This window comes from Saccoglossus kowalevskii, chromosome 15, assembly GCF_978046115.1.
Source record: "Saccoglossus kowalevskii chromosome 15, keSacKowa6.1, whole genome shotgun sequence".
Classification (NCBI taxonomy): domain Eukaryota; kingdom Metazoa; phylum Hemichordata; class Enteropneusta; family Harrimaniidae; genus Saccoglossus; species Saccoglossus kowalevskii.
In genome coordinates, this window is record NC_140655.1 from 34,308,273 (window position 1) to 34,452,451 (window position 144,179).

Consider the following 144,179-nt stretch of genomic DNA (forward strand, 5'->3'; position numbering starts at 1 on the left):
TATTCAGACGTCACAGTCTGTATACCATAAGTATGAACACCATGGCTATTCAGACGTCACAGTCTGTATACCATAATATGAACACCATGGCTATTCAGACGTCACAGTCTGTATACCATAAGTATGAACACCATGGCTATTCAGACGTCACAGTCTGTATACCGTAAGTATGAACACCATGGCTATTCAGACATCACAGTCTGTATACCATAAGTATGAACACCATGGCTATTCAGACGTCACAGTCTGTATACCATAAGTATGAACACCATGGCTATTCAGACGTCACAGTCTGTATACCATAATATGAACACCATGGCTATTCAGACGTCACAGTCTGTATACCATAATATGAACACCATGGCTATTCAGACGTCACAGTCTGTAATACCATAAGTATGAACACCATGGCTATTCAGACGTCACAGTCTGTATACCATAAATATGAACACCAAGGCTATTCAGACGTCACAGTCTGTATACCATAAGTATGAACACCATGGCTATTCAGACGTCACAGTCTGTATACCATAAGTATGAACACCATGGCTATTCAGACGTCACAGTCTGTATACCATAATATGAACACCATGGCTATTCAGACGTCACAGTCTGTATACCATAAGTATGAACACCATGGCTATTCAGACATCACAGTCTGTATACCATAAGTATGAACACCAAGGCTATTCAGACGTCACAGTCTGTAATACCATAAGTATGAACACCATGGCTATTCAGAAGTCACAGTCTGTATACCATAATATGAACACCATGGCTATTCAGACGTCACAGTCTGTATACCATAAGTATGAACACCATGGCTATTCAGACGTCACAGTCTGTATACCATAATATGAACACCATGGCTATTCAGACGTCACAGTCTGTATGAACACCATGGCTATTCAGACGTCACAGTCTGTATACCATAATATGAACACCATGGCTATTCAGACGTCACAGTCTGTATACCATAAGTATGAACACCATGGCTATTCAGACATCACAGTCTGTATACCATAATATGAACACCATGGCTATTCAGACGTCACAGTCTGTATACCATAAGTATGAACACCATGGCTATTCAGACGTCACAGTCTGTATACCATAATATGAACACCATGGCTATTCAGACATCACAGTCTGTATACCATAAGTATGAACACCATGGCTATTCAGACGTCACAGTCTGTATACCATAAGTATGAACACCATGGCTATTCAGACGTCAAAGTCTGTATACCATAATATGAACACCATGTCTATTCAGACGTCACAGTCTGTATACCATAATATGAACACCATGGCTATTCAGACGTCACAGTCTGTATGAACACCATGGCTATTCAGACGTCACAGTCTGTATACCATAAGTATGAACACCATGGCTATTCAGACATCACAGTCTGTATACCATAAGTATGAACACCAAGGCTATTCAGACGTCACAGTCTGTATACCATAATATGAACACCATGGCTATTCAGACGTCACAGTCTGTAATACCATAAGTATGAACACCATGGCTATTCAGACGTCACAGTCTGTATACCATAAATATGAACACCATGGCTATTCAGACGTCACAGTCTGTATACCATAAGTATGAACACCATGGCTATTCAGACGTCACAGTCTGTATACCATAATATGAACACCATGGCTATTCAGACGTCACAGTCTGTATACCATAAGTATGAACACCATGGCTATTCAGACGTCACAGTCTGTATACCATAAGTATGAACACCATGGTTATTCAGACGTCACAGTCTGTAATACCATAAGTATGAACACCATGGCTATTCAGACGTCACAGTCTGTATACCATAATATGAACACCATGGCTATTCAGACGTCACAGTCTGTATACCATAAGTATGAACACCATGGCTATTCAGACGTCACAGTCTGTATACCATAATATGAACACCATGGCTATTCAGACATCACAGTCTGTATACCATAAGTATGAACACCATGGCTATTCAGACTTCACAGTCTGTATACCATAATATGAACACCATGGCTATTCAGACGTCACAGTCTGTATACCATAAGTATGAACACCATGGCTATTCAGACGTCAAAGTCTGTATACCATAATATGAACACCATGGCTATTCAGACGTCACAGTCTGTATACCATAATATGAACACCATGGCTATTCAGACGTCACAGTCTGTAATACCATAAGTATGAACACCATGGCTATTCAGACGTCACAGTCTGTATACCATAATATGAACACCATGGCTATTCAGACGTCACAGTCTGTATACCATAAGTATGAACACCATGGCTATTCAGACGTCACAGTCTGTATACCATAATATGAACACCATGGCTATTCAGACATCACAGTCTGTATACCATAAGTATGAACACCATGGCTATTCAGACTTCACAGTCTGTATACCATAATATGAACACCATGGCTATTCAGACGTCACAGTCTGTATACCATAAGTATGAACACCATGGCTATTCAGACGTCAAAGTCTGTATACCATAATATGAACACCATGGCTATTCAGACGTCACAGTCTGTATACCATAATATGAACACCATGGCTATTCAGACGTCACAGTCTGTATGAACACCATGGCTATTCAGACGTCACAGTCTGTATACCATAAGTATGAACACCATGGCTATTCAGACATCACAGTCTGTATACCATAAGTATGAACACCAAGGCTATTCAGACGTCACAGTCTGTATACCATAAGTATGAACACCATCGGCTATTCAGACGTCACAGTCTGTATACCATAAGTATGAACACCATGGCTATTCAGACGTCACAGACTGTATACCATAAGTATGAACACCATGGCTATTCAGACGTCACAGTCTGTATACCATAATATGAACACCATGGCTATTCAGACGTCACAGTCTGTATGAACACCATGGCTATTCAGACATCACAGTCTGTATACCATAAGTATGAACACCATGGCTATTCAGACGTCACAGTCTGTATACCATAATATGAACACCATGGCTATTCAGACATCACAGTCTGTATACCATAAGTATGAACACCATGGCTATTCAGACATCACAGTCTGTATACCATAATATGAACACCATGGCTATTGAGACGTCACAGTCTGTATACCATAATATGAACACCATGGCTATTCAGACGTCACAGTCTGTATACTATAAGTATGAACACCATGGCTATTCAGACGTCACAGTCCGTATACCATAAATATGAACACCATGGCTATTCAGACGTCACAGTCTGTATACCATAATATGAATACCATGGCTATTCAGACGTCACAGTCTGTATACCATAAGTATGAACACCATGGCTATTCAGACATCACAGTCTGTATACCATAAGTATGAACACCATGGCTATTCAGACGTCACAGTCTGTATACCATAATATTAACGCCATGGCTATGCAGACGTCACAGTCTGTATACCATAATATTAACGCCATGGCTATGCAGACGTCACAGTCTGTATACCATAAGTATGAACACCATGGCTATTCAGACGTCACAGTCTGTATACCATAAGTATGAACACCATGGCTATTCAGACGTCACAGTCTGTACATCTCCAACCACAATAGTACGACTATTAGAAGACGCATCTCTCTTCAGGATAATAACAACAACCCTACTTTATGTTATCAAAATTTTCATGAAAGTTTTAAATGATCGGCTAGTTAGTTTGGCAGATAATATCCGAGAGATTCAAACGCGATTTTGTAGGAAACTTTCGTCGACGAATGTTGATTATTTATTTTGCTGGCAATTGCTTGTTCAACAATACCTCGTAAAGTTGGTCGAATGCATCATGTTTATATTAATTTCACAAAGGCATTTGGGAAGGTAAACTCGATTACGTATGACGTAGGATTATACTACGTAATGTTCATGGTAAGGTAATACACGTCCAATTAATATGTCCTTAGTAGTTTTAGTGGTTTAAGGCTATATGTTAAGGCCATTTCTGATTACATTATTTATCAATGACATGAATGACGTTGGTGGCAGACAAGCTGACGAATCCCTAATAATAGTATACCGATATATCAATTTACTTACAGTGCAAATTGAATAAATTACAAACATTTCGCAGACACTGGGCGATGGAGGTTAATTTAGACTCGAAAATTGTTGTGTTTCGAAATGGGGGGACTGATATAGATATTGGGCTAAAAACTTACTTTTCAAATATGGTTTTGCTAAACTCTGTTTTGAAGCAAGTGGAGATTTCTCTTATGTTTCTGCATCTTTTCCCCCCACAAAACTCCTTTCTCTGCGTAAAACGTCTGACGATGCTTGCGAGTTAAGATCTACCGTCATAACTGCGATAGTCTTTGACGAGACTATATGCATGTTTACACGTGAATTAAAAATGAACATTCAGTCGTTGTGACGTAATCTGTCATATACCCGCAAAAAATGTCGAAACCCGCCATAGATTATTCTAGTTACATATGAACATTTTAAGGTCGGTGCATAGAAATGTGTTTTATCATATTTTTAAAACTCACAGTACACTTCGACGATTTTTTCCCCCAACAGTTGCTTTTTATGACACGAAGCACTTATAAATTGACACTTTTTATGACACGAAGCACTTATAAATTGACACTTTTTATGACACGAAGCACTTATAAATTGACACTTTTTATGACACGAAACACTTATAAATTGACACTTTTTATGACACGAAGCACTTATAAATTGACACTTTTTATGACACGAAGCACTTATAAATTGACACTTTTTATGACACGAAGCACTTATAAATTGACACTTTTTATGACACGAAACACTTATAAATTGACACTTTTTATGACACGAAACACTTATAAATTGACACTTTTTATGACACGAAACACTTATAAATTGACACTTTTTATGACACGAAACACTTATAAATTGACACTTTTTATGACACGAAGCACTTATAAATTGACACTGTTTATGACACGAAACACTTATAAATTGACACTTTTTATGACACGAAACACTTATAAATTGACACTTTTTATGACACGAAGCACTTATAAATTGACACTTTTTATGACACGAAACACTTATAAATTGACACTTTTTATGACACGAAGCACTTATAAATTGACACTTTTTATGACACGAAACACTTATAAATTGACACTTTTTATGACACGAAGCACTTATAAATTGACACTTTTTATGACACGAAACACTTATAAATTGACACTTTTTATGACACGAAACACTTATAAATTGACACTTTTTATGACACGAAACACTTATAAATTGACACTTTTTATGACACGAAACACTTATAAATTGACACTTTTTATGACACGAAGCACTTATAAATTGACACTTTTTATGACACGAAACACTTATAAATTGACACTTTTTATGACACGAAACACTTATAAATTGACACTTTTAATGACACAAAACACTTATAAATTGACACTTTTTATGACACGAAACACTTATAAATTGACACTTTTTAGTGGATGCCTGCAAAGAAATGGAAATACACAAAGATGATTTACAAAGATGAGTAACAAAACTTAAAGGAAACATCAATATAAACAACATAATGACCCCTAAAGGAAAAGCTCCACAAATGTAGAAGAATGCAATTTACAAATTTTTTATATCACTTTTCATTCTCTAGATATTCAACTTTATATCAGTATTATGTAGTCAGCCATCTTGATTCTCAAGCAAAGGATTATGGGTAAAGTATGAAGTGTCTTTGGATATGCAAATTTGGGTATCAATCGCCAGATTTTATGCAACAACTGCAAGAGAATCTACCAAGTAACTTGGATTTCAGAGTTCAGCTTGTTTTAATGGAGATAAAACATTTTATATATTTGATAAAATAGATTCGAAGTAGATTTGATAAAACCCAGTGCGAGTGAAAATCAATAATTATTTAGCAGTGAAATTTCTCTTGGTTCAGCGACACATTTTGTCTTCACAAACACCATAAAAATTAAAAGTTTGCCAGTAAATGAACTACAGAGGGCAGTATACAGGCATGTACAGGAGAGTGACATTCTCAAACCAGTAGGTTGGTGAAAGTTTAAGAAATACATGTATATGAACTACAGAGGGAAGTATTAAGGCAGAATTTCCAGGAGAGTGACATTCTCAAACCAGCATCAGGTCCTCAGGCCTAATTTGTTGGTATATTAATTTAAAAAATGACAAAGGCATTTGCAAGAAATGTGGCAGACAATTCAGTGAAGGCATAGTTTCCCTTGATATTAATTATGCATACAAGGAAATGACATCACTGGGTTATAATAATAGGCAGAGTATGGCTCCGTTAACTTCCTGTTTAGAAGTCAACAAAGATCATGGATCCATGTGTTTTTTTCGTTGTTCTTTCGTGCTTGTGATCAGCAGATATTTTCAGAGTTTTAAACCAGAGACCTGTAACATTCATAAACGTCAACGTGTATTTATTATCACTGCAGTATCGCATATTTTACTAGTCATGGCCGAAGTGAATAAATTGCGCAATCACTTAATCAAATCTGTGATTGGCTGGTTGCTTCAGCTGTCAATCTTTCTCAGTTCAGTACCGGTGGAAAACCATGTAATGTTGCGCGAGGGCATTTACAAGTGTTAACAGTCCTCAGGCCTTCGCTGAAATGCCTCCAGCATTTCTTGCAAATGCCTTTTCCATTTGCTGATCAGTATATTAACAAATTAGCCCCGAGGACTGTCAACAGTCTAAGGGATTAGTCAGTTACTTCGGCCTAGGGGGGGGGGGTGTCGGTGGATCAGTAGGGGGGATTACCCCGTTTTTGATTGTGCGAATAGGGGGGTCACCTTGTTTTTGATATCATGTTTTCCAGAATTCACACACGCACTCATGCATATATTTTTTTAAATTTTATTTCAGAACAAATGATAAAAAAAGTTAATCGTACAAATGTGTTCTTAATAATAACTATTACCTATATTGCCTATAAATTTGTTGATGCAAAAAATGTTATAGGCTAAATATTTTGAGGTTAAAGTTGCCAAATAACTAACAGATTATGCAATGCGGCTAGAACCCCAATTATACAGTTAAGTTTTAAACACATCCCAAGTCCATGTGCTGCTGATATCAGATTATTTTATTTAAAGTCTGAAGTCACCATTGTATAAGATATTTACTGGATTTATCCAATTATAACAGGAGACGGAAAGACAACACAGCAATTAGTACAAAGAGCAGTGACAGTTTTTGTTCAGCAAATCAAAAAAGTTAAATTTGTGAAAATGCTGATATATAAATTAAAATAAATGATGAAAAAATAAATAGTTTGCTCTGTAAAATACTAAAATCCAACACAAATTTAAGCAAAATCAAGGTTTCCTTTGTTTTCATAAGCACATAATAATATAATGTTGGGGGGGGGGGGGGGGTCACCCACTTTTTTTTATTTGATAGGGGGTGGGTCGACTGAGATTTAGAGCTGGCAAAATGGAATCTGCCGATCCCCCCCCCCAGGCCGAAGTAACTGAACAATCCCTAATTGGTGTTAGTTTGAGAAATACATTTATATGAACTAGAGAGGGCGGTATACAAACATTTTCAGGAGTGACATTCTCACACCAGCAGGTTGGTGAATGCGCGAGAATGAGCATTAAACCACAGTCCCTCTATCCCCGGTCTGGAAACGACTGGCGTTCTTTTGTCTGGAGCCGCGGTGCGGGTAAACAAACCTTCACACTCGGGCCGAGGGAGTCAGGAAGTCAGACAGATTACAATATCGTCAAAATATTCATTAAAATCGGAAAATTTACCGTCATGCAAAGCGATACCTTATTGTATGACTTCACTTTGCCTTCAAATTCGGGCAACCACAACATAAACAAACATGTAAACAAAATTATCACTATGAAATTTGGGTTTTTAGAACCCTGATACAACCAGCCTACCAACTCATAAACATCCACTTCCTGCAATGCAAAGATTAATATCGGGAATTATGATCATTTTCGTTTTAATGGGGAAAAAACTTGGCGTGCCAACATGCTGACATCGCTAAACAAATCTTGTCAAAATGGCGTCGTTCACGTTGTCGATCGAAAAACCTGTGATATTTCTGATTCTTGGGGGGTTTGTAACAGTTCAAGTCAACTATACAACAACTAATAACTTTATTCTATGCAAAAGTATATAACAATGCTTTAATGTTGTATATAAATGATTTTTTTTAGCACAGAATCGAGTACATTGTCATTTCAAAACGTCACCATTTGCATTTACGATCTAAAAGGCATCCATAAAAGTCGCTCAATTCAACATTAATAAAATGCGGTGTGACAAATAACAAACTAACCCACCAATTTTTGATGATATATTTCGATCATAAAATGTCAAAATCGAAGACAAATATGGGTTTCGCGCCGAGGAGTATGGTAAATAAAATAGAGATTATTTCAATCACCCCAAAATCAAAAAACGACAAATATCTGGGTAAAGGTTTGTAAAATTGTTGCGAAAATGTGTCGCTGCTGGTGAAATAGATGAATTAAAGAACTACTCACCGGCTAAAATATGACCTTATAAAGATATCCTGATTAAAAAATTATGTGAAAAAGCACGAATTCTGGAATAAACAACTAAGTTGTAAAAAAATACACAACACTGACGATGTCAAATCATGTACTGATCACGTGACAATGCTTTGCCCAACCCCGCAATGCGCCTTTGCCAGGGAAGGAGGCAATTCACACCTAATACAATGACCGTTTCCAGACCGGGGATAGAGGGACTATGATTAAACCAACCTGCCATTTCCATGTCTCTCCCTATAATGCTGCCTGTATACTGCCCTCTGTAGTTCATACATGTATTTTCCAAACTCCAACCAACCTACCCTAAGTCCCATCTGAAAATTCTGCCTGTATACTGCTCTCTGTTGTTTATGTTTTACACTATGCAAACGTTTGCGTGATAGGAGATGTGGAATTCAATATACATCTAAAGCATACTGGCCAGTCATGTATCGTTATGGTTACATCATGATTACCCATATGTAGGTTCAACAAATTATTTAATACTCAGAAGCTTATATTTTTGATTAAATAAATTACTGAATGGTGTAACCATGACATCAGGAGACGAGTCAACAAAGGTCACTTCTGAGGCACAAACTGACAACAATTTCAGTTGTACATATTAAACATTTTTTTATTTACAAAACATAAATAGGATGAAAAAGATGATGGAGAAAAATACATGACAAATATTAGAGGACACAGGTGATGTTTCTTAATTCAAAAAATAAACATTCCCACCAAAGACCATAGATATATATATTTAAATATTTCTATACATGTATATCATTGTCCTAAGATGGATGTATAATTGATGGCAACATAGCTAAGAACTACCAGATTAACACTAGCACTCAATGCCAGCAAAGACTGCCAGATGTATGACCGACTGAAAACACCTGAAAGGGAAAAAAACACACATAAAATCAGGTTACTTATTTTGGACAGGCAAATGGATATGATCAGATTATAATAATAAACAAATAATTGGACAAGTTGGAAGGTTGATCATTTTTACATGTGATGTCAATGGTAATGGTAGGACAGAACTAGAGTCCAGGTGTGACCAGCTTATCAATACAGACAAGAGACTTCTATAGAGGTTTATTAACAACAGTTTTAACCAATGAAGTTGAGTGTAAATAGCGACTCAGGCTAGCACTGAATGCACATCTTGTTTGTGTGCAGTCAGTAAAATCACTGGCGGCAACTCAAAAACAAGATAGTAACTTTAGGCACACACTCAAGCAAATTAGAAGGTATATCCGAAATTTTAACTCAAAGATTTGTATGAGGATACATTTAGCGCAAAGCTACGACCATCATTGTCATGGCAACAGTGGAACTATTTTTTTAAATTTGTCTACCTTTCTAGTTAGTGTGCAGGTGTTACGGGCCTGTCAAGTTTGACCAATATTGGCCCAGGCCCCCAAAAAAATCACAGAAGAAATTATCAAAAAAAAATGTAATAGTAACTTTGGGTCCACACTCAAGCTGAGATAAGTTTTCACTCCAAGACAAAGGAGGAGATACATTTGGCGCTTTTTCAGTGTTTTGGCTGTTGCCATGGAATTGAAAGGGAATGGTGGGGTAGGAATTTTTTCAGATTTTATCACCTACCAAGAATAAAGATGTGACCAAGTTTAAATGAAAACAGCCCAGCCAAAAAAATTCAGAGTTGAAATGTGAAGATGACAGACTTATGATTTATACAAATTCCATGGTGTTAAAAATAAAATAAATCTAACATAGTTGATGACCATGAATATTTCCCATTCAAAGAAATTTAAATCTCTCCCACAAACTGATCCAGGATGACTCACCTTGCTTTATACAGTTGACAGCATTTTCAGAATTAGTCATCTGGTTACTATGACTACCAATGGATGATGAAGATGAAGATGAATCAGAGTTGGGTTGCTCTGAAATCAAAGTAATACCAAATAAGTTAAGATTGAGAGAACATTTGTCAGACCAGTCTGTCATTGTGATGGAATTCAGAAGCTCTATGTACATCTTTAACTTGTTAGACATGATAGATTGTGTTGATTCTTACCTGTAGTCTCCTGTGATGAAAACAATTCTTTTGATGTAGTTATTTTAGAGTCTTGCGCTGGAGAGGAGAAGTTGAACCTTGAGGGACAAAGAATAGATGTGCGTTTACACATTGATGAAGATGCCATTGCCATGGTAACAGGTCTAGTTGTAATTTCTCCACATTTCACAGCATGGGATGACCACATTCCTGTAAAGCATGAAAACAGATTATGATGCTGTTACCATAGAAACGTGCACAAATTAAAGAGAAAGTTTATAATATTTTGTAAAAGACAAAGACATCATTGACACATTGAAAGCTAGCACCCATCAAATTTGTACAGCTGGATGTCAAGCAGGAAAGGAGAGCTTGTGTAATATTTTGAATCCTTAATAGGAATCGATTTATCTGATTACTGTGAACCACAGAACATTGATTGAACATTACAACTAGTAGAAATGGAACTTACCCAAGTCTCTTCTCTTAGTATTTGAAGGAGGCCCCAGTGACAATGCGTCTAATGGCTCATCAAATAAGCCCTTTTTAGGAGTTGTTGGTACTGTTTCCAAAAAACTACTGTTCAATCCCCTGTGATTGGTTGCTGCAAAGGATTTTGTGGATGCTGTTTCTAGGTGTTCATAGTTCTGTGTCTTTTGATTGGCTGATGCAAGTGAGTTTAATGATCCTGTTTCTGCATACCCATAACATGGTTTGTTTGGATTGGTAGACACAAATGATTTCAATGAAGCAGTTTCTAGATACCCACTATTTTCGTGATTGGATGAAGGTGCATATATGTCATCATTCCTCACTGAGGCTTCACAATCATCAGCCAATGAGCTACAGAGACTGCTATCACATGACAGGGAAGACATATTGGAGAATGAGTCGAAACTTTTCCTGTAAAATTCAAAAAAAAAAAAATGATTACAAACAATGAAACAATCCCTGTTGGCAGTTGGTAGTGATCCTTCAGTATGGTGTTTGGTATGCCTAAGAAACAATTGATGACATGTTATTATTGGAAGATTTTTTTATGGAGATGATGACACATTCAATGGAACTGAGATACAAGGGAAAACTAGCCATGGGACTCCCACAATGAACTAAGTGTGCAATCTGTCAAGTATACATTGCGAATGGGAAATTGTCATGTATAAATTTATTGTAAAACCATTTATTTTCACTATTTTGATAATGTGAACAAATTTGCAACAAATTCTATTGTTATTTTACATGTCCATGTGAATTTAATTCTGTGAATTTTACTGTCAGCAAAAATAGTGAAATTAAAACCCAGTGAATAATTAATTATATAAAAAATTCAGATTGCCTAAGTGGAAATAGTTTTCAAGAAGACAGATAATTATACAAATACCTTTTTTTCATAGACCGAGGAGGTTGAATCGTTCTGTTCTGCAACAGGCAAAGTAGTGAAACAAACAAACACAGTAAAGGCATCAAAACCTTCTCTAACACAAGAATAAGTAAAGACGGAAACCACTCATTAGCTCCAGAATGCATACATAGCAACAGTAACCATAGAAACGGTAGACCTGCATCAGCACCACTTATTCTAGAAGAATCAAAATAGAAGTTTCTTTATTTAGACATCAGTATAGTTGTCTGACAACAATTAACCAATCAGAATCCATGTTACATCCTACATTGCAAAATAAGTACTCAGTGATTGGTTAACAAATCCTATCATAAGAGTTGCAAGACTGCAAGCTCTAAAGGTCCTGGCACAGTCTAGGGCACTGTTGTCATGGCAATTTCATCAACTGTCTGCTCTTCTAGAGTTGTCGTATTATATTCAATAAACATACCTGTCTTTGCCAGCAATAAAACTGCTTATAACAGACGTGAAAAGTCCCATATTAATATATACATATAAAATATCTTTTGAAGGAAAACAAACATCTGAAAAAAAAAAAATGCTTTCAGAATGAATGAGACTAACATGCATAAACTTCCTAAAAGTGATTCCCTATGAATGGCTATTTCAAAGTCTTAAGACAAATTTTGGGGTGCCCATATTAGTTTTGGAATAATAAAACTTAAATGTCATAGTCCCAGTTTTTGAAAAAAGGAATACATAGTCTAAGATATCATTACTATTATTATGAATAACTAAATAAAGTGAGTATGTTTTATTGCATGTACAATGTATCTCTAGGATTGTTCAGTCCATATGATGTCCATTTTAATATTATTTACACAGACACTGTAATTGCTACACTAGGTAAAATGGTTGATGACATGTTGAAACAAATATGCAAATGAACACCATGTCTTTGTACTTGGCTTTGAACAAAAAAAGTCAAAACATGCCATGGAAATGGACCCATGAAAATGATAAACATGGCCACCAGTCGGCCATTTTGTATCAAATTACTAAACAAACTGAAGCACATCAGTAACACATCACTGTTGATGACAAGTTCAAATTTTGTGAATTTATTTTTTTGACAGGAATAGCTGCCAGTGGGTTAAATTTTATTAGAATTCAAAAGTAGCTGAGAGAATCATGCATTTTATTATGCCTTGTCATGTCTTTTGACCAAAATCTGTGAATGTTTATCTGAGAAATGAGATTTGTAAAATAAACAAGCAACCTGACAGCTGAAGTAGCTTAGCTGTTCTACAAAAACATTGTGGTAACCAAGTTGAGCAACACACATCTTGACTGTTGAGAAGAACAAATCTGACAGAGGTCTACCATACCAAGTATCAAAGCAATTGAGCTGGTAGTTTTCAAGTAGTTGAAAATAGCTTTTTTTACCAAAAATGACAAATATTCACCCAAAACAGGAAATTGAAGATATTGTCACAAAATAGTTTCCAAGAAATAAAAAACTGAGCTGGTAGTTTTCAAGAAGTCAAAAATGCAATTTTTGACGGATGATGGACAACTATATGACCTATACGAACAGCTCCGCCCTGTCATCTACAATAACAGTGGAGTTGAAAAAAACAAACTCAGAAAGATCTCCTATGTACTTTTAAATATATTCAAAATTTAAGATTAGCCGTTCAAATAAGAAGCTTGACGATTAATATTGGTCTGATTCACAAAATGAAAACACAAAATGAAAACAATGTATTCTACAGTATTTATAATCACTCACAGAAAATTCTGTGATTTGTAGTCTGATTTATTTCAGTGCACCTGTACCACAAGTTCAATTTAGCGAACTATTGGAAATTGGCTTATAAAAATTAGATAACTAATATTCATGATTTAGTTTAGATTTCAACATAAAACTATTATAGACGTATTTAAACCTAAAACTAATTGGGTCATCACATTAGAGATTGAGCATTTATTTACTAAGATTCATTAGAATAAGATGTTTAACACTTGAGATATCAGCAGAAAAGTCAAATAGTGACTAATTATTATGCAAATTAGGAAATTTATATGCACAGATTTTTACCTAAAACTGATTAGATCTGTGCATTGTTCTAGAGAATCTATGTAACAATTTTCATTGAAATGTGATGATATCAGTGGAAAAAAACTGACAACTGTAGAATACTTTATTTTTGCTTGGAATTTATTTTCACTGAAAGGATGATTCCGCGAAAATAAAATCCAGCGAATATACTTTTTTTCCTATATTTCACATTAAACTCATCAAAAATCAGTGAAAATAAAGTCCATACAAAACGCCCAAAAAGCTTTTTCAGCGAAAATTCCAGCGAAAATAAAGTATTTCACAGTAATTAATATGCAAATTGATGAAATCTGATTAGTGGTTCTTGCGATACCCGTAGAACAGACATACATACAACACAGAGGGAAGTCAATACAAGAAAACTTAGAAAGAACTCCTGTGTGCTGAGAGTATTGGAGACACATTCAAAATTAATTCAAAATTACTTGAGATATTGATGGAAAAGCTGAAAACTAATTATGAAAATCAGGTAATTAATATTAACAGATTTTTATCCAAAACTAATCAAATCTGCACATAAGTTCAGAGCAACTATGTACCAAGTTTCATCAAAATCTAATGAGTAGTTCTTTAGATATCAGCGGTCAGTCATGGAACAGCTAAAAATTAGCTAATTATCATGCAAATTAGGAAATTAATATGCATAGATTTTTACCAAATCCTAATCAAATCTGCGCATATGCCAGAGCATATATGCACCAAGTTTCATCAAAAACCAATGTGTGGTTCTTGAAATATCAGTGGAACAGACGAACACAAACACATACAGACAGGCTAACCGCAAAGACTCCCGTTGGCACACGGGAGTGAAAAACAACAAAATGGCCGCCAGTCAACACAAACTGACGTTATGTACTAATGGAATCCTATGTATGTACTGTAAGCCATATGACACGACAAGAAATATCATTATTGACAAAATAGCTATACATGTATAACTGTAATTCCATATACTTGTCAAATATACAAGGTGTATTGACATACCATAATGTTGTTAATTATAGAATATCAATCATACATGTATAGCAATGACTGAGAAATTTTTAATAGAGGATTTTAAAGGCTACTCTCCACAATTTACATTTTGAGAAGTCCCAAAAAAATTGGGATCCTGAGCTAAATTTTGAAATATACCATTAAGTGAAATGTAATAATAATTATAATAATCTTTATTGCATAAACGTATTCTTATTTGGATATTGACTCAAAAAAAGAAAATTACAATAAAAATCAAGACCATCAACAACAATCCTTTATTTTTTTTTCTTCTTGTAAAGAAAATGATTTATTCACCTTTTATTGCATCATATTTTGTTGATCCATCAGCATTGCCATGGTTACTTCCCATGTTACCAAGGAAACACAATAAACTAATAATAACTGTACAAGCACGCACGAGCTTGACTTTCCATGGTAGAGATAATACTGGATGGTATATGCTCTATATAACACAAAACAAATCAACTTTAAATTGAACAGAAAATCTGCTACAAATATAACTACGGAGACGACTGCCACATTCCTCAACATTCTATATTTTGACAGATCATAAGTACAGGCTAAGTTAAGTTATTCAATTTACTTAACTCTAAAAATTTGCATATTAATTATTTCTGTATTTTTTTCAAACCCACTGCAAACAATATTAACAGTTTGGATAAAATGAAATAAACAGAAATCAGAATATTGTCACACAAGTGAACAAGTTGGATGTAAGGCCAGACTTTTTTTTATTCCTTGTTTCTTTTATAAGGCAATTTTTTTGAGGAGGGCAGAAAAAAAATAAAATTAATTCTTTTTTCCCATTAGATTTGGTACTTTGATGATCATGATACTCCCACAAAAATGCAACTTGGATTTGTTATGCGGCGGGCATCAAAAAAATTAAGATAAAAATAATATTTTTTTAGCATTATTTTTGCGCTCACATTTTCGGCTCCTGTTCATTTCATCCTCCATACATAAATTTCTTAAATAACTGACAAAAGTCTAAATTCTGACGAATATTTTACTTTAAATTTATTACTTTAAATTTGACAGAAACAATAATGGTGCTTAAAAGTTTTTAATAATTGGTAATATTATTTCTAATATAAAGTTTTACTCTGGAATCATACCTGAAGCTTTAATGGGGTCTTGAGACCATTATATTTGACGGTCATGAAAAAATGAAAAGTTGAAACAAAACTATATATACTCACAATAGAAACATTTTTTAAACTTGATTCTTTCAAACGCTTTCCCAACATTTTAGATTTCAAATTTCTGTTTTGTGTTCGTAATTCTCTTCGTAAAGCAGTCTCACATCGCAAACACAATTTGTAAACTTGCTCCAAGCGATGCTCGTACACTTCTATTTCTTCATCAAATGTTTCCTGAGAAGTGATAAGTGAATAATTTATATGGTCTGCAGAAAACTAGAGAGGTGGGTGATTGTACAGTGGATGGCGTATTCGCTTCACACCAGACAAGTTCTATTCACACAGCAGTATAAATCTTAGAACAGTCTGTCTGTCAGGAGTCACTGACTGACTAGATCATGGATTACTGATTGACTAGACCATAGATTACTAACTGACTAGATCATGAATTACTGATTGACTAGATCATGGATTACTGATTGACTAGATCATGGATTACTGACTGACTAGATCATGGATTACTGACTGACTAGATCATAGATTACTGATTGAATAGATCATGGATTACTGATCGACTAGATCATGGATTACTGATTGACTAGATTATGGATTACTGACTGACTAGATCATGGATTACTGACTGACTAGATCATGGATTACTGACTGACTAGATCATAGATTACTGATTGAATAGATCATGGATTACTGATCGACTAGATCATGGATTACTGATTGACTAGATTATGGATTACTGACTGACTAGATCATGGATTACTGACTGACTAGATCATGGATTACAGATGAACTAGATCATGGATTACTGACTGACTAGATCATGGATTACTGACTGACTAGATCATGGATTACTGATTGACTAGATCATGGATTACTGACTGACTAGATCATGGATTACTGACTGACTAGATCATGGATTACTGACTGACTAGATCATGGATTACTGACTGACTAGATCATGGATTACTGACTGACTAGATCATGGATTACTGACTGACTAAATCATAGATTACTGACTGACTAGATCATGGATTACTGATTGATTAGATCATGGATTACTGACGGACTAGATCATGGATTACTGACTGACTAGATCATGGATTACTGACTGACTAGATCATGGATTACTGACTGACTAGATCATGGATTACTGACTGACTGACTGACTAGATCATGGATTACTGACTGACTAGATCATGGATTACTGACTGACTAAATCATAGATTACTGACTGACTAGATCATGAATTACTGATTGATTAGATCATGGATTACTGACGGACTAGATCATGGATTACTGACTGACTAGATCATGGATTACTGACTGACTAGACCATAGATTACTAACTGACTAGAGCATGGATTACTGATTGACTAGATCATGGATTACTGATTGACTATATCATGGATTACTGACTGACTAGATCATGGATTACTGACTGACTAGATCATGGATTACTGACTGACTAGACCATAGATTAGTAACTGACTAGATCATGGATTACTGATTGACTAGATCATGGATTACTGATTGACTAGATCATGGATTACTGACTGACTAGATCATAGATTACTGATCGACTAGATCATGGATTACTGATTGACTAGATTATGGATTACTGATTGACTAGATTATGGACTACTGACAGACTAGATCATGGATTACTAACTAACTGTCTAGATCATGGATTACTAACTAACTAACTAGATCACGGATTACAGACGAACTAGATCATGGATTACTGACTGACTAGATCATGGATTACTGACTGACTAGATCATGGATTACTGACTGACTAGATCATGGATTACTGATTGACTAGATCATGGATTACTGATTGACTAGATCATGGATTACTGACTGACTAGATCATGGATTACTGACTGACTAGATCATGGATTACTGACTGACTAGATCATGGATTACTGACTGACTAGATCATGGATTACTGACTGACTAAATCATAGATTACTGACTGACTAGATCATGGATTACTGATTGATTAGATCATGGATTACTGATGGACTAGATCATGGATTACTGACGGACTAGATCATGGATTACTGACTGACTAGATCATGGATTACTGATTGACTAGATCATGGATTACTGATTGACTAGATCATGGATTCATGACTGACTAGATCATGGATTACTGACTGACTAGATCATGGATTACTGACTGACTAGATCATGGATTACTCACTGACTAGATCATGGATTACTGACTGACTAGATCATGGATTACTGATTGACTAGATCATGGATTACTGACTGACTAGATCATGGATTACTGATTGACTAGATCATGGATTACTGACGGACTAGATCATGGATTACTGACTGACATATAGGATAGATAAAGGGGTATGGGATGACATGTACATTTTAAGAAACCAAGGAAATAATAATCAAAGAAAGCTTAGAAAGAACTCCCATGTGCTGAGAGTATTGGAGACACATTAAATATAATTCAAAATTACTTAGCTGAAAACTAATTATGCAAATCAGAAAATTAATATGACCAGATTTGAGTGTAAAACTAATGAGGTCTGCGCAATGTAACAGAAAATCTATGTCTCCAAGTTTAATTGAAATGTGATTAGAATCAAAAAATTATGAATTATTATGCTTATTAGGGAATTAATATGAACAGATTTTTACCCCAAACTAATTAGGTTTGTACATTGTCCTAGAGCATCTTTGTACTAAGTTTCATTGAAATGGAATAATTAGTACCGTAAAAACTCAAAAATTTCGACCCCTCTAAAAATTCGTTCACCTAATTATTTGCCGGGTTTCGGTGTTCTATTTACCTCCAAATTTTCGACTCCACTAAAAATTGCCGACTCATTCTTATTCGACAATTGCGACCAGTTTTAGTTTTCCCCCAAACGAAAAAAAAAAACCGATGTGAGCGTTCAAACGGGACCTTCCTTGAAGGCATGAATCCGGGTTTCTGATTGCTGAGAGATTTTTATTTTACTGGTAACGAAAATATATTCTAAATAAACGAAGTTTCAAATAAAAACGAACACAAAAATCTCGGCATGCTGCGTTTCTGAATTGTTGATTATTACCGTACTCAGTAGTGATTATAATAATGTAAACAAAATAAATTTGTTGAATGGTTATGAAATACAAATAAAAGTCAACTTAGTTTCATCGTAAGCGAATGATTCCGGTCTCGTATAAACGTTTGATGCTGTAGGATATCCGCCATGTTCTCTTAGGTCAAATAGGTCAAACCGCTAATTAACCAATCAAAAAGCTGGATGATGCCAACGTGTTCAAATTACCATAGCTTATTTAAATATGTTAATGTTATTGAACGCAATGCGGAAGAGATGTTGTAGTACGATATTTTGGCTTGGATTTTGATGCGAAAACGGCATGATTTTTTTTAAATAAAAAAATTAGTTGTTTTTAAAAAATAAACTGGTCATCTGAAGAATAATTTAACATTGTTCACAGTGATAACAGCTCATTCTCGAAAGGAAGCTTACCCGCTCACGCTAGTCACGATAAAAATCATACACGTGTACTATTGAATAGACAGACGTCAATGACTACGGTAAAACTTAGACTCTATTTTAGCCGGCAGGATTGATTGAAATGTCCGAAAAATGACGCCAAAATACACCTTAAAAGTCCCATTTTATTTTCTTAAATCCCATTTTATTTTTTAATCCAAGGGCGAATTTACGGCAGAATCTGGTCCCTCAAATAAGGGACACGTGAGCTTTGATTCTAACCGGATACATTGCACTGGGTCGGGGAGATCGTTTGCTAAACTTCCATGTATCTTTTATCCAATGGGTACCTGTACTTCGAACATTCGCAAATTTTCCTAGGTAGTGCGAGACAGCTTTGTCTTTTGACCTATTACTTTTGTGCTGACCTCTTCTCCGCGTCTTGATGTTTTGTTTTGCTTGTCATAATACTCACCGATTGATGACTTTGTTTAGATTTTGAGTTACAACTCGGCCACGACCTTTGCTTTTACCGTGAAACATGGGGAAGTTTACGTCAATTGACGGACATTGCATTTTTTAAAAACTAATGAAGCACATGGTCTATCATCCCCATTTTTTCATTTGCTGATTTCTATTCTGAAAAATTCGACCGTCCGAAAATGCACCTTAATTTTGACTCTAAAAACACGTCACATTTCTAACACCAATTATTTAAAACCGGTCGAAATTTTGTTTTTACGGTACTTTAGATATCAGTGTGAAAGCTTAAAATTGGTTAATTATGCAAATTAGGTAATTAATATGTACAGATTTTAACCCACAATTATTCAGGTCTGTCTATTGTCCTACAGCATCCATGTACATTCATTGATATGTGATGTATAGTACCTGAGATATCAGTGTGAAAGTTGGTTAATTATGCAAATTAGGTGATTAATATGCACAAATATTTACCGGAAACTAATTGGGTCTGCATAATTCTAGATTCATTGAAATGTGATTAGTACTTTAGATATCAGTAGAAAAGCTGAAAAATAATTATGCAAATTAGGTAATTAATATGCACAATTATTTACCCTAAAACTAATCAGGTCTCTGCATAGTCCTAAAGGATCTATGTACCAAGTTTCATTGAAATGCGATGATTAGTACTTGAGATACCCGTGGAAAAGCTGAAAATTAACTAATTATGCAAATTAGGTGATTAATATGCACAAATATTTATCGAAAACAATCAATCTCTGCATAGTCCTTGAGTATGTAAGCACCAAGTTTCTTTGAAATGTAATGCTAACTACTTATATCAAATGCTGAAAATTAATTAATTATGCAAATTAGGTAATTAATATGTACTGATATTACCATAAAAACTATCAGGTCTGTGCAGTGTCATATGACATCTATGTACCAAGTTTCATTGAAATGTCATGATCAGTACTTATATCAAATGCTGAAAATTAATTAATTATGCAAATTATGTAATTAATATGAACTGATATTACCATAAAAACTATCAGGTCTGTGCAGTGTCATATGACATCTATGTACCAAGTTTCATTGAAATGCGATGATTAGTACTTATATCAAATGCTGAAAATTAATTAATTATGCAAATTAGGTAATTAATATGAACTGATATTACCATAAAAACTATCAGGTCTGTGCAGTGTCATATGACATCTATGTACCAAGTTTCATTGAAATGTGATAATTAGTACTTGAGATATCAGTGGAAAAACCGAAAATTGACTAATCATTATGCAAATTAGGTAATTAGTATCCACGGATTATTACCAAAAACTAATCAAAACCTAGGATTAGTTCAGAGCATGTATGTACAAAGTTTCATCAAAATCCAATGAGTGGTTGTTTAGATATCAGTGGAACAATCATGGAACAGCTAAAAATCAGCTAATTATCATGCAAATTAGGTAATTAATATGTACAGATTTTTACCAAAAACTAATCAAATCTGCGCATATGTTCAGAGCATCTATGTACCAAGTTTCATCAAAATCCAATGAGTGGTTGTTTAGATATCAATGGAACAATCATGGAACAGCTAAAAATCAGCTAATTAACATGCAAATTAGATAATTAGTATGCACGGATTTTTACCAAAAACTAATCAAATCTGTGCATATGTTCAGAGCATCTATGTACCAAGTTTCATCAAAATCCAATGAGTGGTTGTTTAGATATCAGTGGAACAATCATGGAACAGCTAAAAATCAGCTAATTATCATGCAAATTAGGTAATTAATATGCACAGATTTTTACCAAAAACTAATCAAATCTGCGCATATGTTCAGAGCATCTATGTACCAAGTTTCATCAAAATCCAATGAGTGGTTCTTTAGATATCAGTGGAACAGTCATAGAACAGCTAAAAATTAGCTAATTATCATGCAAATTAGGTAATTAACGAGCATGGATTTTTACCAAAACCTAATAAAATCTGCGCATTGGCCCAGAGCATCTATGCACCAAGTTTCATCAAAAACCGATGTATAGTTCTTGAGATAGCAGTGGAACAGTCCGACACACATACACACATACACACACACAGACACACTAACTGCAAAGACTCCCATTTTGTGCTTCGCACATGGGAGTCAAAAACATACCTCGTTTCGAGGTACAAATACTGCTAGTTGTCTCACTTTCAATAACTGATTCCTATTACACTGCTGACATAACAAATTTGTAGTACTGTCATGATTAATTGATGAATTTTGCTGTTGAGATTCTATAAGAATACTATGGTTAAGTTCTTCAAGATGCTGTGCTGGTATTGGTTTATTGTAGTCCCCATCCTGAAAGAGGTCAAAGTTCATAAATTAAAGGTCAGTAAGGTCCTGCTTTGCCATAGTAATGCATTATACTTTCATGTAAAAATAATTGTTAATAATTTTAATTTTCAAAAATTTAGATTAATTCCAGGGATTGCAATCTTACCTCATTAAAACCATTGTATTGTTCACAGTGTGGACAGTCCCAGCAGTTTTTATTTCCATAAGGCACAATGGTGTCTTCATTACAGAACCAACAGTTTACTTTGACATGACTTGGATGTCTGCAGAAGCAACATTGGGTACATCATTAAGTGGTAAACAAATCAAGTCAAACTTTACACACGCTATTAGAGGTGTACATCTGATGTAGAAATATGGCAAGTAATTTAATATAAACAACTGATTTGCTATAAGCCAAATCAACATCATTGTCATTTCTTTAAGAAACTGAACTTTGACTCAAACCATGAACACAGGTTTTACATGGCATAAGGTCACTCACCTGATGAAAACCAACCATATGAACAATGAACCAATAACAGCAGTACACATTACAGTAAGAATAGTTAACAACATTATTACTATGGTTACCAATCAGCTGATCATGTAGAGTAAGAGGCAGGACCTATAAGAATATCAAACAATAACTGGTAACTCCAGGTAACAGTGTCTTACTAAATATGTAGATGATAATACTTTTATTCTATCCCACTTTCCATGGTGATAATTCTTAACTTGGCTCTGGATTTGGGTTCAGCTTCATTCACTAGTTCATGAACTATTTACCTGACATTATCTTATAAATTTATAAACATAAAATTCAGCTCTCCAAAACAATACAAATCATAACTCTGTAGTTTTTAAATTCTATTATGTATGTTTTAGTATTATAAATCAGTTTAAGTTTAAAAGTATCACGTTGACTAGTGTCAATACTGCAATAATAAAGCTTATATACAGGTTGTATTGTTTGTATCTCGTCATCAAAGCATCAAACAAGTACAAAGCTTTAATACGCTGTGAAGAGATTACATTCTTCAAATTCCTAGAAAGCATGTGTTTAGAAGACCATGATACAAAGCACAAACAATTCTGGAGCTGATTTCAGCATCATTTATTGGGAAGGCATCTATTTGACAACAAAAAATATAACTATAATAGATCTCTACAATAGTATTTTTTATTATAATGTAACGATCAACACAAAAGTAATAAAGAAATAATTTTAACAAAAAGGAGAACAAAATGGTAAGAGTTTCCTAGGACCCCTTGCTCATAACTCTAATCCTAACCTTGCGCCTCCAGTACCCCTCCTCCATTTCAATTATATATACCCCCTTTTTGGTCAGTTATGATTATTGGGGGGGGGGGTTATTGAATTACATTGGGGTTGGTGTGGGTGCTGGAGTGTTAGGGTTAGGTGGGTTGGTATGACAGGCCTTAAAGCGAGAGGGTTGTCACCTGCACACGCGTGGGAATTGAGTCCCAAGCGACGATTACAACACATGCTAAAAACGCAAAGGCTCATGGGTAGACGCTTGTTTTTAAACAATGACACGCTATGACCATCTGACGCATGCACAGGTGACAACTCCCTCACTTTAAGGAACTCTTTCCAATAAATAAATAAAAAATAAAGTGAGAGTTTCAACATGTCTGGTTAAATGAACTGAAGTTGTAATCATGACGATAACAAATGTGTTGGCGATCCGCTCCGCTAGGATTGCCCTTATAATCACTTTTGTCGTTTTGTGTGTGTGTGTGTGTCTGTGTGCATGATTTCCCGTGGGATAAAACACTTCAGACATAGCTCGTTCTATTTGAATTTTTGTTATCTTTTTTCATTATCGAGAAATTTGACCCAAAAGTTGGGGTAACTTTTCACCAGCAACGGCTTTTGACTCCTCTGTGATTTTTTCGGCTCGGCTGGTTTTGTTAATACTTCACAGGTAGGTCATGCCGTCACTAATTGGAAAAAAATCCTGGCCCACCACTGCCATTGCAACATCCAAAAACTGATTTTTGAATACTTTCGCCCCAAATGTATTACCTGTGTTTTGTACACAGTCAGCTGGCATCGATCTCGCTGGGTGTATATGATAAAGGGAAGTTGTGCAACCAAATTTGCCGAGTTTGCAGTTTTTCGCCAATAAAAAAATAACTAAGGCAAAAACTCACGGTTTTTCAGCATTTTTGTAATAAAGACATAATTCTCTATCAATAAACCGCCCAAAACAGGAACGTTTCTACTAATTATTGTGTTTTTTCGACGTTATTCGAAAAACCTGCGATTAGCCTGCGAAAGTAGAACATTCCGGAGGGGGTGAAAAATTAACAGCGGGTTTTTGCCTCAGTTATTTTTTTATTGGCGAAAAACTGCGAACTCGGCAAATTTGGTTGCACAACTTCCCTCTATCAATGATCAATGATAGTATCATATACACCCAGTGACACTGATGCCAGCTGACTGTGGTTTTGTAATAGCAGTGTTCAAATGACCATGCTTTTTATTTTGGTTATGTTGCGCACTGGTAGGAGATCTCCGGCACTGACATTGTTACACTGTATCAACGTAATCCCAACACAACTTTGAACTTTGAATGAACTGTAAATGCTGCCTGCAATCTAGAAAATACTATCGCAAAACGAATGGAAATAATAAATTATGTATCAGAAGAATACGTCCTAGTAATAAACTAAGTGACTTCTAAAGACTGAATGTTTTTTGCAAACTTCGTATACGAGTCCATTTAGTTATAAACCGACGTTAGCTTCATGTTTATGTCACACTATGGAAACAACCAAAAACATGTTGCTTGTTTTTGAGCGGAGCGGATCGCCAACCAGCCTATCGGCTTGTTTGTATATGTACACCTCAGATCCATTTCATGTTTTTTGTCATTATTAATTATTACATTTTAAGTGCCTATTAGGAAACTGAAATTCCTATATAGTTGGATTTAAATTTTCATAAATATTATATTACATAATATATTAAAATGGGGGAAAATACCCGATACTCTTCATTCAATATTACACCCCCCTCAGATCCAAATGGTGGATGCTTTAAGGTAGAAGCCTAGTCATAATTTTTGACAAAATTGGTCATAAATCGCATGACAATGTTCATTAGTTTATTATGTACAATCATGAAACTAATGTCTAATGTTACAGTGAAATAGCATTATTTTGTGTGTTATAGTTATGCTTTTTGAGAAACGTGTCCTAATATTTCTTGAAAATTGCAATTTTTAGAACAATTCCATAGAACACAATGTTAAAGAAAAATTGCATTTTTTTACACTTTTTAAAACCCAGATTTTTTAAATAATTCAGAACAACAAAAAGTACTCCATCATTAACAATATATAATTTTTTCAGCCTATGTCACCAGGCTAGATTTTGAGATATTGCATAATATATCTACCATAGGAACCTATGGTAAAAGTGTTATAATAGTGTCAAAATGGCGACTTTCCACTAAATTACAACCATCAATTTCTCGAAAAAAAGGCTGGTGACCCCCAACTTTTTTTTAGGTCAATATCCTTATATTGCCTTGGAGTACAATTTATTGCAAAATGAATAAATTCTGGGTTTTTAAATTTATGAGTAGGCTTCTACCTTAAGAGCGATGAAATTGTTATTGATGAAAGTGTAGAAAATTAAATATTATCATGAATGGTAATGACATATTATAATGAATGTTGAGCTAGAGAGATTGATAATTCCATTACCGACCTGACCAGGACACTTTTTAAATTGCAACAATCACACAAAACACCAAATAGCGTAACTCTGATTATCACACGTGAGGTCGAATAAACAACGAACAAACAAACACCAGGAAGATCGGTCCACGTAAGTTTTTTGAAATGAATATACTCGAAATGTGTTATTTGTCTTCTGCCACTTAGCCGCTATATAATGATTTGTTATGAAAATATCAATCTAATATATACAGTCAATAAATCGTGGATTACATAATTTTGAAATAATATTGTGAGAAAAATGTATTTAGGCAGTCCATTATTATACACTTAGTTAGAGGGTCTTTATGTTGTGGCATGTCACTTTTCATTGCATATTCCTCGCTGTTTATTTGTCATTGAAATCTGGCCAACATATAAGGTAGGTACTTATGTTTATATCACGCCAACCTGTTTAAACATCTCTATCATTACTGTTTATTGTGAACCGAGTTTATTTTTTTAACTGGGGGATTTTTGCTGAGTCACTTCCAGACCATGGACCAAAGATAAAAAAACAGAGACCTCTTTCCCGATTCTAGAAGCCATACAGTACACTTCGTGACTATGGTTCTATTGACGTATTTTATCGTACGTTAACATAACAATTATTATCCAAGGCATTTCGTTTATTTAATAGTGATTTGTCAACTTTACAGGATTAATTGCAATAACTTATGGACATTGGTGAAATGACCCTCATTGGGTTTCAGCACGGTTACTAGTAACCGTGGTTTCAGTAACAGACTGTTAGTCAGTGTTAGTCAGTGTTAGTTTACATGTATTCGATTCGTATCAAAACAAATTGAGATATATTTACTTAAACAATCAAATGTATAATAATTAAGATGTAATAATAATCTTAATAATAAAGACTGAATTGTTGCGATGGAAATAATAGCTTGGACCTACAGACAATCATGATAGTAGTCTGCAGTAAAGTGCTTTGGGGGGGGGGTGGCAATTTTATTTGTATTATGTAATGCAAACGCTACATCAATTATTATAAAATTTTCAAATTTGTCTTTATATATGGTACATGTACATGGTCAGCGATCAGCTGTGTAGACTGTACAGCACTTATTGTTGCATGACTTTAAGAATGCTTCATTGAAAAATGGGCTGATTGAAATGAAACATTGAATAAATTATAATACAGAGACTATGCAAATTGTTTTGTTGGTCAAATCTGCTTAAATCAAATCCAAAGACGTCAGCAAATTAGTGAGCTAACTTGCTGCCCTAATACTTGTGAGACTTGCTGTAATGTGACAGATGAAATGATGTTATCAGTCAAAAAATTAACTCTGAACATCACTAGATTAGATTCAGTATAACTATCACACAAATCAACATTATCATATGCTTATTTTCTAGTATTTCTCACTAAAAGAGATGTCAAAATTTGAACATGTTGGAAGCTCAAATGCTGAGAATTACGGTCTTGATTGATTTCAAAGCTAAACATATTTACTGAATAACCATGAAAAATCAATGAAAAGTTTCATCTTGCTTTTGACAATAATTAGTCAAGGTTTTGTTTAATAAATTTATAATTTATTTATAAAACTTTGGTTAATAAATTAATTTTGTTTAATAAATAAGCTTAGATGTAACCAGATTTAACATAGATGTAGATGTAAACGTTTGTCACTTCTCACAAAATAAACCCATAAATTCAACAACTTCAATCAAGATCTACATGTACATGTAGCCATAAATATTGTCCATTTTATCCAAAGTTTACAAAGACATTTAATTTTAAAATAAATTTGTTTCAAATGGTTGATAGAGAAGGGTGCGAAGAGCAAAAAGAGTGTTAACAGTGATTATATGATTGTATAATAATTCTACTTTCATTTCTTTTCAAAAGTATGTGTTGTGTTGTTGATGGCATGTACAAAATATAATGATTTTACTGTTTCAGTGATCTGCATTTTTTTTAATCTATGTAACACTTAGCCAACATTACCTATATGGTAGCAAATTGTGTGTATTTATGATAATATCATGTAAATATCATAGTTGCTCTATTAGTAGTAAGTAGCATGTGCATTTACTTAAATGACAAAGGCCTGCAGATGGTCAAAATAATTCATATCAGCAAACAATACATGCAACATGGTTTACATGTGTTTTTATTGGGATGTGCTTCTAATAGAATAAATACAGTAGCTAGAACATATTTTTCAACGTATAATTGTTGCCCATAATTATAGCTTTGAATTGAACTGAAACACCATGCAGTTCTGAATACCAAAAAATATGCTTTTGTGAAAATTGTCAATGATTTCCGATATCTTTCCTATTTAGTTAAATGGTTTTTTTGGTTAGTGTTTTGAGTGCAGAAAAAGTCGTACCTGTTTGCATCAGCTGTGAATGAAACTGATTAAGCTGGGACTATTACATAATGAGTCACGCACACATCAGTCTGGAGGTGTAATGAATTCCTGTTTCAGATTTACATACTCAGAATGGAAAATAATAAAGAGCATTAACAGAATTTTACAAGCTGTGTCAATGGGATTTTAATACGCTTAATTCTAGAAACTGGTAAATTAAATATTAGGTGAGTGAAACCCAGCATTTCAGTTTTAATACCACCAGAATTTTCAACAAATTTCAAAGATAAATACAAACTGTGAATGTGATTGTAACTGGAATTTTTGCAATAAGTTTAAAATATTGAAATATTTTGAATTTTGAATTACCTAATAAATTTATGTAAACAGCACCTAGACATGATCATATTTATATTTTAGCCAGACTTTTTTTACTTCTTGTTTCTCAAGTTTTTATAAGGCAATTTTTACCTTGCCTGTACCATCAAAGATGGAAGGGAAAGGTATATTAAGGGAAAATTTTTGTCTGTCGTTATTGTTGTCGTTGTCATCGTTAATAATTGTTATTGTGTGCATAATAACTTTACTAATTCTATTCCAAACTTTATCAAACTTGGTCACCTTATTCATCAGTTTAAAGTCTTCCCTGAGTTTGAACAACAGATGTCCTGTATGAAAATATCATGCAAAAATTGAGAAAATCTGATAAAATATTTTGACTGTTTCTACTTGACTGATCACTGGTGATACACATCAAAGGTCACTGATCTCAGTGGAAATATGCATTGTTGTATGTGTTCAATGAAGTAAATGATTTATCTTGTAATAATATCTTTGGTAATGTATCTCAGAATCCCATACTGGGTTTTAAAACCAACTCATGGAGAGATTGCACAGTCTGATACACATTTGCAAACCTACCAATAAATTCTTTACAGAAAACAAGATGTCAGAAAATCAATATAAGCACTCTTATGAACTGGGTGCCAAACTTTGATCAAGATCTGAAGCTGATAGAAAATCTGTTTAGTTCAAAGTTATCAAATCAAAAACAATACATAAAAAATACATAAAAATCAAAACATTTCATCCACATTTTAAAAAGAAAATTGTTCTAAAATATATGTATTCTGTATTTGACAAACAGTTCATTCGACAAATGAAAACTCACAGGAATATGTTTCAGCTATTAGAACAGAATGATATAGTTTTTATAATACTGGTTTAAAAACGCACTTCAAATATTGCAGTGTTTGAAGATGTAGATTCTCAGGAGGTAACAGTACTGTTGACTTCTCCCTCTACTGGACACCAACTACGGTAACTATTTAAGTTGATTTGCATACCAAGCAGAGCTTGCAACATGACAGCTATTCATAAAGGGTGTTTTTTTTTTTTACTTTTCATATAATACAGTAGCCACACAATGAGGCAGTTCATATTTGTCTCAGTGAATCATTAATTTTTGACAGACACCTGTACAAAAAAATTGGACAAAAGCCAGCTAAGATTTTCTGTTATCTTGCATGTTTTATGAATCTATTCACATCTAAATGCAGCACTTTTTTTTTTTTGCGATGAGGCATTTGTTTTTATACTAAAATATCTGAATTACTTTGAATAAAGCTGGAAATTATGTCCCTTAAAATAATTATTAAACAAATAAGGCACCAATGTTTTTGTAAGATATTTACATCTTTTAAGGACATTCGGTAGACTGATTCCCCACTGTTGGTTCAACCCCAAAACTTGTTTATATTTTATTTTTATTTCATTTTCGGCTCCTGTTCGTTCAGCGGGTTCGCGAAACAAGGGATAATAAAAGTCTGACCTATTATATCAAAAAATTTAAAAATGCTCTTGAATTCCCTTTAACCCCATATACATGTAGGTTTTGAATATTGATCATTTTGTCTATTGTTGATCTTTGCACAAAGTACACTTCTAGTTGTACTTTGATACAAACCTTGATGTATCACAATCATACAGAGGTAGGCAAGTTTTTTTTTTTTATATTTTTGTCCCAGTGTCTGCGACACATAATGTCACTGTTGTTTTTCTCAATGGTTACATTGTACAAGTATTTGTAGTATATAATGTATCACGGAAACTAGATTTCATGTTTTCATGATCGGACAAGCACATGTTGCCATTTACCAAGCATTTGTTCATTACTGAATAAATTTCATTTGACTCAGAGTTTTAAACTTCAGTTAGGATTTGTTTGAGCTTGGAAAGTACATGGGGCTGGTCACATCAATGTAAAAGTACTTGGGGCTGGTCACATCAATGTAAAAGACTTAGTAGGGTGAGGAGTTTATATATGAGCATATGCTGAACAGAACTAGCATATGCATTTAATCCTATCATTTTTTATGTCAAAATAGCATTATCTTGATTATTTTCAGATTGTAAATCTGGCATTATTGTGTTCCATACAACAAGAGAACTCAAATCGGTAAAATAATTTCATATTTTATGTCGAAGAATGAATGTGTTTCTCAGTCTGCAAGCAGCACTGTAAATTCACAAATGCTTTCTGTCAGTGTCTTTCTTGTCTTTTTCTTAGAAACAGTGGTTCTAAGAAAATCAACTCAGTGTTGAGAAAATAGCTGTAATGTTGAAATAGCTGTTAATATGTTGAAATAGCTGTAATGTTGAAATAGCTGTTAATATGTTGAAATAGCTGTTAATATGTTGAAATAGCTGTTAATATGTTGAAATAGCTGTAATGTTGAAATAGCTGTAATGTTGAAATAGCTGTAATGTTGAAATAGCTGTAATGTTGAAATAGCTGTAATGTTGAAATAGCTGTAATGTTGAAATAGCTGTAATGTTGAAATAGCTGTAATGTTGAAATGGCTGTAATGTTGAAATGGCTGTAATGTTGAAATGGCTGTAATGTTGAAATGGCTGTAATGTTGAAATGGCTGTAATGTTTTGCTGATTCTTGAACATTCTTACCATACAACCAACAAATATATACTGTACAAAATCCTGTTTCTAGGGTCACAACTTTGAAGTTACAGGTGGGTTTAGTTACTTGTGGGCATAAATATTATATTATAAATATTATTACTGATTATTCTATGGTTAATTTTCCTGGATTTTAACTAATGAAATAATGAAACCCAGTAAATAATTAATATGAGAGAATCAATGATTTGAAATCTAACAATAAACATGATGAATCTCCAAATCCTCTTAGTTTAGACTGTTGTGATTGGATACTGTAATACCATTAGTTTAGACTGTTGTGATTGGATACTGTAATACCATTAGTTTAGACTGTTGTGATTGGATACTGTAATACCATTAGTTTAGACTGTTGTGATTGGATACTGTAATACCATTAGTTCAGACTGTTGTGATTGGATACTGTAATACCATTAGTTCAGACTGTTGTGATTGGATACTGTAATACCATTAGTTCAGACTGTTGTGATTGGATACTGTAATACCATTAGTTCAGACTGTTGTGATTGGATACTGTAATACCATTAGTTCAGACTGTTGTGATTGGATACTGTAATACCATTAGTTCAGACTGTTGTGATTGGATACTGTAATACTATTAGTTTAGACTGTTGTGATTGGATACTGTAATACCATTAGTTTAGACTGTTGTTATTGGATACTGTAATACCATTAGTTCAGACTGTTGTGATTGGATACTGTAATACCATTAGTTCAGACTGTTGTGATTGGATACTGTAATACCATTAGTTTAGACTGTTGTGATTGGATACTGTAATACCATTAGTTCAGACTGTTGTGATTGGATACTGTAATACCATTAGTTTAGACTGTTGTGATTGGATACTGTAATACCATTAGTTTAGACTGTTGTGATTGGATACTGTAATACCATTAGTTTAGACTGTTGTGATTGGATACTGTAATACCATTAGTTCAGACTGTTGTGATTGGATACTGTAATACCATTAGTTCAGACTGTTGTGATTGGATACTGTAATACCATTAGTTCAGACTGTTGTGATTGGATACTGTAATACTATTAGTTTAGACTGTTGTGATTGGATACTGTAATACCATTAGTTTAGACTGTTGTTATTGGATACTGTAATACCATTAGTTCAGACTGTTGTGATTGGATACTGTAATACCATTAGTTCAGACTGTTGTGATTGGATACTGTAATACCATTAGTTTAGACTGTTGTGATTGGATACTGTAATACCATTAGTTCAGACTGTTGTGATTGGATACTGTAATACCATTAGTTTAGACTGTTGTGATTGGATACTGTAATACCATTAGTTTAGACTGTTGTGATTGGATACTGTAATACTATTAGTTTTTATTGATGGCACTATGTAATGTGATTATATCATATCGTACCGAACCATACCTCATTATATGGTAACGTACCGTATCGTATATCGTATTATATTGTTTTGTGTAATATAAATTTATTATGCTATTTATCGTAGTTATTCTCACCTACTTTCCAGGAAGGACCTGAAAAATAAAGTACAATACAAATTGAAGGTAACGAATAATAGCAGTAATAATACCAACATAGAAAATACACAGACAGAATTTTAAATATTATCTACTAAAAAGACTACATGTATTTAACACATGGACTGCTGAAAATCTCTACAGATGGTCATGGATTGTCAAATCCTATTAAATAAAATATAAATAGTATAAAAAGCTGAAGCTTTAGAAAACCTCCATGTATAGGTTGAATATATCAATTACTCTGTAGCTCTAAAATAGCTAGGAAAAACATTGAACATAATCATATGAAAGGTCTGAGTTATTTACTGGCACATGTGATCAGCTTGCTGGGTATTGTAATTATGAATTCACATGTTTTTATAAAATAGAAAACAGAAGATAAGTGGGTATTTGAACACTACATCTGAATACATTGTTACATGTATGTAGGCTATGACTTTTTTCTAGCTGACCCTTAATTTAATTCAAAAGTAAATCATTTACATGTAATTTCTGTTGTCTACTGTACCACTGTATTAAATTTTGTTTCTTGCATAATATTGCACACAATATTAGCAGTGGATTCTCTAAATATAAACACCAAGAAGTAAACACCACAAATATTTAATTTCAATATTACTACTCTATTTTATTATTTATGAGTGGCCAACAAGCAACCATTTGGTGTTCTTAATATTCAGTGTTAATTTGTTGACACTAAGCTACATGTTTTTAGCTTCGCTGTCATTAATGAAGACCAAGCAGAGCTGTTACCCTAGGTTTTTATCTGTTGTCAGTTGTCAACAATTCTATTTTTGATCAGTTATTTTCAAGTTTTGGCCATGAAAATTCTGTATGTTACAAGCATGTCATATTTATATTTATTTTCTAATTATTCATGTGTTGATACAGGCATGTCATATTATTTACTTGTATCTCGTACATTATTAGCAAATACATAGAAATATTGCGTGATTACTTTAATTTTAATTTTGGTACACATGAAGAGATCAGACCTTTGAAAATGGACCACTCTTTGCTTCTATTCTTTGCAATATCTGGTTATACACACCCAGTCAATATATAAGACGTAAATGTTTTTTTAAACCAGAGTGCAAGACTGTCAGTTGTGTAGACATGAAACTATGATAGGGTGTTTGTCTGTTTTTATTGACCTATCTACATCTTTAAATTAGCAAAATTTATTTTTTCTTGTATTTTTCTCTTACTTTTTGTCCCTTTTCCAAAATCTATAAATGGGTTTTCAAGTTGTCAATCTTGCTAATAAATAGTGTTATACCTTTAGTTTCTGACTCCATTTTTGACTCCCGTATGCGAAGCACAAAAGGGAGTCTTTGCAGTTACCCTGTCTGTATGTATGTATGTATGTCACTTTTTTTGTTCCACCGTTATCTCAAGAACCACTAATCAAATTTTGGTGAAACTTGGTACATAGATACTCTGGGATAATGCGCAGAGTTGATTAGGTTTTGGTAAAAATCTATGAATATTAATTACCTAATTTGCATGATAATTAGCTGATTTTAGCTGTTCCAAGACTGTTCCACTGATATCTAAAGAACCACTCATTGGATTTCAATGAAACTTGGCACATGGATGCTCTGAACTAATGCGCAGATTTGATTAGTTTTGGGTAAAAATCTGTTAATATTATTAATTATCTAATTTACATAATGATTAATCAATTTTCGGCTTTTCCACTGATATCTCAAGTACTAATCATAACATTTCAATAAAACTTGGTACATAGGTGTCATATGACACTGCACAGACCTGATAGTTTTTAGGGTAATATCAGTACATATTAATTACCTAATTTGCATAATTAATTAATTTTCAGCTTTTGATATTTCGAGTAGTAATGATCATGTTTCAATGAAACTTGGTACATAGTTACTTGAGGACTGTGCAGAGACCTAATTAGTTTTTGGGTAAATATTTGTGCATATTAATCTTCTTATTAGCATAATTAGTTAATTTTCAGCTTTTCACCTGATATCTCAAGTACTAATCATCACATTTCAATGAGACTTGCGACATAGATATTCTAGGACTATGCAGAGACCTGATTAATTTTGGGATAAATAATTGTGCCTATTAATTACCTAATTTGCATAATTAGTTAATTTTTTGCTGTTCTATGGCTGTTGCACTGATGTCTAAAAACCACTCATTGGATTTCAATGAAACTTTTAAAGAGTACCCATCACATTTCAATGAACCTAAGACTATGCACCATATTAGTTTTTGGTAAATATTTATGCTTCTTAATCACCTAATTAACATAATTAATTAATACTGATATCTCAAGTATTGATCATCACATTTGAAACTTGGTCTGAAGATTTTTATTACATGATCTAAATTTAAAAATGTTATATTTTGTTTTATTTAAAAGCATGATTACAATAGCGTAACAAGGATTATTCCAGTAAAATAACTTATATTGTCCAATTCTCACAATGAAACCCGGTTCACAGCTGACACCTACAACATGTAACCATTTTACATGAAATTTCTACATGAATAGATATATGTAAATTTATATTACATGTCACCATGTTTATAGCTTGGCTGCATGACATGGTGTTACCATCAGTTCAACTACTTAGCAGCCATCCTGGAAAATAAACTAAAACACTTGCATGCAACTAACACCAACACACAAATAAACACACTGACTGCAAATAAAATATAACATCTGTATAGATTTTTGTAAAATTGGGTACTGTAAAATCTGTATTTGAATCTGCTGCTACTATTAAAATGGTACAAAGCAACAAAGAAAATACGGCTTCTATTAGAGCATCTACACATATGAGAAAGGATGAATTTTTGGTTCTCAATTGTTCAAAAACAATGTGTGCGACTTGACTGCGACTTCTAATACAGATATTACGGTATTACTTTTTATAATAACACTGAAATTGCACATCTATGATGATATGATTATGTCCTATTTATCATCTAGAATTATAATAATAAACTTATGCAAGAATCAGACTTTGTCTGGTAAAACGTGTGTAAGTGAATATATTTATAAATTCTTGAAGACATATTCCACAAGGGCTGTAGAATCTATATATATTCTATTGTTGTGACTCAACAATATTTGATTAGCTGCTGAAATCCACCACTGATAGCAGTTCTCTAAATGCAAGTAACTATAGACATTTTATGAATTATTTGGTACATCCAGATAAGCAAAATATGGCTCACTGAAAAAATATTTGTTTGGGATTTTGGTTCTGGTCAGTTCAAGTTTTAGTAAATCAAAATCTCTGCTATTATTTTCAGCTGTTATTGTATTATAAGATTCCATTAGGTAATTCAGTTTCGCATTAATTTTGTCATTTTGTAGATCTTCATTATATTTTAATTCTGTATTACTGTCCAACAAACCAAACAATTTCCATGCAAAATTTTAATTTGAAAATATATTGCATTTTCTCTATTAGAAGCATATCTCTAATAGAAGCACATATATACCAAGCCTGTAATTCACAGGCTGGAATTCACCAGAATTCCATTGCTGGAATTCACCAGGATTCTGATGCTGAAATTCACCAGGATTCCGTTGCTGAAATTCACCAGGATTCTGATGCTGAAATTCACCAGGATTCCGTTGCTGGAATTCACCAGGATTCTGATGTAGGAATTTGCCAGGATTTGGATGCTGGAATTCACCAGGATTCAGATGCTGGAATTCACCAGGATTCCGATGCTGGAATTCACCAGGATTCCGATGCTGGAATTCACCAGGATTCTGATGCTGGAATATACCAGTATTCTGATGCTGGAATTCACCAGGATTCTGATGCTGGAATTCACCAGGATTCTGCTACTGGAATTCACCAGGATTCTGATGCCGGAATTCACCAGGATTCTGCTACTGGAATTCACCAGGATTCTGCTACTGGAATTCACCAGGATTCCGATGCTGGAATTCACCAGGATTCTGATGCTGGAATTCATCAAGATCCCATTGCTTGAATTCACCAGGATTCTGATGCTGGAAGTCGCCAGGATTCTGATGCTGGAATTCACCAGGATTCTGATGCTGGAATTCACCAGGATTCTGATGCTGGAATTCACCAGGATTCTGATGCTGGAATTTGCCAGGATTCTGATGTTGGAATTCACCAGGATTCCGATGCTGGAATATACCAGGATTCTGATGCTGGAATTCACCAGGATTCTGATGCTGGAATTCACCAGGATTCTGATGCTGGAATTCACCAGGATTCTGATGCTGGAATTCACCAGGATTCTGATGCTGGAATTCACCAGGATTCTGATGCTGGAATATACCAGGATTCTGATGCTGGAATTCACCAGGATTCGGATGCTGGAATTCACCAGGATTCGGATGCTGGAATTCACCAGGATTCTGATGCTGGAATTCACCAGGATTCCATTGCTGGAATTCACCAGGATTCTGCTACTGGAATTCACCAGGATTCTGCTACTGGAATTCACCAGGATTCTGCTACTGGAATTCACCAGGATTCCATTGCTGGAATTCACCAGGATTCCGATGCTGGAATTCACCAGGATTCTGATGCTGGAATTCACCAGGATTCTGATGCTGGAATTCACCAAGATCCCATTGCTTGAATTCACCAGGATTCCAATGCTGGAATTCACCAGGATTCTGATGCTGGAAGTCACCAGGATTCTGATGCTGGAAGTCGCCAGGATTCTGATGCTGGAATTCACCAGGATTCTGATGCTGGAATTCGCCAGGATTCTGATGCTGGAATATACCAGGATTCTGATGCTGGAATATACCAGGATTCTGATGCTGGAATTCACCAGGATTCTGATGCTGGAATATACCAGGATTCTGATGCTGGAATATACCAGGATTCTGATGCTGGAATATACCAGGATTCTGATGCTGGAATATACCAGGATTCTGATGCTGGAATATACCAGGATTCTGATGCTGGAATTCACCAGGTTTCTGATGCTGGAATTCACCAGGTTTCTGATGCTGGAATTCACCAGGATTCTGCTACTGGAATTCACCAGGATTTTGATGCTGGAATTCACCAGGATTCCGATGCTGGAATTCACCAGGATTCTGATGCTGGAATTCACCAAGATTCCATTGCTTAAATTCACCAGGATTCCAATGCTGGAATTCACCAGGATTTCAATGCTGGAATTCACCAGGATTTTGATGGTGGAATTCACCTGGATTCTGATGGTGGAATTCACCATGATTCTGATACTGGAATTCACCAGGAATCTGATACAGGAATTCACCAGTATTCTAATGCTGGAATTCCCCAGGATTCTGATGTTGGAATTCAACAGGATTCTGATGCTAGAATTCACCAGTTTTCTAATGCTGTAATTCAGCAGGATTCTAATGCTGTAATTCAGCAGGATTCTGATGCTGGAATTCAGCAGGATTTCAATGCTGGAATTCAGCAGGATTTCAATGCTGGAATTCAGCAGGATTTCAATGCTGGAATTCAGCAGGATTTCAATGCTGGAATTCAGCAGGATTCTGATGCTGGAATTCACCAGGATTCTGATGCTGGAATTCACCAGGATTCTGATGCTGGAATTCACCAGGATTCTCATGCTGGAATTCACCAGGATTCTCATACTATGCTGGAACTCACCATGATTCTGATGCTGGAATTCACCAGGATTCTGATGCTGGAATTCACCAGGATTCTGATGCTGGAATTCACCAGGATTCTGATGCTGGAATTCACCAGGATTCTGATGCTGGAATTCACCAGGATTCTGATGCTGGAATTCACCAGGATTCTGATGCTGGAATTCACCAGGATTCTGATGCTGGAATTCACCAGGATTCTGATGCTGGAATTCACCAGGATTCCATTGCTCGAATTCACCAGGATTCCATTGCTCGAATTCAGCAGGATTCCATTGCTCGAATTCAGCAGGATTCCATTGCTCGAATTCAGCAGGATTCCATTGCTCGAATTCAGCAGGATTCCATTGCTCGAATTCAGCAGGATGCCATTGCTCGAATTCAGCAGGATTCCATTGCTCGAATTCAGCAGGATTCCATTGCTCGAATTCAGGAGGATTCCATTGCTCGAATTCAGCAGGATTCCATTGCTCGAATCCAGCAGGATTCCGATGCTATAATTCAGCAGGATTCCGATGCTAAAATTCAGCAGGATTCCGATGCTAGAATTCAGCAGGATTCCGATGCTAGAATTTGCCAGGATTCCGATGCTAGAATTTGCTAGGATTCCGATGCTAGAATTTGCCAGGATTCTGATACTGGAATTCGCCAGGATTCTGATGCTGGAATTCACCAGGATTCTCATACTGGAATTCACCTAGATTCTGATGCTGGAACTCGCCCGGATTCTGATGCTGGAATTCACCATGATTCTGATGCTGGAATTCACCATGATTCTGATGCTGAATTCACCAGGATTCTGATGCTGGAATTCACCAGGATTCTGATGCTGGAATTCACCATGATTCGGATGCTGGAATTCACCAGAATTCTGATTTGAACTTCTACAGGCCACAGTAATTCAGAACAGAAGCAAATCTTTATTAATTCATGGATGTTGGAACACTGTCCAAAAAAACCTTGAACACATGATCAAATTTGAATCCAAAATGATTGTAAGCATTCATACATATCTGTGCTGAAAACAATTGATTGTTTATTAAATATTTTGTACAATTTGCGCAAATTCAGTTTGTTAAATATTTCACATAATATTGCCCTTGATGAAGCTCTATGGGTGTTTTTAGAGCTCATCCACAAGCTTCACATTTTAAACATATTTGTTGCGTGTGATATTTACTGGGCTAGTGCTTGTAAATGTTACTCTAAACATTAGTAGAATTTTTTTTTTTTACAGAGCTCTGAACAATTTTATTATAAGATAAAGGTGCAGAAATGAATAAGAAAACATACATTTGGTAACAGTGTGTACCCATGATTAATATTAGGAATTTTAAACAATAAATTACACTACTAACAAATATGTTAATTTTGTCATGTTATACACCACATTTATTTAGCCAGCTTTTCGACAGTATGGTGCATTTTTTGTGGTTGCTAACAGTATTGAAAATGGGTTGAAAATGTCCGTTTTTAGTTAAATTGTGTTTAAAACTATTTAACTTACGAACGCATAGGTTTATCGAATGGTTTGTTTAAAACATATGTTCACTAAGATTTTAGAATTTTAAAATTAACTCTATTGCTGATTGACAATGCGGTTACTTTTTTTCTTCTCAGAACAATAAATCCACTGACGCACTTTGAATGTGCCAGACCGGAACTGTGCCAGACCGGAACTGTGCCAGACCGGAACTGTGCCAGACCCGAACTATTGTTCCTGAAAATTTCAAAGGCAAAATAGTCTGGGAACTAAATAGTTTTGAGGGACATGGCTGAAGTCGAAAATGAAGTTGAGATAATCGCCATTTTGTTTAAAGTTACGTGAAACCACGAATGACGCTTTGCTTTACCTTTTGGACACTGTCGAAACACCACGAAAAGATCGAGTACCACAACTGGAACAACACTGTTTTTTAAAAAAATTGCGTTTTTGTTCTACAAAACGCAGAGTCGGTGAAACTGCCTTCGTGAGTCAAGCTTCTGATGTCCTGCTCGGTTTATAAAGTCATCAGTGGGTGGAGCTTGTACGCACATGTATGCATCCTACTGATCAGCTGATTGTTTATAAATCACGACTCGCCAGGGGCCCGGGGTAAAATCCGACCCGCAGATGTCATAATAAAAATAAAATAACGTTAATAGACTATGTCAAAGTATACTATGCATCGCAATAGTATTGTCTCCCTAATTTCTGGAAAAAATGTTTTTATTGTTACTCTTCTGACAGCCAACAGAAATTTTTGTTTGGTTGTCTCCTCACTTATTTGAAGCCAAAATGGCGGTGTGGTTTTTGTATGGAAATTGGTGGCGGAAGTCCAACAAAACTTGGTTTGATGGAGCGCCTGTCTTCCTTTGCCGATTGCTCTCATTCCCAGAATTTTCTTTCATTTAATCTCGAAATGTTTCCCTTTTGTTTTGATGAAGTCATCTCCACAGCTCGATGACAGTCACCATTCAAACTCGAGAAACCTCCCCAGCCTTGTCGCGTCTTTTCATGCAGGGTCAAAGTTACTTTCAAAATCCAAGCATTCGTTCAGAGACATTAGGTCAATTTTTCTCTGAACTTCAGAATCTTCTTCCATTGTATTGTCATTACGGCCCACTTTTTTTGACGAGGCGTATCTGTTTCATCAGTTGTACGGACGGACGTATGATCCTGTGTCCGTTTCATACTCTGTGTCCGTTTCATACTCTGTGTCCGTTTCATACTCTGTGTCGGACTCAGTACAGTATGCACTAAAAATCGCGTCTTCTCTCTGGTTATGATAAGAACCACGCTCTGATTCCTAAAGTAACATTCTTTTTCTCTCTTAACATACTGTCCGTCTTTCTTTTTCCGCACCTGTTCTCCTTTTTACTCCTTGTGGCATTGTTGTATATAATAATTAAATCTCGGGATATAAGATAGCTGATGTGAAAATGTGATGTGAAATCATAATTAGCTCCATGGTGAAAAATGTACACAGGAAGCGTAACTGGTCTTCTCGAAACATGATTTGCATACTACTGTTAAGTTCCAGCAATCAATCAACATTAATTAAGCCAGATTTATACAAATTAAAGAGTTAAAGTAAGACCATGGCACATGTGTTTGTTTGTAATAATTTAAACTTAGTTTGTAAGGTGTTCTACTCATAATAGAATTTTGAAATTTTCACTCAAGAACAAGGACGTTTTCTGCTATATAAAAAGTTAAAAAAGTGAAATTCCACCTCTAAATGTATTCTTCCCTGCATCCCCACCTTAAACGACCTAAACAAATTTTAAGCAAGTATTCTGAGAAGACTGTTTAAATACATGTCATCAAAAGTAAACATCACAATAACTTATTGTCTATTACATGTCAATAACTGTGTTACAGTACTGTACAGAATATTTTTTTTTTTTTTTTTTTTTTAATTTTTTTTTTTGCTGATGTAATGTTTTTTATTTTTTTTTTATTGATATGCTTAACAAAACAAAGATACAATACACAAAAACATTACAGGTTACTACACAAATACAGACTTATGCTTCAAAATAATTAATGAATTCTCCCCATTTTTTATTGTGACTTCCCTGTCTGTTTTCTATAATTGCGACTTTCTTCTCTGTATGATAAATTAATTTGATATATGATCTAAAACCACCAATGTCTGGTTTTGTCCCAACAATTTTACATTTAAATATATAATAGCGTGTCAATAATAACATAGTATTATGTAATGGTCTAGCATTGTATACATCCCCCAAAATACATGTTACTGCCCTTAACGTCAAAGTATCACCTGTAATGAAAGAAAACCATTCATTGACTGATGTCCAAAATACAAATACATATCTACAGTCCCAAAATAAATGAAAATAGTCTTCCTCAACTTCTCCACAAAATGAACACAGGGGGGAATCAATTAAGCCCCACAAGCACAACAACCTGTTTGAAGGCAATATTTTCATATTAATTTTATATTGAAAATAGCGTAATTTGGCATCGGTAGTAATAGAAAAGGGAGCAAGATAAATATTTTGCCAAGGTAAAGGGGTGTTCAAAATGTCCAGCCAATATTGCTGTATAGCTGAGGGGGTTAAATCAGGAAATTCCTCATGGCAATACCAAAGGTAAATATTTTTATTAACCTTAGTTCCTGACAGCCAGATATTGTTATGCATGTTTGGCATACAGACCATTAGTTTTGACATGTTAGATTCAACAACACTGCGCTTCCACATAGATGGAATTGCTGATAATAACTGTCGATATTCAAATTGAATACATACATTCCCGTAGTTTGATACCAATTCTTGAAACGTGTAAAAAGTACAGTCTGCATTCAAAAGATCATTAATAAATATTATACCGTGTTGTATAAAACGTTTCCAAGCAACAGTCGTGTTGTCAATCCGAATATTAGAATTACCGGTATTCCATATTAGTTCTTGAAGTATATTTTCTATGTTACTTGCACTCATATAATTATACTGCAACCATGCTGAAATTATATCTTTTAAAAAACTTGATCGAAAAGGGTCGAACTTAAATAGGTCTGGTTTACCCAGCTTAGCGAAGTAAACCAGGGCACCACCAAAGTCGGAGAGAAAGTATTTAAATATTTTACTACAAAAGGAAGTATCATTATGGTAAATACGCGGAATCCAAACTGCTTTCAAAGCTTTATTGAATGCTCTTAAATTAGTAAGTTTAACACCACCCTTCTCATATGACTTGTACAGTACATTTCGTTTAACAAAGTCTCTCCTCCCACCCCAAATAAACGGGAAAACAATATTTTCATATTTCTTAAAGAACTCATCACCAGGAGATGGTAGAGACATAAAAAGATGGGTGAACTGAGAAATTATCAAAGATTTTATAATTGTAATTTTTCCAAATATAGTCAGACCCTTTCCGTACCATGGTTGCAGTATCTTCCTCGCCTTTTCAATGCGATAGTTAAAATTTACATAGGTCAATTGAGATAAATCAACAGGAATACCAAGAACATCGACAGCACCATCAATCCATACTAAGGGATACGGAGTGTCAATATGAAAGTCTGTATTTTTTAAAAAACCAATGCGCAACACCTTACATTTATCATAATTAGGCGATAAACCAGAGATCTTAGAAAATTCTTCAAGGATATTGAATAAAGCAATAAACGAATCATAACTAGCTTCTATTGGAAAATTTGTGTCGTCTGCGTATTGTGACACTTTGTTTTCTATTGGTCCTATGAATAAACCTTTAATATTGACACAACTTCTCACCCGAATAGCTAGTAGTTCTACGCTAATGACAAATAAATATGGCGATAACGGACACCCTTGCCGAACGCCTCGAAAAAGGTGAAATGTATCTGAAATATTACCAAAATTAATAATACGACTATAAATACTGTTATATATAACCTTTACCCAAGAAATGAATGAGGAACCAAAATTGAAAAAAATTAGACTTCGAATTATAAACTTCCAACTTAGCTTATCAAATGCCTTTTCAAAGTCAGCTATAAATATAAGCCCAGGTTCATTTTCATGCTCATAATATTCAATAATTTCTAAAATTCTTCTGATGTTGTCGGCAATAAACCTCCCATGAATAAACCCAGTTTGGTCATGCCCGACGATATCAGAAATAACTTTTTTAACTCGAAGTGAAAGACATTTTGCTAAAATGCGGTAATCGCAGCATAGTAGAGTTAATGGCCGCCAATTTTTTAAAAGAGTAGGGTTTTATCATGCCCCTGAGGGTCCTGTTTTAAAAGCAATGTTAAAAGTCCCTCTCTCTGAGAAAGTGACATTCTCCCACACTCCATCGAATAATTAAAACATTGTATTATATGACTACACAGCTGTGGATAAAACGTTTTGTATATTTCGATGGGAATACCATCCAAACCTGGCGATTTTCCATTTGGAAAAGATTGAATGGCATTCAAAAGCTCAGCTGGTGTAATGGAGCCTTCACATAGTAATTGCCTCTTTTCGTCCAAACATAGTTTATAATTGTGTGGATAGAAACTATCATTCTGGTTGTTATTCGGCGATTCAGCACCGTTATAAGAGTATAAATTAGCATAGAATTTTACTTCCTTTTTCAAGATATCACCAGGATTAGATAATACCGTGCCATCGGACAAAATCAATCTAGTTACATTTTTACGTGAATAATTCCTATGCACCAAATTTAAAAAGTATTTATTAGGGCGTTCACCTTTCAATGACCAGCGAACTTTAGAACGAATCATTGCACCAGCAGTTTTTTCAGAATACAATAATTCAAGTTCCTCCTGTTTTGAAGAAAGTTGTTGTAAATTATAAGTGGATGGGCTATCAGTGGAATCAATCAAACATTGTAGCTTATTAATATCGAAGAGTAGCGAGTTTTCCCTTTCTTTATATTTTTTTTTCTTAATTGAACCAAACTTTATACAATGACCCCTTAAAGCACACTTAAACGAGTCCCATACATAATGAGGATTTGCAGTTCCAATATTGTTATCGAAAAAGTCGGTAATAAATTGTTTAGTCTGATTCACAAATTTATCATCACTCAACAAGGAAGTGTTAAAATGCCAATACCCTTTCCCTCGTTGAAACGTACTGGTTTCGACACCAATACTAATTAAACAATGATCTGAGTGAAAACTCTCTCCAATTGTTGTCATAGTAATTTTGGATACAAGTGAAAAAGGTACCAGGATATAATCAATTCTACTAGCTTGTTTACCCCTCCTCCAAGTATATCGTCTAACATCTGGATTGTGCAGTCGCCAAACATCAACTAAATCCCAAGTTAACATTAATTGTTGAATTTTATTTCTTGCCCGGGGGTGATAGTTACGTCTTGTGTTACCCGCCCTGTCAACTATTTCATTTTGGACCGTATTGAAATCTCCACAGATAATTATTTCCGTAGAATTGCAAAAATCGCCAAGATTGGAAATAATGTTATCTATAAAATTTGCGTTGTCATTATTTGGAGCATATAAACATACTATGGTAAAACGTAAGCAATCAACTGTCATTTCGATCATAATCCATCTCCCATCTTGACCATTTCTTTGATTATGAATAACGTAAGATAAATTATTCTTTATAAAAATAGCCACACCACGTTGGTTTCCCGTACCGTGATTGAAAATTATATCCCCGCCCCATTCAGAATTCCAAAGACATTCTTGGTCCAATATAGAGTGTGTTTCTTGCAAACAAAATATATTATGATTTTTATTCCTCATCCAAGTAAACATTTCCCGTCTTTTTAATGAATTGGCTATACCATTACAGTTAAAGGAAGCAATTTCGACTTTAAGAGCTACGGCCATATACTACGACAGTTTAATTTATACCAGCCACAGGTGTTTCTGGGCCAAATTACCATACATGTATATTCATGGGAACAAACAAAAATACCGGTAAGTAGAAAAATGAAACGATAAGGACAAAGATAACAGAAGAAGACAATAAAAAACAAATAAAACATTAATAAACGACTAAAAACCACATATAACCAATATAATACAAGCAAACATATACACCATAGAATTTTGGCAAATACTAGTAACAGCGGTGTTGAAATTAAAAAACCGCACATGTAAATTTTCAAACAATATGTGAGCAACGAAGCTATGACCCCCACAAATCAAAACCTTAGTACAGCAATATTACTGAGTACAATGTGTTGCATTATGAATATCATTACATTATCTAAGGAAGGCTGAAACCAAATAGTTACATCAGTTTACAGCTGCAACACGTTTAGTTATTTTCCCATTAACCACGAGGAGTGCACAAACGTCACCCTGTGGTACACGAATCTGAACACGAGCATTATTCTTTTTAGCTTTATAATATGCTGGTAATAGTTTATTCCGTGCTTTCTGTAGACTTGGTGGCAAGTGTTCATGAATAATAAAGTTAGTTTCCTTCAATAGCGACCCTCTTCCAAGAATCTCGTCTCTGTCCTTGAGAAATACACATCGGATAACAACTGGCGGACATGGACGCTCTTTACTTGGTTTAAATAAACGGTGTAAACTGCTAAAAAGCATTTTGTCAGCAGTAGCAATTTTCAATTCCTCAATAAGTAGTTTTCGAATTTTTTCTGTTATATCCTCACCTGCTTCGTACTGCATACCACGAACAATGACATTGCATTTTCGGCTATATCTGTCAAGCTGTATTTGGGCTGTTTCCCGATCATATCGCTCCTTTTCCAAGTTTCCACACAAAATTTCAATTTCAGAGTGCAAATGTTCAATATTAGTATCATTTTCCTTGACTTTAACTTTCAAACTGCCTACTTCATGAATATTAAGCTCCAGCTGTGTCGCCATGGCCGAGATTTTATCCGTCAATTCCGATTTAACTTCAGTTATCTTATTAGCAAGATCATTATTTTGTTTCGTAAAAATGCTTGCTAATATTTTCAATTCTGGCGTAGTGAGGTCAGGAAAAGGATCAATCAAAAGTTGTTGCGAAGCATTGTTTTGTACAACAGTACCTGAACATTCCTTGGCCGTCATGTCCATCGCTTCAGAACTACACGTGGAGCTGGTTGATGACTGCATTCTGCGTCTTTTCCGTTCTAAACGTTCCATAAATACACCCAAAAAAAACGGCTTGGTAAACCTATTTACACGTGTTTGTAATAGGTAGTCTAGGCGAACCGATTGCTGTAGAAATTATCGTTGAAAATAGTGCTGGTTGCGGAGGTCAGCTCACACACGTGTGTACTAGCTCTCTACCAACATCCGGGTTCTTCAGAATATTTAACAGAATATTTACAGAATATTTAAATTTGATACATTGTGACTTCAGTCACTCACTTTTTAGTCCCCGTTCATGACAATTTGTTTTACAATTAGATCAAAAATGGCTGACTAATACTTATCCTGTGACTGCCACATTTTCGCCCGTTTTCGGGAAAATAAAAACATGATTATGTTTTTGACTCCCATGTGCGAAGCACAAAATGGGAGTCTTTGCAGTTAGTGTGTCTGTATGTGTGTGTGTATGTGTGTATGTGTGTATGTGTGTGTGTGTGTATGTGTGTGTGTGTGTATGTGTGTCCGACTGTTCCACTGCTATCTCAAGAACCATACATCAGTTTTTGATGAAACTTGGTGCATAGATGCTCTGGGCCAATGCGCAGATTTGATTAGGTTTTGGTAAAAATCCATGCTCGTTAATTACCTAATTTGCATGATAATTAGCTAATTTTTAGCTGTTCTATGACTGTTCCACTGATATCTAAAGAACCACTCATTGGATTTTGATGAAACTTGGTACATAGATGCTCTGAACTAATGCTAGATTTTGATTAGTTTTTGGTAATAATCCGTGGATACTAATTACTTAATTTGCCTAATGATTAGTCAATTTTCGGTTTTTCCACTGATATCTCAAGTACTAATCATCACATTTCAATGAAACTTGGTACATAGATGTCATACGACACTGCACAGACCTGATAGTTTTTATGGTAATATCAGTACATATTAATTACCTAATTAGTTTTAGGGTAAATAATTGTGCATATTAATTACCTAATTTGCATAATTAATTTTCAGCTTTTCTACTGATATCTAAAGTACTAATCATCACATTTCAATGAATCTAGAATTATGCAGACCCAATTAGTTTCCGGTAAATATTTGTGCATATTAATCACCTAATTTGCATAATTAACCAACTTTCACACTGATATCTCAGGTACTATACATCACATATCAATGAATGTACATGGATGCTGTAGGACAATAGACAGACCTGAATAATTGTGGGTTAAAATCTGTACATATTAATTACCTAATTTGCATAATTAACCAATTTTAAGCTTTCACACTGATATCTAAAGTACCGTAAAAACTCCAAAATTTCGACCGGTTTTTAATAATTGGTGTTAGATATGTGACGTGTTTTTAGAGTCAAAATTAAGGTGCATTTTCGGACGGTGGAATTTTTCAGAATAGAAATCAGCAAATGAAAAATGGGGATGATAGACAGTGTGCTTCATTAGTTTTTAAAAAATGCAATGTCCGTCAATTGACGTAAACTTCCTCATGTTTCACGGTAAAAGCAAAGGTCGTGGCCGAGTTGTAACTCAAAATCTAAACAAAGTCATCAATCAGTGAGTATTATGACAAGCAAAACAAAACATCAAGACGCGGAGAAGAGGTCAGCACAAAACTAATAGGTCAAAAGACAAAGCTGTCTCGCACTACCTAGAAAAACTTGCGAATGTTCGAAGTACAGGTACCCATTGGACAAAAGATGCATGGAAGTTTAGCAAACTATCTCCCCGACCCAGTGCAATGTATCCGGTTAGAATCAAAGCACACGTGTCCCTTATTTGAGGGACCAAATTCTGCCGTAAATTCGCCCTTGGATTAAAAAATAAAATGGGATTTAAGAAAATAAAATGGGACTTTTAAGGTGTATTTTGGCATCATTTTTCGGACATTTCAATCAATCCTGCCGGCTAAAATAGTCTAAGTTTTACCGTAGTCATTGACGTTTGTCTATTCAAGAGTACACGTGTATGATTTTTATCGTGACTAGCGTGAGTGGGTAAGCTTCCTTTCGAGAATGAGCTGTTATCACTGTGAACAATGTTAAATTATTCTTCAGATGACCAGTTTATTTTTTAAAAACAACTAATTTTTTTATTTAAAAAAAATCATGCCGTTTTCGCATCAAAATCCAAGCCAAAATATCGTACTACAACATCAATCTCTTCCGCATTGCGTTCAATAACATTAACATATTTAAATAAGCTATGGTAATTTGAACACATTGGCATCATCCAGCTTTTTGATTGGTTAATTAGCGATTTGACCTATTTGACCTAAGAGAACATGGCGGATATCCTACAGCATCAAACGTTTATACGAGACCGGAATCATTCGCTTACGATGAAACTAAGTTGACTTTTATTTGTATTTCATAACCATTCAACAAATTTATTTTGTGTACATTATTATAATCACTACTGAGTACAGTAATAATCAACAATTCAGAAACGCAGCATGCCGAGATTTTTGTGTTCGTTTTTATTTGAAACTTTATTTAGAATATATTTTCGTTACCAATAAAATAAAAATCTCTCAGTCAATCAGAAACTCGGATTCATGCCTTCGAGGAAGGTCCCGTTTGAACGCTCACATCGTTGTTTTTTTCGTTTGGGGGAAAACTAAAACTGGTCGCAATTTTCGAATAAGAATGAGTCGGCAATTTTTAGTGGAGTCGAAAATTTGGAAGTAAATAAAACACCGAAAACCCGGCAAATAAATAGGCGGACGAATTTTAAGAGGGGTCGAAATTTTGAAGTTTTCACGGTACTAATTATTCCATTTCAATGAAACTTAGTACAAAGATGCTCTAGGACAATGTACAAACCTAATTAGTTTGGGGTAAAAATCTGTTCATATTAATTCCCTAATAAGCATAATAATTCATAATTTTTTGGTTCTAATCACATTTCAATTAAACTTGGAGACATAGATTTTCTGTTACATTGCGCAGACCTCATTAGTTTTACACTCAAATCTGGTCATATTAATTTTCTGATTTGCATAATTAGTTTTCAGCTAAGTAATTTCGAATTATATTTAATGTGTCTCCAATGCTCTCAGCACATGGGAGTTCTTTCTAAGCTTTCTTTGATTTCACAGTTTCACTTAAATCATACTATTTTCAAGGATACTCGCATATTTCGGTTTTGCTAGTTTATATTTTAAAGTCATAATCCTGAAATTTCCTAACTGTCTGAGGACCAGAGCTCGTCCATAATTTTTTTAGATGGCTTTATTTTCGCCCAATTTCTCAAAAATAAAATGTCTGTTGTTCAAATTATTGTGCGTTTTACTTGAGTTGTGCTATTTTCGAAGTAACTAGGGTGTTTTAATTTGATGACTTTAGAAGAGGATTATAACCCAGGTTAAAACAAAAGAAATAATGTAGTTGCCTGTCCCTCTCTTTCTAAAGTCTATGATGAAATTACCAGTAAGCATTTCTTCTATTTTGGAACCAAATCTTGGTCATGGTCATGTATATTCAAACTTGGTACATACATTGTTCATTGTAGGACCTTGATGTACTTCATTGTGTGTTTTTCAGATCAGATTCAAAATGTCTGACTGTTAGCCATCTTGTTTCTAGGTCCATATCTGTGATGTCATGACCGTTCATTTTCAAAATTAATTTATTTATCATACATGTCACACATATGCACGTGCATTCATTCACAGTTCAACATTCCTGAATGGCAGCCATTTTAGAATTAATTTTAGAATTTTTGCAGTTCCGGATCTGAATCTCAGTAGTCCATGACCTGAATTGTTCGAACTTTGTATGTACAGTAAACATGATTGGACCTTTATTTGTTTTTCTCATAGGATTCAAAATGGCTGACTGGTGGCCATTTTGTCTACTCGTTCTGTTCTGGAGCAATATCTGTGACATGCTCTATCCGTTAATGTTTAAAACATGCAATTACTAACAGACATTAAGTAATGGAATTATTTGTTAAAACTTGTTTATGTGACTTTCTTATTTATAAACAAAATTAAATGTTTAATTTATTTTACTTGTTATGTTATTAGGAAACTGCATCACTGATCATGGAGTCGTGACGTTATTGAAGTGAAAAGGTGTTTGTATTATTGAGATGAATAACCAAGATGGTATTTGGCATGGTGGTAAAAAATCTACAAGAACATCTGTAAGTAATACAGATCTTTTGACTTCTGTCCAAAGGAGACATTCTTCTACTCCGCCATCATCACCACGACGATTTCAAGATCTTTCTCCATCATCATTGTCAAGATATGCCCAAGATTGTTCATTCTTAGAAGACACGCTGCAAAGTACAGATTCATCCAGACAATCTGATAATAAACCGTTAATCCGTAATATTTTTCAGTATGATATTGAGGCAATTAAAAGTGTTGCTCGTAATGGAGGGAGGCATAGAACTATTTCTGACTCAGAAAAGGAAAAAGAAATAGGTCAACAAAAACTCGCAGCCAAGTTGAATGCGAGTGTGACAAATTATGAATCAAATCAAACACGAGATAGACTTAAATCAGATAGTAGCCAAAATGAGAATACATTCCGAGAACGGGCGCATAGTTTTACTAACAGTGCCATACCAACTGGTAAAGGTGCATTAAAATTATACGAGGCCACTAGAGAAACCTTGAAAGATGATTTTAAAAACTACACCCCAAATAGTGGCAAATCTGTTGAACAGTTCATAGAAGCACCAAGAACACTTGTTGTTAAGAAGGGAGAAAGCAAAGATGGTCTTCTCAACTTTACAGCCTTTGTATATCTTATACTGTGGTATTTGTTCAGTTTTTGTACACTGTTCCTAAATAAGTATATATTATCAGTTCTCGGTGGCGATCCAAGTCTGTTAGGTAAGTAACACCAATTTGAACTGTCTTACTTAAATTCAGCAGTCTGACCTTTTTATTGACACATAGTTCTTTTGCAAAAACTGTGACCTAATTTGGGTACATTTGTAGTTTCTGGAATGTTTGGTTTCTATACATCATGAATTATTACATCTGTATTTAACTGTGTCTTGTAAATAGTATTCTGTGTCAGTTTACCTCATAAAAATTTTGACACCACAACATCTGTTATTTGTATTGAAATCAAGTTGTTGGAATACCATACAAGATTAGATTTCAGGAAGTAAACGCTAAAAGTGGTCTTTGTTATACAACTCATTTTTGATGTATTCTTTGTTATACAACTCATTTTTGATGTATTGTTAAATCAATAAACACTAATGTAATTGTGGTACTCTCATGGTGCATTGTGGGATTCATATGGTGCATTGTGGGATTCATATGGTGCATTGTGGGATTCCTATGGTGCATCTTAATAAAAATTCAGTATTTTTTACATTGCGTCTAAATTGATGATTGTTTTCTGAAATTGATGTTTATTTAGCTTTTCATTTATATTCAAAAGTTATCATTGACATTTATTTCGATTTTTTTTCTGAAAAAAACTGATATTCACACAATGATTGAAAACCAGATTATTTTTTACCAAGCCTTAGTTTCTCGCTTAAAAAGGTGCAGTGTGTATTAGGACAACTTACGTCATCATTCTTTGTGTTGTCATGCATTTGATGTCATCATTCTTTGTGTTGTCATGCATTTAATGTCATCATTCTTTGTGTTGTCATGCATTTGATGTCATCATTCTTTGTGTTATGCATTTGATGTCATCATTCTTTGTGTTGTCATGCATCTGATGTCGTCATTCTTTGTGTTGTGATGCATCTGTTGTCATCATTCTTTGTGTTGTCATGCATTTGATGTCATCATTTTTCGTGTTGTCATGCATCTTATGTGATCATTCTTTGTGTTATGCATTTTATGTCATCATTCTTTGTGTTGTCATGTATTTGATGTCATCATTCTTCGTGTTGTCATGCATCTGATGTCATCATTCTTCGTGTTGTCATGCATCTGATGTCATCATTCTTTGTGTTATGCATTTTATGTCATCATTCTTTGTGTTGTCATGCATCTTATGTGATCATTCTTTGTGTTATGCATTTTATGTCATCATTCTTTGTGTTGTCATGTATTTGATGTCATCATTCTTCGTGTTGTCATGCATCTGATGTCATCATTCTTCGTGTTGTCATGCATCTGATGTCATCATTCTTTGTCTTGTCATGCATCTGATGTCGTCATTCTTTGTGTTGTCATGCATCTGTTGTCGTCATTCTTTATGTTGTCATGCATCTGATGTCATTATTCTTTGTGTTGTCATGCATCTGATGTCATCATTCTTTGTGTTGTCATGCATCTGATGTCATCATTCTTTGTGTTGTCATGCATCTGATGTCATCATTCTTTGTCTTGTCATGCATCTGATGTCATCATTCTTTGTCTTGTCATTCATCTGATGTCGTCATTCGTTGTGTTGTCATGCATTTAATGTCATCATACAGTTTCAGTTGGAGTAATTTAATCAGTATTTGTGTTCCAATTGATGTGATGTCATCTTTTTTTGCATTAGTTGACACTGAGGGCAGTATTATTGAAGCTGGCCCGTAAAATGGAGTTGTCCAATAAATTCAATCTGACTTTTGTTTGGTTACATACATTCTAGGTGCTGTTCAAATGTTAGTGACAACATGCTGTGGATTTTTTAAACTATATGTACCATGCTGTTTTTATCAACATGTCAAAAGGGAAGAAAATCCTCCGCATTTTTTAATGACAATGTTCTTTCTAGGTATAATGAGGTAGGTTGTTTCCTTTTGTGTTTCTCCTTTTGTGTTAATCTGTGTATACATTTTTTTTTAAATAGTGTATTTTTTCTTTTTTCTCCCTGTAGGTTCACAACGGTAGTGCTAGGTTTAGTTAGTCTGAAGAATATTGCAGTGTCATTTACAGAGACGATAAAAAGTACATCCCCTCTATTTACGGTACTCATAGCATTCGTTGTGTTACGAGAGAAGACTGGATTACTCGTCAATTTATCCCTAATACCAGTCATGGGTGGTCTGGCTTTAACAAGTGCATTTGAAATTAATTTCAATATTATTGGTTTTGCTGCAGCTATATCAACTAATTTTGTTGATTGGTAAGTTATGCTATGTATGCTGTTGATCAAAGAACATGAATAACTGATCTTAATAGCTAAACAATAATATTAAAACTAGCTGCTATTCAGAATGGAGATGCTGAATTGTTAGACATTACCATGCCCTCATTTTAGAAACTATGGCCTCTTTTGCCAAACCACCTCTAAATTGTAACTCAGTGTTTAATTAGTTAATTAGTGAACATTGAGTTACGGACAATATAAATTGCTATTCTTGTTGAACGTACACATTTAGTAACTCAAATTAACAGTTAACAAAACTTTTTGTTATGTTCAATGATGTATGTTGCAAGTAACTCGAAATTTGGTTAACTGTTAATTAAAATTTGAGTTACTAAACGTGGATGTTCAAATAAAGCAAAAATATATGTTGCCCATAACTCAAAGTGCCGAAAGTAATTGAACATAGTTACAATTTGGGTGTGGTTTCTAAGAATAAGGGCATGGTTATTTTTGTAACTAAAATGTTTTCCTGACTTAATATTTGTAACTTGATGTTCATAACATGAACAATTCAGCATCCCCTAGAGTGTCACTTTGATCATCTTTATTTCGTTTTGTTGCAGTTTCCAAAATGTTTTTTCCAAAAAATTGCTGAGTGGAGAGAAATACAATTATTCGTAAGTAAAGGTATCACCTTGTGGACTAATGTTTTGTGCATGTGAAAATAATCACTGATCTAGTTGGCCCCTGTCACAGTCTGACTTCACATGTTTAGTTTTGTTATATGTAGATAACATCACCTCAACTTCACGTGTTTAGCATTGTTGTATAGCTAAACATCACCTTAACTTCACATGTCTAGCATTGTTGTATAGCTAAACGTCACCTTAACTTCACATGTCTAGCATTGTTGTATAGCTAAACGTCACATTAACTTCACATGTTTAGCATTGTTGTATAGCTAAACATCACCTTAACTTCACATGTCTAGCATTGTTGTATAGCTAAACATCACCTTAACTTCACATGTTTAGCATTGTTGTATAGCTAAACATCACCTTAACTTCACATGTCTAGCATTGTTGTATAGCTAAACATCACCTTAACTTCACATGTTTAGCATTGTTGTATAGCTAAACGTCACCTTAACTTCACATGTTTAGCATTGTTGTATAGCTAAACTTCACCTTAACTTCACATGTTTAGCATTGTTGTATAGCTAAACGTCACCTTAACTTCACATGTTTAGCATTGTTGTATAGCTAAACGTCACCTTAACTTCACATGTTTAGCATTGTTGTATAGCTAAACGTCACCTTAACTTCACATGTTTAGCATTGTTGTATAGCTAAACTTCACCTTAACTTTACATGTCTAGCATTGTTGTATAGCTAAACTTCACCTTAACTTCACATGTCTAGCATTGTTGTATAGCTAAACTTCACCTTAACTTCACATGTTTAGCATTGTTGTATAGCTAAACGTCACCTTAACTTCACATGTTTAGCATTGTTGTATAGCTAAACGTCACCTTAACTTCACATGTTTAGCATTGTTGTATAGCTAAACGTCACCTTAACTTCACATGTTTAGCATTGTTGTATAGCTAAACGTCACCTTAACTTCACATGTTTAGCATTGTTGTATAGCTAAACTTCACCTTAACTTTACATGTTTAGCATTGTTGTATAGCTAAACTTCACCTTAACTTCACATGTCTAGCATTGTTGTATAGCTAAACTTCACCTTAACTTCACATGTTTAGCATTGTTGTATAGCTAAACGTCACATTAACTTCACATGTTTAGCATTGTTGTATAGCTAAACATCACCTTAACTTCACATGTTTAGCATTGTTGTATAGCTAAACGTCACCTTAACTTCACATGTTTAGCATTGTTGTATAGCTAAACATCACCTTAACTTCACATGTCTAGCATTGTTGTATAGCTAAACGTCACCTTAACTTCACATGTTTAGCATTGTTGTATAGCTAAACTTCACCTTAACTTTACATGTTTAGCATTGTTGTATAGCTAAACGTCACCTTAACTTCACATGTTTAGCATTGTTGTATAGCTAAACTACACCTTAACTTTACATGTTTAGCATTGTTGTATTGCTAAACGTCACCTTAACTTCACATGTTTAGCATTGTTGTATAGCTAAACGTCACCTTAACTTCACATGTTTAGCATTGTTGTATAGCTAAACGTCACCTTAACTTCACATGTTTAGCATTGTTGTATAGCTAAACTACACCTTAACTTTACATGTTTAGCATTGTTGTATTGCTAAACGTCACCTTAACTTCACATGTTTAGCATTGTTGTATAGCTAAACGTCACCTTAACTTCACATGTTTAGCATTGTTGTATAGCTAAACGTCACCTTAACTTCACATGTTTAGCATTGTTGTATAGCTAAACTTCACCTTAACTTCACATGTTTAGCATTGTTGTATAGCTAAACTTCACCTTAACTTTACATGTTTAGCATTGTTGTATAGCTAAACGTCACCTTAACTTCACATGTTTAGCATTGTTGTATAGCTAAACGTCACCTTAACTTCACATGTTTAGCATTGTTGTATAGCTAAACTTCACCTTAACTTCACATGTTTAGCACTATTGCATAGCTAAACGTCACCTTAACTTCACATGTTTAGCATTGTTGTATAGCTAAACGTCACCTTAACTTCACATGTTTAGCATTGTTGCATAGCTAAACTTCACCTTTACTTCACACAGCTAAATATCACTTCATCAAATTTGTTATTTCAGTGCTACAGAATTACAGTTTTACACGAGTATTGCTGCCATCATAGTTCAGCTTCCTGTATGGGTATTGTTTATGGTGAGTCTACCTCCTCAGGATTGGACATCCAGGAACCAATTCACTATGTTGAATTATCCACCATAGACTCGATCAGTCAAAATGACTATTTTGAACTGTAGGCATTAATCTGTAATTCAGCCAACGGCGGAGAGAGAAATCTAGATCAGGAGAAGCCCCATGACCTCATAGATTTTCTTCCATGTTTCTTCCACGTCACGTAACACATGACCAAGATCAAAAGGTCTTCACCATCTTGCCTTATGTTCACTCTCTCTGTTTACTTCGAGTGTGCATATTACGAAACAGTGTTGTTCAGTCAGTAGTTTTTCGACTGAGCTTTCTGAGGTACTCCTGTGACCGTTGGTAACAGTAAGATGTGGTGTCTGGGAGGATAAAATTTGTCTTTGGGAGCCCTGTATTCTTTTTGTACAGCACGCAATAAAACTCGGATGACGCACTTGACCACTTAAAGTGGTTAACTGACTTTTGTAGGGCTTCATTGTGTCAGTTTCAACTGTAATTTCTTCCACTCATGCATGCCTTGTTCATTTCTTAGCGTAGTTAAAATGAACTAGAAGGAAGGAAAGCACTCCAAGAAGAGCTCCTCACCTCCCGGGTCGTCGCCCAAAAAAATCAACTCGATCTTGCCACACATCAAATGTCACCTTTGTTTAGAATGCGTTTGGGGTTCGGGGTTTTTGCCATGAGTGCATGTGCTCTAATTGGGATCCAAATCTCTAGGAATTTCAAAACCGCCTTTATGTCGAGACTGATTGCCGAAGCTCAGGCTAGTCGCACTGTCTGTTTGGATGGCTCTCCCAGCATAGGTGAGATGAGTGTTAGTACATGTATGCATGGGAGGTCCTCATTTTCGACTACCAGTATCTAGGATGCTGCATTGTCCAGTGGGAGCCCGGCAGTGGTGGAACTAAGGTTTCTCAGAGAGTGATTCCTCCACTGCAGACGTCTCTTGGGCGGCAAGCAGGAGAAAGCACTCCAGGAAGTTCGCATTCAAAGAGTGGCTCCTCCTTGTATCCCCCGGTCTGAACCCTCCCCCGATCCCAACCCCAGCTAGACCTCTCCATTGAACATCGTTAACCCCCCCTTTTCACTTATAAGGAAGTGAGCAAGGTTTACACAACCAAAACAAGGGGTTGTTGGCCGAGTAGGTAAGGCTAACACAGGATTTACTTCACCAATTAGGCTTTCTAGTAAATCTGAAGAAAGTCCCATCCACACCCGACATGTCAGTTGGTGTTTCTAGGCATGGAGTTTTACACAGAAGCAATTAGCAATAAGCAGTCTATCTGACTGGTCTAGTCAGCGTCTAGTCCCTCTGTGTCTCTCAGAGAACTGATGTGCATCATTGGGTTGACGTCAGTTTGTAGGGTAGTTCCCCAAGCTGCATTGTGCAGCCACCCGGTGCAACGCACTTTGTTGCAACACCGGTTTCACCTACGGGAACTGGAGAGGTGAGTTATTCTCTCAGACCAAGTGAGTGATGCCTTGCCCTGGTGGGTGGAAATTACCAACCTTGGGCAGGAGGTCTCCTTGGACCCACTCGTCACGGCGATGACTCTGATAACGGTTGCCTCTCTCACACGTTGGGGAGTGCACCCAATGGACAAACAAGTCCACGGACAACACAGTCTTGCTCCGCACGGACAACACAGTCTTGCTCCGCACGGACAACACAGTCTTGCTCCGCACGGACAACACAGTCTTGCTCCGCACGGACAACACAGTCTTGCTCCGCACGGACAACACAGTCTTGCTCCGCACGGACAACACAGTCTTGCTCCGCACGGACAACACAGTCTTGCTCCGCACGGACAACACAGTCTTGCTCCGCACGGACAACACAGTCTTGCTCCGCACGGACAACACAGTCTTGCTCCGCACGGACAACACAGTCTTGCTCCGCACGGACAACACAGTCTTGCTCCGCACGGACAACACAGTCTTGCTCCGCACGGACAACACAGTCTTGCTCCGCACGGACAACACAGTCTTGCTCTGCACGGACAACACAGTCTTGCTCCGCACGGACAACACAGTCTTGCTCCGCACGGACAACACAGTGGTGGTGATCCCCATCGCTGTCAGCTATAGCAAAGCAAATTCTCCATTGGTGCTTGGAATGCAATGTGGAGCTAATTGCAAACCACCACTGTATCTTGACGCTGATGGCGCCCATTTGGCCAACCAAGGCCTGGTTTCCACTACTGTTGAAAATGTCAGTCGAGACACTGGTAGTGCCTCCGGATATATCTGATCTGCTGTCCTGACCAGATGGCACACTACCAATGAGCCAAGCAGTGTACCACACGCATGGGGTCTCTCAGTAGACTTGCACAGACGGAAGGTTTATCTTAGCAGGCTGCCAACATCCTGGCCGGGCCGAATAGAGGTTCCACCAACACAGCTTATGACTCAAAGTGGCAGGCATACGTTCATTGGTGTAGTGGAAGGGAGGTTGATCCATGCCACCCCACTGTTGGCCAAGTAGCTGCTGTCCATCTGTTTGACGAGTTAGGTTTATCCTATGCAGTAATCGTTAGTTATAGGTCAGCCTTGTCACCCGCCATTAAGAATTCTTTGGGGACAAGACTAGCCGATTGTTCTATTATAAGGAGACTGTTTACTGCTTTTCATAATCGAAGGCCTAGATCCCAATCTAGGGAACCTTCCTTTGAAACGCTGGAATCAGCACCATTGAAATATTTGACGTGGAAAACAGTAGTAGGCATTGTTCTAAGTTAGGATGGTTGTGCCGCCTTTATGGACAATCAAGCTGTACTAAAGACATGAATCAGGTTTCTCACCAAGAACCAAATTCCAGGGCATGATCCATAGCTGATCGTCATCCCCTGTTTGGCCAATATTGTCAGCCTGGAGGATCAGAAGGAGTTGCACGATTCAAGCTTTGAGTTGCTATGAAAGACGTACTAGGGAGTCGAGGCAGGGCAACAGCCTCCCCGACTTCCATTTCTAGGTGGATCACCTCAACAGTGTTTGAGGTTTATGACCGGTTGGCGTCCTCAGCACATGGTCAACAGAGTCACCAAGTATGAGTGCATGAGATTCGTGTGATCGCAAACTCATTAGCTCTTACATCAGGTGCCCCCTCGTACATGTATTTAGGACAGGCTTCTGGAGAATGCAAAACATCTTAATCAATTATTACCTAAGAGACACACAATCTATTGAGGAAGGTCTTTTTAGGGTGGGTCCCCTTGTTGCGGGTCAAACTTTAATTATTGACCCTGCCTGAATGGCCACATGGACTCCTGCATATAGGCGATAGAGCAGTTTCGGCAATCACAAATTTGTGCGGAGAAATTTCTCCTGTCAGTGCTCCTTGGAAATTCTAGGTCTCGCTTTTGGCCTATGCCCTCATGCAGAACTGTTTCGGCCTCTGTTTTGGAATACTAGTTACCCCCATGGATCTAGTGTCCTGGGGCAATGCCAACCCCCGTCACCCTATCAGCAGTATACTTTTACTATGCGGAGGACACTGGTAAGGTAAGACACCGATTTCACTAGTCATAGCTACATGTAGGTGGGGTAGTCATAAGTAATTTTATCTTCGAGTACTCTTTTATTTTCTGTTTTGCTCTGAAACCCGCCACCTCTCGGTGTTGTGTTACGTGACGTGAAAGGAAATCTATGAGGTAATCATTTGTACTGACCAGAGTCTATGGTGGGTATGAACTATGTGAATAGGTGGGTTGAAAATCATCTGCCTAAATTAGTATGCATCATTACCTGATCACAATAACAACCTAATTTGCATAACTTCTTGTTTGTTATAGAAATACAGGTAGAAAAATTTGATATAACGTAGGGGTTAAAAGTTTGATTCTTATGGTGTATGATATGCATAATACATGTACCCGGTTATGATAATTACTAAGAAACTGATCCTATCATTGGGTTTAAAGTCACATGATGCATTCAAACCAATCCTATCATTGGGTTTGAAGTCACATGATGCATTCAAACCAATCCTATCATTGGTTTTAAAGTCACATGATGCATTCAAACCAATCCTATCATTGGTTTTAAAGTCACTTGATGCATTCAAACCAATCATATCATTGGGTTTAAAGTCACATGATGCATTCAAACCAATCCTATCATTGGGTTTGAAGTCACTTGATGCATTCAAACCAATCCTATCATTGGGTTTAAAGTCACTTGATGCATTCAAACCAATCATATCATTGGGTTTAAAGTCACATGATGCATTCAAACCAATCCTATCATCAGGTTTAAAGTCACATAATGCATTCAAACCAATCCTATCATTGGGTTTGAAGTCACTTGATGCATTCAAACCAATCCTATCATCAGGTTTAAAGTCACATGATGCATTCAAACCAATCCTATCATTGGTTTTAAAGTCACTTGATGCATTCAAACCAATCATATCATTGGGTTTAAAGTCAGTTGATGCATTCAAACCAATCCTATCATTGGGTTTAAAGTCACTTGATGCATTCAAACCAATCCTATCATTGGTTTTAAAGTCACATGATGCATTCAAACCAATCCTATCATCAGGTTTAAAGTCACTTGATGCATTCAAACCAATCCTATCATTGGCTTTAAAGTTACTTGATGCATTCAAACCAATCCTATCATTGGGTTTAAAGTCACATGATGCATTCAAACCAATCCTATCATTGGGTTTAAAGTCACATGATGCATTCAAACCAATCCTATCATCAGGTTTAAAGTCACATAATGCATTCAAACCAATCCTATCATCAGGTTTAAAGTCACATGATGCAATTAAACCAATCCTATCGTATTTGCATTAAAAATATTAATTTCTATTTCTAGGGGCTGCCATTTGACAAGAAATATCCTGATCATGTTCTTTTATTTGCTCTGATAATCGATGGATTATTCTTTCATTTACAAAGTATAACTGCCTATGCCTTAATGAGAAGAATTTCACCGGTTACACATAGGTATGTAGTTACAGTTATACAAAATAGCTAGGTTATTACATTTTCCCCCCAACTATCATGTAGATATATCAAACAGTGCAGAATGGTGGCGAGTGTTGTCTGAAAAACTGTTTTGTTGCAAATGTTTCTCTAAATTTGTGTTTCTTTAAAAAAATTTTTTTTTACCAAAGATGCCTCTGTGTACACAGAGATCATATGAATATAAGTGTCCATACACACAATATCTTGTCAATTTCACATCCAGTGTGAAATAAGCTTCCCATCAAATATGTAGTTTGTATGGTAAATATTTTATATGAAAACTTGGTTTAGAAATTCAATATCAAAAACAATACAGCATCTTTAAATTAGCTAATAAAATACACATAAGCTTATATTTGCTAAAATACAAGTTGATTTTATAAATGTTTTTATTTCTTGATTTGTTCTAGTGTTGCAAACACCGCAAAAAGGGCTTTATTAATCTGGCTGTCTGTGGTAGTATTTAACAATCCTGTGTCTTTGTTGAGTGGCCTGGGTACGGCAGTTGTGGTCGCTGGTGTGTTTCTGTACAACAGAGCAAGAGACTATGAGCAAAGAAAGGAAATAAAGAAAAATGATGTACTAAAAATTATTGCTGTCGAGGAAGGCCAGGAGGGTCATCTTACGCACTAATCATACTATATTCTAAACACAGTTTTGAAACATCAAAAGAATCAAAAATATATTTAATTGAATATTTTCCTAATTAATGTGCCAGTAATAGTATATCTGATTGGATGATTATATTATGTGATGTCATCTACCAGTAAATGAATGTAACAATATATTTGATTGGATGATTTATATTATATTATGTGATGTCATCTAAATGAATACAACCATTTGAATGTGTAATGTCATCCAAAGAAACAAACAAATTTGTATTGGTTGGTTTGAATCATGTGACAGATGCCAATGAATATTTATGAGTATATGCAAATGAAGTGCCTCACGCTATTTTTTAAAATAATTTTAATTACATGCAAGTAACAGTACAGAATTAATGTGAAAACTGTTATATTCAGGTAGATTTAAATCACTATGTTTACTGACATTTAAGAATTCAAAGCACCGGATAAACCTTACATCCACTCTGTTCCAAGGCTTGACTCAACTAATAGTTCCGTCCACTCTTAATCACTGCTTCTATGTTTGTGCCTCTTTCGATTTTAATGGTATTGAGATGAAATGATCCCTAATAAATAATTCAGACTGTTTCTGTTAGTAATATTATTTTGTGAATTTTCTAATATCAAAAACTATGCATCACTGCCATTAAGGTTTTCTCTCAGATAATTCCCAAACCATGTTATTAGTTGTGCCAAGCCTAAGTGACCATGATCAAGGCCAGGAAAAGTTTTTTTTTGTCTTGTAAATAAGTTGATTGTGCTTGTGTCCAATATATTCTCCTAATTAAAGTTGAATTAGAAAGTCACTTAAATGCCCACAAATATTACATCTCCAGAAGAGTATGTATTATATTATACAATCATGTTGATAACTTGTCCAATGTATTAACTATAACTGTAACCGATTTAATTTAGAAAGATGTTACTGATTTATTACAGCTGCTTCATCATCTTGTTAAACTAATGTGTATGATGCATTAGTTTGTTGACTTATTACTCCAATACCAGGATGTACTTTTCCAAAAGTGCAATTTATATCAAACACTATAATTTCTCTTATTTATTGTGTGGGATATATTAGATATTAGAAACTATAGTTATTTTTTTTAAATCTTTTTATTATAATCACATCAAGTACATAAAATGTATTTTCATACAATTTCAGTGGAAATGTTCATTTGCAAGTCATGCCATGAATGGCACTCACTCACCAAATAGAATGAATGCTGCATTTCTGATAGGCTGGCCATGCTTGTGTACTGTTTAGATAAACTGGAAAGAAGTCTTTAGAGGGCAAACTGGACCAATGCAATGCATGTCTTGAAAATATTTGTGAAAAATATTACCATATAGAACGGCAAGAACCCACAACAATATTATATTTGGAGTGTTCCCTTGTATTGTATATCCATTCCATAAAAGCTGTGTGAATTTATAAATGACAAATCTCTGTACATATACTGGTCATTGCTGATCAAGGTCAAATGTAAATATATTTAATGAAAAACCAATATTGGATTATATTTGAATTCATTTCATGTTGTATTGTCTGCTAAACTTAGTTGAAAGATGTGATAACATGATATCAGAACTCTATTGTGAGTTGTAAGTGTCACAATTTGTTGTTTAGTGGACAACCTCAAATCATCAGTTTTTAGAACAGTCGATGTACAAAGTGGGTTTAGAAGCAGTGATTACAAATGTCAAACAAATTGAGGTGAAGTGGATCTACAGTTCACAAATACTGAAAACTACTCTTTATTGTAAACCATCCTATGGGTAATGTTTCAATCAACTTTTGATTCATCAAGAAAGCTATTTTTAAATAGTTTGTTTGGAAAATCCCATTTTCTATTGGACTTGAATTTCTAAGATGCTAAATAATTACTCAACTAAATCTACTGAAATGTTTGTCTATTAGCAAATAACTTCTGTTCCAGTTATCTTATGAATACCGTGATTGTGATCTGGCACTTGCAATTCACTATAAATATAGTGTTTATTATGGGTCTCATGTATAAACCATGTGTAGAGTACATCTCTTCTGGAATAGTGGTGACAGCTTTCATAATTTCTAATCTTACAACCATGTTGCCTCCAATTAATGTAAATAAATATTGGAATTAATATTAGAGGGTTGTCGCGGTTCAACAATTTGAATGGTTCTTTTTGTTCATATGGGAAATATTTTGTACTACTCAAATACTTTGATCAGCATTTTTTCTTTATACGTTTTCTCACCAGTGAGTGATGAAAAATCAAAGGTTTCAGTTTTAGTGTAAATACTACAGCTAACTAGAATTTATATCGTAACTTTGATTTGGTACGGTGCAATGGCAGAGAACAGGACTAATTAATTACTTGTTTCTCTCACAAAATATGAAATTCCAAAGTTAAAATTTTCTTCAAATATTATTTTTAGATTCTTTCAGGTAATGATGTATTCAGGGGTCCATACATGTATGTATGTATGTTATTTGTTTGCTCACCAATTCTGTTATTTCAATGATAATGTTTAAAGTTTAGTTGTATTGGTTTTTTTTTCTTCAGGGCCGGCAACTTGTACACTTCAATGCAATATTATACATATTGAACGCAGATGGTAACACTTCGTTATTTCACACTATTATATTTCTATTATTTCTACAACATGAAAGCAGATGTAAGATAATATTGTTATCTTGAGAATACTGCAAAGTATGTACGCAGACAGTACAGGATGACATCAACATCTTGATATTCTTGTGATAAAGGCATCACAGTACTGAATGATCACTGTTCATATGCATAATTTAACTCATGGATATTTAAAAATTACCAAAGGAATGAATGATTCATGAAAATAGATAATAAAAATGTATTTCAGAACAATTATACTCTCAATAAATCTGCTTCTTGTACAATTTGTGAATTATTAGATTGGTATTTTTGTATTTTTACATTTCCAGTCCAGCACTCTAAAATACTGAATTTGGCCTTATCAATTTTCATTCTTTGATAATTGTTTATTTGTGATTACAAAATTCTGCAATTCCCCCCCCCCCCCCCCGACATCTGTAAATTCGCATTATGAAATTAATTACTCTGACTACCTTTTATGTTTCTGTTTTTGTCTGGATGCAAGAAAAACATTTTAAAAGTATTTTTGCAGATTACATTTTGCTTAAAATTAAATATTTACTATTATTTCAGCTAATGTTAATTTTTAATATTAATTTATAAATTAAAAATAACATTTAAAAATGGTCAATGCAATCATGATTGCCTAGATGATATCACTTGGGTGCAATATCTTGAAGAGACAATCTTTCATCACTGTATCCTTTGAATCACCACTCTCGATTGGAAATAGTGATACACCCTTTTGTTCAAAGCTTTTTTTTTTTATGAATATTGATATCAATTTATTATAAACCACATTGATGGGTAAATTATTGTCTAATTTTGAAGATATGAAGTTTTGACCTGCAGTTCATGGGAAATTCATCCATTGGTTGGGAGTTAACTAAGAAATTATAAATTGCATGCAAATATACAAAATGTTAATCTTCAAATTTAATACAACAAATCTTGGCAGTTGGAGACTGCATATCAAGAGTCGAGTAAATGCTATCAGCACTACAGTTGTCATGCTGTGTTATGTTAGTGGATCGCATATGATGTCAACTAGCAATTCTTCAAACATCAGGTTTCTACTTTTTAACCTAAATATTTTTAAAAAGTTTGAATCAATGCAGTTCAGTAAGCATGTACTTTGACCAAGATGTGTTCCTACAAGATGGCCTTGCAGTTGAGATGTTCATTTCATCAGCACTGTATTATCTTATATTTGACTGAAATAGAAGATGTATGTTTGTAATGGTGATTGTAATGTACAACTTATTTCTTGATGTTTTACTTAAATGAATAGACTTGTAGCTTTTTTTAATACATTAAATAAATAAAAAATTAACTGACTGAGGCTACACGTTGCACCCTTACTGAAGACTGTCTATCGTTGAAACCATAATAAGCCATAGGTGTTGACTGACATTCCATTATTGATTCAAAACGCAGTCACTGATTGGTTAATCTCCGTCTGCGTGGAAAATGCCGTAATGTTCTATTTCACTTTTAAAGTTGAACGGTAGTTGTGTTCCAGTTTGTTAGTTAGTGCTCAACTGTGGGTCAGTTCTACAAGTTTATGTATTTATCAGTTCGTTGAAGAGTTTCGTTCGCAAATAAATGCAGTTCATGTTTTGTAAGAGTTATGTTCAAGTTCCGCTGAAATCCTACTCAAGTTGGAATGTGGCCAACCGAACCCATCCACACTGTCAGACTGAGGCTACATGTTACACCCTTACTGAAGCCTGTCAGACTGAGGCTACATGTTACACCCTTACTGAAGCCTGTCAGACTAAGGCTACATGTTACACCCTTACTGAAGCCTGTCAGACTGAGGCTACATGTTACACTCTTACTGAAGCCAGTCAGACTGAGGCTACATGTTACACCCTTACTGAAGCATGTCAGACTGAGGCTACATGTTACACCCTTACTGAAGCCTGTCAGAATGAGGCTACATGTTACACCCTTACTGAAGCATGTCAGACTGAGGCTACATGTTACACCCTTACTGAAGCCTGTCAGACTGAGGCTACATGTTACACCCTTACTGAAGCCTGTCAGACTAAGGCTACATGTTACACCCTTACTGAAGCCTGTCAGAATGAGGCTACATGTTACACCCTTACTGAAGCATGTCAGACTGAGGCTACATGTTACACCCTTACTGAAGCATGTCAGACTGAAGCTACATGTTACACCCTTACTGAAGCCTGTCAGACTGAGGCTACATGTTACACCCTTACTGAAGCCTGTCAGACTAAGGCTACATGTTACACCCTTACTGAAGCCTGTCAGAATGAGGCTACATGTTACACCCTTACTGAAGCATGTCAGACTGAGGCTACATGTTACACCCTTACTGAAGCATGTCAGACTGGAGCTACATGTTACACCCTTACTGAAGCCTGTAAGACTGAGGCTACATGTTACACCCTTACTGAAGCCTGTCAGACTGAGGCTACATGTTACACCCTTACTGAAGCCTGTAAGACTGAGGCTACATGTTACACCCTTACTGAAGCCTGCAAGACTGAGGCTACATGTTACACCCTTACTGAAGCCTGTAAGACTGAGGCTACATGTTACACCCTTACTGAAGCCTGTCAGACTGAGTCTACATGTTACACCCTTACTGAAGCATGTCAGACTGAGGCTACATGTTACACCCTTACTGAAGCATGTCAGACTGGGGCTACATGTTACACCCTTACTGAAGCCTGTAAAACTGAGGCTACATGTTACACCCTTACTGAAGCATGTCAGACTGAGGCTACATGTTACACCCTTACTGAAGCCGGTCAGACTAAGGCTACATGTTACACCCTTACTGAAGCATGTCAGACTGAGGCTACATGTTACACCCTGACTGAAGCCTGTAAGACTGAGGCTACATGTTACACCCTTACTGAAGCCTGTCAGACTGAGTCTACATGTTACACCCTTACTGAAGCCGGTCAGACTAAGGCTACATGTTACACCCTTACTGAAGACTGTCAGACTGAGGCTACATGTTACACACTTACTGAAGACTCAGAATGAGGCTACACGTTACACCCTTACTGAAGCATGTCAGACTAAAGCTACACGTTACACCCTTACTGAAGCCTGTCAGACTGAGGCTACATGTTACACCCTTACTGAAGCCGGTCAGACTAAGGCTACATGTTACACCCTTACTGAAGCCGGTCAGAATGAGGCTACATGTTACACTCTTACTGAAGCCTGTCAGACTGAGGCTACATGTTACACCCTTACTGAAGCATGTCAGACTAAGGCTACATGTTACACCCTTACTGAAGCCGGTCAGAATGAGGCTACATGTTACACCCTTACTGAAGCATGTCAGACTAAGGCTACATGTTACACCCTTACTGAAGCCTGTCAGACTGAGGCTACATGTTACACCCTTACTAAAGCCGGTCAGACTGAGGCTACATGTTACACCCTTACTGAAGACTGTCAGACTGAGACTACATGTTACACCCTTACTGAAGCCTGTAAGACTGAGGCTACATGTTACACCCTTACTGAAGCCTGTCAGACTGAGGCTACATGTTACACCCTTACTGAAGCCTGTCAGACTGAGGCTACATGTTAACACCCTTACTGAAGCCGGTCAGAATGAGGCTACATGTTACACCCTTACTGAAGCATGTCAGACTGAGGCTACATGTTACACCCTTACTGAAGCATGTCAGACTGAGGCTACATGTTACACTCTTACTGAAGCCAGTCAGACTGAGGCTACATGTTACACCCTTACTGAAGCATGTCAGACTGAGGCTACATGTTACACCCTTACTGAAGCCTGTCAGAATGAGGCTACATGTTACACCCTTACTGAAGCATGTCAGACTGAGGCTACATGTTACACCCTTACTGAAGCCTGTCAGACTGAGGCTACATGTTACACCCTTACTGAAGCCTGTCAGACTAAGGCTACATGTTACACCCTTACTGAAGCCTGTCAGAATGAGGCTACATGTTACACCCTTACTGAAGCATGTCAGACTGAGGCTACATGTTACACCCTTACTGAAGCATGTCAGACTGAAGCTACATGTTACACCCTTACTGAAGCCTGTCAGACTGAGGCTACATGTTACACCCTTACTGAAGCCTGTCAGACTAAGGCTACATGTTACACCCTTACTGAAGCCTGTCAGAATGAGGCTACATGTTACACCCTTACTGAAGCATGTCAGACTGAGGCTACATGTTACACCCTTACTGAAGCATGTCAGACTGGAGCTACATGTTACACCCTTACTGAAGCCTGTAAGACTGAGGCTACATGTTACACCCTTACTGAAGCCTGTCAGACTGAGGCTACATGTTACACCCTTACTGAAGCCTGTCAGACTGAGTCTACATGTTACACCCTTACTGAAGCATGTCAGACTGAGGCTACATGTTACACCCTTACTGAAGCATGTCAGACTGGGGCTACATGTTACACCCTTACTGAAGCCTGTAAGACTGAGGCTACATGTTACACCCTTACTGAAGCCTGTAAGACTGAGGCTACATGTTACACCCTTACTGAAGCCTGTCAGACTGAGTCTACATGTTACACCCTTACTGAAGCATGTCAGACTGAGGCTACATGTTACACCCTTACTGAAGCCGGTCAGACTAAGGCTACATGTTACACCCTTACTGAAGCATGTCAGACTGAGGCTACATGTTACACCCTGACTGAAGCCTGTAAGACTGAGGCTACATGTTACACCCTTACTGAAGCCTGTCAGACTGAGTCTACATGTTACACCCTTACTGAAGCCGGTCAGACTAAGGCTACATGTTACACCCTTACTGAAGACTGTCAGACTGAGGCTACATGTTACACACTTACTGAAGACTCAGAATGAGGCTACACGTTACACCCTTACTGAAGCATGTCAGACTAAAGCTACACGTTACACCCTTACTGAAGCCTGTCAGACTGAGGCTACATGTTACACCCTTACTGAAGCCGGTCAGACTAAGGCTACATGTTACACCCTTACTGAAGCCGGTCAGAATGAGGCTACATGTTACACTCTTACTGAAGCCTGTCAGACTGAGGCTACATGTTACACCCTTACTGAAGCCTGTCAGACTGAGGCTACATGTTACACCCTTACTGAAGCCGGTCAGAATGAGGCTACATGTTACACTCTTACTGAAGCCTGTCAGACTGAGGCTACATGTTACACCCTTACTGAAGCCTGTCAGACTGAGGCTACATGCTAACACCCTTACTGAAGCCGGTCAGAATGAGGCTACATGTTACAACCTTACTGAAGCATGTCAGACTGAGGCTACATGTTACACCCTTACTGAAGCCTGTCAGACTGAGGCTACATGTTACACCCTTACTGAAGCCTGTCAGACTGAGGCTACATGTTAACACCCTTACTGAAGCCGGTCAGAATGGGGCTACATGTTACACCCTTACTGAAGCATGTCAGACTGAGGCTACATGTTACACCCTTACTGAAGCATGTTAGACTAAGGCTACATGTTACACCCTTACTGAAGCCGGTCAGAATGAGGCTACATGTTACACCCTTACTGAAGCATGTCAGACTAAGGCTACATGTTACACCCTTACTGAAGCCTGTCAGACTGAGGCTACATGTTACACCCTTACTAAAGCCGGTCAGACTGAGGCTACATGTTACACCCTTACTGAAGACTGTCAGACTGAGACTACATGTTACACCCTGACTGAAGCCTGTAAGACTGAGGCTACATGTTACACCCTTACTGAAGCCTGTCAGACTGAGTCTACATGTTACACCCTTACTGAAGCCGGTCAGACTAAGGCTACATGTTACACCCTTACTGAAGACTGTCAGACTGAGGCTACATGTTACACACTTACTGAAGACTCAGAATGAGGCTACACGTTACACCCTTACTGAAGCATGTCAGACTAAAGCTACACGTTACACCCTTACTGAAGCCTGTCAGACTGAGGCTACATGTTACACCCTTACTGAAGCCGGTCAGACTAAGGCTACATGTTACACCCTTACTGAAGCCGGTCAGAATGAGGCTACATGTTACACTCTTACTGAAGCCTGTCAGACTGAGGCTACATGTTACACCCTTACTGAAGCCTGTCAGACTGAGGCTACATGTTACACCCTTACTGAAGCCGGTCAGAATGAGGCTACATGTTACACTCTTACTGAAGCCTGTCAGACTGAGGCTACATGTTACACCCTTACTGAAGCCTGTCAGACTGAGGCTACATGCTAACACCCTTACTGAAGCCGGTCAGAATGAGGCTACATGTTACAACCTTACTGAAGCATGTCAGACTGAGGCTACATGTTACACCCTTACTGAAGCCTGTCAGACTGAGGCTACATGTTACACCCTTACTGAAGCCTGTCAGACTGAGGCTACATGTTAACACCCTTACTGAAGCCGGTCAGAATGGGGCTACATGTTACACCCTTACTGAAGCATGTCAGACTGAGGCTACATGTTAAACCCTTACTGAAGCATGTTAGACTAAGGCTACATGTTACACCCTTACTGAAGCCGGTCAGAATGAGGCTACATGTTACACCCTTACTGAAGCATGTCAGACTAAGGCTACATGTTACACCCTTACTGAAGCCTGTCAGACTGAGGCTACATGTTACACCCTTACTAAAGCCGGTCAGACTGAGGCTACATGTTACACCCTTACTGAAGACTGTCAGACTGAGACTACATGTTACACCCTTACTGAAGCCTGTAAAACTGAGGCTACATGTTACACCCTTACTGAAGCCTGTCAGACTGAGGCTACATGTTACACCCTTACTGAAGCCTGTCAGACTGAGGCTACATGTTACACCCTTACTGAAGCCTGTCAGACTGAGGCTACATGTTAACACCCTTACTGAAGCCGGTCAGAATGAGGCTACATGTTACACCCTTACTGAAGCATGTCAGACAGAGGCTACATGTTACACCCTAACTGAAGCATGTCAGACTGAGGCTACATGTTGCACCCTTACTGAAGCATGTCAGACTAAGGCTACATGTTACACCCTTACTGAAGCCGGTCAGAATGAGGCTACATGTTACACCCTTACTGAAGCATGTCAGACTAAGGCTACATTTTACACCCTTACTGAAGCCTGTCAGACTGAGTCTACATGTTACACCCTTACTAAAGCCGGTCAGACTGAGGCTACATGTTACACCCTTACTGAAGACTGTCAGACTGAGACTACATGTTACACCCTTACTGAAGCCTGTAAGACTGAGGCTACATGTTACACCCTTACTGAAGCCTGTCAGACTGAGTCTACATGTTACACCCTTACTGAAGCCGGTCAGACTAAGGCTACATGTTACACCCTTACTGAAGCCTGTCAGACTGAGTCTACATGTTACACCCTTACTGAAGCCGGTCAGACTAAGGCTACATGTTACACCCTTATTGAAGACTGTCAGACTGAGGCTACATGTTACACACTTACTGAGGACTCAGAATGAGGCTACACATTACACCCTTACTGAATCATGTCAGACTAAGGCTACACGTTACACCCTTACTGAAGCCTGTCAGACTGAGGCTACATGTTACACCCTTACTGAAGCCGGTCAGACTAAGGCTACATTTTACACCCTTACTGAAGCCGGTCAGAATGAGGCTACATGTTACACTCTTACTGAAGCCTGTCAGACTGAGGCTACATGTTACACCCTTACTAAAGCCTGTCAGACTGAGGCTACATGTTACACCCTTACTGAAGCCTGTCAGACTGAGGCTACATGTTACACCCTTACTAAAGCCTGTCAGACTGAGGCTACATGTTACACCCTTACTGAAGCCTGTCAGACTGAGGCTACATGTTACACCCTTACTGAAGCCGGTCAGAATGAGGCTACATGTTACACCCTTACTGAAGCATGTCAGACTAAGGCTACATGTTACACCCTTACTGAAGCATGTCAGACTGAGGCTACATGTTACACCCTTACTAAAGCCTGTCAGACTGAGGCTACATGTTACACCCTTACTGAAGCCGGTCAGAATGAGGCTACATGTTACACCCTTACTGAAGCATGTCAGACTAAGGCTACATGTTACACCCTTACTGAAGCATGTCAGACTGAGGCTACATGTTACACCCTTACTAAAGCCTGTCAGACTGAGGCTACATGTTACACCCTTACTGAAGCCTGTCAGACTGAGGCTAGATGTTACACCCTTACTGAAGCCTGTCAGAATGAGGCTACATGTTACACCCTTACTGAAGCATGTCAGACTAAGGCTACATGTTACACCCTTACTGAAGCATGTCAGACTGAGGCTACATGTTACACACTTACTGAAGACTCAGAATGAGGCTACACGTTACACCCTTACTGAAGCATGTCAGACTAAAGCTACACGTTACACCCTTACTGAAGCCTGTCAGACTGAGGCTACATGTTACACCCTTACTGAAGCCGGTCAGACTAAGGCTACATGTTACACCCTTACTGAAGCCGGTCAGAATGAGGCTACATGTTACACTCTTACTGAAGCCTGTCAGACTGAGGCTACATGTTACACCCTTACTGAAGCCTGTCAGACTGAGGCTACATGTTACACCCTTACTAAAGCCGGTCAGAATGAGGCTACATGTTACACTCTTACTGAAGCCTGTCAGACTGAGGCTACATGTTACACCCTTACTGAAGCCTGTCAGACTGAGGCTACATGTTACACCCTTACTGAAGCCTGTCAGACTGAGGCTACATGTTACACCCTTACTGAAGCCTGTCAGACTGAGGCTACATGTTACACCCTTACTGAAGCCGGTCAGAATGAGGCTACATGTTACACCCTTACTGAAGCATGTCAGACTGAGGCTACATGTTACACCCTTACTGAAGCATGACAGACTAAGGCTACATGTTACACCCTTACTGAAGCCGGTCAGAATGAGGCTACATGTTACACCCTTACTGAAGCATGTCAGACTAAGGCTACATGTTACACCCTTACTGAAGCCTGTCAGACTGAGGCTACATGTTACACCCTTACTAAAGCCGGTCAGACTGAGGCTACATGTTACACCCTTACTGAAGACTGTCAGACTGAGACTACATGTTACACCCTTACTGAAGCCTGTATGACTGAGGCTACATGTTACACACTTACTGAAGCATGTCAGACTGAGGCTACATGTTACACCCTTACTGAAGCATGTCAGACTGAGGCTACATGTTACACCCTTACTGAAGCATGTCAGACTAAGGCTACATGTTACACCCTTACTGAAGCCGGTCAGAATGAGGCTACATGTTACACCCTTACTGAGGCATGTCAGACTAAGGCTACATGTTACACCCTTACTGAAGCCTGTCAGACTGAGGCTACATGTTACACCCTTACTAAAGCCTGTCAGACTGAGGCTACATGTTACACCCTTACTGAAGCCTGTCAGACTGAGGCTAGATGTTACACCCTTACTGAAGCCTGTCAGAATGAGGCTACATGTTACACCCTTACTGAAGCATGTCAGACTAAGGCTACATGTTACACCCTTACTGAAGCATGTCAGACTGAGGCTACATGTTACACACTTACTGAAGACTCAGAATGAGGCTACACGTTACACCCTTACTGAAGCATGTCAGACTAAAGCTACACGTTACACCCTTACTGAAGCCTGTCAGACTGAGGCTACATGTTACACCCTTACTGAAGCCGGTCAGAATGAGGCTACATGTTACACCCTTACTGAAGCATGTCAGACTGAGGCTACATGTTACACCCTTACTGAAGCATGACAGACTAAGGCTACATGTTACACCCTTACTGAAGCCGGTCAGAATGAGGCTACATGTTACACCCTTACTGAAGCATGTCAGACTAAGGCTACATGTTACACCCTTACTGAAGCCTGTCAGACTGAGGCTACATGTTACACCCTTACTAAAGCCGGTCAGACTGAGGCTACATGTTACACCCTTACTGAAGACTGTCAGACTGAGACTACATGTTACACCCTTACTGAAGCCTGTAAGACTGAGGCTACATGTTACACACTTACTGAAGCATGTCAGACTGAGGCTACATGTTACACCCTTACTGAAGCATGTCAGACTGAGGCTACATGTTACACCCTTACTGAAGCATGTCAGACTAAGGCTACATGTTACACCCTTACTGAAGCCGGTCAGAATGAGGCTACATGTTACACCCTTACTGAGGCATGTCAGACTAAGGCTACATGTTACACCCTTACTGAAGCCTGTCAGACTGAGGCTACATGTTACACCCTTACTAAAGCCGGTCAGACTGAGGCTACATGTTACACCCTTACTGAAGACTGTCAGACTGAGACTACATGTTACACCCTTACTGAAGCCTGTCAGACTGAGGCTACATGTTACACCCTTACTGAAGCCGATCAGACTAAGGCTACATGTTACACCCTTACTGAAGCCTGTAAGACTGAGGCTACATGTTACACCCTTACTGAAGCCTGTCAGACTGAGGCTACATGTTACACCCTTACTGAAGCGGGTCAGACTAAGGCTACATGTTACACCCTTACTGAAGACTGTCGGACTGAGGCTACATGTTACACCCTTACTGAAGCCTGTCAGACTGAGACTACATGTTACACCCTTACTGAAGCCTTCCAGACTGAGGCTACATGTTACACCCTTACTGAAGCCTGTCAGACTGAGGCTACATGTTACACCCTTACTGAAGCCGGTCAGACTAAGGCTACATGTTACACCCTTACTGACGACTGTCAGACTGAGGCTACATGTTACACACTTACTAAAGCCGGTCAGACTAAGGCTACATGATACACTCTTACTGAAGCCTGTCAGACTGAGGCTACATGTTACACCCTTACTGAAGCCTGTCAGACTGAGGATACATGTTACACCCTTACTGAAGAATGTCAGACTAAGGCTACATGTTACACCCTTACTGAAGCCGGTCAGACTAAGGCTACATGATACACTCTTACTGAAGCCTGTCAGACTGAGGCTACATGTTACACCCTTACTGAAGCCTGTCAGACTGAGGCTACATGTTACACCCTTACTGAAGCCGGTCAGACTAAGGCTACATGTTACACCCTTACTGAAGACTGTCAGACTGAGACTACATGTTACACCCTTACTGAAGCCTGTCAGACTGAGGCTACATGTTACACCCTTACTGAAGCCGGTCAGACTAAGGCTACATGTTACACCCTTACTGAAGACTGTCGGACTGAGGCTACATGTTACACCCTTACTGAAGCCTGTCAGACTGAGGCTACATGTTACACACTTACTGAAGCCTTCCAGACTGAGGCTACATGTTACACCTTTACTGAAGCCTGTCAGACTGAGGCTACATGTTACACCCTTACTGAAGCCTGTCAGACAGTCTACATGTTACACCCTTACTGAAACCTGTCAGACTGAGGCTACATGTTACACCCTTACTGAAGCCTGTCAGACTGAGGATACATGTTACACTCTTACTGAAGCCTGTAAGACTGAGGCTACATGTTACACCCGTACTGAAGCCTGTCAGACTGAGGCTACATGTTACACCCTTACTGAAGCATGTCAGACTAAGGCTACATGTTACACCCTTACTGAAGCCTGTCAGACTGAGGCTACATGTTACACTCTTACTGAAGCCAGTCAGACTGAGGCTACATGTTACACTCTTACTGAAGCCTGTCAGACTGAGGCTACACGTTACACACTTACTGAAGCTGGTCAGACTAAGGCTACATGTTACACCCTTACTGAAGACTGTCAGACTGAGGCTACATGTTACACCCTTACTGAAGCCTGTTAGACTGGGGCTACATGATGCACCCTTACCGAAGCCTGTCAGACTGAAGCTACATGTTACACCCTTACTGAAGCCTGTCGGACTGAGGCTACATGTTACACCCTTACTGAAGACTGTCAGACTGAAGCTACATGTTACACCCTTACTGAAGCCTGTCGGACTGAGGCTACATGTTACACCCTTACTGAAGCCTGTCAGACTGAGGCTACATGTTACACCCTTACTGAAGCCTGTAAGACTGAGGCTACATGTTACACCCTTACTGAAGCCTGTAAGACTGAGGCTACATGTCACACCCTTACTGAAGCCTGCAAGACTTGAGGCTACATGTTACACCCTTACTGAAGTCTGTAAGACTGAGGCTACATGTTACACCCTTACTGAAGCCTGTCAGACTGAGTCTACATGTTACACCCTTACTGAAGCATGTCAGACTGAGGCTACATGTTACACCCTTACTGAAGCATGTCAGACTGGGGCTACATGTTACACCCTTACTGAAGCCTGTAAGACTGAGGCACATGTTACACCCTTACTGAAGCCTGTAAGACTGAGGCTACATGTTACACCCTTACTGAAGCCGGTCAGACTAAGGCTACATGTTACACCCTTACTGAAGCCTATAAGACTGAGGCTACATGTTACACCCTTACTGAAGCCTGTCAGACTGAGTCTACATGTTACACCCTTACTGAAGCCTGTCAGACTGAGGCTACATGTTACACCCTTACTAAAGCCGGTCAGACTGAGGCTACATGTTACACCCTTACTGAAGACTGTCAGACTGAGACTACATGTTACACCCTTACTGAAGCCTGTAAGACTGAGGCTACATGTTACACACTTACTGAAGCATGTCAGACTGAGGCTACATGTTACACCCTTACTGAAGCATGTCAGACTGAGGCTACATGTTACACCCTTACTGAAGCATGTCAGACTAAGGCTACATGTTACACCCTTACTGAAGCCGGTCAGAATGAGGCTACATGTTACACCCTTACTGAGGCATGTCAGACTAAGGCTACATGTTACACCCTTACTGAAGCCTGTCAGACTGAGGCTACATGTTACACCCTTACTAAAGCCGGTCAGACTGAGGCTACATGTTACACCCTTACTGAAGACTGTCAGACTGAGACTACATGTTACACCCTTACTGAAGCCTGTCAGACTGAGGCTACATGTTACACCCTTACTGAAGCCGATCAGACTAAGGCTACATGTTACACCCTTACTGAAGCCTGTAAGACTGAGGCTACATGTTACACCCTTACTGAAGCCTGTCAGACTGAGGCTACATGTTACACCCTTACTGAAGCGGGTCAGACTAAGGCTACATGTTACACCCTTACTGAAGACTGTCGGACTGAGGCTACATGTTACACCCTTACTGAAGCCTGTCAGACTGAGACTACATGTTACACCCTTACTGAAGCCTTCCAGACTGAGGCTACATGTTACACCCTTACTGAAGCCTGTCAGACTGAGGCTACATGTTACACCCTTACTGAAGCCGGTCAGACTAAGGCTACATGTTACACCCTTACTGACGACTGTCAGACTGAGGCTACATGTTACACACTTACTAAAGCCGGTCAGACTAAGGCTACATGATACACTCTTACTGAAGCCTGTCAGACTGAGGCTACATGTTACACCCTTACTGAAGCCTGTCAGACTGAGTATACATGTTACACCCTTACTGAAGAATGTCAGACTAAGGCTACATGTTACACCCTTACTGAAGCCTGTCAGACTGAGGCTACATGTTACACCCTTACTAAAGCCGGTCAGACTAAGGCTACATGATACACTCTTACTGAAGCCTGTCAGACTGAGGCTACATGTTACACCCTTACTGAAGCCTGTCAGACTGAGGCTACATGTTACACCCTTACTGAAGCCGGTCAGACTAAGGCTACATGTTACACCCTTACTGAAGACTGTCAGACTGAGACTACATGTTACACCCTTACTGAAGCCTGTCAGACTGAGGCTACATGTTACACACTTACTGAAGCCGGTCAGACTAAGGCTACATGTTACACCCTTACTGAAGACTGTCGGACTGAGGCTACATGTTACACCCTTACTGAAGCCTGTCAGACTGAGGCTACATGTTACACACTTACTGAAGCCTTCCAGACTGAGGCTACATGTTACACCTTTACTGAAGCCTGTCAGACTGAGGCTACATGTTACACCCTTACTGAAGCCTGTCAGACAGTCTACATGTTACACCCTTACTGAAACCTGTCAGATTGAGGCTACATGTTACACCCTTACTGAAGCCTGTCAGACTAAGGATACATGTTACACTCTTACTGAAGCCTGTAAGACTGAGGCTACATGTTACACCCGTACTGAAGCCTGTCAGACTGAGGCTACATGTTACACCCTTACTGAAGCATGTCAGACTAAGGCTACATGTTACACCCTTACTGAAGCCTGTCACACTGAGGCTACATGTTACACTCTTACTGAAGCCAGTCAGACTGAGGCTACATGTTACACTCTTACTGAAGCCTGTCAGACTGAGGCTACACGTTACACACTTACTGAAGCTGGTCAGACTAAGGCTACATGTTACACCCTTACTGAAGACTGTCAGACTGACGCTACATGTTACACCCTTACTGAAGCCTGTTAGACTGGGGCTACATGATGCACCCTTACCAAAGCCTGTCAGACTGAAGCTACATGTTACACCCTTACTGAAGCCTGTCGGACTGAGGCTACATGTTACACCCTTACTGAAGCCTGTCAGACTGAGGCTACATGTTACACCCTTACTGAAGCCTGTAAGACTGAGGCTACATGTTACACCCTTACTGAAGCCTGTAAGACTGAGGCTACATGTCACACCCTTACTGAAGCCTGCAAGACTTGAGGCTACATGTTACACCCTTACTGAAGTCTGTAAGACTGAGGCTACATGTTACACCCTTACTGAAGCCTGTCAGACTGAGTCTACATGTTACACCCTTACTGAAGCATGTCAGACTGAGGCTACATGTTACACCCTTACTGAAGCATGTCAGAATGGGGCTACATGTTACACCCTTACTGAAGCCTGTAAGACTGAGGCACATGTTACACCCTTACTGAAGCCTGTAAGACTGAGGCTACATGTTACACCCTTACTGAAGCCGGTCAGACTAAGGCTACATGTTACACCCTTACTGAAGCCTATAAGACTGAGGCTACATGTTACACCCTTACTGAAGCCTGTCAGACTGAGTCTACATGTTACACCCTTACTGAAGCCGGTCAGACTAAGGCTACATGTTACACCCTTACTGAAGCCTGTCAGACTGAGTCTACATGTTACACCCTTACTGAAGCCGGTCAGACTAAGGCTACATGTTACACCCTTACTGAAGCCTGTCAGACTGAGGCTACATGTTACACCCTTACTAAAGCCGGTCAGACTGAGGCTACATGTTACACCCTTACTGAAGACTGTCAGACTGAGGCTACATGTTACACCCTTACTGAAGCCTTCCAGACTGAGGCTACATGTTACACCCTTACTGAAGCGGGTCAGACTAAGGCTACATGTTACACCCTTACTGAAGACTGTCGGACTGAGGCTACATGTTACACCCTTACTGAAGCCTGTCAGACTGAGACTACATGTTACACCCTTACTGAAGCCTTCCAGACTGAGGCTACATGTTACACCCTTACTGAAGCCTGTCAGACTGAGGCTACATGTTACACCCTTACTGAAGCCGGTCAGACTAAGGCTACATGTTACACCCTTACTGACGACTGTCAGACTGAGGCTACATGTTACACACTTACTAAAGCCGGTCAGACTAAGGCTACATGATACACTCTTACTGAAGCCTGTCAGACTGAGGCTACATGTTACACCCTTACTGAAGCCTGTCAGACTGAGGATACATGTTACACCCTTACTGAAGAATGTCAGACTAAGGCTACATGTTACACCCTTACTGAAGCCGGTCAGACTAAGGCTACATGATACACTCTTACTGAAGCCTGTCAGACTGAGGCTACATGTTACACCCTTACTGAAGCCTGTCAGACTGAGGCTACATGTTACACCCTTACTGAAGCCGGTCAGACTAAGGCTACATGTTACACCCTTACTGAAGACTGTCAGACTGAGACTACATGTTACACCCTTACTGAAGCCTGTCAGACTGAGGCTACATGTTACACCCTTACTGAAGCCGGTCAGACTAAGGCTACATGTTACACCCTTACTGAAGACTGTCGGACTGAGGCTACATGTTACACCCTTACTGAAGCCTGTCAGACTGAGGCTACATGTTACACACTTACTGAAGCCTTCCAGACTGAGGCTACATGTTACACCTTTACTGAAGCCTGTCAGACTGAGGCTACATGTTACACCCTTACTGAAGCCTGTCAGACAGTCTACATGTTACACCCTTACTGAAACCTGTCAGACTGAGGCTACATGTTACACCCTTACTGAAGCCTGTCAGACTGAGGATACATGTTACACTCTTACTGAAGCCTGTAAGACTGAGGCTACATGTTACACCCGTACTGAAGCCTGTCAGACTGAGGCTACATGTTACACCCTTACTGAAGCATGTCAGACTAAGGCTACATGTTACACCCTTACTGAAGCCTGTCAGACTGAGGCTACATGTTACACTCTTACTGAAGCCAGTCAGACTGAGGCTACATGTTACACTCTTACTGAAGCCTGTCAGACTGAGGCTACACGTTACACACTTACTGAAGCTGGTCAGACTAAGGCTACATGTTACACCCTTACTGAAGACTGTCAGACTGAGGCTACATGTTACACCCTTACTGAAGCCTGTTAGACTGGGGCTACATGATGCACCCTTACCGAAGCCTGTCAGACTGAAGCTACATGTTACACCCTTACTGAAGCCTGTCGGACTGAGGCTACATGTTACACCCTTACTGAAGACTGTCAGACTGAAGCTACATGTTACACCCTTACTGAAGCCTGTCGGACTGAGGCTACATGTTACACCCTTACTGAAGCCTGTCAGACTGAGGCTACATGTTACACCCTTACTGAAGCCTGTAAGACTGAGGCTACATGTTACACCCTTACTGAAGCCTGTAAGACTGAGGCTACATGTCACACCCTTACTGAAGCCTGCAAGACTTGAGGCTACATGTTACACCCTTACTGAAGTCTGTAAGACTGAGGCTACATGTTACACCCTTACTGAAGCCTGTCAGACTGAGTCTACATGTTACACCCTTACTGAAGCATGTCAGACTGAGGCTACATGTTACACCCTTACTGAAGCATGTCAGACTGGGGCTACATGTTACACCCTTACTGAAGCCTGTAAGACTGAGGCACATGTTACACCCTTACTGAAGCCTGTAAGACTGAGGCTACATGTTACACCCTTACTGAAGCCGGTCAGACTAAGGCTACATGTTACACCCTTACTGAAGCCTATAAGACTGAGGCTACATGTTACACCCTTACTGAAGCCTGTCAGACTGAGTCTACATGTTACACCCTTACTGAAGCCTGTCAGACTGAGGCTACATGTTACACCCTTACTAAAGCCGGTCAGACTGAGGCTACATGTTACACCCTTACTGAAGACTGTCAGACTGAGACTACATGTTACACCCTTACTGAAGCCTGTAAGACTGAGGCTACATGTTACACACTTACTGAAGCATGTCAGACTGAGGCTACATGTTACACCCTTACTGAAGCATGTCAGACTGAGGCTACATGTTACACCCTTACTGAAGCATGTCAGACTAAGGCTACATGTTACACCCTTACTGAAGCCGGTCAGAATGAGGCTACATGTTACACCCTTACTGAGGCATGTCAGACTAAGGCTACATGTTACACCCTTACTGAAGCCTGTCAGACTGAGGCTACATGTTACACCCTTACTAAAGCCGGTCAGACTGAGGCTACATGTTACACCCTTACTGAAGACTGTCAGACTGAGACTACATGTTACACCCTTACTGAAGCCTGTCAGACTGAGGCTACATGTTACACCCTTACTGAAGCCGATCAGACTAAGGCTACATGTTACACCCTTACTGAAGCCTGTAAGACTGAGGCTACATGTTACACCCTTACTGAAGCCTGTCAGACTGAGGCTACATGTTACACCCTTACTGAAGCGGGTCAGACTAAGGCTACATGTTACACCCTTACTGAAGACTGTCGGACTGAGGCTACATGTTACACCCTTACTGAAGCCTGTCAGACTGAGACTACATGTTACACCCTTACTGAAGCCTTCCAGACTGAGGCTACATGTTACACCCTTACTGAAGCCTGTCAGACTGAGGCTACATGTTACACCCTTACTGAAGCCGGTCAGACTAAGGCTACATGTTACACCCTTACTGACGACTGTCAGACTGAGGCTACATGTTACACACTTACTAAAGCCGGTCAGACTAAGGCTACATGATACACTCTTACTGAAGCCTGTCAGACTGAGGCTACATGTTACACCCTTACTGAAGCCTGTCAGACTGAGTATACATGTTACACCCTTACTGAAGAATGTCAGACTAAGGCTACATGTTACACCCTTACTGAAGCCTGTCAGACTGAGGCTACATGTTACACCCTTACTAAAGCCGGTCAGACTAAGGCTACATGATACACTCTTACTGAAGCCTGTCAGACTGAGGCTACATGTTACACCCTTACTGAAGCCTGTCAGACTGAGGCTACATGTTACACCCTTACTGAAGCCGGTCAGACTAAGGCTACATGTTACACCCTTACTGAAGACTGTCAGACTGAGACTACATGTTACACCCTTACTGAAGCCTGTCAGACTGAGGCTACATGTTACACACTTACTGAAGCCCGTCAGACTAAGGCTACATGTTACACCCTTACTGAAGACTGTCGGACTGAGGCTACATGTTACACCCTTACTGAAGCCTGTCAGACTGAGGCTACATGTTACACACTTACTGAAGCCTTCCAGACTGAGGCTACATGTTACACCTTTACTGAAGCCTGTCAGACTGAGGCTACATGTTACACCCTTACTGAAGCCTGTCAGACAGTCTACATGTTACACCCTTACTGAAACCTGTCAGATTGAGGCTACATGTTACACCCTTACTGAAGCCTGTCAGACTAAGGATACATGTTACACTCTTACTGAAGCCTGTAAGACTGAGGCTACATGTTACACCCGTACTGAAGCCTGTCAGACTGAGGCTACATGTTACACCCTTACTGAAGCATGTCAGACTAAGGCTACATGTTACACCCTTACTGAAGCCTGTCAGACTGAGGCTACATGTTACACTCTTACTGAAGCCAGTCAGACTGAGGCTACATGTTACACTCTTACTGAAGCCTGTCAGACTGAGGCTACACGTTACACACTTACTGAAGCTGGTCAGACTAAGGCTACATGTTACACCCTTACTGAAGACTGTCAGACTGACGCTACATGTTACACCCTTACTGAAGCCTGTTAGACTGGGGCTACATGATGCACCCTTACCGAAGCCTGTCAGACTGAAGCTACATGTTACACCCTTACTGAAGCCTGTCGGACTGAGGCTACATGTTACACCCTTACTGAAGCCTGTCAGACTGAGGCTACATGTTACACCCTTACTGAAGCCTGTAAGACTGAGGCTACATGTTACACCCTTACTGAAGCCTGTAAGACTGAGGCTACATGTCACACCCTTACTGAAGCCTGCAAGACTTGAGGCTACATGTTACACCCTTACTGAAGTCTGTAAGACTGAGGCTACATGTTACACCCTTACTGAAGCCTGTCAGACTGAGTCTACATGTTACACCCTTACTGAAGCATGTCAGACTGAGGCTACATGTTACACCCTTACTGAAGCATGTCAGAATGGGGCTACATGTTACACCCTTACTGAAGCCTGTAAGACTGAGGCACATGTTACACCCTTACTGAAGCCTGTAAGACTGAGGCTACATGTTACACCCTTACTGAAGCCGGTCAGACTAAGGCTACATGTTACACCCTTACTGAAGCCTATAAGACTGAGGCTACATGTTACACCCTTACTGAAGCCTGTCAGACTGAGTCTACATGTTACACCCTTACTGAAGCCGGTCAGACTAAGGCTACATGTTACACCCTTACTGAAGCCTGTCAGACTGAGGCTACATGTTACACCCTTACTAAAGCCGGTCAGACTGAGGCTACATGTTACACCCTTACTGAAGACTGTCAGACTGAGGCTACATGTTACACCCTTACTGAAGCCTGTCAGACTGAGTCTACATGTTACACCCTTACTGAAGCCGGTCAGACTAAGGCTACATGTTGCACCCTTACTGAAGCCTGTCAGACTGAGTCTACATGTTACACCCTTACTGAAGCCGGTCAGACTAAGGCTACATGTTACACCCTTACTGAAGACTGTCAGACTGAGGCTACGTGTTACACACTTACTGAAGACTCAGAATGAGGCTACACGTTACACCCTTACTGAATCATGTCAGACTAAGGCTACACGTTACACCCTTACTGAAGCCTGTCAGACTGAGGCTACATGTTACACCCTTACTGAAGCCGGTTAGACTAAGGCTACATGTTACACCCTTACTGAAGCCGGTCAGAATGAGGCTACATGTTACACTCTTACTGAAGCCTGTCAGACTGAGGCTACATGTTACACCCTTACTGAAGCCTGTCAGACTGAGGCTACATGTTACACCCTTACTAAAGCCGGTCAGAATGAGGCTACATGTTACACCCTTACTGAAGCCGGTCAGACTAAGGCTACATGTTACACCCTTACTGAAGCCTATAAGACTGAGGCTACATGTTACACCCTTACTGAAGCCTGTCAGACTGAGTCTACATGTTACACCCTTACTGAAGCCGGTCAGACTAAGGCTACATGTTACACCCTTACTGAAGCCTGTCAGACTGAGTCTACATGTTACACCCTTACTGAAGCCGGTCAGACTAAGGCTACATGTTACACCCTTACTGAAGCCTGTCAGACTGAGGCTACATGTTACACCCTTACTAAAGCCGGTCAGACTGAGGCTACATGTTACACCCTTACTGAAGACTGTCAGACTGAGGCTACATGTTACACCCTTACTGAAGCCTGTCAGACTGAGTCTACATGTTACACCCTTACTGAAGCCGGTCAGACTAAGGCTACATGTTACACCCTTACTGAAGCCTGTCAGACTGAGTCTACATGTTACACCCTTACTGAAGCCGGTCAGACTAAGGCTACATGTTACACCCTTACTGAAGACTGTCAGACTGAGGCTACATGTTACACACTTACTGAAGACTCAGAATGAGGCTACACGTTACACCCTTACTGAATCATGTCAGACTAAGGCTACACGTTACACCCTTACTGAAGCCAGTCAGACTGAGGCTACATGTTACACCCTTACTGAAGCCGGTTAGACTAAGGCTACATGTTACACCCTTACTGAAGCCGGTCAGAATGAGGCTACATGTTACACTCTTACTGAAGCCTGTCAGACTGAGGCTACATGTTACACCCTTACTGAAGCCTGTCAGACTGAGGCTACATGTTACACCCTTACTAAAGCCGGTCAGAATGAGGCTACATGTTACACTCTTACTGAAGCCTGTCAGACTGAGGCTACATGTTATACCCTTACTGAAGCCTGTCAGACTGAGGCTACATGTTACACCCTTACTAAAGCCTGTCAGACTGAGGCTACATGTTACACCCTTACTGAAGCCTGTCAGACTGAGGCTACATGTTACACCCTTACTGAAGCCGGTCAGAATGAGGCTACATGTTACACCCTTACTGAAGCATGTCAGACTGAGGCTACATGTTACACCCTTACTGAAGCATGTCAGACTGAGGCTACATGTTACACCCTTACTGAAGCATGTCAGACTGAGGCTACATGTTACACCCTTACTGAAGCATGACAGACTGAGGCTACATGTTACACCCTTACTGAAGCCGGTCAGAATGAGGCTACATGTTACACTCTTACTGAAGCCTGTCAGACTGAGGCTACATGTTACACCCTTACTGAAGCCTGTCAGACTGAGGCTACATGTTACACCCTTACTAAAGCCGGTCAGAATGAGGCTACATGTTACACCCTTACTGAAGCCGGTCAGACTAAGGCTACATGTTACACCCTTACTGAAGCCTATAAGACTGAGGCTACATGTTACACCCTTACTGAAGCCTGTCAGACTGAGTCTACATGTTACACCCTTACTGAAGCCTGTCAGACTAAGGCTACATGTTACACCCTTACTGAAGCCTGTCAGACTGAGTCTACATGTTACACCCTTACTGAAGCCGGTCAGACTAAGGCTACATGTTACACCCTTACTGAAGCCTGTCAGACTGAGTCTACATGTTACACCCTTACTGAAGCCGGTCAGACTAAGGCTACATGTTACACCCTTACTGAAGACTGTCAGACTGAGGCTACATGTTACACACTTACTGAAGACTCAGAATGAGGCTACACGTTACACCCTTACTGAATCATGTCAGACTAAGGCTACACGTTACACCCTTACTGAAGCTTGTCAGACTGAGGCTACATGTTACACCCTTACTGAAGCCGGTTAGACTAAGGCTACATGTTACACCCTTACTGAAGCCGGTCAGAATGAGGCTACATGTTACACTCTTACTGAAGCCTGTCAGACTGAGGCTACATGTTACACCCTTACTGAAGTCTGTCAGACTGAGGCTACATGTTACACCCTTACTAAAGCCGGTCAGAATGAGGCTACATGTTACACTCTTACTGAAGCCTGTCAGACTGAGGCTACATGTTACACCCTTACTGAAGCCTGTCAGACTGAGGCTACATGTTACACCCTTACTAAAGCCTGTCAGACTGAGGCTACATGTTACACCCTTACTGAAGCCTGTCAGACTGAGGCTACATGTTACACCCTTACTGAAGCCGGTCAGAATGAGGCTACATGTTACACCCTTACTGAAGCATGTCAGACTGAGGCTACATGTTACACCCTTACTGAAGCATGTCAGACTGAGGCTACATGTTACACCCTTACTGAAGCATGTCAGACTGAGGCTACATGTTACACCCTTACTGAAGCATGACAGACTAAGGCTACATGTTACACCCTTACTGAAGCCGGTCAGAATGAGGCTACATGTTACACCCTTACTGAAGCATGTCAGACTAAGGCTACATGTTACACCCTTACTGAAGCCTGTCAGACTGAGGCTACATGTTACACCCTTACTAAAGCCGGTCAGACTGAGGCTACATGTTACACCCTTACTGAAGTCTGTAAGACTGAGGCTACATGTTACACCCTTACTGAAGCATGTCAGACTGAGGCTACATGTTACACCCTTACTGAAGCATGTCAGACTAAGGCTACATGTTACACCCTTACTGAAGCATGTCAGACTGAGGCTACATGTTACACCCTTACTGAAGCATGTCAGACTAAGGCTACACGTTACACCCTTACTGAAGCCTGTCAGACTGAGGCTACATGTTACACCCTTACTGAAGCCGGCCAGACTAAGGCTACATGTTACACACTTACTGAAGACTCAGAATGAGGCTACACGTTACACCCTTACTGAATCATGTCAGACTAAGGCTACACGTTACACCCTTACTGAAGCCTGTCAGACTGAGGCTACATGTTACACCCTTACTGATGCCGGCCAGACTAAGGCTACATGTTACACCCTTACTGAAGCCAGTCAGAATGAGGCTACATGTTACACTCTTACTGAAGCCTGTCAGACTGAGGCTACATGTTACACCCTTACTGAAGCCTGTCAGACTGAGGCTACATGTTACACCCTTACTAAAGCCGGTCAGAATGAGGCTACATGTTACACTCTTACTGAAGCCTGTCAGACTGAGGCTACATGTTACACCCTTACTGAAGCCTGTCAGACTGAGGCTACACGTTACACACTTACTAAAGCCTGTCAGACTGAGGCTACATGTTACACCCTTACTGAAGCCTGTCAGACTGAGGCTACATGTTACACCCTTACTGAAGCCGGTCAGAATGAGGCTACATGTTACACCCTTACTGAAGCATGTCAGACTGAGGCTACATGTTACACCCTTACTGAAGCATGTCAGACTGAGGCTACATGTTACACCCTTACTGAAGCATGTCAGACTGAGGCTACATGTTACACCCTTACTGAAGCATGACAGACTAAGGCTACATGTTACACCCTTACTGAAGCCGGTCAGAATGAGGCTACATGTTACACCCTTACTGAAGCATGTCAGACTAAGGCTACATGTTACACCCTTACTGAAGCCTGTCAGACTGAGGCTACATGTTACACCCTTACTAAAGCCGGTCAGACTGAGGCTACATGTTACACCCTTACTGAAGCCTGTAAGACTGAGGCTACATGTTACACCCTTACTGAAGCATGTCAGACTGAGGATACATGTTACACCCTTACTGAAGCATGTCAGACTGAGGCTACATGTTACACCCTTACTGAAGCATGTCAGACTGAGGCTACATGTTACACCCTTACTGAAGCATGTCAGACTGAGGCTACATGTTACATCCTTACTGAAGCATGTCAGACTGAGGCTACATGTTACACCCTTACTGAAGCATGTCAGACTGAGGCTACATGTTCCACGCTTACTGAAGACTGTCAGACTGAGACTACATGTTACACCCTTACTGAAGCCTGTAAGACTGAGGCTACATGTTACACCCTTACTGAAGCATGTCAGACTGAGGCTACATGTTACACCCTAACTGAAACATGTCAGACTGAGGCTACATGTTACACCCTTACTGACGACTGTCAGACTGAGGCTACATGTTACACACTTACTAAAGCCGGTCAGACTAAGGCTACATGATACACTCTTACTGAAGCCTGTCAGACTGAGGCTACATGTTACACCCTTACTGAAGCCTGTCAGACTGAGGATACATGTTACACCCTTACTGAAGAATGTCAGACTAAGGCTACATGTTACACCCTTACTGAAGCCTGTCAGACTGAGGCTACATGTTACACCCTTACTAAAGCCGGTCAGACTAAGGCTACATGATACACTCTTACTGAAGCCTGTCAGACTGAGGCTACATGTTACACCCTTACTGAAGCCTGTCAGACTGAGGCTACATGTTACACCCTTACTGAAGCCGGTCAGACTAAGGCTACATGTTACACCCTTACTGAAGACTGTCAGACTGAGACTACATGTTACACCCTTACTGAAGCCTGTCAGACTGAGGCAACATGTTACACCCTTACTGAAGCCGGTTAGACTAAGGCTACATGTTACACCCTTACTGAAGCCTGTAAGACTGAGGCTACATGTTACACCCTTACTGAAGCCTGTCAGACTGAGGCTACATGTTACACCCTTACTGAAGCCGGTCAGACTAAGGCTACATGTTACACCCTTACTGAAGACTGTCGGACTGAGGCTACATGTTACACCCTTACTGAAGCCTGTCAGACTGAGGCTACATGTTACACCCGTACTGAAGCCTTCCAGACTGAGGCTACATGTTACACCCTTACTGAAGCCTATCAGGCTGAGGCTACATGTTACACCCTTACTGAAGCCTGTCAGACAGTCTACATGTTACACCCTTACTGAAGCCTGTAAGACTGAGGCTACATGTTACACCCGTACTGAAGCCTGTCAGACTGAGGCTACATGTTACACCCTTACTGAAGCATGTCAGACTAAGGCTACATGTTACACCCTTACTGAAGCCTGTCAGACTGAGGCTACATGTTACACTCTTACTGAAGCCAGTCAGACTGAGGCTACATGTTACACTCTTACTGAAGCCTGTCAGACTGAGGCTACACGTTACACACTTACTGAAGCTGGTCAGACTAAGGCAACATGTTACACCCTTACTGAAGACTGTCAGACTGAGGCTACATGTTACACCCTTACTGAAGCCTGTTAGACTGGGGCTACATGATGCACCCTTACCGAAGCCTGTCAGACTGAAGCTACATGTTACACCCTTACTGAAGCCTGTCGGACTGAGGCTACATGTTACACCCTTACTGAAGCCTGTCAGACTGAGGCTACATGTTACACCCTTACTGAAGCCTGTAAGACTGAGGCTACATGTTACACCCTTACTGAAGCCTGTAAGACTGAGGCTACATGTCACACCCTTACTGAAGCCTGCAAGACTTGAGGCTACATGTTACACCCTTACTGAAGTCTGTAAGACTGAGGCTACATGTTACACCCTTACTGAAGCCTGTCAGACTGAGTCTACATGTTACACCCTTACTGAAGCATGTCAGACCGAGGCTACATGTTACACCCTTACTGAAGCATGTCAGACTGGGGCTACATGTTACACCCTTACTGAAGCCTGTAAGACTGAGGCACATGTTACACTCTTACTGAAGCCTGTAAGACTGAGGCTACATGTTACACCCTTACTGAAGCCTGTCAGACTGAGTCTACATGTTACACCCTTACTGAAGCCGGTCAGACTAAGGCTACATGTTACACCCTTACTGAAGCCTATAAGACTGAGGCTACATGTTACACACTTACTGAAGCCTGTCAGACTGAGTCTACATGTTACACCCTTACTGAAGCCGGTCAGACTAAGGCTACATGTTACACGCTTACTGAAGCCTGTCAGACTGAGTCTACATGTTACACCCTTACTGAAGCCGGTCAGACTAAGGCTACATGTTACACCCTTACTGAAGACTGTCAGACTGAGGCTACATGTTACACACTTACTGAAGACTCAGAATGAGGCTACATGTTACACCCTTACTGAAGCATGTCAGACTAAGGCTACACGTTACACCCTTACTGAAGCCTGTCAGACTGAGGCTACATGTTACACCCTTACTGAAGCCGGTCAGACTAAGGCTACATGTTACACTCTTATTGAAGCCTGTCAGACTGAGGCTACATGTTACTCCCTTACTAAAGCCTGTCAGACTGAGGCTACATGTTACACCCTTACTGAAGCCTGTCAGACTGAGTCTACATGTTACACCCTTACTGAAGCCGGTCAGACTAAGGCTACATGTTACACCCTTACTGAAGCCTGTCAGACTGAGTCTACATGTTACACCCTTACTGAAGCCGGTCAGACTAAGGCTACATGTTACACCCTTACTGAAGACTGTCAGACTGAGGCTACATGTTACACACTTACTGAAGACTCAGAATGAGGCTACATGTTACACCCTTACTGAAGCATGTCAGACTAAGGCTACACGTTACACCCTTACTGAAGCCTGTCAGACTGAGGCTACATGTTACACCCTTACTGAAGCCGGTCAGACTAAGGCTACATGTTACACTCTTATTGAAGCCTGTCAGACTGAGGCTACATGTTACACCCTTACTAAAGCCTGTCAGACTGAGGCTACATGTTACACCCTTACTGAAGCCGGTCAGAATGAGGCTACATGTTACACTCTTACTGAAGCCTGTCAGACTGAGGCTACACGTTACACACTTACTGAAGCTGGTCAGACTAAGGCTACATGTTACACCCTTACTGAAGCCTGTCAGACAGTCTACATGTTACACCCTTACTGAAGCCTGTAAGACTGAGGCTACATGTTACACCCGTACTGAAGCCTGTCAGACTGAGGCTACATGTTACACCCTTACTGAAGCATGTCAGACTAAGGCTACATGTTACACCCTTACTGAAGCCTGTCAGACTGAGGCTACATGTTACACTCTTACTGAAGCCAGTCAGACTGAGGCTACATGTTACACTCTTACTGAAGCCTGTCAGACTGAGGCTACACGTTACACACTTACTGAAGCTGGTCAGACTAAGGCCACATGTTACACCCTTACTGAAGACTGTCAGACTGAGGCTACATGTTACACCCTTACTGAAGCCTGTTAGACTGGGGCTACATGATGCACCCTTACCGAAGCCTGTCAGACTGAAGCTACATGTTACACCCTTACTGAAGCCTGTCGGACTGAGGCTACATGTTACACCCTTACTGAAGCCTGTCAGACTGAGGCTACATGTTACACCCTTACTGAAGCCTGTAAGACTGAGGCTACATGTTACACCCTTACTGAAGCCTGTAAGACTGAGGCTACATGTCACACCCTTACTGAAGCCTGCAAGACTTGAGGCTACATGTTACACCCTTACTGAAGTCTGTAAGACTGAGGCTACATGTTACACCCTTACTGAAGCCTGTCAGACTGAGTCTACATGTTACACCCTTACTGAAGCATGTCAGACCGAGGCTACATGTTACACCCTTACTGAAGCATGTCAGACTGGGGCTACATGTTACACCCTTACTGAAGCCTGTAAGACTGAGGCACATGTTACACCCTTACTGAAGCCTGTAAGACTGAGGCTACATGTTACACCCTTACTGAAGCCTGTCAGACTGAGTCTACATGTTACACCCTTACTGAAGCCGGTCAGACTAAGGCTACATGTTACACCCTTACTGAAGCCTATAAGACTGAGGCTACATGTTACACACTTACTGAAGCCTGTCAGACTGAGTCTACATGTTACACCCTTACTGAAGCCGGTCAGACTAAGGCTACATGTTACACCCTTACTGAAGCCTGTCAGACTGAGTCTACATGTTACACCCTTACTGAAGCCGGTCAGACTAAGGCTACATGTTACACCCTTACTGAAGACTGTCAGACTGAGGCTAAATGTTACACACTTACTGAAGACTCAGAATGAGGCTACATGTTACACCCTTACTGAAGCATGTCAGACTAAGGCTACACGTTACACCCTTACTGAAGCCTGTCAGACTGAGGCTACATGTTACACCCTTACTGAAGCCGGTCAGACTAAGGCTACATGTTACACTCTTATTGAAGCCTGTCAGACTGAGGCTACATGTTACACCCTTACTAAAGCCTGTCAGACTGAGGCTACATGTTACACCCTTACTGAAGCCTGTCAGACTGAGTCTACATGTTACACCCTTACTGAAGCCGGTCAGACTAAGGCTACATGTTACACCCTTACTGAAGCCTGTCAGACTGAGTCTACATGTTACACCCTTACTGAAGCCGGTCAGACTAAGGCTACATGTTACACCCTTACTGAAGACTGTCAGACTGAGGCTACATGTTACACACTTACTGAAGACTCAGAATGAGGCTACATGTTACACCCTTACTGAAGCATGTCAGACTAAGGCTACACGTTACACCCTTACTGAAGCCTGTCAGACTGAGGCTACATGTTACACCCTTACTGAAGCCGGTCAGACTAAGGCTACATGTTACACTCTTATTGAAGCCTGTCAGACTGAGGCTACATGTTACACCCTTACTAAAGCCTGTCAGACTGAGGCTACATGTTACACCCTTACTGAAGCCGGTCAGAATGAGGCTACATGTTACACTCTTACTGAAGCCTGTCAGACTGAGGCTACACGTTACACACTTACTGAAACTGGTCAGACTAAGGCTACATGTTACACCCTTACTGAAGCCTGTCAGACAGTCTACATGTTACACCCTTACTGAAGCCTGTAAGACTGAAGCTACATGTTACACCCGTACTGAAGCCTGTCAGACTGAGGCTACATGTTACACCCTTACTGAAGCATGTCAGACTAAGGCTACATGTTACACCCTTACTGAAGCCTGTCAGACTGAGGCTACATGTTACACTCTTACTGAAGCCAGTCAGACTGAGGCTACATGTTACACTCTTACTGAAGCCTGTCAGACTGAGGCTACACGTTACACACTTACTGAAGCTGGTCAGACTAAGGCCACATGTTACACCCTTACTGAACACTGTCAGACTGAGGCTACATGTTACACCCTTACTGAAGCCTGTTAGACTGGGACTACATGATGCACCCTTACCGAAGCCTGTCAGACTGAAGCTACATGTTACACCCTTACTGAAGCCTGTCGGACTGAGGCTACATGTTACACCCTTACTGAAGCCTGTCAGACTGAGGCTACATGTTACACCCTTACTGAAGCCTGTAAGACTGAGGCTACATGTTACACCCTTACTGAAGCCTGTAAGACTGAGGCTACATGTCACACCCTTACTGAAGCCTGCAAGACTTGAGGCTACATGTTACACCTACACTGAAGTCTGTAAGACTGGGGCTACATGTTACACCCTTACTGAAGCCTGTCAGACTGAGTCTACATGTTACACCCTTACTGAAGCATGTCAGACCGAGGCTACATGTTACACCCTTACTGAAGCATGTCAGACTGGGGCTACATGTTACACCCTTACTGAAGCCTGTAAGACTGAGGCACATGTTACACCCTTACTGAAGCCTGTAAGACTGAGGCTACATGTTACACCCTTACTGAAGCCTGTCAGACTGAGTCTACATGTTACACCCTTACTGAAGCCGGTCAGACTAAGGCTACATGTTACACCCTTACTGAAGCCTATAAGACTGAGGCTACATGTTACACACTTACTGAAGCCTGTCAGACTGAGTCTACATGTTACACCCGTACTGAAGCCGGTCAGACTAAGGCTACATGTTACACCCTTACTGAAGCCTGTCAGACTGAGTCTACATGTTACACCCTTACTGAAGCCGGTCAGACTAAGGCTACATGTTACACCCTTACTGAAGACTGTCAGACTGAGGCTACATGTTACACACTTACTGAAGACTCAGAATGAGGCTACATGTTACACCCTTACTGAAGCATGTCAGACTAAGGCTACACGTTACACCCTTACTGAAGCCTGTCAGACTGAGGCTACATGTTACACCCTTACTGAAGCCGGTCAGACTAAGGCTACATGTTACACTCTTATTGAAGCCTGTCAGACTGAGGCTACATGTTTCACCCTTACTAAAGCCTGTCAGACTGAGGCTACATGTTACACCCTTACTGAAGCCGGTCAGAATGAGGCTACATGTTACACTCTTACTGAAGCCTGTAAGACTGAGGCTACATGTTACACACTTACTGAAGCATGTCATACTGAGGCTACATGTTACACCCTTACTGAAGCATGTCAGACTGAGGCTACATGTTACACCCTTACTGAAGCCTGTAAGACTGAGGCTACATGTTACACCCTTACTGAAGCCTGTCAGACTGAGGCTACATGTTACACCCTTACTGAAGCCGGTCAGACTAAGGCTACATGTTACACCCTTACTGAAGACTGTCAGACTGAGGCTACATGTTACACACTTACTGAAGACTGTCAGACTGAGGATACATGTTACACCCTTACTGAAGCATGTCAGACTAAGGCTACATGTTACACCCTTACTGAAGCCTGTCAGACTGAGGCTACATGTTACACTCTTACTAAAGCCGGTCAGACTAAGGCTACATGATACACTCTTACTGAAGCCTGTTAGACTGAGGCTACATGTTACACCCTTACTGAAGCCGGTCAGACTAAGGCTACATGTTACACCCTTACTGAAGACTGTCAGACTGAGACTACATGTTACACCCTTACTGAAGCCTGTCATACTGAGGCTACATGTTACACCCTTACTGAAGCCGGTCAGACTAAGGCTACATGTTACACCCTTACTGAAGCCTGGAAGACTGAGGCTACATGTTACACCCTTACTGAAGCCTGTCAGACTGAGGCTACATGTTACACCTTACTGAAGCTGGTCAGACTAAGGCTACATGTTACACCCTTACTGAAGACTGTCGGACTGAGGCTACATGTTACACCCTTACTGAAGCCTGTCAGACTGAGGCTACATGTTACACCCTTACTGAAGCCTTCCAGACTGAGGCTACATGTTACACCCTTACTGAAGCCTTCCAGACTGAGGCTACATGTTACACCCTTACTGAAGCCTGTCAGACTGAGGCTACACGTTACACCCTTACTGAAGCTGGTCAGACTAAGGCTACATGTTACACCCTTACTGAAGACTGTCAGACTGAGGCTACATGTTACACCCTTACTGAAGCCTGTTAGACTGGGGCTACATGATGCACCCTTACCGAAGCCTGTCAGACTGAAGCTACATGTTACACCCTTACTGAAGCCTGTCGGACTGAGGCTACATGTTACACCCTTACTGAAGCCGGTCAGAATGAGGCTACATGTTACACTCTTACTGAAGCCTGTAAGACTGAGGCTACATGTTACACCCTTACTGAAGCCGGTCAGACTAAGGCTACATGTTACACCCTTACTGAAGCCTGTCGGACTGAGGCTACATGTTACACCCTTACTGAAGCCGGTCAGAATGAGGCTACATGTTACACTCTTACTGAAGCCTGTAAGACTGAGGCTACATGTTACACTCTTACTGAAGCCAGTCAGACTGAGGCTACATGTTACACCCTTACTGAATTCTGTTAGACTGAGGCTACATGTTACACCCTTACTGAAGGCTGTTAGACTGAGGCTACATGTTACACCCTTACTGAAGCCTGTCAGACTGAGGATACATGTTACAGTCTTACTGAAGCCAGTCAGACTGAGGCTACATGTTACACCCTTACTGAAGCATGTCAGACTGGGGCTACATGTTACACCCTTACTGAAGCCTGTAAGACTGAGGCACATGTTACACCCTTACTGAAGCCTGTAAGACTGAGGCTACATGTTACACCCTTACTGAAGCCTGTCAGACTGAGTCTACATGTTACACCCTTACTGAAGCCGGTCAGACTAAGGCTACATGTTACACCCTTACTGAAGCCTATAAGACTGAGGCTACATGTTACAAACTTACTGAAGCCTGTCAGACTAAGGCTACATGTTACACCCTTACTGAAGACTGTCAGACTGAGGCTACATGTTACACACTTACTGAAGACTCAGAATGAGGCTACATGTTACACCCTTACTGAAGCATGTCAGACTAAGGCTACACGTTACACCCTTACTGAAGCCTGTCAGACTGAGGCTACATGTTACACCCTTCCTGAAGCCGGTCAGACTAAGGCTACATGTTACACTCTTATTGAAGCCTGTCAGACTGAGGCTACATGTTACACCCTTACTAAAGCCTGTCAGACTGAGGCTACATGTTACACCCTTACTGAAGCCGGTCAGAATGAGGCTACATGTTACACTCTTACTGAAGCCTGTCAGACTGAGGCTACACGTTACACACTTACTGAAGCTGGTCAGACTAAGGCTACATGTTACACCCTTACTGAAGCCTGTCAGACAGTCTACATGTTACACCCTTACTGAAGCCTGTAAGACTGAGGCTACATGTTACACCCGTACTGAAGCCTGTCAGACTGAGGCTACATGTTACACCCTTACTGAAGCATGTCAGACTAAGGCTACACGTTACACCCTTACTGAAGCCTGTCAGACTGAGGCTACATGTTACACTCTTACTGAAGCCAGTCAGACTGAGGCTACATGTTACACTCTTACTGAAGCCTGTCAGACTGAGGCTACACGTTACACACTTACTGAAGCTGGTCAGACTAAGGCAACATGTTACACCCTTACTGAAGACTGTCAGACTGAGGCTACATGTTACACCCTTACTGAAGCCTGTTAGACTGGGGCTACATGATGCACCCTTACCGAAGCCTGTCAGACTGAAGCTACATGTTACACCCTTACTGAAGCCTGTCGGACTGAGGCTACATGTTACACCCTTACTGAAGCCTGTCAGACTGAGGCTACATGTTACACCCTTACTGAAGCCTGTAAGACTGAGGCTACATGTTACACCCTTACTGAAGCCTGTAAGACTGAGGCTACATGTCACACCCTTACTGAAGCCTGCAAGACTTGAGGCTACATGTTACACCCTTACTGAAGTCTGTAAGACTGAGGCTACATGTTACACCCTTACTGAAGCCTGTCAGACTGAGTCTACATGTTACACCTTACTGAAGCATGTCAGACCGAGGCTACATGTTACACCCTTACTGAAGCATGTCAGACTGGGGCTACATGTTACACCCTTACTGAAGCCTGTAAGACTGAGGCACATGTTACACTCTTACTGAAGCCTGTAAGACTGAGGCTACATGTTACACCCTTACTGAAGCCTGTCAGACTGAGTCTACATGTTACACCCTTACTGAAGCCGGTCAGACTAAGGCTACATGTTACACCCTTACTGAAGCCTATAAGACTGAGGCTACATGTTACACACTTACTGAAGCCTGTCAGACTGAGTCTACATGTTACACCCTTACTGAAGCCGGTCAGACTAAGGCTACATGTTACACGCTTACTGAAGCCTGTCAGACTGAGTCTACATGTTACACCCTTACTGAAGCCGGTCAGACTAAGGCTACATGTTACACCCTTACTGAAGACTGTCAGACTGAGGCTACATGTTACACACTTACTGAAGACTCAGAATGAGGCTACATGTTACACCCTTACTGAAGCATGTCAGACTAAGGCTACACGTTACACCCTTACTGAAGCCTGTCAGACTGAGGCTACATGTTACACCCTTACTGAAGCCGGTCAGACTAAGGCTACATGTTACACTCTTATTGAAGCCTGTCAGACTGAGGCTACATGTTACTCCCTTACTAAAGCCTGTCAGACTGAGGCTACATGTTACACCCTTACTGAAGCCTGTCAGACTGAGTCTACATGTTACACCCTTACTGAAGCCGGTCAGACTAAGGCTACATGTTACACCCTTACTGAAGCCTGTCAGACTGAGTCTACATGTTACACCCTTACTGAAGCCGGTCAGACTAAGGCTACATGTTACACCCTTACTGAAGACTGTCAGACTGAGGCTACATGTTACACACTTACTGAAGACTCAGAATGAGGCTACATGTTACACCCTTACTGAAGCATGTCAGACTAAGGCTACACGTTACACCCTTACTGAAGCCTGTCAGACTGAGGCTACATGTTACACCCTTACTGAAGCCGGTCAGACTAAGGCTACATGTTACACTCTTATTGAAGCCTGTCAGACTGAGGCTACATGTTACACCCTTACTAAAGCCTGTCAGACTGAGGCTACATGTTACACCCTTGCTGAAGCCGGTCAGAATGAGGCTACATGTTACACTCTTACTGAAGCCTGTCAGACTGAGGCTACACGTTACACACTTACTGAAGCTGGTCAGACTAAGGCTACATGTTACACCCTTACTGAAGCCTGTCAGACAGTCTACATGTTACACCCTTACTGAAGCCTGTAAGACTGAGGCTATATGTTACACCCGTACTGAAGCCTGTCAGACTGAGGCTACATGTTACACCCTTACTGAAGCATGTCAGACTAAGGCTACATGTTATACCCTTACTGACGCCTGTCAGACTGAGGCTACATGTTACACTCTTACTGAAGCCAGTCAGACTGAGGCTACATGTTACACTCTTACTGAAGCCTGTCAGACTGAGGCTACACGTTACACACTTACTGAAGCTGGTCAGACTAAGGCCACATGTTACACCCTTACTGAAGACTGTCAGACTGAGGCTACATGTTACACCCTTACTGAAGCCTGTTAGACTGGGGCTACATGATGCACCCTTACCGAAGCCTGTCAGACTGAAGCTACATGTTACACCCTTACTGAAGCCTGTCGGACTGAGGCTACATGTTACACCCTTACTGAAGCCTGTCAGACTGAGGCTACATGTTACACCCTTACTGAAGCCTGTAAGACTGAGGCTACATGTTACACCCTTACTGAAGCCTGTAAGACTGAGGCTACATGTCACACCCTTACTGAAGCCTGCAAGACTTGAGGCTACATGTTACACCCTTACTGAAGTCTGTAAGACTGAGGCTACATGTTACACCCTTACTGAAGCCTGTCAGACTGAGTCTACATGTTACACCCTTACTGAAGCATGTCAGACCGAGGCTACATGTTACACCCTTACTGAAGCATGTCAGACTGGGGCTACATGTTACACCCTTACTGAAGCCTGTAAGACTGAGGCACATGTTACACCCTTACTGAAGCCTGTAAGACTGAGGCTACATGTTACACCCTTACTGAAGCCTGTCAGACTGAGTCTACATGTTACACCCTTACTGAAGCCGGTCAGACTAAGGCTACATGTTACACCCTTACTGAAGCCTATAAGACTGAGGCTACATGTTACACACTTACTGAAGCCTGTCAGACTGAGTCTACATGTTACACCCTTACTGAAGCCTGTCGGACTGAGGCTACATGTTACACCCTTACTGAAGCCTGTCAGACTGAGGCTACATGTTACACCCTTACTGAAGCCTGTAAGACTGAGGCTACATGTTACACCCTTACTGAAGCCTGTAAGACTGAGGCTACATGTCACACCCTTACTGAAGCCTGCAAGACTTGAGGCTACATGTTACACCCTTACTGAAGTCTGTAAGACTGAGGCTACATGTTACACCCTTACTGAAGCCTGTCAGACTGAGTCTACATGTTACACCCTTACTGAAGCATGTCAGACCGAGGCTACATGTTACACCCTTACTGAAGCATGTCAGACTGGGGCTACATGTTACACCCTTACTGAAGCCTGTAAGACTGAGGCACATGTTACACTCTTACTGAAGCCTGTAAGACTGAGGCTACATGTTACACCCTTACTGAAGCCTGTCAGACTGAGTCTACATGTTACACCCTTACTGAAGCCGGTCAGACTAAGGCTACATGTTACACCCTTACTGAAGCCTATAAGACTGAGGCTACATGTTACACACTTACTGAAGCCTGTCAGACTGAGTCTACATGTTACACCCTTACTGAAGCCAGTCAGACTAAGGCTACATGTTACACGCTTACTGAAGCCTGTCAGACTGAGTCTACATGTTACACCCTTACTGAAGCCGGTCAGACTAAGGCTACATGTTACACCCTTACTGAAGACTGTCAGACTGAGGCTACATGTTACACACTTACTGAAGACTCAGAATGAGGCTACATGTTACACCCTTACTGAAGCATGTCAGACTAAGGCTACACGTTACACCCTTACTGAAGCCTGTCAGACTGAGGCTACATGTTACACCCTTACTGAAGCCGGTCAGACTAAGGCTACATGTTACACTCTTATTGAAGCCTGTCAGACTGAGGCTACATGTTACTCCCTTACTAAAGCCTGTCAGACTGAGGCTACATGTTACACCCTTACTGAAGCCTGTCAGACTGAGTCTACATGTTACACCCTTACTGAAGCCGGTCAGACTAAGGCTACATGTTTCACCCTTACTGAAGCCTGTCAGACTGAGTCTACATGTTACACCCTTACTGAAGCCGGTCAGACTAAGGCTACATGTTACACCCTTACTGAAGACTGTCAGACTGAGGCTACATGTTACACACTTACTGAAGACTCAGAATGAGGCTACATGTTACACCCTTACTGAAGCATGTCAGACTAAGGCTACACGTTACACCCTTACTGAAGCCTGTCAGACTGAGGCTACATGTTACACCCTTACTGAAGCCGGTCAGACTAAGGCTACATGTTACACTCTTATTGAAGCCTGTCATACTGAGGCTACATGTTACACCCTTACTAAAGCCTGTCAGACTGAGGCTACATGTTACACCCTTGCTGAAGCCGGTCAGAATGAGGCTACATGTTACACTCTTACTGAAGCCTGTCAGACTGAGGCTACACGTTACACACTTACTGAAGCTGGTCAGACTAAGGCTACATGTTACACCCTTACTGAAGCCTGTCAGACAGTCTACATGTTACACCCTTACTGAAGCCTGTAAGACTGAGGCTACATGTTACACCCGTACTGAAGCCTGTCAGACTGAGGCTACATGTTACACCCTTACTGAAGCATGTCAGACTAAGGCTACATGTTACACCCTTACTGAAGCCTGTCAGACTGAGGCTACATGTTACACTCTTACTGAAGCCAGTCAGACTGAGGCTACATGTTACACTCTTACTGAAGCCTGTCAGACTGAGGCTACACGTTACACACTTACTGAAGCTGGTCAGACTAAGGCCACATGTTACACCCTTACTGAAGACTGTCAGACTGAGGCTACATGTTACACCCTTACTGAAGCCTGTTAGACTGGGGCTACATGATGCACCCTTACCGAAGCCTGTCAGACTGAAGCTACATGTTACACCCTTACTGAAGCCTGTCGGACTGAGGCTACATGTTACACCCTTACTGAAGCCTGTCAGACTGAGGCTACATGTTACACCCTTACTGAAGCCTGTAAGACTGAGGCTACATGTTACACCCTTACTGAAGCCTGTAAGACTGAGGCTACATGTCACACCCTTACTGAAGCCTGCAAGACTTGAGGCTACATGTTACACCCTTACTGAAGTCTGTAAGACTGAGGCTACATGTTACACCCTTACTGAAGCCTGTCAGACTGAGTCTACATGTTACACCCTTACTGAAGCATGTCAGACCGAGGCTACATGTTACACCCTTACTGAAGCATGTCAGACTGGGGCTACATGTTACACCCTTACTGAAGCCTGTAAGACTGAGGCACATGTTACACCCTTACTGAAGCCTGTAAGACTGAGGCTACATGTTACACCCTTACTGAAGCCTGTCAGACTGAGTCTACATGTTACACCCTTACTGAAGCCGGTCAGACTAAGGCTACATGTTACACCCTTACTGAAGCCTATAAGACTGAGGCTACATGTTACACACTTACTGAAGCCTGTCAGACTGAGTCTACATGTTACACCCTTACTGAAGCCGGTCAGACTAAGGCTACATGTTACACCCTTACTGAAGCCTGTCAGACTGAGTCTACATGTTACACCCTTACTGAAGCCGGTCAGACTAAGGCTACATGTTACACCCTTACTGAAGACTGTCAGACTGAGGCTAAATGTTACACACTTACTGAAGACTCAGAATGAGGCTACATGTTACACCCTTACTGAAGCATGTCAGACTAAGGCTACACGTTACACCCTTACTGAAGCCTGTCAGACTGAGGCTACATGTTACACCCTTACTGAAGCCGGTCAGACTAAGGCTACATGTTACACACTTATTGAAGCCTGTCAGACTGAGGCTACATGTTACACCCTTACTAAAGCCTGTCAGACTGAGGCTACATGTTACACCCTTACTGAAGCCTGTCAGACTGAGTCTACATGTTACACCCTTACTGAAGCCGGTCAGACTAAGGCTACATGTTACACCCTTACTGAAGCCTGTCAGACTGAGTCTACATGTTACACCCTTACTGAAGCCGGTCAGACTAAGGCTACATGTTACACCCTTACTGAAGACTGTCAGACTGAGGCTACATGTTACACACTTACTGAAGACTCAGAATGAGGCTACATGTTACACCCTTACTGAAGCATGTAAGACTAAGGCTACACGTTACACCCTTACTGAAGCCTGTCAGACTGAGGCTACATGTTACACCCTTACTGAAGCCGGTCAGACTAAGGCTACATGTTACACTCTTATTGAAGCCTGTCAGACTGAGGCTACATGTTACACCCTTACTAAAGCCTGTCAGACTGAGGCTACATGTTACACCCTTACTGAAGCCGGTCAGAATGAGGCCACATGTTACACTCTTACTGAAGCCTGTCAGACTGAGGCTACACGTTACACACTTACTGAAACTGGTCAGACTAAGGCTACATGTTACACCCTTACTGAAGCCTGTCAGACAGTCTACATGTTACACCCTTACTGAAGCCTGTAAGACTGAGGCTACATGTTACACCCGTACTGAAGCCTGTCAGACTGAGGCTACATGTTACACCCTTACTGAAGCATGTCAGACTAAGGCTACATGTTACACCCTTACTGAAGCCTGTCAGACTGAGGCTACATGTTACACTCTTACTGAAGCCAGTCAGACTGAGGCTACATGTTACACTCTTACTGAAGCCTGTCAGACTGAGGCTACACGTTACACACTTACTGAAGCTGGTCAGACTAAGGCCACATGTTACACCCTTACTGAACACTGTCAGACTGAGGCTACATGTTACACCCTTACTGAAGCCTGTTAGACTGGGGCTACATGATGCACCCTTACCGAAGCCTGTCAGACTGAAGCTACATGTTACACCCTTACTGAAGCCTGTCGGACTGAGGCTACATGTTACACCCTTACTGAAGCCTGTCAGACTGAGGCTACATGTTACACCCTTACTGAAGCCTGTAAGACTGAGGCTACATGTTACACCCTTACTGAAGCCTGTAAGACTGAGGCTACATGTCACACCCTTACTGAAGCCTGCAAGACTTGAGGCTACATGTTACACCCTTACTGAAGTCTGTAAGACTGGGGCTACATGTTACACCCTTACTGAAGCCTGTCAGACTGAGTCTACATGTTACACCCTTACTGAAGCATGTCAGACCGAGGCTACATGTTACACCCTTACTGAAGCATGTCAGACTGGGGCTACATGTTACACCCTTACTGAAGCCTGTAAGACTGAGGCACATGTTACACCCTTACTGAAGCCTGTAAGACTGAGGCTACATGTTACACCCTTACTGAAGCCTGTCAGACTGAGTCTACATGTTACACCCTTACTGAAGCCGGTCAGACTAAGGCTACATGTTACACCCTTACTGAAGCCTATAAGACTGAGGCTAAATGTTACACACTTACTGAAGACTCAGAATGAGGCTACATGTTACACCCTTACTGAAGCATGTCAGACTAAGGCTACACGTTACACCCTTACTGAAGCCTGTCAGACTGAGGCTACATGTTACACCCTTACTGAAGCCGGTCAGACTAAGGCTACATGTTACACACTTATTGAAGCCTGTCAGACTGAGGCTACATGTTACACCCTTACTAAAGCCTGTCAGACTGAGGCTACATGTTACACCCTTACTGAAGCCTGTCAGACTGAGTCTACATGTTACACCCTTACTGAAGCCGGTCAGACTAAGGCTACATGTTACACCCTTACTGAAGCCTGTCAGACTGAGTCTACATGTTACACCCTTACTGAAGCCGGTCAGACTAAGGCTACATGTTACACCCTTACTGAAGACTGTCAGACTGAGGCTACATGTTACACACTTACTGAAGACTCAGAATGAGGCTACATGTTACACCCTTACTGAAGCATGTAAGACTAAGGCTACACGTTACACCCTTACTGAAGCCTGTCAGACTGAGGCTACATGTTACACCCTTACTGAAGCCGGTCAGACTAAGGCTACATGTTACACTCTTATTGAAGCCTGTCAGACTGAGGCTACATGTTACACCCTTACTAAAGCCTGTCAGACTGAGGCTACATGTTACACCCTTACTGAAGCCGGTCAGAATGAGGCCACATGTTACACTCTTACTGAAGCCTGTCAGACTGAGGCTACACGTTACACACTTACTGAAACTGGTCAGACTAAGGCTACATGTTACACCCTTACTGAAGCCTGTCAGACAGTCTACATGTTACACCCTTACTGAAGCCTGTAAGACTGAGGCTACATGTTACACCCGTACTGAAGCCTGTCAGACTGAGGCTACATGTTACACCCTTACTGAAGCATGTCAGACTAAGGCTACATGTTACACCCTTACTGAAGCCTGTCAGACTGAGGCTACATGTTACACTCTTACTGAAGCCAGTCAGACTGAGGCTACATGTTACACTCTTACTGAAGCCTGTCAGACTGAGGCTACACGTTACACACTTACTGAAGCTGGTCAGACTAAGGCCACATGTTACACCCTTACTGAACACTGTCAGACTGAGGCTACATGTTACACCCTTACTGAAGCCTGTTAGACTGGGGCTACATGATGCACCCTTACCGAAGCCTGTCAGACTGAAGCTACATGTTACACCCTTACTGAAGCCTGTCGGACTGAGGCTACATGTTACACCCTTACTGAAGCCTGTCAGACTGAGGCTACATGTTACACCCTTACTGAAGCCTGTAAGACTGAGGCTACATGTTACACCCTTACTGAAGCCTGTAAGACTGAGGCTACATGTCACACCCTTACTGAAGCCTGCAAGACTTGAGGCTACATGTTACACCCTTACTGAAGTCTGTAAGACTGGGGCTACATGTTACACCCTTACTGAAGCCTGTCAGACTGAGTCTACATGTTACACCCTTACTGAAGCATGTCAGACCGAGGCTACATGTTACACCCTTACTGAAGCATGTCAGACTGGGGCTACATGTTACACCCTTACTGAAGCCTGTAAGACTGAGGCACATGTTACACCCTTACTGAAGCCTGTAAGACTGAGGCTACATGTTACACCCTTACTGAAGCCTGTCAGACTGAGTCTACATGTTACACCCTTACTGAAGCCGGTCAGACTAAGGCTACATGTTACACCCTTACTGAAGCCTATAAGACTGAGGCTACATGTTACACACTTACTGAAGCCTGTCAGACTGAGTCTACATGTTACACCCTTACTGAAGCCGGTCAGACTAAGGCTACATGTTACACCCTTACTGAAGCCTGTCAGACTGAGTCTACATGTTACACCCTTACTGAAGCCGGTCAGACTAAGGCTACATGTTACACCCTTACTGAAGACTGTCAGACTGAGGCTACATGTTACACACTTACTGAAGACTCAGAATGAGGCTACATGTTACACCCTTACTGAAGCATGTCAGACTAAGGCTACACGTTACACCCTTACTGAAGCCTGTCAGACTGAGGCTACATGTTACACCCTTACTGAAGCCGGTCAGACTAAGGCTACATGTTACACTCTTATTGAAGCCTGTCAGACTGAGGCTACATGTTACACCCTTACTAAAGCCTGTCAGACTGAGGCTACATGTTACACCCTTACTGAAGCCGGTCAGAATGAGGCTACATGTTACACTCTTACTGAAGCCTGTAAGACTGAGACTACATGTTACACACTTACTGAAGCATGTCATACTGAGGCTACATGTTACACCCTTACTGAAGCATGTCAGACTGAGGCTACATGTTACACCCTTACTGAAGCCTGTAAGACTGAGGCTACATGTTACACCCTTACTGAAGCCTGTCAGACTGAGGCTACATGTTACACCCTTACTGAAGCCGGTCAGAATGAGGCTACATGTTACACTCTTACTGAAGCCTGTAAGACTGAGGCTACATGTTACACACTTACTGAAGCATGTCATACTGAGGCTACATGTTACACCCTTACTGAAGCATGTCAGACTGAGGCTACATGTTACACCCTTACTGAAGCCTGTAAGACTGAGGCTACATGTTACACCCTTACTGAAGCCTGTCAGACTGAGGCTACATGTTACACCCTTACTGAAGCCGGTCAGACTAAGGCTACATGTTACACCCTTACTGAAGACTGTCAGACTGAGGCTACATGTTACACACTTACTGAAGACTGTCAGACTGAGGATACATGTTACACCCTTACCGAAGCCTGTCAGACTGAAGCTACATGTTACACCCTTACTGAAGCCTGTCGGACTGAGGCTACATGTTACACCCTTACTGAAGCCGGTCAGAATGAGGCTACATGTTACACTCTTACTGAAGCCTGTAAGACTGAGGCTACATGTTACACCCTTACTGAAGCCGGTCAGACTAAGGCTACATGTTACACCCTTACTGAAGACTGTCAGACTAAGGCTACATGTTACACCCTTACTGAAGATTGTCAGACTGAGGCTACATGTTACACACTTACTGAAGACTGTCAGACTGAGGATACATGTTACACCCTTACTGAAGCATGTCAGACTAAGGCTACATGTTACACCCTTACTGAAGCCTGTCAGACTGAGGCTACATGTTACACTCTTACTAAAGCCGGTCAGACTAAGGCTACATGATACACTCTTACTGAAGCCTGTTAGACTGAGGCTACATGTTACACCCTTACTGAAGCCGGTCAGACTAAGGCTACATGTTACACCCTTACTGAAGACTGTCAGACTGAGACTACATGTTACACCCTTACTGAAGCCTGTCATACTGAGGCTACATGTTACACCCTTACTGAAGCCGGTCAGACTAAGGCTACATGTTACACCCTTACTGAAGCCTGGAAGACTGAGGCTACATGTTACACCCTTACTGAAGCCTGTCAGACTGAGGCTACATGTTACACCCTTACTGAAGCTGGTCAGACTAAGGCTACATGTTACACCCTTACTGAAGACTGTCGGACTGAGGCTACATGTTACACCCTTACTGAAGCCTGTCAGACTGAGGCTACATGTTACACCCTTACTGAAGCCTTCCAGACTGAGGCTACATGTTACACCCTTACTGAAGCCTGTTAGACTGAGGCTACATGTTACACCCTTACTGAAGCCTGTCAGACTGAGGCTACACGTTACACCCTTACTGAAGCTGGTCAGACTAAGGCTACATGTTACACCCTTACTGAAGACTGTCAGACTGAGGCTACATGTTACACCCTTACTGAAGCCTGTTAGACTGGGGCTACATGATGCACCCTTACCGAAGCCTGTCAGACTGAAGCTACATGTTACACCCTTACTGAAGCCTGTCGGCCTGAGGCTACATGTTACACCCTTACTGAAGCCTGTTAGACTGAGGCTACATGTTACACCCTTACTGAAGCCTGTTAGACTGAGGCTACATGTTACACCCTTACTGGACTGTCAGACTGAGGCTACATGTTACACTCTTACTGAAGCCAGTCAGACTGAGGCTACATGTTACACCCTTACTGAAGCCTGTCAGACTGAGGATACATGTTACACTCTTACTGAAGCCAGTCAGACTGAGGCTACATGTTACACCCTTACTGAATTCTGTTAGACTGAGGCTACATGTTACACCCTTACTGAAGGCTGTTAGACTGAGGCTACATGTTACACCCTTACTGAAGCCTGTCAGACTGAGGATACATGTTACACTCTTACTGAAGCCAGTCAGACTGAGGCTACATGTTACACCCTTACTGAATTCTGTTAGACTGAGGCTACATGTTACACCCTTACTGAAGGCTGGTAGACTGAGGCTACATGTTACACCCTTACTGAAGCCTGTCAGAATGAGGCTACATGTTACACCCTTACTGAAGCCTGTCAGACTGAGGATACATGTTACACTCTTACTGAAGCCAGTCAGACTGAGGCTACATGTTGCACCCTTACTGAAGCCTGTCAGAATGAGGCTACATGTTACACACTTACTGAAGCCTGTCAGACTGAGGATACATGTTACACTCTTACTGAAGCCAGTCAGACTGAGGCTACATGTTACACCCTTACTGAAGCCTGTCAGACTGAGGATACATGTTACACTCTTACTGAAGCCAGTCAGACTGAGGCTACATGTTACACCCTTACTGAAGCCTGTCAGAATGAGGCTACATGTTACACCCTTACTGAAGCCTGTCAGACTGAGGATACATGTTACAGTCTTACTGAAGCCAGTCGGACTGAGGCTACATGTTACACCCTTACTGAAGGCTGTTAGACTGAGGCTACATGTTACACCCTTACTGAAGCCTGTCAGAATGAGGCTACATGTTACACCCTTACTGAAGCCTGTCAGACTGAGGATACATGTTACACTCATACTGAAGCCAGTCAGACTGAGGCTACATGTTACACCCTTACTGAATTCTGTTAGACTGAGGCTACATGTTACACCCTTACTGAAGCCTGTCAGAATGAGGCTACATGTTACACCCTTACTGAAGCCTGTCAGACTGAGGTTACATGTTACACTCTTACTGAAGCCCGTAAGACTGAGACTACATGTTACACCCTTACTGAATCCTGTAGGATTGAGGCTACATGTTACACCTTTACTGAAGCATGTCAGACTGAGGCTATATGTTACACCCTTACTGAAGCCTGTCAGACTGAGGATACATGTTACACTCTTACTGAAGACTCTCAGACTGAGACTACCTGTTACACTCTTACTGAAGCCTGTAGGACTGAGGCTACATGTTACACCCTTACTGAAGCCTGTTAGACTGAGACTACATGTTACACACTTACTGAAGCATGTAAGACTGAGGATACATGTTACACTCTTACTGAAGCCAGTCAGACTGAGGCTACATGTTACTCCCTTACTGAAGCCTGTCAGACTGAGGATACATGTTACACTCTTACTGAAGCCAGTCAGACTGAGGCTACATGTTACACCCTTACTGAAGGCTGTTAGACTGAGGCTACATGTTACACCCTTACTGAAGCCTGTAAGACTTGAGGCTACATGTTACATCCTTACTGAAGCCTGTCAGACTGAGGCTACATGTTACACCCTTACTGAAGCTGGTCAGACTGAGGATACATGTTACACTCTTACTGAAGGCTGTTAGACTGAGGCTACATGTTACACCCTTACTGAAGCCTGTAAGACTTGAGGCTACATGTTACACTCTTACTGAAGCCTGTCAGACTGAGGCTACATGTTACACCCTTACTGAAGCATGTCAGACTGAGGCTACATGTTACACCCTTACTGAAGCTGGTCAGACTAAGGCTACATGTTACACCCTTACTGATGACTGTCAGACTGAGGCTACATGTTACACCCTTACTGAAGCCTGTTAGACTGGGGCTACATGATGCACCCTTACTGAAGCATGTAAGACTGAGGCTACATGTTACACCCTTACTGAAGCCTGTCAGACTGAGTCTACATGTTACACCCTTACTGAAGCCTGTCAGACTGAGGCTACATGTTACACCCTTACTGAAGCATGTAAGACTGAGGATACATGTTACACTCTTACTGAAGCCAGTCAGACTGAGGCTACATGTTACTCCCTTACTGAAGCCTGTCAGACTGAGGATACATGTTACACTCTTACTGAAGCCAGTCAGACTGAGGCTACATGTTACTCCCTTACTGAAGCCTGTAAGACTTGAGGCTACATGTTACATCCTTACTGAAACATGTAAGACTGAGGATACATGTTACACTCTTACTGAAGCCAGTCAGACTGAGGCTACATGTTACTCCCTTACTGAAGCCTGTCAGACTGAGGATACATGTTACACTCTTACTGAAGCCAGTCAGACTGAGGCTACATGTTACACCCTTACTGAAGGCTGTTAGACTGAGGCTACATGTTACACCCTTACTGAAGCCTGTAAGACTTGAGGCTACATGTTACATCCTTACTGAAGCATGTAAGACTGAGGATACATGTTACACTCTTACTGAAGCCAGTCAGACTGAGGCTACATGTTACTCCCTTACTGAAGCCTGTCAGACTGAGGATGCATGTTACACTCTTACTGAAGCCAGTCAGACTGAGGCTACATGTTACACCCTTACTGAAGGCTGTTAGACTGAGGCTACATGTTACACCCTTACTGAAGCCTGTAAGACTTGAGGCTACATGTTACACCCTTACTGAAGCATGTAAGACTGAGGATACATGTTACACTCTTACTGAAGCCAGTCAGACTGAGGCTACATGTTACTCCCTTACTGAAGCCTGTCAGACTGAGGCTACATGTTACACCCTTACTGAAGGCTGTTAGACTGAGGCTACATGTTACACCCTTACTGAAGCCTGTAAGACTTGAGGCTACATGTTACATCCTTACTGAAGCCTGTCAGACTGAGGCTACATGTTACACCCTTACTGAAGCTGGTCAGACAGAGGATACATGTTACACTCTTAGTGAAGGCTGTTAGACTGAGGCTACATGTTACATCCTTACTGAAGCCTGTCAGACTGAGGCTACATGTTACACCCTTACTGAAGCTTGTCAGACTAAGGCTACATGTTACACCCTTACTGAAGACTGTCAGACTGAGGCTACATGTTACACCCTTACTGAAGCCTGTTAGACTGGGGCTACATGATGCACCCTTACTGAAGCATGTAAGACTGAGGCTACATGTTACACCCTTACTGAAGCCTGTCAGACTGAGGCTACATGTTACACTCTTACTGAAGCCCGTAAGACTGAGACTACGTGTTACACCCTTACTGAAGCCAGTCAGACTGAGGCTACATGTTGCACCCTTACTGAAGCCTGTCAGACTGAGGATACATGTTACACTCTTACTGAAGCCTGTCAGACTGAGGATACATGTTACACTCGCTTACTGAAGCCAGTCAGACCGAGGCTACATGTTACACCCTTACTGAAGCCTGTCAGAATGAGGCTACATGTTACACCCTTACTGAAGCCTGTCAGACTGAGGATACATGTTACACTCTTACTGAAGCCAGTCAGACTGAGGCTACATGTTACACCCTTACTGAAGGCTGTTAGACTGAGGCTACATGTTACACCCTTACTGAAGCCTGTCAGAATGAGGCTACATGTTACACCCTTACTGAAGCCTGTCAGACTGAGGCTACATGTTACACTCTTACTGAAGCCTGTAAGACTGAGACTACATGTTACACCCTTACTGAAGCCTGTAGGACTGAGGCTACATGTTTAACCCTTACTGAAGCCCGTAGGACTGAGGCTACATGTTACACCCTTACTGAAGCATGTCAGACTAAGGCTACATGTTACACCCTTACTGAAGCCTTCCAGACTGAGGCTACATGTTACACCCTTACTGAAGCCTGTCAGACTGAGGCTACATGTTACACCCTTACTGAAGCCTGTCAGACTGAGGCAACATGTTACACCCTTACTGAAGCCTGTCAGACTGAGGCTACATGTTACGCCCTTACTGAAGCCTTCCAGACTGAGGCTACATGTTACACCCTTACTGAAGCCTTCCAGACTGAGGCTACATGTTCCACCCTTACTGAAGCCTGTCAGACTGAGGCTACATGTTACACCCTTACTGAAGCATGTCAGACTGAGGCTACATGTTACACCCTTACTGAAGCCTTCCAGATTGAAGCTACATGTTACACCCTTACTGAAGCCTGTCAGAATGAGGCTACATGTTACACCCTTACTGAGGCCTGTCAGACTGAGGCTACATATTACACTCTTACTGAAGCCTGTAAGACTGAGACTACATGTTACACCCTTACTGAAGCCTGTAGGACTGAGGCTACTGCTACATGTTTAACCCTTACTGAAGCCCGTAGGACTGAGGCTACATGTTACACCCTTACTGAAGCATGTCAGACTAAGGCTACATGTTACACCCTTACTGAAGCCTTCCAGACTGAGGCTACATGTTATACCCTTACTGAAGCCTGTCAGACTGAGGCTACATGTTACACCCTTACTGAAGCCTGTCAGACTGAGGCTACATGTTACACCCTTACTGAAGCCGGTCAGACTAATGCTACATGTTACACCCTTACTGAAGCCTTCCAGACTGAGGCTAAATGTTACACCCTTACTGAAGCCTTCCAGACTGAGGCTACATGTTACACCCTTACTGAAGCCTGTCAGACTGAGGCTACATGTTACACCCTTACTGAAGCCTTCCAGACTGAGGCTACATGTTACACCCTTACTGAAGCCTTCCAGACTGAGGCTACATGTTACACCCTTACTGAAGCCTTCCAGACTGAAGCTACATGTTACACCCTTACTGAAGCCTTCCAGACTGAGGCTACATGTTACACCCTTACCGAAGCCTTCCAGACTGAAGCTACATGTTACACCCTTACTGAAGCCTTCCAGACTGAAGCTACATGTTACACCCTTACTGAAGCCTTCCAGACTGAAGCTACATGTTACACCCTTACTGAAGCCTTCCAGACTGAGGCTACATGTTACACCCTTACTGAAGCCTTCCAGACTGAAGCTACATGTATAGAAAATCATAGTTGTTTGCAATATTTCATCTTACTAGTCTAATCTTCCGTTTTTCTATATAACAGGATTCCTGGAAAATTGAACTTGTATTTTCTTTACTAGTATTACTCTAAAATTCTTGATTATGTTAAATAAAACAATAAATGTTGAATTTAAACAATGTCACCTAACATTGCAAACAAACACACAAGGACTATTAAAAGATACAATGCAATGTTGCATGTAGAAGTTCCTTATCATTGACTCTTATTAGAAGTTCATTTGTAGTTGCGTACTAGTATATGACTAGGTTATTGTTACCATGCACTTTTAATAGAGCAAATACGGTATTGAATGTTGTATTACCACAAGGATGCAATAAATTATTATGTACATCTAAAGACAATTTTTCTCCGTTTCTCTTTACACATTCACGTTATGTCGTTATGGCCTCATCGTGGTACCCCCCCCCCCCCCCCCCGTTTTCAAATGGGAAGACTCTAAGCTTGGACAACATAATCAGTTTTGGAGTGTAGTTTAGCGACGTTTTATTCAATATTAAAATATTTTTTTCGCAATTGCAGTTCAACATTCAGTGAAACAACATAATACTAGTATATTACCAAGCGAAGCAAACCAGGCCACGAACTTCATTCATTCTCGCGAGACTTATCCGCTCGAGAGTGCGCAAATCAACGTGCGCAGTAGCTAAACCCATGTGTTGCAGAGGTCATTTTCAGGTTAAAGTGCTGTCCGACGAAACTGGGAATTAAACAACAAAAATGTCGAAGCGTGTGGGTGATTTTATGGGTAGAATGGGTAAAGGCCCAGCTGGTCTCGGTACTGGTATGAAATTACTTGGAGTAGCAGGCGCTCTGGGCTATGGACTATACAATGCAATGTATACCGGTAAGTACCCTTCGAAGAAAATCAAAAATGGCGGACCCGTTCCTGAAGCCATGTGTTTCCATCACGAAATCGACAGTCCGATACGAGACATTCGACCAACTTTACTTCTGAATGAAACGTATTTTTAATAGAATATCATATGTTTGCAATACCATTCGAGTTATTCTTGGTCGTTCCTAAAGCTATTGTGATAACGCTGCAATGGCTGATCTCATTTGCATCATTCGCCAGGGATCGTTGGTGGCGAAACTTGTAGAGGGTGCCAATTGGAAGGTGGGCTGCAACAATCGCAGAACATAAAGGCATTGTTTACCACTTTACGAATGTATTTGATAAAGTTCTCGAATAATATTAGTAATCGACACCTAATTGACAAACAGATTTTTTAGCTGATGTTTACCAAGTCAGTAGTTGACCCTATGTCCCAAGCATATGATTTTTTGATAATAGTTAAAGGCACATTTTACACATTTTTGTTCATTGTCATTTCCAAATAATACCCAATCAAATTTCATCTACTATCCTAATTAAACATTGTCTTGTGCATGATTAGGATGATGGAATATTGAAATGTATTTTGGAATTTTATACACAAAAAATAAAGATGTGTATTTCACAAGAGAATAAACATGAAATAGTTAAAAATTAGAAAACTGCTGTTGATCAATCGGAAGGATCACATGACATCACCATGGATAAAATATACCCCCTGAAAGGGATGGCCCGGGAGTGCATGTGAAGTTGGAAATTTAAAAATAGACTATGTACAGCACTGGTAGCTTATTGGTGTTGGGGCACATTTATAGCCAATCCAAATGTCTCAATTGGATTTGAATGAAATGTTCGAGAAATTTGTTATAAACAACTTATGAAATATGGAAAAGTATCTAATCACTTGTATTATCTTGTTTTATAGTGGAGGGTGGCCACCGGGCAATTCTATTTAGTCGAATAGGGGGTTTACAGAAAGACATAATGGCAGAAGGTTTACATTTCCGAGTTCCATGGTTTCAGTATCCTATTATATATGATATTCGTAGTCGACCAAAGAAAATCACATCACCAACAGGAAGCAAAGGTAAGTTTTCTCTTGACAGATGATGGTGAAAAATAATTGTTGCCATTGCATTCAAAAAGCATCTCTCATAATGTTTGTCAACATATGTTAATTGCAGTTTGTCAACATGTTCTGGAACACCACTGCCTGCAAATACATTATCTGATCATTTTAAATGTCTTAAGGAGTTTCAGTGTTCTCCCCAGGCCAAAACAGCGTCGCGGGCCCCGGGATAGCATATCGTGCTCAGATTCGGATGAATTAAGTGAAGCATAATTGAAAATAATATATTTATCAAGAAATCGGGAATTCTAATCAAGAAACGTGTGGAAATTGCAGTGACTTTTGTGTTATTTCTTGGAAGAAAAGCCTCAATTTTACGTGGTATAACAATGGCGACAATTCGTAATTCAGACCTCTGTTGTCTCGAATTGTTCACAATTGTGTTGAACAGACAACATCGATGATTAAAAAAAATACATAAAGATGGATAATTTCAGCCAGAAAAACTATTATTGCTCGAACATAGTAGCGTAAGTATCATGACTCGTAACAGTTGTTGTACTTAACCGGAAAACAACAGAAACGGAAGACCAGCAATGGCACTGAACAGGGTTTTATAAAGTTGCTGATTGCTGGGCCAAGCAAAGGAACAGAAAACTCAGTACTTCTGCAGGACATTTGCAATACTAAACATGCAGTGCAATAATTGTATACAGATTGTACATAAAATAAATAGAAAAAAAGGAAAAAAAAATGGTTTTGTTTTATTTCTCCATATGACAAACAATATGATAATTTATGCTAATTATATGCTAATTATTATGCAAAATAGCCCGACTCTATGAAAAATTTCTGGGGAAAACACTGAGTTTGTCACCTCGCTGTCGCCATAGGGGAGGGCTGTTGTCAATTCACTGTCACCATAGGGGAGGGCTGTTGTCAATTCACTGTCACCATAGGGGAGGGCTGTTGTCACCTCACTGTCACCATAGGGGAGGGCTGTTGTCACCTCACTGTCACTGTAGGGGGTTAGTAATTGTCACCTTGTCACTTTGGCAGAACACAACACGAACATAAACACCTTTACCATTGTCATCCGTAGCCCTTTCACCACCATTTTATGTTTGTAACCTTTATCAAAGTATTCACAAGCAATATATGTTATTTTCTCCAAGATTCTAAATTATAGTTTTTAACTTTTCTTTTCTTCTTACAATTCCTGTGGTATTAATATTCTTGGTTCCTTTCATAACATTAGAATGTTTCAAATTATCATCTTTGTTTTCAGATTTACAGATTGTCAATATCGGTTTACGTGTTCTACATCGCCCAGACGCTATGGCATTGCCTGAAATGTACCGTCTTGTTGGCTCAGATTATGACGATAGAGTTTTGCCATCAATTATTAATGAAGTTCTCAAAAGTGTCACTGCAAAATTCAATGCTTCACAGTTAATCACGCAGCGTTCTGCTGTAAGTACTTTATTGCAATAAATATTTTGCCAATGTTACAGCAAGTTGCAACATTTTACATTCATTGAAATTTATTATTTCCAAAATAATTTTATTATCACTACTCAAGTAGTCATTTTGTGAATGCTGATGTGTTTAATCAAGAATAACAAAAATGATTGTATAGTACATCTTGAGTGTAACTTTTACCTCATCTGACTCAGATATGTCTCCTTAGTGTAATCTCAATGAATAATACAAAAAGTAAGTTGAAATTATAGATAAAAATATAATCCTAACTTGGAAAAATAAAGCAAAGCCAGATGAGTTATGTTATTAATTGTGCTGTCTCTGGTAAATATGGTTGTATATAAATAATTTGCATATCAATTATAATTATAGGAAATATATTTGTAAATTAGTGATCATCAACTTTTGATTGAAAAAGGTCGAAAACAAAACTTGAACAGAATTTGTACAAGATGTGATAAAAACTCAGTTAAGGATTAGTACCATTACATTATGGACTGCCAAAAGCACAATGAAATGAAACGAAAACTATTCACAGATTTACAAAAGGATAATCCTAATTTTACCTTCTCAAATCATTCTGATAAATTCATTTACATTATGACAAACTGCCACATTAATCTTGGTGTGTTTATAATGCAAACAGATTTCTATTAACTAATAATAGTAAACCACTTGATTCTGTACTATTCAGTAATTTAGTACTTGTTTGTCAAATTGTTCTTTAACTAATTTATTATAATTAGTCCCCATTCGGACATAGTCCGAAAGCGGGGACTTATGATTTGTCCTGTGTGCGTCCGTGTGTCTGTGCGTCCGTGATCACATGTATCTCGAACATGCATGGACCGATTAAGTTCAAACTTCACTCGTACATCACACATTATATGGGACATATGCACATGCAATTTTTTCATGATCCGATTAACGATAGTCGAATAGCGGCCATTTTAAGTCGAAAATGCATCAAAATCGCACATTTTCACCATTCCGGACCCGGATCTCAGTTATGCATAGACAGATTTTGTTCAAATTTGGTACATACACTAAACATATTAGAACCTTGATGCACGTCATTTTTTTGGGGGGGGGGGGTTGAAATGGCCGAATGGCGGCCATTTTGTTTTAAAGAATTCAGTTCTGGATCCGAGACATGCCTGGATTGATCGAGTTCAAACTTCACACACACAAGGTACATCATGTCACAAATATGTATGTGCATTTGTTTCATGATCTCATTAACGATAGCCAAAAGGCGGCCGCTTTAAGGCCGAAAATGCATTGAAATCGCACATTTTCACCATTCCTGACCCGGATCTCAGTTATGCATGGATGGATTTTGTTCAGATTTAATGCATATATTAAACATAATATAAGCTTGATGCACACCAATTTTTCTGCGGATCAAGTTCAAAATGGCCGACAGGCAGCCATTTTGTTTTAAAGAATTTAGTTTTCGATCCATATCTCAGACATGCCTGGACAGATCAAGACCACACTTCACACACATCATACAATGTGTTGTACATATGCAGGTGCATTTCGAATCAGACCACTGAAAGTGGTCTGAGATTTCGGTCATGATCTGCTTTGAATGTATATGTCACTCAAATATGAATGGAACGGGGACGTGTTATTGACAATGACTTGTTTTTTCTTATCTTATCATTCTTTCAGGTGAGTTTGATGATGAGGCAGCAACTGGTTGAACGAGCCAAAGATTTTTTTATTGTATTAGATGATGTTGCCATAACAGAACTCAGCTTTGGTAAAAAAACAACCATTTTTGCTTGAATTAATGTTTAAAATCTGTATTGTATTAGCTCTAATAATACACTCACATACGTGACAGGTTTGAAGTCAATGTCAATGTAAAAGAGGCATTTAGGATAAAGGTTATATGATCATTGTGCATGTTATTGTTACATGTGATTCTATTTCTAATAGAGCAGATACAATAGTAGATTATTTACTCATTCAAAACTGGTCATATGATATTGTTGAATCCATTTTGTAATAACTCTTGTATGTTTGTGAAGGATTGCTGACTAGTTTGTTTATACTGTGGAATACTTTATTTTCGTTGGAATTAATTTTTGCTGAAAAGGCTTTTTGGGGCGTTTTGTATAGAATTTATTTTGACTGATTTTTGATGACTTTAATGTGAAATATAGGAAAAAAGTATATTCGCATCCCTTCAGCGAAAATAGCAAAAATAAATTCCAAGTAAAAATATAGTATTCTACAGTAACTATTGCATGTATAATGAGTCTATTTGCATATTGTAATTCATGACTGATGAAATGAATTCCTTGCTTACCAAATAAGTCAGTTTGCATATTGTATGAGTGACGAAATGTAATTCTTGTATACATAATGATGAGGCTATTTGCATATTGTGACACTGCGTACAAGAAGTGTTTTGTTGCTTTATTGGTATACTTCATTAGAAAATCAAATTTAATTTTGTTTTCAGGTAAGGAATATGCGGCAGCTGTTGAAGCTAAACAAGTAGCTCAGCAGGAAGTACAGAGGGCGCACTTTATCGTAGAGCAAGCCAAACAAGAAAGAAATAGGAAAGTTGTACAAGCAGAGGGAGAAGCAGAAGCTGCCAGACTTATATCCTTTAATGAAATAATTTGTTCACTATACTGGGATTCCATTGACCCATGCTAGTCACCAAATTGTACAAAGTATTTATTATGATTTGGCTACAACAAATGTCACTTCATCACCATTGCTGAATACAATTATAAACCATAAATTGTTCTTCAAATATGTTCATCAATTAAACATAGAAAGGTAAATTAAATACCTGGAAAACATTTTGTTTAATAAGTAAATGTAAGCATATCATTTGCCAACATGATTAAAAAAGATACGATTTTATCATAAGTTTGTAAGTGAATGAGAAAAATAATGTAGTATTAACCACTTTGCCTTTAGGTGCAATCTGATTGGTGTTGATCCTAAACTGTGAATATGTAAGGTGCCATCTGATTGGTGTTGATCCCAAACTGTGAATATGTAAGGTGCCATCTGATTGGTGTTGATCCCAAACTGTGAATATGTAAGGTGCCATCTGATTGGTGTTGATCCCAAACTGTGAATATGTAAGGTGCCATCTGATTGGTGTTGATCCCAAACTGTGAATATGTAAGGTGCAATCTGATTGGTGTTGATCCCAAAGCTGGCCACATGATGAGTACTGCAAAGCTGATTGTCATTATTTATTACTATGTTCATGAGAAACCAGAGTTACCATAGTAATAGCCAGCGTCTGTAATCTTGGTGAGAGCGTTGTAGTTGTCTACGTACACATCGTAAGGGCAGACGTACACAGAATATATCGCCTTCTGCAGACCACTTTGTCAAAGCTGTAACAATGTGGCAATCTGGTGGTATTACATTTGGGATTTATGGGGTGGTATTATGGGATGTATATTGGGGTGGATTTTAATTGGTAGAATAATGAATGACTAATGTGGATGTCTTTAGTAATCTGATGGCCAGTGCATCTTGGGATACATACTCTTACCATTTTTAGCGTATTTTCCAGTCTGAGCTTTGGTTAGCACGCGAAAGCGTAATATGCAAATTTTGTTGATTTCCCATTCTCTGAATGTTATGACTTAACAGTATCTTACATTGGGCAGTCATTGGGTCTGAATCCAGGTTATCTTAAACTACGAAAAATAAGAGCTTCCCAGAATATTGCCAGGACAGTAAGTTGACCTTTTTATTTTGTGATGTATTAACCCTTGTAATCGCTAAATACTCTTTATAATTACAGTAAAACCATTTTCAGATACAGTTTTAATAAAAATGATCCCAGAAATTTAGCACCCATTAAAATGTCCATCACTTGCGGACGCTGTTGATATACCATTCATATCTGCTAGCTACAGAGGCTTGCAGCAAATAATGTGTTAATTGAATGTCTCTGTTGAACTTTGTATTTTTAAAGGGTTTTAAAAATATAATACGAAAAATATTTGACTGTACTAATTGTGTACTGCAGTCTAACTCAATGTAACAATGCTGAGTTTGTTATGAAATGAATATTTCAGATGTCTATTCAAAAAAGAGATTTGTGCATGTGCAATTTTGATGTGCAAATGTATTCAAATTAGACTTCCTCCTGTGAATTTAATTTGAGATCAATGAACTGCTATTAAAATGTATTTCATTTCACTTCTCTTCTCAGATATCTGGATCTCAAAACAGGGTATACTTGAATGCAGTCAATCTCATGTTAAATGTCAATGAAAACACGTACGATGAATCCGCTGATAAACTTTACCAATCAACAAAAAAAAGAAAATAAACGATAATAAACTGAGCCTGATGTGAAAGTCAGCCATTGTTTAATGTGACAGTCATATTAATATTCTAGATGTGAAATCATGGTGGTGAAGCATAATATGTTGTATAGATTTAATTGCATGTGACAATCACATGCTCATCACAAGAATGGTGCATGGTTAACAAGTACCCACCTGACGTCACCACAGAACATTAGTAATTCTGTCAGATATATGAATGCTTTTTTAAGATATCCCAGATCATAGTTTGCATTAATAAACTTGATTTTAACTCTTTGAAAGTCAACTCCTTCCCTGAAAAAAATGTTGGCGGAAAAAATGTTGGTATTTAAAGAGTTAATTGTAGGTCAAAGAATTTCGTTATCAGTGAAACACTTAGTTGAATTACGGTGGGTGACAGTAGTTGAACAAAATTAAGTTTTAATAAATATATCCAGATGAGCTGTAGTTTGAGGTGATTAATTAATAACACATTTATGTACAGAAAACATCTGTTGCAAAGAAACTTCTATCTCATATAAATGTATAAAAACGAGATTTATATGAAAAATTCATAATCAACATTTGTTTGATTAATGCTGAAAACTTGTATTCTTGTTTTATGTGTGGTGCATGTTCTGTAATTGGATTTGTGTAATAAACATTTTCAATCGCCTTTAAATGCTGTGTCTGGTAATATATCATAGGTACAAACTCAGAACCCAGAGAACATCTCAAAAAATTATTGGGTAGGTTCAAAATTGCAGTCATTGATTTCTACAACACTTTATGGAGACACAGAAATGATAAAAACTAATTTATAAATTCTCGTACAATATTTACGTATTCAAATTTGAAACTTTAGGTACCCGGTAATTCGCTCGTGCACATATTTCGGCACCAAGGAAAGTTTGCAATTCCTGCCAGTCTCAGGCTGGCTTCTGTTTTGTTCGAAGGTCTTCAGTTCTGCTTCCAGATTGTCACCAGGTGTTCTTGGGAGTAGAGGTTATTGCAATTGCATAGCACATTTCTGAAATAACATATTCTTTGAATCCCATCAAGTTGTATATTTTTAGAAGCTTATTTTTCAAATAATATGAAATAAATATTCCAACAAAAAATGGAACCGTGTGATCACTATGCAAATATAGAGGTGTTATTTTCGAAGAAACCAAAATAAGACTGCAGAATTATGTACTTATACATTTGTAGTTACTATGAAAGGTTTGAATTGTGTGATCTGGATTTTGGCCTCATAATACTTATTAAAAATATCGTCAATGTTTTGAAATATCCCCCGTTGTCAGAGTTCACAAAAAAGAGAGTTGTGTTGTATTTTCCAAAGTCCAAGTGGTTGACAAATCTTTGCCAGATTTTATTAGCAGCTATCAGAGAATACTTATGCCAAAAATTACTGTCGTGTAGTAACTTGGAGTGGAGTTCAACTCTCTAGACTCGCCCCAAATACCGATGTTTTTTTATGTGTGAAAAATCACCATAAAACACACTGTATCTCAGAATTACTCAAAATGTATTATCCTCTTACAACATCGCTACAATTGTTTTTTCTAGTTGGATGCATGCTTTGTATATTTTTATAAGAGAATGTGGAAAAAGAAATTTGATATTTTCAAAGAAAAAAACCTCTACTACATCCTTACGTCTTCATCTGGTGTCCAATGCAGGGCTATGCAGGTGATGTCATCCCTTCTGATGACATGACATGACCAGGCCATCTCAATTGCCTTCACATGATGATGGTTTCAATGTTGTCATGGTTGCAGTGAACAGTTGCTGGTTATAGATATATTCACTACGTTCTATGACCCACCATATACTCCATGTAGGCATTAATCTGCGATTCAACCAACGATGGAAAGAGAAGAATCCAGGACAGGGGAAGCCCATTGACCTCAAGATTTTCTTTCACTTCATGATCCACGTGACCGAGGTAATGAGGCGGCACCATATTGTCTTCCAAATCACCCTCATTTTTCTCTGCCCGAGTGGGTGGTTCGATAAAAACGGTGCGTTCAGTTTTAGCTGTAATTCGTTCCTCTCATGCATGTCTTATTCATTTTTACCAATGTGTTTTCAGAAATGAATAGCAAGAAAGGGTATATGCCATTCACCTTTTTTGTCGCCCCAAAGATCGGAGCGACTGTTCGGTAGTTGCCACCAGGAATAACCAGCTTGCAACCCTTATAGCAAATGCTATTTGTGTTTCGACTGTGCAAGGCTTGGGTTATTGCCTAAAACTGGGGTTCCAAGGCCTGGAATACGTTCCAAGGCCGCGTGCAAATTTCCGAAACTGACGGCATGCGTACAGTAATGTGAGCGATGGAGTGGAGTGTCTTGTCTACCATTGCCTTGTGTACCATGGCAACGAGTGAGAGGCCTGACAATGCAGGTCCCAAGATTTCTCAGCCCCCCTGCAGTGTCTGGAGTCAATTCTCTGTCTGTTTTCACTGGGCGCACCACTGCAGTTAAGCAGACTGGACCCCCCACCCTCTTTCTTTTGAGGATGGAAGGAGCAGTCTTGGTGCTTCGGGATCCCACTCACCAGTTACTAGTACGCATGAGACACGCAAGCCAGTTTGGCTTCTGAAAGCGGAAAGGACCCCAAAACTGAAAAAACATTACGATCAAAGTCGGCACTCACTGGCTAGAAGTAGCCAGGAGGCAAGTGTCCCGGCTCTTCTGGGGGAGGGAAGAACAGTGACGCACCCCCCAGGTGTTCGTCCCCCTCTTCCTCAGGGGTTGCCTACCCAGCTCGCAGGGGAAGCAAGTTTGCACTTCCGCTTGCGACGAGGGGGATGGGCATATGGTTGACGAGAGTCCGAACCTATCGACATCTACAGGCCTCGCAGAGGAAGAGAGATCACCCCCGATGTAGAACCTCTGAACTCAGATATCTCTCTGTCGCAAGATTGCGCCGGTGTATTCCAGCTCGGAGGCAGCATGTAACCTATCCCTGGGCTCTCCACTGTTACAAGACCCCGCTGCAATCTCCACACCCCTGACATCAGCCCCTGTTCGAGGCACTACCAGGGAATTCCCACAAAGCGGTAGCAATCCAACAGGGGGTAAACAGTTTGCTTACACAGGATAGAGGACCCAGCCTTAAGTCTGGGCTTCTACTCGCAAGTGTTGGTGGTTCCAAAGACTACAGGTGGCTGTGTCCCATTCGGGACTTAAGCAGACTAAATCAGTATGTGCTTCTTGGAAACACCGTATTACTCCCTGGGCTCTGTTACTACTGGTTAGCCTGGCTAGATTTGAGCGATGTTACCCACACATACCGATACATCCAGCGAGTCAGCGACTACCTTGATTCACCCATTTGGGCTAAGTAGTCAAGTACAGGGTGCTCTTCTTCGGGTTTTGCATGGCTCCATACGTATTCACCAGAGTGTGAAAACTGGTGGTGCTACTGCCAGGTGTTGGTACTCATCAACCCATACCTAGATGACTGGGAACTACACAACCTAAACAAGGGGTGGTTAGTCAAACAGTAAGACTAACACAGAATTTACCACACCAGTTGGGCTTTCTAGTAAATTGAGCAAAGTCCCATCCTTGGCCAACACAACAGATGGTGTTCCTGGGCATGGAGTTTGACATGGAGCTGGGCTTGGTATGGTCATCGCAGGCACGTTGCCTGGCACTAAGCGACCTAGTGTGACCAAGCGAAGGATGCCTTGCGCTGGTGGTCACCAATTGCCAACCTCAGGCATAGGGTCCCCTTGGACCCACTCACCACGGCTATAATTCTGGTAACGGATGTCTCCCTCACAGGTTGGGGAGCACACCTATTGGAAGAACAAGCCCAAGGAAATGGCCTCTGCTTTGGATTCAGGACCGCCATGAAAGCCATGCACTTAGCACCGATACACTTTCTACCCATAGTTCAAGACCACAGTTCGCTCGGACAACACAGTGATTGTCTCCTATGGCGACAAGGAGGGAGGACCAGATCCCCATAATTGTCAGTCCTAGTGGAGCAAATTATCTTTTGGTACATGCAATACAACATAGAGCTAACTGCACACTACCTTCCAGGGGGCGAGGAATAGTCCAGCGGATGCCCTCTCGTAGCGGCTCCATCTCCAGAACATACAGTGGCAGATACGCCATGGGGTAGCTTGCAGACTGTTCTGGTGGTGGGACAGTCGAAAATTAGACCTATTCATCGCACCCCGGAATGCCAAGCTCCCGACGTACATGACAATCCTGCTGACTCCAGGAGCCTGGGCCAGGGACGCTTTCTCGACCCTGTGGACCCACATGGACGTGTATGCCTTTCCTCCCTCCCTACTTTTCCCCGAGTACTAGAGAAACTTTGACAGGAGCGCACCTGCACTTTGACGCAGGTGGCGTCCAACGGGACAGCGCACTGCCTTTAAGCCCAGTGGTGTACCACTTACATCGAGGCTCTCAGTTGACTCACTTAGGTTTTTTCTGAGTGGGCTGCAAAAATCCTGGCCGGGGCAAACAGGAATCCCACCAACACAGCCTACATATTGAAATGACGAGCATACACTGATTGATGTAGTGGAAGTGAGATTGATCCATGCCATCCCTCTGCTGGTCAGGCAGCTGACTTTTCGTCCATCTGTTTGACGAAATTGATATCTTGTATGAATGTGGATATTTAAAATCAATTTTTGCACAAAGATGATAAGTTTTGATTTTGCTACATTATACACTTATATACTACACAATAAACCTGAATCTAGATTAGCTTCATTGGTACAGCAGGCTTAGTTTGCTTGATTAGTATTTAGAAAGATTAGTGGCATTTTGATGTTCACGAATTGTACACCACTTCTAGCACTTCTTGTGTTTCTATGAGGCTAAATTGTTACAAACTTTCATTAAGTCAAAAACACGTACATATACATTGGTGAACCATTCAGTTTAAATAACATTAAGTTTTCATTAAGTCAATGAAAAAGAAGCTTTAAAAACACGTACATATACATTGGTGAACCATTCAGTTTAAATAACATTAAGTTTTCATTAAGTCAATGAAAAAGAAGCTTTAAAAACACGTACATATACATTGGTGAACCATTCAGTTTAAATAACATTAAGTTTTCATTAAGTCAATGAAAAAGAAGCTTTAAAAACACGTACATATACATTGGTGAACCCTTCAGTTTAAATAACATTAAGTTTTCATTAAGTCAATGAAAAAGAAGCTTTAAAAACACGTACATATACATTGGTGAACCCTTCAGTTTAAATAACATTAAGTTTTCATTAAGTCAATGAAAAAGAAGCTTTAAAAACACGTACATATACATTGGTGAACCCTTCAGTTTAAATAACATTAAGTTTTCATTAAGTCAATGAAAAAGAAGCTTTAAAAACACGTACATATACATTGGTGAACCCTTCAGTTTAAATAACATTAAGTTTTCATTAAGTCAATGAAAAAGAAGCTTTAAAAACACGTACATATACATTGGTGAACCCTTCAGTTTAAATAACATTAAGTTTTCATTAAGTCAATGAAAAAGAAGCTTCAAAAACACGTACATATACATTGGTGAACCCTTCAGTTTAAATAACATTAAGTTTTCATTAAGTCAATGAAAAAAAAGCTTTAAAAACACGTACATATACATTGGTGAACCCTTCAGTTTAAATAACATTAAGTTTTCAAGTTATCCTCACTTGATTCATCTTGAAGAACTTGCCATCAAGGACACAACAGAGAGAATGGATTCAGCGTCATATCTTAGTATCTTCCTTCAAATCTAACAATGGTTTACACACTGGGTTGTATGATAGCCAGGCCACTTTCAATTTTGAAATTATTCAATTCCCACATCTTTTCACATTTTCTCAGCGACAGCTTATGCTGTATACATGCTGTCTCAATTTTCATTATACTGTAGAGAATGTAGGTCACATGACGTGCGCTCCAATCTATTTGTTCTAATATTTTCATTTTGACGTTCATTACATTCATTTATTTCCAGCGTTCCTCACTGTGTTTGATATTCTGAGCTTTCTGATTGTAAATAAAGTTACATATTGCCAATCTTGGCATCCACAAACAAAGAGGCTTGCATTGAATAACTCTTTCTTTTGCAAATTATTATAACATGCATGCCATAATTACTGATTGATATTTAAAATATGTCAAACATAATGAATTGAACATTAAATATTAAATCTCTCTAAACGCAAACATAATTAATTAAATGGCTATATTGACAGTTTATAATAAACAACTTAACAGTGTCATAGGGAATGCAAGGATTGTGTGCACTTAGTGATATAAGTGGTGTGATTAATACATGATAAAGTCATTAGTATGACAGAACTTTAATTTCCTTTTATCAATTATGCTGTTAATTGGATACGTTATTGATCTTATAAATCAATATCACATTTTGGTAGTGATATTAGCAGAGATGACGGTTACTGTAGATAAAGTCGTTGCATTTCTCCTTCCTCTACTGCATCACAGTAGTAGTATAGTACTGTAAGTTGTGCAACTTTCTTTCAATAATTCGAAAAAACAACAACAATCCAATGTGTTATCCAATACTAAATACAGTTTTAAATCGATGTTTTGAATACTTCTCTAACCAGTTACAATCTAATAATGTTTTTATGTAGTAAGGAAAGGCACATTCTCACTAGGTAGTTTCTGTTAACGCCACCCATTACACAGTTACTATTAATGCCATACGAAAATACACAATTATTGTTTTATTCAGCAGATGATTTATTTGTTATTATTTTGTATTCCATGTAATATTGAACCAAAATGACTATTATGGACCAAATGTGCAAAGACAAGGTGTAAACTGATTATGCGGGAGGGCGGTTATGAAGCACGAAAGGGAATTATTATATGTTTTCCAAATTCCTCTTCCAGCTTGTTGCCTACAAAAGTAGCCAGGTTTTATGCAATATGTTTTTCATTTAATGAAATTCAAACTTAAGCTTATATATTTGTTTAAGAGAAGAAATGTTTTTGTTTGTAGAAAAGTTTACATAAATGCACCTGCAGTGTTTCAAGCTTTGGGGTAGGGTGAACAAACACACATATACTTCATTCACAAAATACTGACTGACTTTATTACAAGCACATTGTCTTTATAAAGAGCAGTTACATACCACAGCAGTTGCCAACATGGTGAGATATAAAATCCATAATCATAATTTTTAGCTCAATATTTTGTACTAATTTTTGTTTAATTGTTAGTAATTTTAAACATTCATATGTATAAATGTATTCACTACAGTAGATTATCTCACCGGAGTTAGCCATAATGAAAGTCTGGTAAAATATTAGGTTTTCTAATTCTATTAGATCTTCGAAGTGCGTTTTGGTCTGTATATAGCAATTGCACATTAGATAACTGGCAATTTAATTATATATTATTAGAAAATCTGTCTATATCATCTGCAAATTCCTACATATTATTTCCCTATTTCCTGCTTCAATATCAATCTTTAAAAAATGATTTACGACGGGTGATTTTTATATCTTGCTCCACCAATACTCCCCTTTTCCTCCTTTTTGTTTTTGTCAATGCAATTACTATTCAAGTTACTTTCAATTCGGCTGGACTAGTTGCTGATGAGGGGTTACATAATAGTTCGCATTGGTTGACTCAAGAATTACTCTATTACTTTCTGTTCAAGACATTGTAGGTTGCACCAGGGTCTAACATAAATTCGGGGGGGGGGGTAACATTATCATAAACATCAAACAAATAATCGTCATCTTATGTTCTTGCGAACTTGTAACCTGAAAAACCAAATAGCAAAGTGTCCGATTTCATGACAATAATTGCACTGCCTACACGTTGCTGGAATTGACCATCATGGAGTAGAAACATCTAGGTTGTGAACATGTAGACCTTAAATTAGAACGGTGATTCATTCGGACGAATTCGTTTTGATGGACATGGCTCACATTGAATATACTTTGAGACACAGAGTTCAGGGTAATATATCTTAATTCTCAATGCCATACGCTTCACATTCAGAGATTTTAAGGGTTTTTACCTAATGTGATTATTTTATCAAGAGTCGTGTTTTCTTGAAATGCTGTTTTCTTGAATTGCTGTCGACGAATTCTCCTGCTCTTCCTTCCTTGAACAATTTAGTGTTTAATTTCAGTTTCTGTTTCTGTCATGTCTTCAATCTCGTAATTGTGAAAAAATTGGATTCTTCGCCGAAATTGAAAAAATTTCATACTTTTTTTTTGGTCTTAGGATGGAATCATCGTTTTATAATCATTGTCGTATTCTGGTGCAGTTGACATTTTTAATGTTTCAGATACAGGTCTTTACCTCGTCTAAACACATAATTCATTTCGTTACTGGGTTTTAATACACAGCCATTGTCGAAATAAAAGATCCCTCTTATCCAGTGTGATGCAAGAGATTTGTGTCACACACAGTATTGTGCACTCTTATGGTCAGCTACACACACAGTAGTGTGCATTCTTATGGTCAGCTACACACACAGTATTGTGCACTATTATGGTCAGATACATACACAGTAGTGTGCACTCTTATGGTCAGCTACACACACAGTAGTGTGCACTCTTATGGTCAGCTACACACACAGTAGTGTGCACTCTTATGGTCAGCTACACACACAGTAGTGTGCACTATTATGGTCAGATACATACACAGTAGTGTGCATTCTTATGGTCAGCTACACACACAGTATCGTGCACTATTATGGTCAGATACATACACAGTAGTGTGCACTCTTATGGTCAGCTACACACACAGTAGTGTGCACTCTTATGGTCAGCTACATACACAGTAGTGTGTACTCTTATGGTCAGCTACACACCAGTAGTGTGCACGCTTATAGTCAGCTACACACACAGTAGTATGCATTCTTATAATCAGCTACATACACTGTAGTGTGCACTCTTATGGTCAGCTACACACAGTCGTGTGCACTCATATGGTCAGCTACACACACAGTAGTGTGTACACTTATGGTTAGCTACATACACAGTAGTGTGCACTATTATGGTCAGCTACATACACAGTATTATGCACTCTTATGGTCAGCTACATACACAGTAGTGTGCACTCTTATGGTCAGCTACATACACAGTATTATGCACTCTTATGGTCAGCTACATACACAGTAGTGTGCACTCTTATGGTCAGCTACATACACAGTAGTGTGCACTCTTATGGTCAGCTACATACACAGTAGTGTGCACTCTTATGGTCAGCTACACACACAGTAGTGTGCACTCTTATGGTCAGCTACACACACAGTAGTGTGCATTCTTATAATCAGCTACATACACAGTAGTGTGCACTCTTATGGTCAGCTACATACACAGTAGTGTGCACTCTTATGGTCAGCTACACACACAGTAGTGTGCACTCTTATGGTCAGCTACACACACAGTAGTGTGCACTTTTATGATCAGCTACACACACAGTAGTGTGCACTCTTATGGTCAGCTACACACACAGTAGTGTGCACTTTTATGATCAGCTACACACAGTAGTGTGCACTCTTATGGTCAGCTACACACACAGTAGTGTGCACTTTTATGATCAGCTACACACACAGTAGTGTGCACTCTTATGGCCAGCTACACACACAGGAGTGTACACTCTTATGGTCAGCTACACACACAGTAGTGTGCACTTTTATGATCAGCTACACACACAGTAGTGTGCACTCTTATGGTCAGCTACACACACAGTAGTGTGCACTCTTATGGTCAGCTACACACACAGTAGTGTGCACTTTTATGATCAGCTACACACACAGTAGTGTGCACTCTTATGGTCAGCTACACACACAGGAGTGTGCACTCTTATGGTCAGCTACACACACAGTAGTGTGCACTTTTATGATCAGCTACACACACAGTAGTGTGCACTCTTATGGTCAGCTACACACACAGGAGTGTGCACTCTTATGGTCAGCTACACACACAGTAGTGTGCACTTTTATGATCAGCTACACACACAGGAGTGTGCACTCTTATGGTCAGCTACACACACAGTAGTGTGCACTTTTATGATCAGCTGCACACACAGTAGTTTGCACTCTTATGGTCAGCCACATACACAGCAGTGTGCACTCTTATAATCAGCTACATACACAGTAGTGTGTACTCTTATGGTCAGCTACACACACAGTAGTGTGCACTCTTATGGTCAGCTAAACACACAGTAGTGTGCACTTTTATGATCAGCTACATTCACAGTAGTGTGCACTCTTATAATCAGCTACACGCACAGTAGTGTGCATTCTTATGGTCAGTTACACACACAGTAGTGTGCACTCTTATGGTCAGCTACACACACAGTAGTGTGCACTCTTATGGTCAGCTACACACACAGTAGGGTGCACTCTTATGGTCAGCTACACACACGGTAGTGTGCACTGTTATGGTCAGCTAAATACACAGTAGTGTGCACTCTTATGGTCAGCTACACACAGTAGTGTGCACTCTTATGGTCAGCTACACACACAGTATTATGCACTCTTATGGTCAGCTACATACATAGCAGTGTGCATTATTATAATCAGCTACATACACAGTAGTGTGCACTCTTATGGTCAGCTACACACACAGTAGTGTGCACTCTTATGGTCAGCTAAACACACAGTAGTGTGCACTTTTATGATCAGCTACACACACACAGTAGTGTGCACTCTTACGCTCAGCTTCACACACAGTAGTGTGCACTTTTATGATCAGCTACACACACAGTAGTGTGCACTCTTATGGTCAGCTACACACACAGTAGTGTGCACTTTTATGATCAGCTACACACACAGTAGTGTGCACTCTTATGGTCAGCTACACACACAGGAGTGTGCACTCTTATGGTTAGCTACACACACAGTAGTGTGCACTTTTATGATCAGCTACACATACAGTAGTGTGCACTCTTATGGTCAGCTACATACACAGTAGTGTTTACTCTTATGGTCAGCTACATACACAGTAGTGTGCACTCTTATGGTCAGCTACATACACAGTAGTGTGCACTCTTATGATCAGCTACACACACAGTAGTGTGCACTCTTATGGACAGCTACATACACAGTAGTGTGCACTCTTATGATCAGCTACATACACAGTAGTGTGCACTCTTATGGTCAGCTACATACACAGTAGTGTGCACTCTTATGGTCAGCTACACACACAGTAGTGTGCACTCTTATGGTCAGCTACACACACAGTAGTGTGCACTTTTATGATCAGCTACAAACACAGTAGTGTGCACTCTTATGGTCAGCTACACACACAGGAGTGTGCACTCTTATGGTCAGCTACACACACAGTAGTGTGCACTTTTATGATCAGCTACACACACAGTAGTGTGCACTCTTATGGTCAGCTACACACACAGGAGTGTGCACGCTTATGGTCAGCTACACACACAGTAGTGTGCACTTTTATGATCAGCTGCACACACAGTAGTGTGCACTCTTATGGTCAGCCACATACACAGCAGTGTGCACTCTTATAATCAGCTACATACACAGTAGTGTGTACTCTTATGGTCAGCTACACACACAGTAGTGTGCACTCTTACGGTCAGCTACATACACAGTAGTGTGCACTCTTATGGTCAGCTACATTCACAGTAGTGTGCACTCTTATAATCAGCTACACGCACAGTAGTGTGCATACTTATGGTCAGCTACATACACAGTAGTGTTTACTCTTATGGTCAGCTACATACACAGTAGTGTGCACTCTTATGATCAGCTACACACACAGTAGTGTGCACTCTTATGGTCAGCTACATACACAGTAGTGTGCACTCTTATGATCAGCTACATACACAGTAGTGTGCACTCTTATGGTCAGCTACATTCATAGTAGTGTGCACTCTTATAATCAGCTACACGCACAGTAGTGTGCATACTTATGGTCAGCTACATACACAGTAGTGTTTACTCTTATGGTCAGCTACATACACAGTAGTGTGCACTCTTATGATCAGCTACACACACAGTAGTGTGCACTCTTATGGTCAGCTACATACACAGTAGTGTGCACTCTTATGATCAGCTACATACACAGTAGTGTGCACTCTTATGATCAGCTACACACACAGTAGTGTGCACTCTTATGGTCAGCTACATACACAGTAGTGTGCACTCTTATGGTCAGCTACACACACAGTAGTGTTTACTCTTATGGTCAGCTACATACACAGTAGTGTGCACTCTTATGGTCAGCTACATACACAGTAGTGTTTACTCTTATGGTCAGCTACATACACAGTAGTGTTTACTCTTATGGTCAGCTACACGCACAGTAGTGTGCACTCTTATGGTCAGCTACATACACAGTAGTGTTTACTCTTATGGTCAGCTACATACACAATAGTGTGCACTCTTATGGTCAGCTACACACACAGTAGTGTGCACTCTTATGGTCAGCTACATACACAGTAGTGTGTACTCTTATGGTCAGCTACACACACAGTAGTGTACACTATTATGGTCAGCTACATGCACAGTAGTGTGTACTCTTATAATCAGCTACACGCACAGTAGTGTGCATACTTATGGTCAGTTACAAACACAGTAGTGTGCACTCTTATGGTCAGCTACACACACAGTAGTGTGCACTCTTATGGTCAGCTACACACACAGTCGTGTGCACTCTTATGGTCAGCTACACACACGGTAGTGTGCACTCTTATGGTCAGCTACATACACAGTAGTGTGCACTCTTATTGTCAGCTACATACACAGTAGTGTGCACTCTTATGGTCAGCTACACACACAGTATTATGCACTCTTATGGTCAGCTACATACACAGCAGTGTGCATTCTTATAATCAGCTACATACACAGTAGTGTGCACTATTATGGTCAGCTACACACACAGTAGTGTGCACTCTTATGGTCAGCTACACACACAGTAGTGTGCACTTTTATGATCAGCTACACACACAGTAGTGTGCACTCTTATGGTCAGCTACACACACAGTAGTGTGCACTTTTATGATCAGCTACACACACAGTAGTGTGCACTCTTATGGTCAGCTACACACACAGTAGTGTGCACATTTATGATCAGCTACCCACACAGTAGTGTGTACTCTTATGGTCAGCTACACACACAGGAGTGTGCACTCTTATGGTCAGCTACACACACAGTAGTGTGCACTTTTATGATCAGCTACACACACAGTAGTGTGCACTCTTATGGTCAGCAACATACACAGTAGTGTTTACTCTTATGGTCAGCTACATACACAGTAGTGTGCACTCTTATGGTCAGCTACATACACAGTAGTGTTTACTCTTATGGTCAGCTACATACACAGAAGTGTTTACTCTTATGGTCAGCTACATACACAGTAGTGTGCACTCTTATGGTCAGCTACATACACAGTAGTGTTTACTCTTATGGTCAGCTACATACACAGTAGTGTTTACTCTTATGGCCAGCTACATACACAGTAGTGTGCACTCTTATGGTCAGCTACATACACAGTAGTGTTTATTCTTATGGTCAGCTACATACACAGTAATGTGCACTCTTATGGTCAGCTACACGCACAGTAGTGTGCACTCTTATGGTCAGCTACATACACAGTAGTGTTTACTCTTATGGTCAGCTACATACACAGTAGTGTACACTCTTATGGTCAGCTACATACACAGTAGTGTTTACTCTTATGGTCAGCTACATACACAGTAGTGTACACTCTTATGGTCAGCTACACACACAGTAGTGTGCACTCTTATGGTCAGCTACACACCAGTAGTGTGCACTCTTATAATCAGCTACATACACAGTAGTGATTACTCTTATGGTCAGCTACACACACAGTAGTGTGCATTCTTATGGTCGGCTACATACACAGTAGTGTGCACTCTTATGGTCAGCTACACACACAGTAGTGTGCACTCTTATGGTCAGCTACATACACAGTATTGTGCACTCTTATGGTCAGCTACACACACAGTAGTGTGCACTCTTATGGTCAGCTACACACACAGTAGTGTTCACTGTTATGGTCAGCTACACACACAGTAGTGTGCACTCTTATGGTCAGCTACACACACAGTAGTGTGCACACTTATGGTCAGCTACACACACAGTAGTGTGCACACTTATGGTCAGCAACACTCACAGTAGTGTGCACTCTTATAATCAGCTACATACACAGTAGTGTGTACTCTTATGGTCAGCTACACACACAGTAGTGTGCACTCTTATGGTCAGCTACATACACAGTATTGTGCACTCTTATGGTCAGCTACACACACAGTAGTGTGCACTCTTATGGTCAGCAACACTCACAGTAGTGTGCACTCTTATAATCAGCTACATACACAGTAGTGTGTACTCTTATGGTCAGCTACACACACAGTAGTGTGCACTCTTATGGTCGGCTACATACACTGTAGTGTGCACTCTTATGGTCAGCTACACACACAGTAGTGTGCACTCTTATGGTCAGCTACATACACAGTATTGTGCACTCTTACGGTCAGCTACACACACAGTAGTGTGCACTGTTATGGTCAGCAACACTCACAGTAGTGTGCACTCTTATAATCAGCTACATACACAGTAGTGTGTACTCTTATGGTCAGCTACACACACAGTAGTGTGCACTCTTATGGTCGGCTACATACACAGTAGTGTGCACTCTTATGGTCAGCTACACACACAGTAGTGTGCACTCTTATGGTCAGCTACATACACAGTATTGTGCACTCTTATGGTCAGCTACACACACAGTAGTGTGCACTCTTATGGTCAGCTACACACACAGTAGTGTGCACTGTTATGGTCAGCTACACACACAGTAGTGTGCACTCTTATGGTCAGCTACACACACAGTAGTGTGCACACTTATGGTCAGCTACACACACAGTAGTGTGCACACTTATGGTCAGCAACACTCACAGTAGTGTGCACTCTTATGGTCAGCTACACACACAGTAGTGTGCACACATATGGTCAGCTGCACACACAGTAGTGTGCACTCTTATGGTCAGCTACACACACAGTAGTGTTTACTCTTATGGTCAGCTAGATACACAGTAGTGTGCACACTTATGGTCAGCTACACACACAGTAGTGTGCACACTTATGGTCAGCAACACTCACAGTAGTGTGCACTCTTATGGTCAGCTACACACACAGTAGTGTGCACACATATGGTCAGCTGCACACACAGTAGTGTGCACTCTTATGGTCAGCTACATACACAATAGTGTGTACTCTTATGGTCAGCTACACGCATAGTAGTGTGCATTCTTATGGTCAGCTACATACACAGTAGTGTGCACTCTTATGGTCGGCTACATACACAGTATTGTGCACTCTTATGGTCAGCTACACACACAGTAGTGTGCACTCTTATGGTCAGCTACACACACAGTAGTGTGCACTCTTATGGTCAGCTACACACACAGTATTATGCACTCTTATGGTCAGCTACATACACAGCAGTGTGCATTATTATAATCAGCTACATACACAGTAGTGTGCACTCTTATGGTCAGCTACACACACAGTAGTGTGCACTCTTATGGTCAGCTAAACACACAGTAGTGTGCACTTTTATGATCAGCTACACACACACAGTAGTGTGCACTCTTATGCTCAGCTACACACACAGTAGTGTGCACTTTTATGATCAGCTACACACACAGTAGTGTGCACTCTTATGGTCAGCTACACACACAGTAGTGTGCACTTTTATGATCAGCTACACACACAGTAGTGTGCACTCTTATGGTCAGCTACACACACAGGAGTGTGCACTCTTACGGTTAGCTACACACACAGTAGTGTGCACTTTTATGATCAGCTACACATACAGTAGTGTGCACTCTTATGGTCAGCTACATACACAGTAGTGTTTACTCTTATGGTCAGCTACATACACAGTAGTGTGCACTCTTATGGTCAGCTACATACACAGTAGTGTTTACTCTTATGGTCAGCTACATACACAGTAGTGTTTACTCTTATGGTCAGCTACATACACAGTAGTGTGCACTCTTATGGTCAGCTACATACACAGTAGTGTGCACTCTTATGGTCAGCTACACACACAGTAGTGTTTACTCTTATGGTCAGCTACATACACAGTAGTGTGCACTCTTATGGTCAGCTACATACACAGTAGTGTGCACTCTTATGGTCAGCTACATACACAGTAATGTGCACTCTTATGGTCAGCTACACGCACAGTAGTGTGCACTCTTATGGTCAGCTACATACACAGTAGTGTTTACTCTTATGGTCAGCTACATACACAGTAGTGTTTACTCTTATGGTCAGCTACATACACAGTAGTGTGCACTCTTATGGTCAGCTACACACCAGTAGTGTGCACTCTTATGGTCAGCTACACACACAGTAGTGTGCACTCTTAAGGTCAGCTACATACACAGTAGTGTTTACTCTTATGGTCAGCTACATACACAGTAGTGTGCACTCTTAAGGTCAGCTACATACACAGTAGTGTGTACTCTTATGGAAAGCTACACACACAGTAGTGTGCATTCTTATGGTCAGCTACATACACAGTAGTGTGTACTCTTATGGTCAGCTACTCACACAGTAGTGTGCACTATTATGGTCAGCTACATACACAGTAGTGTGTACTCTTATGGTCAGCTACACACACAGTAGTGTACACTATTATGGTCAGCTACATGCACAGTAGTGTGTACTCTTATAATCAGCTACACGCACAGTAGTGTGCATACTTATGGTCAGTTACAAACACAGTAGTGTGCACTCTTATGGTCAGCTACACACACAGTAGTGTGCATTCTTATGGTCAGCTACATACACAATAGTGTGTACTATTATGGTCAGCTACACACACAGTAGTGTACACTATTATGGTCAGCTACATGCACAGTAGTGTGTACTCTTATAATCAGCTACACGCACAGTAGTGTGCATACTTATGGTCAGTTACAAACACAGTAGTGTGCACACTTATGGTCAGCTACACACACAGTAGTGTGCACTCTTATGGTCAGCTACACACACAGTAGTGTGCACTCTTATGGTCAGCTACACACACGGTTGTGTGCACTCTTATGGTCAGCTACATACACAGTAGTGTGCACTCATATGGTCAGCTACATTCACAGTAGTGTGCACTCTTATGGTCAGCTACACACAGTATTATGCACTCTTATGGTCAGCTACATACACAGCAGTGTGCATTCTTATATTCAGATACATACACAGTAGTGTGCTTTCTTATGGTCAGCTACACACACAGTAGTGTGCACTCTTATGGTCAGCTACACACACAGTAGTGTGCACTTTTATGATCAGCTACACACACAGTAGTGTGCACTCTTATGGTCAGCTACACACACAGTAGTGTGCACTTTTATGATCTGCTACACACACAGTAGTGTGCACTCTTATGGTCAGCTACACACACAGTAGTGTGCACTTTTATGATCAGCTACCCACACAGTAGTGTGCACTCTTATGGTCAGCTACACACACAGGAGTGTGCACTCTTATGATCAGCTACACACACAGTAGTGTGCACTTCTATGATCAGCTACACACACAGTAGTGTGCACTCTTATGGTCGGCTTCATACACAGTAGTGTTTACTCTTATGGTCAGCTACATACACAGTAGTGTGCACTCTTATGGTCAGCTACATACACAGTAGTGTTTACTCTTATGGTCAGCTACATACACAGTAGTGTTTACTCTTATGGTCAGCTACATACACAGTAGTGTGCACTCTTATGGTCAGCTACATACACAGTAGTGTTTACTCTTATGGTCAGCTACATACACAGTAGTGTTTACTCTTATGGCCAGCTACATACACAGTAGTGTGCACTCTTATGGTCAGCTACATACACAGTAGTGTTTACTCTTATGGTCAGCTACATACACAGTAATGTGCACTCTTATGGTCAGCTACACGCACAGTAGTGTGCACTCTTATGGTCAGCTACATACACAGTAGTGTTTACTCTTATGGTCAGCTACATACACAGTAGTGTTTACTCTTATGGTCAGTTACATACACAGTTGTGTGCATTCTTATGGTCAGCTACATACACAGTAGTGTTTACTCTTATGGTCAGCTACATACACAGTAGTGTACACTCTTATGGTCAGCTACACACACAGTAGTGTGCACTCTTATGGTCAGCTACACACCAGTAGTGTGCACTCTTATAATCAGCTACATACACAGTAGTGTGTACTCTTATGGTCAGCTACACACACACAGTAGTGTGCATTCTTATGGTCGGCTACATACACAGTAGTGTGCACTCTTATGGTCAGCTACACACACAGTAGTGTGCACTCTTATGGTCAGCTACATACACAGTATTGTGCACTCTTATGGTCAGCTACACACACAGTAGTGTGCACTCTTATGGTCAGCTACACACACAGTAGTGTGCACTCTTATTGTCAGCTACACACACAGTAGTGTGCACTCTTATGGTCAGCTACACACACAGTTGTGTGCACACTTATGGTCAGCTACACACACAGTAGTGTTCACACTTATGGTCAGCAACACTCACAGTAGTGTGCACTCTTATGGTCAGCTACACACACAGTAGTGTGCACACATATGGTAATCTGCACACACAGTAGTGTGCACTCTTATGGTCAGCTTCACACACAGTAGTGTTTACTCTTATGGTCAGCTACATACACAGTAGTGTGCACTCTTATGGTCAGCTACATACACAATAGTGTGTACTCTTATGGTCAGCTACACGCATAGTAGTGTGCATTCTTATGGTCAGCTACATACACAGTAGTGTCCACTCTTATGGTCAGCTACATACACAGTATTGTGCACTCTTATGGTCAGCTACACACACAGTAGTGTGCACTCTTATGGTCAGCTACACACACAGTAGTGTTTACTCTTATGGTCAGCTACATACACAGTAGTGTTTACTCTTATGGTCAGCTACATACACAGTAGTGTGCACTCTTAAGGTCAGCTACATACACAGTAGTGTGCACTCTTATGGTCAGCTACATACACAGTAATGTGCACTCTTATGGTCAGCTACACGCACAGTAGTGTGCACTCTTATGGTCAGCTACATACACAGTAGTGTTTACTCTTATGGTCAGCTACATACACAGTAGTGTTTACTCTTATGGTCAGCTACATACACAGTAGTGTGCACTCTTAAGGTCAGCTACATACACAGTAGTGTTTACTCTTATGGTCAGCTACATACACAGTAGTGTGCACTCTTAAGGTCAGCTACATACACAGTAGTGTGTACTCTTATGGTCAGCTACACACACGGTTGTGTGCACTCTTATGGTCAGCTACATACACAGTAGTGTGCACTCTTATGGTCAGCTACATACACAGTAGTGTGCACTCTTATGGTCAGCTACACACACAGTATTATGCACTCTTATGGTCAGCTACATACACAGCAGTGTGCATTCTTATATTCAGCTACATACACAGTAGTGTGCTTTTTTATGGTCAGCTACACACACAGTAGTGTGCACTCTTATGGTCAGCTACACACACAGTAGTGTGCACTTTTATGATCAGCTACACACACAGTAGTGTGCACTCTTATGGTCAGCTACACACACAGTAGTGTGCACTTTTATTATCAGCTACACACACAGTAGTGTGCACTCTTATGGTCAGCTACACACACAGTAGTGTGCACTTTTATGATCAGCTACCCACACAGTAGTGTGCACTCTTATGGTCAGCTACACACACAGGAGTGTGCACTCTTATGATCAGCTACACACACAGTAGTGTGCACTCTTATGGTCGGCTTCATACACAGTAGTGTTTACTCTTATGGTCAGCTACATACACTGTAGTGTGCACTCTTATGGTCAGCTACATACACAGTAGTGTTTACTCTTATGGTCAGCTACATACACAGTAGTGTTTACTCTTATGGTCAGCTACATACACAGTAGTGTGCACTCTTATGGTCAGCTACATACACAGTAGTGTTTACTCTTATGGTCAGCTACATACACAGTAGTGTTTACTCTTATGGCCAGCTACATACACAGTAGTGTGCACTCTTATGGTCAGCTACATACACAGTAGTGTTTACTCTTATGGTCAGCTACATACACAGTAATGTGCACTCTTATGGTCAGCTACACGCACAGTAGTGTGCACTCTTATGGTCAGCTACATACACAGTAGTGTTTACTCTTATGGTCAGCTACATACACAGTAGTGTTTACTCTTATGGTCAGTTACATACACAGTTGTGTGCATTCTTATGGTCAGCTACATACACAGTAGTGTTTACTCTTATGGTCAGCTACATACACAGTAGTGTACACTATTATGGTCAGCTACACACACAGTAGTGTGCACTCTTATGGTCAGCTACACACCAGTAGTGTGCACTCTTATAATCAGCTACATACACAGTAGTGTGTACTCTTATGGTCAGCTACACACACACAGTAGTGTGCATTCTTATGGTCGGCTACATACACAGTAGTGTGCACTCTTATGGTCAGCTACATACACAGTAGTGTTTACTCTTATGGTCAGCTACATACACAGTAATGTGCACTCTTATGGTCAGCTACACGCACAGTAGTGTGCACTCTTATGGTCAGCTACATACACAGTAGTGTTTACTCTTATGGTCAGCTACATACACAGTAGTGTTTACTCTTATGGTCAGTTACATACACAGTTGTGTGCATTCTTATGGTCAGCTACATACACAGTAGTGTTTACTCTTATGGTCAGCTACATACACAGTAGTGTACACTCTTATGGTCAGCTACACACACAGTAGTGTGCACTCTTATGGTCAGCTACACACCAGTAGTGTGCACTCTTATAATCAGCTACATACACAGTAGTGTGTACTCTTATGGTCAGCTACACACACACAGTAGTGTGCATTCTTATGGTCGGCTACATACACAGTAGTGTGCACTCTTATGGTCAGCTACACACACAGTAGTGTGCACTCTTATGGTCAGCTACATACACAGTATTGTGCACTCTTATGGTCAGCTACACACACAGTAGTGTGCACTCTTATGGTCAGCTACACACACAGTAGTGTGCACTCTTATTGTCAGCTACACACACAGTAGTGTGCACTCTTATGGTCAGCTACACACACAGTTGTGTGCACACTTATGGTCAGCTACACACACAGTAGTGTTCACACTTATGGTCAGCAACACTCACAGTAGTGTGCACTCTTATGGTCAGCTACACACACAGTAGTGTGCACACATATGGTAATCTGCACACACAGTAGTGTGCACTCTTATGGTCAGCTTCACACACAGTAGTGTTTACTCTTATGGTCAGCTACATACACAGTAGTGTGCACTCTTATGGTCAGCTACATACACAATAGTGTGTACTCTTATGGTCAGCTACACGCATAGTAGTGTGCATTCTTATGGTCAGCTACATACACAGTAGTGTCCACTCTTATGGTCAGCTACATACACAGTATTGTGCACTCTTATGGTCAGCTACACACACAGTAGTGTGCACTCTTATGGTCAGCTACACACACAGTAGTGTTTACTCTTATGGTCAGCTACATACACAGTAGTGTTTACTCTTATGGTCAGCTACATACACAGTAGTGTGCACTCTTATGGTCAGCTACATACACAGTAGTGTGCACTCTTATGGTCAGCTACATACACAGTAATGTGCACTCTTATGGTCAGCTACACGCACAGTAGTGTGC

The 144,179-nt window shown here is 39.9% G+C and overlaps 3 protein-coding genes and 1 non-coding gene across 4 annotated transcripts; 3 read left to right on the plus strand and 1 right to left on the minus strand.

Moving 5' to 3' along the window:
* Positions 1-9,176: 9,176 nt before the first annotated feature.
* Positions 9,177-26,329, minus strand: LOC100372984 (uncharacterized). The gene is made up of 12 exons (XM_002738018.4): positions 26,231-26,329; positions 22,992-23,114; positions 22,653-22,770; positions 22,322-22,510; positions 16,264-16,437; positions 15,356-15,503; positions 12,431-12,524; positions 11,980-12,177; positions 11,071-11,501; positions 10,620-10,808; positions 10,387-10,485; positions 9,177-9,462 (listed from the first exon to the last, which is right to left on the minus strand). The coding sequence occupies exons 2-12, from the start codon at positions 23,063-23,065 to the stop codon at positions 9,350-9,352; spliced, it is 1,827 nt and encodes a 608-aa protein (XP_002738064.2). The 5' UTR covers positions 23,066-23,114; positions 26,231-26,329; the 3' UTR covers positions 9,177-9,349.
* Positions 26,330-26,531: 202 nt separating this feature from the next.
* LOC100372833 (solute carrier family 35 member E2A-like) lies at positions 26,532-66,705 on the plus strand. Its single transcript, XM_006820485.3, has 8 exons — positions 26,532-26,620; positions 51,294-52,112; positions 53,833-53,968; positions 54,061-54,309; positions 54,897-54,950; positions 57,057-57,129; positions 61,960-62,090; positions 62,522-66,705. Exons 2-8 carry the CDS (start codon positions 51,359-51,361, stop codon positions 62,742-62,744), a joined length of 1,620 nt encoding a protein of 539 aa, XP_006820548.1. The 5' UTR covers positions 26,532-26,620; positions 51,294-51,358; the 3' UTR covers positions 62,745-66,705.
* A 48,686-nt stretch (positions 66,706-115,391) lies between these two features.
* Positions 115,392-122,471, plus strand: LOC102806131 (prohibitin-2-like). Its single transcript, XM_085490751.1, has 7 exons — positions 115,392-115,601; positions 116,518-116,679; positions 117,950-118,134; positions 119,821-119,911; positions 120,620-120,762; positions 121,791-121,868; positions 122,351-122,471. Exons 1-7 carry the CDS (start codon positions 115,475-115,477, stop codon positions 122,468-122,470), a joined length of 906 nt encoding a protein of 301 aa, XP_085346877.1. The 5' UTR covers positions 115,392-115,474; the 3' UTR covers position 122,471.
* On the plus strand, positions 121,337-121,654 carry LOC144353437 (small nucleolar RNA U85). Its single transcript, XR_013420823.2, has one exon. It is a non-coding gene; the product is annotated as a small nucleolar RNA U85 (small nucleolar RNA).
* Positions 122,472-144,179: the final 21,708 nt, after the last annotated feature.

What these genes read in the sequence shown, in the direction of transcription:
- LOC102806131 (XM_085490751.1), top strand. Translation starts at nt 115,475, where the DNA reads ATGTCGAAGCGTGTGGGTGATTTTATGGGTAGAATGGGTAAAGGCCCA. An exon ending in ATCACCAACAGGAAGCAAAG is followed by an intron (nt 116,680 to 117,949) that starts GTAAGTTTTCTC and finishes CTTTGTTTTCAG; the next exon opens with ATTTACAGATTGTCAATATC. An exon ending in CATAACAGAACTCAGCTTTG is followed by an intron (nt 119,912 to 120,619) that starts GTAAAAAAACAA and finishes TTTTGTTTTCAG; the next exon opens with GTAAGGAATATGCGGCAGCT.
- LOC100372833 (XM_006820485.3), top strand. Translation starts at nt 51,359, where the DNA reads ATGAATAACCAAGATGGTATTTGGCATGGTGGTAAAAAATCTACAAGA. An exon ending in TGGCGATCCAAGTCTGTTAG is followed by an intron (nt 52,113 to 53,832) that starts GTAAGTAACACC and finishes CATACATTCTAG; the next exon opens with GTGCTGTTCAAATGTTAGTG. An exon ending in TCAACTAATTTTGTTGATTG is followed by an intron (nt 54,310 to 54,896) that starts GTAAGTTATGCT and finishes GTTTTGTTGCAG; the next exon opens with TTTCCAAAATGTTTTTTCCA.
- LOC100372984 (XM_002738018.4), bottom strand. Translation starts at nt 23,065, where the DNA reads ATGTTGTTAACTATTCTTACTGTAATGTGTACTGCTGTTATTGGTTCA. An exon ending in GTTTAAAAAATGTTTCTATT is followed by an intron (nt 15,504 to 16,263) that starts GTGAGTATATAT and finishes TGTGTTATATAG; the next exon opens with AGCATATACCATCCAGTATT. An exon ending in TGTCAACTGTATAAAGCAAG is followed by an intron (nt 9,463 to 10,386) that starts GTGAGTCATCCT and finishes TTTCCCTTTCAG; the next exon opens with GTGTTTTCAGTCGGTCATAC.